This window comes from Erinaceus europaeus, chromosome 21 (genome assembly GCF_950295315.1).
Source record: "Erinaceus europaeus chromosome 21, mEriEur2.1, whole genome shotgun sequence".
NCBI classification, from domain to species: Eukaryota; Metazoa; Chordata; class Mammalia; order Eulipotyphla; family Erinaceidae; genus Erinaceus; species Erinaceus europaeus.
This window is the reverse complement of record NC_080182.1, coordinates 42,912,865-43,055,057: the sequence shown is the minus strand read 5'-3', so window position 1 is coordinate 43,055,057 and position 142,193 is coordinate 42,912,865. Positions and strand designations below refer to the sequence as shown.

The following is a 142,193-nucleotide window of genomic DNA, read 5'->3' as shown; positions in this document are numbered from 1 at the left end:
ATGGGTCTCTGGGGAAGCTGAGCTCCAGGACACATTGGTGGTGTCTTCAATCCAGGGAAGTCTGGCCGGCATCCTGATGATACCTGGAACCTGGTGACTGAAAAGAGAGTTAACATACAAAGCCAAACAAATTGTTGAGCAATCATGGACCCAAAGCTTGGAAAAGTGGAGAGGAAGTATTAGGGAGGTACTCACTGCAAACTCTAGTGTACCTCTGCTTTCTTACTTTGGTGCCATACTCCAAACTCAGTCAATTTCTGCTTTGCGTTTCTACTTCTTCTTTTTTTTTTTTTTACATGCATAACATTCCCCAGATTCCCATTTAACAATACAACCCCCACTATTTCATTCATCATTTTTCATGGACCTGTATTCACCCCACCCACCCACCCACCCCAGAGTCTTTTGCTTTGGTGTAATACTCCAATTCCATTTCAGGTTCGACTTGTGTTTTCTTTTCTAATCTTGTTTTTCAACTTCGGCCTGAGAGTGAGATCATCCCATATTCATCCTTCTGTTTCTGACGTATTTCACTCAACATGATTTTTTCAAGGTCCATCCAAGATCGGCTGAAAACGGTGTAGTCACCATTTTTTACAGCTGAGTAGTATTCCATTGTGTATATATACCACAACTTGCTCTGAATGACTCTGAAAATGTCCAATAGTTCTAGGTTATCTATCTCTTCATTTAGCTCCCTTATGTCTTTACTGATTTTCTTCCTGGATGATCTGTCAAGTTGAGATAGTGGGGTGTTGAAGTCCCCTACTATGATTGTGTTACTGTTAATATATTGCTGTAGCTCTTTCAGTAGAAGTTTGATGTATTTAGATGGCTTCTCATTGGGTGCATAGATATTAATAATTGTTAAGTCCTCTTGATTGACTGATCCTCTGAGCATTAAGTAGTGTCCATTCCTATCTTTTTTAATCTTATGTATTTTAAAGTCTATCATGTCAGATATGAGAATAGCTGTTCCTGCCCTTTTTTGTGGGCCATTGGCTTGAATGATAGTTTTCCATCCTTTCACTTTAAGTCTGTATTTGTCTTGTTACGTTAGGTGAGTTTCCTGTAGACAACATATTGTTGGGTTGTGTTTTCTGATCCATCTTCCTACTCTGTGTCTTTTAATAGGTGAATTCAGGCCATTCACATTTATTGATATCAAAGATTGAAGATATTTTAACGCCATTCTTGTAGAGTTTTAGAGTGTTTTGATATATGTTCTATTTGTGGTGGTCTGGTTGTTTATAGGAAACCTTTCAGAACTTCTTTCAAGGCAGGCTTGATGATGGTTGCTTCCTTCAACTGTTGCTTGTCTGAGAAGGTTTTGATGCTTCCATCTAGTCTGAATGACAATCTAGCAGGATATAGTATTCTTGGCTGAAAGCCTTTCTCATCGAGCACTCGATAGATATCTTGCCATTCTCTTCTGGCCTGTAGTGTTTGTATGGAGAAGTCTGCTGCTAATCTTATGGGTTTTCCTTTGTAGGTGACTCTTTGTTTTTCTCTTGCAGCCTTGAGGATCCTTTCTTTATCCTTATTCCTTTCCAATCTAAGTATGACATGTCTTGGTGTCTTTAGGTCTGGGTTAATTCTGTTTGGGACCCTCTGGGCTTCTTGAATCTTTATGTCTTTGGTGTTGTCTAGACTAGAGAAATTTTCAGCTATTATGGCCTGGAGAATGTTTTCTTCCTCCCCTTCTCTTTCTTCCTCTGGTAAGCCAATAATGCGTATATTGTTTCTTTTGAAGTCATCCCATAGGACTCTGTTGTTGTTTTCAGCATCTCTTAATCTCTTTTTGAGATCTCTTACTTCTTTTTTAGTTGTCTCTAATTCATCCTCAATCTTGCTAATTCTGTCTTCAGCCTCATTGATTCTATTCTCTCTGCCCTCTACTGCTTTCTGGAGTTCATCTATTTTGTTGCCCTGCTCTGATACTGTTTTAGCTTGTTCAGCTAGTTGCCTTCTTAGCTCAGCGATTTCAGCTTTCAGCTCTCTAATAACCATGAGATTATTAGAATTTTCTTCCATATTCTCATTTGTTGTTCCTGCATTTCTGATTACAATTTTTTCAAATTCTTTACTCACTCCTGTTATTATTTCCTTGGCTAATGTTTGGATGTTGAACTCGTTGTTTTGTGCTTCACCCTCTGGAGGACTTTTAGCTGGACTCTTGTCCTGGTTCGAGTCTCCAATATTTTTTCTTGTTGTTTTAACCATTTTATATAAGTTAACAGTTTTTTCAATCCCTGAGTTGGAGTTCAGTGGTGTAAAAGCCTTTTCTTTTTCCCCCTGTAGGCTATGGGAGCCTGAGGGCTTTTAAACTATCAATAGGCTTCTTTGTTTAATCACTGACTCCTGACCAAGAAATAAAGCAGGGTGTGGCAGAGATAATCCAGTGGTTATGCAAAGAGACTTTCACAGCCTCTCAGCTATGCCACAGAGGTATAGGTCTTCTCCTGAGTTTCCCGGTTAGATCTCTGTGCCCTGGTGTCCCTCCCTGTTGCTGCTCCAGATTCTGAGGGTAGTAGCAATGGAGACTCAGAGTTGCACTTGGTGAGTCTCTGGGGAGTCCTTTCCTCCCTTCAGCTGTCCCCTTGTTGGTGGAGCAGACTGGAGGTGGTGTCTCCGCTGACAAACTGTTGAACTGTGAGCAGTCACTTAATCTCTCCTTAGGCCCCTCTCTCCTCTCTGTCACCAGCCACGCGTGTTTGTACTCACGGGTGATTTACTGGGTTCCTGTGGTCATTCTAGTCCTGTCTTGTTTCAGTCCGGGTGGTCTCCTTTGGTATTCCTAGTTGATCCGGGAGAGGATAGGAGAGGAGAGAAAGCGATCTGCTACATCCTGCTTTTTATCTGTCAACATTCTGATGGTGCCTAGATTTCCTCTCCACTTTTCCAAGCTTTGGGTCCATGATTGCTCAACAATTTGTTTGGCTTTGTATGTTAACTCTCTTTTCAGTCACCAGGTTCCAGGTGTCATCAGGATGCCGGCCAGACTTCCCTGGACTAAAGACACCACCAATGTGTCCTGGAGCTCAGCTTCCCCAGAGACCCATCCTACTAGGGAAAGAGAGAGGCAGACTGGGAGTATGGACCGACCAGTCAACGCCCATGTTCAGCGAGGAAGCAATTACAGAAGCTAGACCTTCTACCTTCTGCAACCCTCAATGACCCTGGGTCCATGCTCCCAGAGGGATAGAGAATGGGAAAGCTATCGGGGGAGGGGGTGGGATATGGAGATTGGGCGGTGGGAATTGTGTGGAGTTGTACCCCTCCTACCCTATGGTTTTGTTAATTAATCCTTTCTTTAATAAAAAAATAAATTTAAAAAAATTGATCACACTTGGACTTAAATGTTATTCATCAAGAGTTGATTCGACTAACACAGGTGCAGAAATGGGTTAGGTGATGCGGGAAGTAGAAGTTTCACTGTTTTCAAGGAGTTTGTCATGCAACCTACTCTTTACCACATGGGTCACTGACTAGCACTGACTAGCAAATGACTAGCATTTGCTGACCACTGAAACTTGAGAAATCAATTCAGTGATCTACCATCAGACTGAAAGTAACAACTCTTTAGGGCAAGGTAAAATTAGACTTTTGGCAGTGAACTTAATGTAGTTTAGAGGCATTGATTTTTATTGATACATACCTGAAATATAGATAATGGTATAATGTAACATCATTTATATTAAAAATTTAGATTACAGATTGGTAAATGGTTTTATGCATGTGAATACGTGCGTGTATAACTGAGACTACAAATAATATTGTTCTCTGAAGTTTCTGTTAAAAGCTTGAAAAACATTGACTTTTAGGTGGAAAAAAATAAAAATACATCCGAAATAATTAGTCACTGAGAATCATGCCTTAGTTTGCTAGGGTGGCCATAGCAAAGCACTACAAATTGAATGACTGCAGGAATATAAATTTATACTCAAGATAGTGGCCATGTTGGTTCCTTCTGAGGACTATAAAGGAGACCCATTCCTCGTCTCTTGCCTAGATTGGCTGGCTGGGTAGAGTCTGGTGCCCCTTGACATTTATAAATACCACAGCAATTTTTGGTTTTACTTTCATACAACATTCTCCCTGTCTGCATGGGTGTCTCTATGTTTCAATTCCCCCTTTCTTTCTGAAGAAATGTCCAGTCTAAAGATGTCATTTTAAATTGATTGCCTTTATAAAAGCCCTGTTTCTAAATAAGATAATTTTTTGACATCGGTGATTAGTGTGTCCTTTTTGTGGGGATATGAATCCATTCCTAACAATCATAGTGGCTCCCATTACAAACATTTATGGGCTGTTCCTGTAAGAAGTGGCCTTTTATTGTCTGGGGAGATGATGTCATGACTGGAAAAGGAACTGAAAGCTGGATCAGGGATAAAGAATAGGAAAGCTATCAGGGGAGGGGATGGGATACGGAGCTCTGGTGGTGGGAATTGTGTGGAGTTGCATCTATCTTAGCCTATGCAATTTAAATTCATTATGTTAACTTTACAGGATAATTAGAGGGTTAGGGAGACTCAGTGTTAGAATTTGTGTTTGTTTCACTTCAAAGCCTGTGTTCATTCCACTGTGCTTTGTGAGTCCTGGGAGGCTGAAGCTGGTGGGGTCTCATAGGCCAGCTGGTGCTATCCTCTCTTTTCATCTGTAGTGGGCCAAAAATTAAAAATGGTACTATTTGTAAAAATCTGGTGTTTCTTACATTGCAAAGAAGCAACACAATGTATTTAGGAATAACAGCCATCTCTTTTGTTTGGGGAATTCTAGATTTTACCACAAGTATTATTTCTTCCACACTCTGTAAGGTTGCCATATATATGGAAGGAACTGAAGACCAGAGGTGAGCAAGAGTCTTTTGCCCATAGTGTCTCAATTTATATAGCATAGCGTTTAGGAGGGAGAATATAAACTTTAAGGAGGAAAAAACTTTTAATAATGGAGAAAAAAGTCATTCATTCGAGTCTTACAAATACAAATATTTAAAAAAAAGTCATGGGGTTGGGTGGGTGGTGGTCTACCTGGTTGAACGCCCATATTACAATGCTCAAGGACCTGGGTTTGAGCCTCCAGCCCCCACCTGCAGGAGGAATGCTTTGCAAGTGGTGAAGTAGTGTTGCAGGTATTTCTTTTGTCTCTCCCACTTTGTCACCTCCTTCCTTCTCGATTCTGGCTGTCTATCCAATAACTAAAATAAAAATAATAATTTTTTAAAAGAAGTCAAGAGACATATACTTAATGAAGAACTATGAGAACCACTCAAAAAAAAATTACATTGTGTCTTTCTGGAGCAAAATGGATAGAACTGATGATGGTAATGCTTAGTGAAGTAAGTAAGGACATGAAGCATGACTACAGATGATCTCACTCGTGGTATAGAGAGAGCTGAAACTCATCAACTTGAAAATATATATATAACATCAACCCATATCTATATAAAATATATATTTATATATATAAATATATAATATATATCAAAATATATATAACATCAACCCATATCTAAGAACACTGGAGAACCCGGTCAGCCTTCGGGGAAGTGTGGTCAAAGAACTAAGGTGGGAGGAGTGGTATAAACTATACCCCTGATATCTTATGATCTTGTCAATCACTCTTAAATCACTTCTTCTAGCATTTGCCCTTCTTCTGTAGCCAGTCAACAGCGTCAGGTTGAGCCTGATGTAAAGTTTCGAGACCTCCTTTGAATCTGGAGAGGTGGCAGTCGTTGACTATGTGGGTCTGTCTGGAGCTGCAGGGGCAGTTCGGGTCGTCTCTGGCTCCCCAGCGGTGGAACATAGCGGCGCACGGGCCATGGCCTGTTCGATAGCGATTGAGGAGGGCCCAGTCATAACGTGCTAGGTCAAAGCCGGGTTGACGCTTGCAGGGGTCTGTTATGAGGTGTGATAACAAGGCAAAGAATATGTAAACTCTAAGCGCAGCATTAATTACAGAAGTGAGGGATATGAGGGGGAAAAAGTGAATTGTTCCAGACTGCCTATTTGCAAGCTTCCACCAAAAGAACTGTCAGCATGATGAACAATGTCTCTTTTTCAAAGACTTTTTTCAAAGACATCGTCTATTTTGTAAAGACAAATATAGTTTGTTGTTAATATTTTATTACTGTAGAACTCTCTTTTCTTCTTGTTTTGTGTGTAGAACAGAGAATGGGTAGTTCTTTTCCCTTTTCTTTCTTGGGTTGACGGGATTGTTGGAATCCCTGTGGAATTTCTTTCTCAGTTTTCTAAAAACACTCTTAGCTCCTGCATAGATTCTTTACCACTGTCATGCACCAGTGCCTGGAAACACCATGCTACCCTCCCCCACCCCCAGAGTTCTTTACTTTAGACCTCAAAGACAGTTTCAACAAATTCAAGAGCATTGAAATCATCCCACAATCCTCTCAGACCACAGTGGAATTAACAATTAACAACAAATCTCCCAAGTGGACTCGACTAAAATGAATATTTTAGTTTTGTGGGTGATAGACCCTGAAAATGTCACATAGTTCTGATTTATTTATCTCCTTTAATTTTATTGTTTATTTATTAATTCTCTGCCTAGATGATCTGTCAACTTGAGGGACTGGGGTGTTGAAGTCCCCAACTGCTACTATGTTGCTGTTCATATATCGCTGTAGTTCTTCCTATAGATGTTTGATGTGTTTAGATGGACCCTCAATGGGTGTATAAGTGTTTATCATTGTAAGTCCTCTTGATTGACTGATCCTCTGATCATTAAGTAATGTCCATCCCTATCTTTTAATCATTTTATTTATTTATTTATTTAAATTTTTATATTTATTTATTTACTTATTCTCTTTTGTTGCCCTTGTTTCATTGTTGTAGTTATTGTTGTTGAGGTCATCGTTGATGGATAGGACAGAGAGAAATGGAGAGAGGAGGGGAAGACAGAGAGGGGGAGAGAAAGACAGACACCTACAGACCTGCTTCACCGCCTGTGAAGCGACTCCCCTGCAGGTGGGGAGCAGGGGGCTCTAACCAGGATCTTTATGCCAGTTCTTGCGCTTTGCGCCACATGCACTTTAACCCACTGTGCTAACGGCTGACTCCCTATCATTTTATTTTAAAGTGTATTGTGTAAGATAAGAGAATACTTGTTCCTGGCCCTTTTGGTGATCCATTAACTTGTATGATAGTTTTCCATCCTCTCACTTTGAGTCTGTTGAGTTAGGCGGGGTTCCTGCAGACAACATATGGTTGGGTTGTGTTTTATGATCCATCTTCTTACTCTATGCCTTTTAATGGGTGAATTCAGGCCATTGATATATATTGGTATCATAGATTGATATTGGTATTATATTATATTATATTATATTATATTATATTATATTATATTATATTATATCTGAGGAGATTTTTATGCCTATCAAATATTTAAAGGAAAATATTGGAAGAATTCTTTTCCATTTAAATTTTATAGGCATCTTCAATGATACAAATCCAATTGTAAGAAAGACTATATCAAAAGAACTATATCAAATTGTAAAGAGTCTGCACAGCAAAAGAAGTCACTACTCAAACAAAGAGACCTTTACATGCCATCCATCAGAGAAAGGCTAATAACAAAAATATATAAAAAGCTCCCCAAACTCAGCATAAAAATATCTCTATCCAAAATGAGGAGTGAATATGAAAAAAATTTTCACCAAAGAATATATTCAAAAGGCCAATAAACATGGGAAAATGCTCCAAGTCATTGATTGCCAGAGAAATGCAAATAAAGACAATTAGATACCATCTCACCCTTGTGAGAATGTCAGATATCAGAAACCATAGCAACAACAAATGCTGGAGAGGCTGAGGGGACAAAGGAGCCCTTCTGCACTGCTGTGGGGATATAAAACCCTTGTGGAAAATAGTCTGGAGAACTCTAAGGAGCCTAGAAATGAACCTACCCTATAAACCTGCAATTCCTCTCCTGGGAATATATCCTATGGAGCAAGACACACCCATCTAAAAAGATCTGTATACATCTATGTTCATAGCAGCACACTTTGTAGTAGTCAAAACTTGGAAGCAACCCAGGTGTCCAACAACAGATGCGTGTCTGAGAAAGTTGTGGTCTATATACACAATGGAATATGCTCAGTTATTAAAAATGGTGAATTCACTTTCGTCACCATCTTGGATGGAGTTTGAAGGAATGGAAAGTGAGATCAGTCAGAAAGGGAAAGAATATGGGATAATTCCGCTTACAAACAGAAGTTGAAAAATAAGAACAGACGGGAAAACACAAAGCAGAAATTGGACTGGAGTTGGTATATTGCACCAAAGTAAAGGCCTCTGGGGTGTTGGTGGGGGGGATCCAGGTTCTGAGCATGATGGTGTAGGAAGACCTAGACCAAGGGTCAGAGTGTTCTGCAGAAAACCGAGACTTGTTACACATGTTCCAACTACAGTATTTACTTTTGGCTGTAAACTACTAATTCCCCCTAACTTCCCAGTAAGACATTTTTCAAATGAAGTTCCATGATTCCCAGAGCATGGCAGAATCTTACTTGACTCCTACATATTTCATCAGTTTGATCTGACTTTAAGATTGCCTTTCACTGCTTGTTCATTCATTCATTTGTTCATTCATTCAACAAATAATTAAGAATAGTATTTTTAGTCAGGATGCTATTTTTGGCGTGGGAATATGCAGTGGGAATTAAGTCAGGAAAATAACTTCTTTAGTTCATGTGATCAGGAAAGGCATCTTTGAATAGCAGACAGTCAAACTGAGGACTGAGCGACTAAGGTCACCACAGAGAAAGGTGAAATGTCGGGGCTGTACAGTAAAAGATAAAAACTTCTAGGCTTTTGCTTGGGGTTTTATCAAAGGCAGAAGATTTACTAGGTCCATAAACACCACAATGAGAAAGAAGTCAGGAGAACAAGGCTTAACATGTGGTAGGAGCCCTTTGTCTTTAAACTTTACTCACCAGTGTTCAGTCCTTGAAAAAATGGCATCAGGAAGCTCAGACAGGATGACAACAGTGAAAGGGAAGCGAGGAGCGTCACAAAGACCTTGTGTAAGTTGCCTCCTACAGTCATGCTCTCTTGTGAGCCCACATGTGTCTGTCATTTGCTCTTTTTTTAAAGGCGGGTGAATTATTATTATTATTTAAAAAATTGATTACAGCTGATTTTGTAACATGGGCGCTCAATCAGGTGCGCCACCGCCTGGCCCCTAAAATTTTATTATCTTTTTTTTTAATTGGATAGACAGCCAGAAGTTGAGAGAGAAGGAGTTGATAGAGAGGGAGAGAGACAGACAGACATCTGCAGCCCTGCTTCATCACTTGCAAAGCTTTCCCCTTGCAGGTGGGGCACAGGGGCTCAAACCTGGGTCCTTGCACATTGAAACGTGCACTACAGCTGATTTTGTTGGCATTAAAATAAGAAGTATTTTAAATTTGAATGGACAGAAGCCAAAAAACGGAAATTAGGTTTGGGACAAATGTGAATAGGCTTTTTCCAGTAATCACAGAGGGCAGAAATCAATTTAGAGAACTACAGAAAGGCTCCATGTTTACAGTAAGTGTGCCCCTGACTTAAACTTCAGCAGTGCATAGTGAACTGTTCATATTCAGAGCTCCAGCTTGAGATTTGACATCTATTTCATGGGGAAAAAAATCTCAGCACCTTGTGTGCAAATGAGCTGGTCCATGTGCCTTAGCACACACTGAAAGGTCTCCACTGCTTATGTGCCAAACACCTACCAGTGCGGCAGGGAAATTACATACTTTCACGACACAACTTGCCCCTCTCAGGTATGAGCAATATGCACCCAGTCCATGGCATACAGTCCTTAAAAAATAAAAAGGATAATATAAGCTGTCATTTCAAAGGCTCTTTTGCTCCAGTATGCAAAACATCCATTTGCGTGCCAATTTTCTTTTTAAGAATTCAGGAATTTTGGGAACACTGTGTTTTATATACATATTTGAAATCTAAGTGTGAACTTTTAGGAGAGTTTTTAAGTGTACTGCTATTAACTCCTTATTTTGTATGGAAGAAGACTAGGAGAAGGTAGACAACTCCACTTTGCCCAACACAATTTTCCTTTTGGCTCACTTCAGTGAGCAATGCTGATTTCTTCAAAATGCACAGCCTTGATTTCTTAGTGTATGTCATATGCTCTGGACATCAGCTTGACACTAGTACAATGATAATCACATTCATGTCACAGAGTTCTTTTTACTCACTCAGTAAAAAGTGTTCCCAACAAGTGTGTGTGTGTGTCACTACAGTGGGGAGGCACATTTAATTTTTAATCTATATGGTTATAATGTAACAATGCTTTACTACTAAGGCAAAACCTCACCAAAGCAAACACAACCTCAAAATGAAAGAACTGTTGATATGAAGACTAGGTATTGAGGGATTATGAACAAGTTAAGAAGAAAACTTAACACAAAGCACAGGAGTGAGAATGATCTGAGCTGGCAGGTATAACTGAGAACTAGTCGAGAAGCAGAAGGAAATGTACTTGGGCTGGGAAAACGCAAGGAAGGAGAGTGAAGTGTGACCTGCACAATTGTGATGGACAAGAAAAAAAAAAAGAGGACTCAGAATATATCGGGAGACTAAGTAGATCTAGGAAAAAGGGAATTATGATGACTGTTAGATTCTTAATTTGAGCAGTCCAAAGGAAATTGGTATCATTTATTGACTGGCAGAAGGATCCCGATTCGAACCCCAGCTCCCCACCTGCAGGGGAGTCGCTTCACAGGTGGTGAAGCAGGTCTGCAGGTATCTATCTTTCTCTCCTCCTCTCTGTCTTCCCCTCCTCTCTCCATTTCTTTCTGTCCTGTGCAACAATGACAACATCAATAATGTTATGATGTTGGCTGTAGGTTTGCTATATATAGACTCCACTATCTTGAGGAATTTCCCATCTATTACCATTTTTTGTAGAGTTTTGAGCATGAACGGGTGTTGGATTTTGTCAAAGGCTTTCTTTGCATCTATTGAGATAATCTTGTGGTTTTTGGCTTTGCTTTTATTGATGTGGTGAATGCCATTGACTGACTTACGGATGTTGAACCAGCCTTGCATTCCTGGGATGAATCCCACTTGGTCATGATGAACAATCTTTTTGATGTGTTGCTGTATCCGGTTGGCCAAGATCTTGTTTAATATTTTGGCATCTATGTTCATCAGAGATATTGGTCTGTAGTTTTCCTTTTTTGTTCTATCCCTATCAGCTTTTGGTATCAGGGTGATGTTGGCTTCATAGAAGGTGGAAGGGAGTATTCCTGTTTCTTCAATCTTATGGAAAAGCTTAAGAAGTATGGATACTAACTGTTTCCTGAAAGTTTTGTAGAATTCATTTGTGAAGCCATCTGGTCCAGGACTTTTGTTGTTGGGGAGGTTCTTAATAACGGTTTCAATTTCTTTGTCTGTGATTGGTGCATTTAGATTTTGTTGTTCTTCTTGGTTCAGTTTTGGAAGTGCATAGGTTTCTAGGAATTGTTCCATTTCTTCCAGATTCTCTAGCTTGGTGGCATATAGTTCTTTATAGAAGTTTCGCAGGATTCTCTGGATTTCTGTGGTGTCAGTTGTGATATCTCCTGCATTGTTTACAATTCTATTAATTTGAGTTTTCTCTTTTTTTTGTTTGGTGAGTCTGGCTAGGGGTTTGTCAATTTTGTTTAATCTTTCAAAGAACCAACATTTGGCTTCATTGATCTTTTGTATGGTTCTTTTATTTTTGATGTTGTTTATTTCTGCTCGAACTTTAGTGATTTCTGTCCTTCTTGTTGCTTTAGGGTTCCTTTGTTCATCTTCCTCTAAGTCTTTGAGGTGTGCAGTAGGTCGTTCATTTGAGCTTCTTCTTGGTGTTTAATATGTGATTGTATGGTTATGTTTCCCTCTCAGTACTGATTTAGCTGTGTCCCAAATATTTTGATAGGTTGTGTCTTCATTTTCATTAGTTTCCAGGAACATTTGAATTTCCTGTTTGAGTGAGTCTCTGACCCAGTGGTTCTTAAGGAGCATGTTGTTTAGTTTCCAAATTCTGTGTCTTTTAATAATTTTCCGTTTGTTGTTAAATGTTAGTTTTACTCCACTGTGGTCTGAGAAGATACTTGGGATGATTTCAATGCTCTTGAAAAGAAGGTGTATTTCAGTTTTTTGGGGTGGAGGAGTCTGAAAATGTCCAAGAGGTCTAGTGTGTCGATCTCTTCATTCAATTCTCTTGTATCTTTTTTGGTTCTCTGCTTTTTTTTTTTTTTTTTTTTTTAATTTTTAATTTAAGAAAGGATTAGTGAACAAAAGCATAAGGTAGGAGGGGTACAACTCCACACAATTCCCACCACCCAATCCCCATAACCCACCCTCTCCCATGATAGCCTTCCCATTCTCTAGCCCTCTGGGAGCATGGACCCAGGGTCGTTGAGGGTTGCAGAAGGTAGAGGGTCTGGCTTCTGTAATTGCTTCCCCGCTGAACATGGGCGTTGACTGGTCGGTCCATACTCCCAGTCTGCCTCTCTCTTTCCCTAGTAAGGTGTGTCTCTGGGGAAGCTGAGCTCCAGGACACATTGGTGGGGGGAGTTGGGCTGTAGCGCAGCGGGTTAAGCGCAGGTGGCGCAAAGCACAAGGACCGGCATAAGGTTCTCTGCTTTTTGATCTAAGTGTGAGAGTGGGGTATTGAAGTCTCCCACTATTATTGTATTACTATTGATGTATTTTTGGAATTCTTTCAGTAGATGCTTAATGTATTTAGATGGTCCCTCCTTGGGTGCATAGATGTTAATAATTGTTAAGTCTTCTTGGCTGATTGATCCTCTAATCATTATGTAATGTCCTTGCCTATCTTTTATTACTTTATTTAATTTAAAATCTATCGCGTCTGAGATGAGAATGGTTGTTCCTGCCCTTTTTTGTGGTCCGTTAGCCTGTATGATAGTTTTCCATCCTTTCACTTTAAGTCTGTGTTTATCTTGTTGTGACAGATGGGATTCTTGCAAGCAGCATACGGTTGGGTTATGTTTTCTGATCCATCCCCCCACCCTGTGCCTTTTGATGGGTAAGTTTAAGCCATTGACATTTATTGATATTATGGATTTAATGTATTGTAGTGCCATTGTTCTAAAAAAAATTTGTTTGCTCTGATATATTGCAAGTATTATAGTGATGTTCTTGTTTATAAGAGGTCTTTAAGTACCTCTTTCAGGGCCGGTTTGGTGATGGTTGCCTTCTTTATCTGTTGTTTATCTAAGAAGGTTTTGATCCCTCCATCTAGTTTGAATGAAAGTCTAGCAGGATATATTATCCTTGGTTGAAACCCTTTTTCATTCAGGGCTCAATAGATATCTGCCACTCCCTTCTGGCTTTTAGAGTTTGAGTGGAGAAGTCTGCAGATAATCTTATGGGTTTTCCCTTGTATGTGACCTGTTTTTCTCTTGCAGCCTTTAGGATCCTTTCTTTATCCTTACTTCTCATTGTGACTATGATGTGTCTTGGTGTCTTCAGGTCTCGGTTGATTCTGTTTGGTACTCTCTGGGCCTCTTGAACCTTGATATCCTTTCTGTTATTCAGGTCTGGGAAGTTTTCTTGTATTATTTCCTCTAGAATGTTTGCTTCCCCTTCCTCTCTTTCTTCCTCTGGAAGGCCAATTATATGAATGTTACTTCTTTTGAGATCATCCCATATGTCTCTGTTGTTGTTTTCAGTGTCTCTCAATCTCTTTTTAAGCTCTTTCACCTCTTTCTTTGTTTTCTCTAACTCATCCTCTGTCTGACTAATTCTGTTTTCTGCTTCTGTTAGTCTGCTTTCCCTTGCCTCAGCTTCTTTCTTCATTACAGCTATTTCAGCTTTCAGTTCTCTAATTATGCCTCAAGATAATCAGTATTTTTCTTGGGGGTCTCAACTGTTGTTTCCCTAACACTGCCATTCCTTTCCTCCAATGTTGTTTTCATTTCTGTGATTAATAAATTTATTATTGCTTGCATACTTTTCTTATCTATGGTTACTTCTGGCTGATTTGTAGTTTCTTCTGGGCTCTTGTCTTCATTCATTGGAGTAGCAGCTTTATTTGTTTTTAATCTACCCATTTTTTTATTTATGTCTTTCTCTTTTTTTATGCTCTGTTGTTCCTCAGTTGTTGTGTCTTGAGTACAAGTAACACTACTAAATACCTTTATGACAATTGCACTCACCAACCTCCGGAATTACAGTAACAACTGAAGTAAGTATTGAAGTAGTTTAATCATTACCAGATAGCCAAACAATTTCTCCAGTCCGTGAAAAAATAGTAACCAAATTCCAGTGAAGAAAGAGAAAAGAAAGAGAGGATAGCAAGAATAGACAGTTATGCAAATCTACTATCCACTGTATATTCTAGGGGTAACAAGAGGGGAAAGGGAACTAGAGCAGAGATACACACATAGAGAGTCCACTCTGAGTCAGATTTCTTCCCCAAAATAATTCACAAATTCAGAAAGTCAAAGAAGAAGGAAGAAGTGTATGTCAAGATTAAAAAAAAAGAGAGAGAGAGAGACAAGAGAGAGAAAAAGGAGAAGATAAGAAAAAGAGTTGTAATTAAAGAACAGTGTAAGGAAATTCCCAAATGTGTATCAGTGAATTCAAAAAAGCACCCTCTTTGGTGGTGTGGGGTATCCTGTTAGGAGCTGGTCCCCAGGGATTGCTTATGGGGGGGGATGGAGGTATGCTTGAAAATTAAAAGGAAAAAAAGAATTTTTTCCCCTACTGTAATTCTTAACCCAAATTTAGTTATAGTCACCTCCTTGGTGAGTGGCCTCCCCCAGGGCTCTGTTCTGGCTCCTATGCTATTTAATATTTACATCAATGACCTCCCAGAAACTTCTTCAAGGAAGTTCATCTACACCAATGACATCTGCTGTGCAACTCAGGCATCAAAGTTCGACATCCTCGATGAAACACTCACGAAAGACATGTCTCTGATATCTGATTACTGTAAAAAATGGCGACTAATCTCTAGCACTGCAATAACAGTATCATCTGTTTTCCATCTACACCATGCCTCAGCCTTGCGTGAGCTTAATGTGCAGCTTGGCAATACGAGAATCCAGCATGAAGCCCAGTCAGTCTATCTTGGCGTTACTCTTGATCGTACTCTGTCATTTCACAAACATCTCATAAAATCTGCAGCAAAGGTGGGCACGAGGAATAACATCATTGCAAGACTGGCCAGCTCCTCATGGGGCACGAGCGCTTCCACACTACGATCATAATCTCTGGCATTATGCTATTCCACTGCAGAATACTGTGCCCCGGTATGGTTCCGTAGCCCCCATGTCCACTTGGTCGATTCCAAATTATATTCCTCCATGAGGATCATTTCTGGAATGGATCATCCGTTCCACCCCGGTTCCATGGCTGCCAGTTCTTAGCAACATCGCCCCGCCAGATATTCGTCGGGATGCGGCATCATCTAAGTTCATTTTCCACGTCTACGCTCGACCGGACCTGCCAATATACGCGGATATCTTCGCCCACCCTGTTCAACTCTTGACGTCTCGTCACTCAATCTGGTCCCCTACGCCTACACTGAAATTCTCTGTTCCAGTCTCTTGGAAACAGAGTTGGCAGTCAGCTGAGGTAAAGAACAAACACCTCATCACAGAGCCCTGCAAGCGTCAACCCGGCTTTGACCTAGCACGTTATGATTGGGCCCTCCTCAATCGCTACCGAACAGGCTATGTTCCATCACTGGGGAGCCAGAGACGACCCGAACTGCCCTTGCGGCTACAGACAGACTATGACCCACATAGTCAACGACTGCCACCTCTCCAGATTCAAAGGAGGTCTCGAAACTTTACATCAGGCTCAACCTGACACTGTTGACTGGCTACGGAAGGGCAAATGCTAGAAGAAGAACCGCTATGGCCCCTTATTGGCTGGCCTGCTAAAGGCAAAAAATACTACTGTTTCCAGTAGATGTGTTCGGAGCTCAGTGGCTAGCAGCTTCTCAGTCCGCCATCTTCCGGGAACCCCCCCTCCAGACTTTTTTTAAAGGATTTCTCGAAAATGAAAACTAGCTCCAAGTCCTTTGATCCAATTTGATTCAATACTTAAGAAGTCTTTGGATCCACCCTCAGGGTCGCGGTGGTCCCTGGAGACTCCCAAGAGAAAGCCCCCGAGCTATAGTGCTCCCTCCGGGTCCTCTGCCGGCCGTCCAGCAGCGCTCTGCAACAGGCAGAGGAGCCGCCTTCCTGGGCGGAGGACAGTGCCTGGCGCACCCACCTTGCCCGCTGCCGCCTGGGAAGTCTGGAGCAGCCCGCCCGCTAGTCTGTGCCACCTTTACTCTAATTCTTAACCCAAATTAAATTATAGTCACCTCTTTGGTGTCACCACTAGGATCCCTTATTGACTGGCCTACTAAAGGCAGAAAATCCTACCGTTTCCAGAAGATATGATCAGAACACACGCTGCTAGCAGCTTCTCAGTCCGCCATCTTCCTGGAACCTATCTTTATTTATTTAATGGACAAAGACAGCCAGAAATTGAGAGGAAGGGGGAGATAGAGAGGGAGAGAGACAGAGAGACACCTGCAGCTCTGCTTCACCATTTGTGAAGCTTCCCCCTGTAGGTGGGGACCAGGGGCTTGAACCCTGGTCCTTGTGCATTGTTAGCATGTACACTCAACCAGTTGGGGCACCATTGGTCCCTCACTTTTTTTCTTGAACATTGTCTATCCATTTCTTCATTACTTTTCATGCTTTAGATTTGTCATATCTTTCTATGGCTTTTGTTCCTGAGTCTGTTTTCCTGGGTATCACTTTACTGAGTGAGAAGTGTCCTTGTCTGTTCCTCTGCGGCAGGTCTGACAGTGGCAAGCTTCTTTAGTATTTATATAGCTGGTACAATTGCACCTTCGTATTTGAATGGTGATCTTGCAGTGTAAAGTACGAAGAGCTGGTAGTTGTTGTCTTTTTAAACCTTGAATACACTACTCCAGTCTCTCCTGGTCTCCATGGTTTCTGCAGAAAAGTCTGGTCTTGTCTGACTATGTAGCCTCTGTAAGTCACATTCTTCTTTTCCCGGGCAATTTGTAAATTTTTTACTTTGTCCTTGACTTTTGCAGTTTTGCAATGATATGTCTTGGAGTAGGTCTATTTTGTTAGAAATTTCAGAGTTCTTTCTGCTTCATGAACATCTACATCCTGATCAAACCCCAAATTTGGAAAAATTTCTGCTGTTATTTCTTAGAATATGATTTCAGCACCCTTCTTTCTCTCCTCTCCTTCTGAGAATCCTGAAATTCTGATATCTGCATTTCTAATGGGATCTTTAATCTATTGAAGAGTTGCCTCTTTTTAAAACTTTTTGTAATGGTTTATTTTTGAATGGATAGAGACAGCAAGAAAGTGAGAATGGAGGCGAGACAGAGAGGGAGAGAAACAGAGACACCTGCAGATCTGCTTCACCACTCATGAAGCTTTCCTGTTCCAAGTGGAGTCCTGTGCAGTGTAATGGGGCATCTCACCAGGCGTGCCACCACCTGGCCCTGACTCTTTTTTTCTTCTTTTTCTTCTAAACCCTTTTTCTTCTAATTTGAAATCAAGAAGTGTCCTTTTGCCTTCTCTCTCTGACGTTTTCTTTTCTCCATGGTAAACTACTTTCTTGGCTTTCTATTTGCAACCGGAATGCATTCAATATGCCCTTCACACCCATCACTCTACTTTCCAGCTCTTCATTTTCCTGTCAAGTGACTCTTTGAAGTCACAGATCTCTTTTTAATCTAATTATCCATATTTAGTTAAGACTTTGCATTCAAATCTCCCAACACTGTAGCTCTGAAAGTCTCCCTCTTCTTGATCTGCATCAAGTCCCTAGACACCTGGATTTCCCATGGCTGGGCTTTTTCTATGCACACGTCTTTTTGGTTTCTCTTGTTGATCAGCAGGTGGTGCCACTTTGTGTGTGAATTGAGGGGGACAAGGGGGAGTTTTGAAGGAGTAAGGGAAGGAGGGGAAGAGAGAGGAGAGAGAAAGTGTTCTGGGAGGGGCTGTTCAGGAATCCCAGACTTTATTCTCTTTGAAAACTGATTCCTGAAAGTGGGAATACTGCTGTGAGCTCCAAGCCATTCTTTTCTCTCTCATTTCATTTCTTAGGGCAGGCTGATCCTGTTCACCAGGCCGGCCTTCCTCCCTTCCTTTCTCTTTCTTTCTTTCTTTCTTTCTTTCTTTCTTTCTTTCTTTCTTTTTGACTACTGCACCATGAATTCACATCTCCTGGTGGCCATCTTTTTTTTGTTGTTGTTATTATTGTTGTTGTTGTTGCTGCTGCTGTTGAATAGGACAGAGAGAAACCGAGGAAGGGAAAACAGAAGGATAGACACCTGCAGATCTGCTTCACCCCTTTTGAATTGACCCCCCCTGCTGGTGGCAAACCTGGGGCTCAAACAAGGATCCTTGCGCTTCATACTATGTGTGCTTAACCTGGTGTGCCCTGCTTCCTCAAGAAGGCCCTCTGGTTTTTACATTCCAGTTCGTGGTGGCTTCTCCAGCTCTATACAACAGTTCTGCATTCCTTTTCTTTCTTTTTTAAATTTATTTTTAAAAAGGAGACAGTGAAAAAACCATAGCTTAAGCCACTTGGTTCCTGCATGGGCCCTTTAAATCAGCTGTGGGTATTTAAAACAGCTGCGAACAAGGTGCCTGTGTTTCTGTTTGAGTCTCTCTCTCCATCCGCCCTGCTTCCCACCAACAATCCACCGACTTTCAGACAGTGATGCTCCTTTCTTTACCAGAAATCCCAGATGTTCTCTGGTAAAATTTGTTAAGTTATTTTGTTGTAATATTTGTTTTTTTTTGGGGGGGAGAGACAGTTTTACCTGATTAGGTCTCCATAGCTCTTGCTGCCCTGGAAGTTTCACATATATACTTTGATAGGCTAAAGAGAAATTGAGATGGGAGAGAGATACAGAGGGAGAGAGAGACACCTGCAACACTGCACCATCACTCCGGAAGCTTTTCCCCAGCAGGTGGCTACTGGGGGCTTGAACCTAGGTGCCTGTGTATGGTAATGTGAGCACTCAGATGGGCGTCCCACTGCCTGTCTGGAACAAACTTAATAGCCCAGGACAATTCTTTCTCTTTTCCAAAGAAGCCAGATAGCCTCTTTTGCTATTACTGCGCCCCACACCATTTTCCCAGCAAGACCCACAAAAAGAGCTATTAGCTTCACAGAGGAGGGTTTCTGGGTAGTTCAGATTCTGCCTCTTTGCAGGCCAATCTCCATTTTTCACCTTGGATTCATATGGAACATTATTTGAAATAGTAAATTAATCAGTTTGCTAGGTGAGCACAAATATATGTTACCTGTAATTCACAATGGAATGATAAAAAGCAAACTTCACCCTTCAAGAATTATGTTAGTGCTCAGTTATCAATATTGACTACACTATAGCACTAAATTCAATTATCTGGGCACATAGTTACCTTTGATTTGCATACGGCACTTCAAGTCATGCCATGAGCAATGAATGCTGTCTGTCAATTGACAAATTAGAGCCATAAAGTCTAACCTGCTGTTACAGTGTTTATGATTCAAGCTCCACTTCACATCTTTTATGTCTAATTTTATAGCATTGCACTCATCACCAGCACCTCTGGGCACAAGTACCAAGTACCGCTTACAAAAACAACAGATTGGCAAAAATCAGGCTCCAAGGCTCACCCCACTGCCCTATTTGCAGGCACCACAAGCCCCAGTCAGCATGTGGATCTTCTTCTGCAAACCCTGAAGGCTTACATCCCTGGACTCTTAATGAACTCAACCAGAAGGCAGACACTTTATGCAGGTCAGGGTGTTCTGGGTCTCTCAGGAACTTATCTAAACTTAATGACCAATTACAGTTGTGTAAGAGGCAAGATGAGAGTCATTTCAGTATCATGTAGTAACTATATGAGTAAGTGAATTAAACAACACTTACCATATGCCACTGTGTTCTGAGAGATCTATTTGTTTAATCCCCTTGATATCACTGTGAAGTATGCCATGCTATTTCTATTTTACAAACGAGGAAACTGAGGCATAAAGTTGTGTGCCTTGCAGGGTCTCCCAAGTGCGTTGCTGCTGGTCCGTGCTTCTGGAGACTGGAGCACGGAGAGTGTGTGGCCTCAGCGTGTGAGGAAGTGTTCCTGGACCAGCCTGTAGCAAGTGGAGGAGGAGACAGGGTCAGGCAAGAGGAGGAGGTGTGGTGCTTCAATTTAGTCTGTGCGGTGTACTGGAGAAGAGACGGTTCTGGAGTTTCCCAAGTTGCGTGAAGCTTACAGGACTTTGTGTTATGCAGATTGCCCCTGGAATTGGAACTGTGACCTGGGGTGAGGCAGCTCTCTTTAGTATAGAACAGTTTCTATAGAGACTCTTCTTGCAGTAGTCCCAATAGTCAAACAGTTAAAAATCATTTAGTTCTAAAGGGGGATCTGGCAGATGTACCAAAAAATCCCGTATGTAAGGGAGCTAGGATTCAGAGCTAGGATGTCTGGTGTCAGAATTCACTCTCTTAACTACTAGAATGCATTTTACTATGTGAGTAGGGATAGGTAATGCTGAGATATTTAATGGGGGCATTGAAAATACTTCTAAAAGAAGATGAAAAATGAGGTCAGTTTTTTTTTCTTTTCCTTTTGTTTTGTAGATAGGCAAAGAAACACACAACACAGAACACAGCTCCCTTCACCATGGTGGGTGCTGGGCTTGAACCTGGGTCATATAAATGGCAAAACAACACACTGGACAAGTGAAGTAGTTCACCAGTCATAAAGTCAAATATTTTATGTGGCATATTTTTCACTTCACTGTCAAGTAGTTCAGTACTTGATAGTAAAGTGAAGCTTAGTTCTTAAATTATAGTTACTGGACTGGGAGACAGCATAACCGCTATGCAAAAAGCCTTTCATGCCTGAGGCACCAAAGATCCCAGGTTCAATCCCCAGCATCACTATAGGCTAGAGCTGAACAGTGCTCTGGTTGAAAATAAATAAATAAATAAAATTTATTTAAATAATAGTTACTGCCCTTTAGTATTTATATAGTATAAATTGACACTGACTAGATTAGCCAACAATATCAAACACAAAAACTGTGAAGTGTCTCCAAACTCCTATGCATATAACTATGCAAATATTAATTAAAGGTAACATATGCACCCCTGTGTTTATAACTGTATTATTCACAAGAGCCCAGGAGTAGAAGCATCTTAAATGCCATTGACAGGTGATAAAATAAAAACTTATAGGACATGTAGTCAATAAAAATTTAAAAAAATAACATTGTGTCTTTTGGAACGACATGAATGGAAGTTGAGAGGTGATTATGCTTATTGGAGCAAGCAGATTAAAGACAACAAGTGGGTGATTTCATTCCCATGTGGGATACAGAGAATTGGAACACATGAACTTGTTTAAAAAAATCATGGCCAAACTGTTCTAAGACTTTGAGAGTCATGACAGTTACAGTTGGGGAGGGGAGCATGGAATTTTAATGAGGGAATTACAGAAGCCAGACCTTCCACCTTCTGCACCCCCATAATGATCCAGGATCCATACCCCTAGAAGTTCAAAGAATAGGAAAGCTTCCAATGGAGGAGGTTGGATACGGAACTCTGGTGGTGGGAATTGTGTGGAATTGTACCCCTCTTATCCTACAGTCTTGTTAATCATTATTAAATCAATAAAGAGAAAGATAGTGAACCCATACAAAAAGAATTTTAATGATAGGTGCAGTGTGGAACTAAATACTCATAATCATGCAAACCATTATTAAATCATTTGAAATAAATAAACTTTAAATAAAATTAAAGATCACTGTTTCAGTGACCATGTGGTACAACTGGTTAAGCCACATATTGCCATGAGCAAGGACCTGGGTTCAAGCCCTGCTTCCACACCTGCAGGGGAAAAGCTACAAAAACAGTGAAGCTGTGCTACAGGTCTCTCTCCCTCTCTCCTTCCTTTTTCCCTCCCTCTCTACCACCCCTTTCCTTCTCTATCAAATAAGTATGTAAACAAAAATTTAAATGTTTCTATTATCTTTATTTATTTATAGGCTAGAGACAGGCAGACATCAAAAGGTAAGGAGGCGATAAAGAGGGAGAGAGAGAGAAACCTGCAGCCCTTCTTCACCACTCGCAAAGCTTTTTCCTTGCAGGTGGGGAGCGGGGGCTTAAACCTGAGCCCCCGCATTGTAACGTGTGTCATAAAGCTCAGCCAGGTGCATCACCACTCGGCCCCAACAAAATATTTTTTTAATCACTATCTCAAAAGAAGGACAGAGAGAAATAGAATTTCTAAGTAGCCAAGTCTTAGGAAGGGCAATGCTACATCTCAGACACCTGGGCTGAAGTGATACCAGATTTTGTTTAAGTCTCTCACTATTGTTTCCTACTCTGTACAGGTTTTTCTCACATTAAGACAAAAAAAATGATATATCAAAACAACCAGAGAGAAACTATCTCAAATATTCTATTGTCCCAAATCTAGGAGAAAGGTCTCTCCCGTTAGCTTTGCCTCCTAGACACCTGTATATATAGCCAGTTCTTATGGGATCTGCCGGGCTAGCTTCTAGGGTGGGAGAGAGATGTTCCCATGGCTGAGTGTGAAAGCAGTTCAATGTGTTTATTCATCAGAAAAGAATCTGCCTTTATATTTTCTGAGGCAGAAGTGGCTGGCCGGAAAAGGGAGTGGGTTGGAGAGTGGGTGGAGAGAAGGAAAAGAGCGCAAATCCCATCTAACCAGTGGGGATTAAACCAGTGCCCTGCAGGCAGGGTGGGTCTCAGGCAAAATAGTGATTATATAAATAGACCACAGCATCAAGCAATGCAGCAGACCTGGCGTAATGACCAACAGGGAATCATGGCTGGATTTCATTATTCTGTTGGGGGAAGATAGGCAGTTACTGAAAAGATGAATGCTTTCCATATGCCACTAATACCATGAGACTGTTCACAGTGTATATGGAAGGCGACTTCTTAATAACTCACGTCAGTGTAGAGACCTACCTGGAATGCACCAATTCTCCAAGTTTTTTTTTGGAGAATCTCTCTCTCTCTTTTTCTTAGTATGTGGTTTCCTTTGTGTGTTTTAATTGGTGTGTACCCCAGATGACTAGGTCTATTTGCTAGAGGTCTGTTTTACAGAATATTTTGATCCTTATTCTGCATCATAAAAGAATAAAACATGTTTTTAAGGTACTAGGAGAGACTGACAAATATCTGGACTCTCCATAGCACAGGCCATATGAATGGGCAGGCGATTTACTAGCAGAGCATATGCAGGTTCAATCCCTGGTCCCATACTGCTCAGTAAAAGAAATAAGTGAAATGAGCCTAAGAAATAATTAGTAGAAGGGTGGTGTTTGTCTTCTAGAAAAGTTTGCCACCTGCTAAAGTCGTGACAACATTACTACAGTTTTTGATTCTTATTATGGGCTAAAAGTTTATATATACATGATATAATTTCCGTTACATGTGACCCGTTTGATATAACTCAGGATAAAATTGATTCAGTCCTTGACTCCTGCCTCAGTACCAACTCTGACCTCCTGCCATGGTTTCTGATTTCTTAATCTCAGTCTCATGATTTTATTATAGACATGTTTGGGCGCTCTATCTAATGTTTCAGATGGAGAACTTCAAGGAGGTTCTATTTAAAATCTTGCTTAGTCTAATGTTGTTAATCTCTTCCAGTGTAATTTTCAGCATATGATGTTTTTTGTTTGGTTTTTGACTCCACTGTTATCACCGGCAATAGGTGCTTGCGTGGTGACTCCAGACTTCTCCTTCTCTTCCTCTTTTTCTTCAACTTTTTCTGTTTTTCTGATAGAGTCAGAGAGAAATAGAGAGGAAGAGAGAGAGAGAGATGTAGAGACAGAAAGACAACTGAAGTTCTGCTCCGCCAGCCATGAAGCATCCCTCAGCAGGTGGGGGACAAAGATTTGAACCCCAGACCATGTGCATGGTGATTAATGTGTACTCTGCTAGGAGCACTGCCACATGGCAACAGTTTCTCTTTCTTCCTTTTCTTTCCTCTTCTTTCCTTTCCTTTTCTTTCCTCTTCTTTTATTTTCTCTTCTTTCTTTTTTTTTTTTTGAGATTGTATTTATTTGTTAATGAAGAAGATAGGAGGAGAGAGAGAGGGAAAGAACCAGACATCACTCTGGTACATGTATTGCTGGGGACTGAACTCTGTGTTTTCAAAACATTTCCCAGAGCCAGAAATTTCCCAGGATTGTAATATAGGGACAGGCAGGGAGGACACAAAGTGAAATGTAGACTGGTCATGGTTTATTGCATCAAAGAGGACTCTGGGAAAGGAGGGCAGGGAGGGACTGACGAGAACCTTGAACCCTGGTTCGTGATGTGTAAGAGTATTCTGCAGACAACTTTCACAGGGAGATGAGAAATTGTACCTATATGTCAGTGACTACATTGTAAACCATTAACCCCCACCTATCAGTAAAAATGATCAAAAATCCAAATCAATTTAAAAAAGGGGGCCAGGCGGTGGCAAGCCTGATCAAACACACACATTACAGCCCTCAAGGACCTCGATTCAAGCCCCCGGTCCCCACCTGCAGGGGGAAAGCTTCCTGAGTGGTGAAGCAGGGCTGCAGGTGTCTCTCTGTCTCTTCACCTCTCTATCTCCTCCCCCCTCTCAGTTTCCCTGTTTCTATCTAATAAATAAATGATTAGAAAACCCAAACATCTCCTGTTCTCTCTGTTGTGTCATTGCATATTGTTGTAGAAAACTGTGGCAGACTGAAGCTTGTCTGGCAGAAAGATTCATCTTTACCATAAACCACAGAGTCAATGTCTTGAGCGATTTTATCTGCTCCACAATGTCCTCCCTTGTGTCTGTCAATTCAAAGTCTAATGGCTTGATTATTTGTCTCTTGAACCATAAAGTACAACTTAAACTAGGATGAAGAAAAAAAGTGAAATCATAATGTGATAACAAAGAAAACATTTATAAGAAAAATTAAGTAAAAAAGATCCCACTACTTTCATATATATTTAATTTCTTTATTGGGGATTAATGGTTTACAGTCTACAATAATACACAGTAGTTTGTACATGTGTAACATTTCTCAGTTTTCCACATAACAATACAACCCCCACCAGGCACCAGGTCCTCCTCTGCCATCATGTTCCAGGATCCGAACCCACCCCCCACCCCACAGTCCTTACTTTGGGGCAATACACCAACTCCAGTCCAAGTTGGGCTTAGTGTTTTATCTTTCTGACTTATCTCACTTAACATGATTTCTTCAAGCCCCATCCAAGATGAGGTGAAGAAGGTGAATTCGTCATTTTTAATACCTGAGTAGCATTCCATTTGTATGTAGACCACAACTTGCTCAGCCACTCACCTGTTGGACACCTAGGCTGCTTCTAACTCTTGGCTATTACAAATTGTGCTGCTACGTATATAGCTGTACACAGATCTTTGTAGATGGGTGTGTTGGGTTCCTTAGGCTATATGGTCAGAAGAGGAATTGCAGGATCATAAAGTAGGTCCATTTCTAACCTTCTGAGAGTCTCCAGACTGCTCTCCACAGAGATTGGACCCATTGACATTCCCACCAGCAGTGCAGGAGGGTTCCTTTGACCCCACAACCTCTCCAGCATTTGTTGCTGCTACTTTTTCTGATGTATGACATTCTCACAGGAGTGAAGTGGGTATCATTGTCTTTATTTGCATTCCTCTGACAATCAAAGACTTGGAACATTTTTTCATGTGTTTCTCAGGATTTTGGATCTCTTCTGTGATGAATATTCTGTCCATGTCCTCCCATTTTTGGATGGGTTTGTTTTTACTATTGCTGAGTCTAGTGGAATTATTATATCCCGCTGTTTTCTTATGTAATAGGTTCTGAATCTAGTGTGCTTATTATTTTTCCTTCTAAAGCGGTAATAACCAGCTTTGAACTACCTCAATTTTTATACACCTAGGAAAGTCGTCTGACTTTATGATGAAGAATCTTTCTATGACCTAAGATTTATAAGTCTATTTTATTTGTGGAAATAACTCTTTATGAGTTGTCACATAAACCTAGACAGCTATTTGAGATGTATCACCTATTACTAGTATATGAATTTTGTCTAATACACACCAAGTATTATATATATGATACTGTTGTGCCCAGAAGTTCGAGTCCCGATCTCACACAAGGAAGACCAGCATCACATGCAATAGCAAGAGGTTTTATTAGCAAGTTTAAGCTTGGGCCATCAACACCCTTCCACACAAGGGGAGAGTCTGCTGCCCACGACCCCACAACATTGTTGTTCTCGGCTTTTTATAGTACACAACAAGAGCCGTTGGTTTCAGTCTAACGGCTTTAACGGCTGAAATGGCTGTAACAGGGAACTGTTGGTTTCAATGTTAAAGTCTCTAACAAGTAACAGTTGGTTTCAGTGTAACAGTCTATAAGAAGTAACAGTTTCTAATCTCTACATTCTAATCTCCACAACACCACACTATGAGTATATGAATAAATCTTCCATACTGATTAACTATTCCCTCTACTGTTATCCAGCTAGGAAGTGACAGCGCAAAGATCTGATCCCAGATATGTGAGTCCTGAAACTTGTTTTTTCACTACAAATGAAGCATATTCTTAAAACATAAGAGGAGCATCTTCAAGTCCCTCAATTATCTAAATCTAGACACCCATCAGTTTTTCCTTGCGGATAGATACCTGCAAAAAGAAAGATCTGAAAAGAAATAAAAAATGACTTATTTGCCTATTTGCCCAGTAGGCAGAATTAAGTATAGTTGCCACTTATTTTCTTTCTCTTTTGTCTTGGCTTTTTTTTTTATTTGTGTTAAAATTTTATTTCTGTTTTTGTTTTCTTTCTTTCTCCAGTAAGGGAGGGATACACTTTGAACTTGTCATCTTGTAGAATCTGGTCATACTGACATTCTGATCCTTTTTGAAATCTCTTCATCCCTGAATTTGAATTCTCTACTTAATATGAAGAACTTCATTTACATTTTATTGGCTTTATTTTATTATTTTTGAAGTCATTTTGGTTTGCAAGACTTAAAATGGTTTAGAAGTATAATTTTTCACCTCTTCAAAATGTGTTATCACAAGTCACCCCCTACCAAAGCAACAATCCTGTAACAAAAGTTCACTGGGTCCCTTCTATCTGGACAACTTCTTTCTCCCCTCTAATCACTATTGACCTCAGTTTAGTAGGCCAAGACCAAAGGCTTATTTTTATTTGACTTTGCTTGCTTTTTTGCTTTGTTTCTTTATTCCATATGAGAGAGAACATTGAGTGTTTTCCTTTTATCTATCCCTTTAACATTTTTGTATGGGTGGTTTTATGGTAGTGAATTTTTTTTTACTTCTTTATCTGAAAGACTCCTAACAGTCCTTCATATCTGATTAATAACCCAGTTAGATAGAGTCATCTTGGGTGGATAGCTTTTCCATTTAAAATTAAATATACCTGGCCATTCCTTTATAATGCTAGTGTTTCTGTTGATAATTCAGTTCATAGTTTTTTTTTTTTTACTTCTTTATTGGGAAAATTAATGTTTTACAGTAGTTTGTACATGCATAACATTTCTCAGTTTTCCACAACCCCCACTAGGTCCTCTGTCATCCTTTCCAGGACCTGAACTCCCCCACTCACCCCAGAGTCTTCTTTTTTTTTTTTGATGCAATGCACCAACCAACTCCAGTCCAGGTTCTGCTTAGTGTTTTCTCTTCTGATCTTGTTTTTAAACTTCTGCCTATGTTTGAGATAACTCAGATGATAGTTTTAATGGGAACTCCCTTACAGGCTATCTTTAAACATTTTTCTAGTTGTTTTAATATCTATTTTTGACCTTTGTCATTTTTAATAATTACGCTCCCTTGATAAGCTTCTGCTTGGATTTATTTATTTTTTGGAGCTTTTAGAGTTTTATGAATTAGAGATTACATCTCATTCTTCTGTTTGAGTAGATTATTATCTAATTTTTTCTAATTTTTGATTTAGAGTCTCTGGTCCTTACCCAGATTAGCCCAAACATATATTCCTTGATGTGGTCCACACAGAGTAACAAACAGTGGGAAAACAGCAGGAATAACCCACAGTGAGAGGCTTCTTTGGTGACTGCAGAAGCCCCAAAGGCTGGGTGAGTCTTTGAGCACATTCAGCAGCAGTGCAAACGTGTATCTATATTATCTTCAGTGTGTATTGTGCTCTATGATTTCTTGTGAGCTTTTGAGAACACATATGTCCTAGTATTGTTCAGAACCTGCTCACTCGGAGGTCTTAAGGAACATACTAGAATATATCTTGCAGGGTTTTTTTCTGGTTGCTCTTGAAAGCTTATCTTTTAGAAAAATCAGAATCTTTTCTTTAACAATTCTTTTCCTCCAAGAGGAACTTGGCATATCATTGGCAGCTAAAGGTTTGTTATGCCTTTGGAGCTGCTTTTAGAAGAGCCTAGTAGAGAAACTGTCATAGGTGTGGATATTGGCTCTCTCATATCCCTGCTCTCTGTGTCACTTTCACATTCTAAATATCAGATTTTTTTTGTCTTAGCAAAGTCCCTTTTATGGAAGGGCTTGTTCTGTAAAACTTGAAGATCAAAAGAAAATATAGACGTATCCGATGCATTTACCAGTAGTTATTTCCTGGTTCGTTGGTATGTGTACAAAAGTCAACAATTCAATCCTGCTGTTATAGAGGAATTAGGAGAAAGCAAAGAACAAAAAAAGAAAGAAAATAGGTCAGAGTTTAGAACACAGCTGAATTTTTGAGAGAGGGAGAGGGGAAAGGAGAGGGAGAGGGAGAGGGGAAAGGAGAGGGAGAGGGGAAAGGAGAGGGAGAGGGAACAGCAGAGGGAGAGGGAGAGGGGAAAGGAGAGGGAGAGGGAAAAGGGGAGGGAGAGGGAGAGGGAGAGGGAAAAGGGGAGGGAGAGGGGAAAGGAGAGGGAGAGGGAACAGCAGAGGGAGAGGGAGAGGGAAAAGGGGAGGGAGAGGGAGAGGGAGAGGGGAAAGGAGAGGGAGAGGGAGAGGGAGAGAGGAAGAGGGAGAGGGAAAGAAGAGGGAGAGAGAGAGGGAGAGGGAGAGGGAAAGAAGAGGGAGAGAGAGGGAGAGGGAGAGGGAGTGAGCGTGTAGTATGAGAGCTTTTATTGTCTTCTAGGGAAGTAGGTGCGTGAAAAGCTGTGTGTGAGGAACAGTGGTGTGAACATCTGTGGTTATGGGGGCTGGGTGGTGGGTGGTGGTGCACCAGACTGGACGTACCTGTTACCGGGGGACCAGAGCTCCATCCCCTGGGCCCACCTGCAGGGGGAGAGAAAGCTTTGAGAGATGTGAAGCAGGGCTGAAGGTGTCTCTGTCTCTCCCTCTCTATCAACCCCACCCTCAGGATTTCTGGTTGTCTTTATCCAATAAATACATAAAGATAATAACAAAAGAGCAAAGAGACCTTTAAAAAGCCATGATCACTGTAGAGATGTAGGGTAAGAGGAAGCAAGAGGGCACAGGCCTTCCAGCTCTTGTTGGATGCGGGGACATTTAGAGAGCACTGAAGAGACAGTGGTGGGATTTATCCAATGACATAAGAAAGATCCTTTTGTTTGCTTGGAACAATATATGTTGGAGACAAAGAAGAGATGAGTTAGAATAATGAAATGGTTTGGATGAAGACTGCTGGTGTGAGCATGAGTGGATGGGATAGGGAAACATTTTTCAATTCAGATCAATAGGACAGACCAACTCACGGACGAGCAGAGGATGAGGAGAGAACAGCAGCGGCCAGGAAACAGGTGTGCAGGCAGAGTGCAGGCCTTGCATGTGTGAGGCCCCAGGCTCTATTCTTAGCACACACATGCCAGAATGGAGTCTTTAGGCCACATAATCTCTTCTTATTTTACTGCAAGTCAGAAGTTGTCTCATAAAAATGATTTTTGTAGCATTGCATTTTAGTACTTTTGTTTTATACATGGAATGCTGGATCGGACATCTCTAGGCCCCTGTGTAGCCTGCATGACCTAATTTTCTAGTTTAATCAGAAAATCTATGGCATAATCCTAGGTGTATGTCACATAATTTGAGGGGAGTAAAAATGTTGCATCATTATTTTCTTTATTACTGACTTTGACTAGTGAGAAAGGAGAGAAGCATTGCACATATACGTTGGACTAGGTACCATGGTAGTCAGATAAACTTTAATTAAATGTTAGAATGTTATCCTAGAGAGCAGGGAGGGAACTTCTGGCCCCCACAATGCATACCACTTTTGAAATCATTTCACGTCACACTAACAGGGAAACTGCAGGCAGGACTCAAGATTCATTAAGTCCTGATTTTAACTTGCTCATTCTGAATGACTGATAAGTCATGCTATACCTATTCAAATGATCCCTGGTAGAAAAAAAAGGTTCTCAAACCTCTGACCTTGGCTTTTGGCTTTGATTTCCTCAACATTGGAATCTAGCAGTTAAAGATTTATTTATTGGTTTATTGACTTCTTTGCAGAAGAGCGAGAATTAGAATTTCACTCTGGCACTGTGATTGAGTTAGGGCCTCACTTTTTTAAGTCCAAAGCTCTAGTTGTTGTGTCACCTCCCAGGAAACTAGCAGTTATTTTAGTTGAGGACATTTCCAGGGATTTTTAATATTAAACTATGATATGCTCATTTTTCTCATTCTCTCTCTCTTTTTTATTTTTTAAATTTATTTATTTATAAAATGGAAGCACTGATAAGACCATAGGAGGGGTACAATTCCCACCACCAGAACTCTGTATCCCATCCCTTCCCATCCCCTGATAGCTTTCCTATTCTTTATCCCTCTGGGAGTATGGACCCTGTGCGATGCAGACAGTGGAAGGTCTGGCTTCTGTAATTGCTTCCCCACTGAACATGGGCATTAACAGGTGGATCCACACTCCCAGCCTGTCTCTCTCTTTCCCTAGTGGGGTGGGGATCTAAGGAAACAGAGCTCCAGGACACATTGGTGGGGTTGTCTGTCCAGGGAAGTCTGGTTGGCATCATGGTAGCATCTAGAACCTGGTGGCTGAAAAAGAGTTAACATATAAAGCCAAACAAATTGTTGACTAATCATGAACCTAAAGGCTGGAATATTGCAGATGAAGAGTTGGGGTCTCCATTTTGGAACTAGCTAGAGGTCTATTTTACGTATATTCCAAAGGGCCCATGACTTTATAAGTTTTTGCCTGAGCCTGACATCTGATATGCAGGTGGACCCAGGTTTTGTCTGGGAAGATGATGTCATGGCTGGAAAAAGGAGTAGAAAGCTGGATCAGGGAAGAGAGTAGCTCCCAAATATGGGAAAAATGTGTAAATATTATTGACTGTAAGCCCATATTCAGCATATGACCCAGTAATTCCTCTCCTAGGGATATACCCCAAGGACTCCATAACACCCAACCAAAAAGATGTGTGTACACCTATGTTCATAGCAGCACAATTCATAACAGCTAAAACCTGGAAGCAACCCAGGTGCCCAACAACAGATGAGTGGCTGAGAAAGCTGTGGTATATATACACAATGGAATACTATGCAGCTATTAAGAACAATGAACCCACCTTCTCTGACCCATCTTGGACAGAGCTAGAAGGAATTATGTTAAGTGAGCTAAGTCAGAAAGATAAAAATGAGTATGGGATGATCCCATTCATCAACAGAAGTTGAGGAAGAAGAACAGAAAGGGAAACTCAAAGCAGGATCTGACTGAATTTGGAGTAGGGCACCTCTGGGTGGAGGGTGAGGGTGGATGTTCAGCTTCACGGGGTGGGGGTTCATGGTTGGAATGCTCATTTTTACAAAGGCCCAAACTTCTATAGCTTTTCAGCATTCCTCTCCTCCCTCTCTCCCTTCCTTCCTCCCTTCCTTCCTTTCTTCTCCTCTTTCTCCTCCTCCTTCTCCTCCTTTCCCTCTTCATTCTTTCCTTCTTCCTCTTCTTTTTTTTCCAGAGTACTTTTCATCTCTTGTTTATAGTGATGCTGAAGATTGAACCAGGGACTTTAGGTGCCTCAGGCACGAAAGTCCTGCATGCTGCTGGGACCACTCTGAGCTTACTGACTGCAAACAAGAGGGAGTCTGTGCATGACTGGCACATGGCTGGAGTCATCAGCTACGGCAGATATGATCCAAAGGAACTGTGGGAACTGAAATCAGTTCAGGAAGGGCCTGGCAAAAATCGACCCCCACCTCCCCCCTTTTTACCCTTTTGCCTTTTGTTCTTTCCCTCTTGCCTCCTCCAGGCCTGTGCATCCTTTTTCATTTTTCCTCTATCACTTCTTCCTGTGCCACTGTAGAGTGTATAAACTTAGATTTTGTTTTTATTCCCCTTTGGAAAGTTTCCTGAAATCTCTTACCTTTGTTCCTTCTCTCTGGCTCACGCCTATAATCTGGGTTAGGTGACTAAAATTTAAATAGTTTTTATGTTACAGGGTTCATGTGACACCCTTTCCCCAACTGTAATTTGGCTCCATGAAGAGAGTAGTGTTTCTCTGGCCCCTCCTGCACTGCCTGGGCCTTGGGTGAAGGGGCAGTTTGGGCAAGAACTGAATGAATAAGTGGGATTTGAGAAAGTTGCCTTTCATCCACATTCGATGTACCTGTGACTTGTCCCCTTTCTGCTTTGAAAGAGGCAGTGGGAGCTGCTTTCGTTGCCACTCTAAAAATAGCGGGTATTGATTTACTCAGCTCCTGTTCTCATGTCAGCGCTGACTTGAAAAGCATTACGATCCTTGAGTCCAAAGCACTTTTGTGATTCCTAGGAGTCAGTTCAGTTTTCTTTCTTCATATATTATATATATATATATATATATATATATATATATATATATATTTCCATTTTCAATGAACTTTATGTAAACATCTCAATACCATCAATATAGCCACCTCAACTTTTACTAAGAAGCACCCATGGCATTTGTACACTCAGGGTGGGGCTGGGATGTGAAGGAAGAGTGAGGGAGAAGCATAAACCTGAAAGCCAGGTAGCTTACCCAGAGGTGGGGATGAAATGAGATGCAGACATTGCAGTCGGAAATGAAGCTATTTGCTCTTACAACTTTCTGGCCCCTGATCCTGATGAATTCATCCAAGAGGTAAAAAACAAAGGGTCTTAGGAGGGCCATTTAAAGACTGCTGGATAAGCAGTGTGCTAAGTGGTTTTGTCAGAGTGACTGCTGCTTCTCTGCTATTTTCACTGGATTAGTAATCACCAGGAGGGTTTATGATGGATGATCTGGTTAGGGAGATTCAGTAAGATCAGTTGGAAGAAAAGGGTTTCATTTTGGAGAGGAATTTATGTTCTCCCAGCTTGGCAGTGCATGCATGCCTCACTAGTCACCCAGTAAATATTTGATGGCCAAGAGGGGACTCACAATTGACTGACTGATTGTTTGGTGTGGCTGAATTGACAATATCTTCTATTGCTATATATTTCTTTTATATATATATATTTTTTCATTTGCCTCCAGAGTTATTGCTGGGCTTGGTGCCTGCACCAGGAATCCACTGCTCCTGGACGCTATTTTTTGCTTTTTGTTGCCCTTGTTGTTTTATGGTTGTGGTTATTACTGTTGTTGTTATTGATGTTGTTGTTTTTGGATATGACAGAGAGACATGGAGAGAGGAGGGGAAGACAGAGAGGGGGAGAGACAGACAGACACCTGCAAACCTGCTTCACCGCCTGTGAAGCGACTCCCCTGCAGGTGGGGAGCCGGGGGCTTGAACAGGGATCCTTACGCCGGTCCTTGTGCCTTGCACCACCTGTGCTTAACTGGCTGTGCTACTGCCTGACACCCTACCTGGTCTTTTATTATGTGTTGCTGTCGTAGTGCTAGAATGACAAAGTTGTCATCAAATTAAGTACTTTTTTATTTTTTATTTTTTATTTAAGAAAGGATTAATTAACAAAACCATAGGGTAGGAGGGGTACAACTCCACACAATTCCCACCACCCAATCTCCATATCCCACCCCCTCCCCTGATAGCTTTCCCATTCTCTATCCCTCTGGGAGTATGGACCCAGGGTCATTGTGGGTTGTAGAAGGTAGAAGGTCTGGCTTCTGTAATTGCTTCCCCGCTGAACATGGACGTTGACTGGTCCGTCCATACTCCCAATCTGCCTCTCTCTTTCCCTAGTAGGGTGGGTATCTGGGGAAGCAGAGCTCCAGGACACATTGGTGGGGTCTTCAGTCTAGGGAAGCCTGGCCGGCATCCTGATAGCATCTGGAACCTAGTGACTGAAAAGAGTTAACATACGAAGCCAAACAATTGGTTGAGCAATCATGGACCCAAAGCTTGGAATAGTGGAGAGGAAGTGCTAGGGGGGTACTCACTGCAAACTCTAGTGTACTTCTGCTTTCAGGTATATATTTTGCAGTAGTTTATGGATACGTGTGAACATATGCTCTCTCTCACAGAAACTGGTGTATATCTAGGTTTTGGGACTTTGTTAGAAACCGAACCACCTGAGATGAAATTAGAGTATACTATGAAAGGAAAGGTCTCACCCAAGTAATGAAGTTGAAGGGTTGTCATTCCACATGTGAAGTCTCTGGACACAGTCTGAAGTGAAGCATGTTGAGGTGGCAATCATTGTGTTGGTTAGGTTATGATCGGCAGATGAAATATTATTTGATATGGATTGGGAGAGGCATATGGGAAAGTGGGCCCTATCCAAGGGTTCCAGGACTGGGGGAAGTAGAGGCTCTATAGTGATGTGAGGTTCCTGCTGTCTTAGGGTTCAAAAAGACAATCGATAGTTAATGGTATCACATTATTTGTTAATTGGGTTAACTTTGAAAAGTCCTTTTATGGTTTGCTGTACAGTATCCAGTATCTTGTATATAGCTGTGCTATTGGTTGATTCTTATCTACTTGGTCTAGGCTTTTGAGAGAGTCTGCATGTCAATTACACAGCCTATATATTGAAAAGATTCAGTTTTCGTTTTGAAAAACTTCGAGACATACAATTAATTTTTCCCCCTCTTGTATTAATTAGTGATTTATATGACTACATTTTAGTAGGAGTGTACATAAACACCATTCCCACCACCAAAAGACTGTGACCCATCCTTCCCACCCACTTCCACCCCCCCCCCACTGTCCCAGGAAGCTGCATGTCTACCCCTCACCACAGGGTTTTTACTTTGGTGCCCTACTTACAATTTGGTCAGGTCCTGCTTTTAGTTTCCCTTTCATATCTTCTTACTCAACACAAGGAAGACTAAAGCAGAAACAAACCAATGGGACTACATCAAATTGAAAAGCTTCTGCACATCCAAAGAAAATATTAAACAAACAAAGAGACCCCTCACAGAATGGGAGAAGATCTTCACATGCCAGACATCAGACAGGAAACTAATCACCAAAATATATAAAGAGCTCAGCAAACTTAGCACCAAAAAAGCAAATGACCCCATCCAAAAATGGGCAGAGGATATGAACAAAACATTCACTACAGAGGAGATCCAAAAGGCTAACAAACATATGAAAAACTGCTCTAGGTCACTGATTGTTAGAGAAATGCAAATTAAGGCAACACTAAGATACCACCTCACTCCTGTAAGAATGGCATACATCAAAAAGGACAGCAGCAACAAATGCTGGAGAGGCTGTGGGGACAGAGGAACCCCTTTTACATTGCTGGTGGGAATGTAAATTGGTACAGCCTCTGTGGAGAGCAGTCTGGAAAACTCTCAGAAGGCTAGACATGGACCTTCAATATGATCCAGTAATTCCTCTCCTGGGGTTATACCCCAAGGACTCCATAACACCCAACCAAAAAGAGGTGTGTACTCCTACGTTCATAGCAGCACAATTCATAATAGCTAAAACCTGGAAGCAACCTAGGTGCCCAACAACAGATGAGTGGCTGAGAAAGCTATGGTATATATACACAATGGAATACTACGCAGCTATCAATAACAATGAACCCACCTTCTCTAACCCATCTTGGACAGAGCTAGAAGGAATTATGTTAAGTGAGCTAAGTCAGAAAGATAAAGATGAGTACTTTTTTTTTTTTTTTTTAAATAAAGCTACTACAAAAAATATGCTGTATGGTTATGTCTCTCTTTGGTATCACTTTGCTTCTAACATCCTCAATCCATTAGTAAATTTCCAGGAAGCAACAATAATAAGATAACAAAAATGTAAAGCTTCTGTGATTTGCCTACTATGCTTGGTACTAACTAGCTCAGCAGGACTGCACTGTGCATGTCGACCATGACTTTCTTCACCTTCCCCTGTTGCCGGGCATCCCCATGGCTCACGTATCTGGCCTCCTACAAGCACACCTTTGTCACCTTTGCAGAGATCTGAGGTGCCGTTCTCACTGAGAGTTGCATTAATATTTCTTTTCCCAGAATCTTTACAAGCATTTGCTGTTTCTCTCCTTTCTGATGTATAATTTTTTCACAGGTGTGAAATGGTTTCTCATTGCTTTTATTTGCATCTCTCTTGTAATCAGTAACTTCTTTGAGTACTTTCCCACATATTAGTTGGACCTCAAGGATCTCTTCGTTGGTGAATATTCTGTCCATGTCTTTTTCTCATTTTTTGAAAGGGTGTTTTTTTTTTTTTTTTTCTGAGTTCTGCAAGCTCTGTATATTTTGGTTGTAAACCCTTTGATGCATGGTCTGTGAAGATCTTCTCTCATTCAGTAGGGCGTCTTTCTGCTTTGGTGAAGATCTTCTCTCATTCAGTAGGGTGTCTTTCTGCTTTGGTGAAGGTTCCATTCAGAACCTTGAATGATAAAACTCCTTTGCTTCACTGTGAATGAAACTTGAAGGAGTAAAGTGTGATCAGCCAGTAAGAGAAGAATGGACACCAGAGGGTCTCACCTATAGGTGGGACTTGAGCTATGAGGAGAGAAAGACAAAGCACCAGGTGAAACCTGGAGTAGAGGTGGTCTGCTACACCAAGGAAGGATGTGGGAGGCATACGTGGGGGGCACTGAGGACCCAAAACATGGTGCTGCTGGCAGGCACAAGTTGGTGGTGGGACCGGTGTGCAGACACACATGGGAGGGTGAGAAATTGTACTCATCTAATAACTATCTTGTAAATTTTATGTCCCCAAGAAAATGCAATTTAGAAATGTTAAATTGCTCACTGTAGTCTTTCAGGGACTAAAACTGATATTATAAACTAAGTAGAACAAAACATATTATAGCCTAGTTCAGGGATTGGCAAATTGTGGCTCATGAACTATTTTTAAGCCTGAAAGCAAAAGATGCTTTTCATTTTTAAAGGGTTGTAAACAAAGCACAACAAAATAAAGAATTCTATGACACATGGATTGCAAAGCCTAAAATACTTATCTACTGGCCTTTTACTGAAAGAGCTTGCTGACCCATGGTGTCAGAAAACCAGGAAAACTAACAAAACCAACTTACCTGGTGTTCTGCTTATGTTAATAAATGAATTGCTTAAACAGTGACACCTTTTAGGCCACAGATCAAATTACTAAATGCATTTTCTCATTTACTTATGAAAGGCGGTGACAGCTCCCAATAAAATGTTAGGTGTCCTAATGTGTGCTGCACAGTAAATATTAGGCGAAAAGGTGCTCTTTATTTTCTCTTTGACTTTATCTCTCTGAAACTTTGCAGAATATGACACCAAATAGGTGTTAAAGAAGATAGTCACAGCATGTTTTTTACTGAGGTGGACTAGAATGGCAGAAATAAGGAAGTACAGTAGTTTGCCCTCATTTTCAGTTTGACCTATGGTTTCAGTTTTGTGTGGACAAGTTTATTTTGAAATTGTTAGTAAGATATTTTGAAAGAAAGATGGAGCGATCATATTCATATAAATCTTGTTATTGCATGTTGCTATATCTTTCTGTTATCATTGCTTCATTACACAGAATCTGTAAATCTATCATGAGCATATGCAGGGCTGGCTACTAGCTGTACTTTCAGGCATCCACTGGGAGTCCTGGAACATAGTTCTTTTTAAAAAAACATTTTATTAGTGATTTAACATTGATTTTAAAATTATAAGATAACAGGTGTATAATTCCATCCCTTTCCCACAGAGTTCTGTGTCCATTTTCCTTCCATTGGAAGCTGCATTAGAGTTTCAAAGATCACAGATATGGGTTGACTATTATTTCTTTTTTTAAATTTTTATTTGTAAAATGGAAATATTGACAAGACCATAGGATAAGAGGGGTACATTTCCACACAATTCCCACCACCAGAACTCTGTATCCCATCCCCTCCTCTGATAGCTTTCCTATTCTTTATCCCTCTGGGACTATGGACCCAGGGTCATTATGGGGTGCAGAAGGTGGAAGGTCTGGCTTCTGTAATCGCTTCCCTGCTGAACATGGGCGTTGACAGGTTATCCATACTCCCAGTCTGTCTCTCTCTTTCCTTAGTGGGGCAGGGCTCTGGGGAAGCAGGGCTCCAGGACATATTAGTGGAGTTGTCTGTCCAGGGAAATCTGGTTGGCATCATGATAGCATCTGGAACCTGGTGACTGAAAAAGAGTTAACATACAAAGCCAAACAAATTGCTGAGTAATCATGAACCTAAAGGCAAGAATATTGCGGATGAAGATTTGGGGGTCTCCATTTTGGAAAAAGCTAGTAGGTCTATTTTAGGTCTATTCCTAAAAGTCAAGGGACCCATGACTTTAATAGTTTTGCCTGAGCCTGACATCCGATATGCAGGTGGACCCAGGTTATTTTCTGGGGAGATGGTGTCATAGTTGGTAAAAGGACCAGGAAGCTGGATCAGGGAAGACACTAGCTCCCAAATATGAGAAAAGTGTATAAATATTGTTGACTGTAAACTTCACTGGTTTGATCTGGGGCCCATATTCAGCACAGGAGCCTGTGTGGCCTCTGCATCCCTGTAGGTCTGAGCTCACATTCTGTGGACACAGCTAGGAACATTCCAGGCTGCACTAATTTCAAGATCCATCTTCTTATTAGAAAAGAAAACACAAGTCGAACCTGAAATGCAATTGGAGTATTACACCAAAGTAAAAGACATGGGGGTGGGTGGGTGGGTGGGGAGAATACAGGTCCATGAAAAATGATGAATGAAATAGTGGGGGTTGTATTGTTAAATGGGAATCTCGGGAATGTTATGCATGTAAAAAAAAAAAGAAGTAGAAACGCAAAGCAGAAATTGACTGAGTTTGGAGTATGGCACCAAAGTAAGAAAGCAGAAGTATACTAGAGTTTGCAGTGAGTACCCTCCCTAACACTTCCTCTCCACTATTCCAAGCTTTGGGTCCATGATTGCTCAACAATTTGTTTGGCTTTGTATGTTAACTCTCTTTTCAGTCACCAGGTTCCAGATGCCATCAGGATGCTAGCCAGGCTTCCCTGGATTGAAGACCCCACCAATGTGTCCTAGAGCTCAGCTTCCCCAGAGACCCACCCTACTAGGGAAAGAGAGAGGCAGACTGGGAGTATGGACCTACCAGTCAACGCCCATGTTCAGCGGGGAAGCAATTACAGAAGCCAGACCTTCTACCTTCTGCAACCCTCAATGATCCTGGGTCCATGCTCCCAGAGGGATAGAGAATGGGAAAGCTACTGGGGATGGGGTGGGATATGGATATTGGGCAGTGGGAATTGTGTGGAGTTGTACCCCTCCTACCCTATGGTTTTGTTAATTAATCCTTTCTTAAATAAAAAAAATTTAAAAAAATCCATCTTCTTGGGTGGTAGGTAAAGTGTGTTGCCCAACCGTTCTTTGGAGAATGGGACATTCTCTACCACTGTTGATCTACATTGAGGGCAAGGTCCTCTAGGGGCCCACAAAGGTCTCCATTATGTTGTTCCTGATAGAGGTGCCCAGTAACAGTGGCAAGAAGAATCTGTTAGAGGTCTAGGCCCATCATGTCTGTGTGGGAATCCCAGGACTCCTTGACTAGGGCCCCAGGGGATGAGGTGGCCTGGTAGTGACTAAAGAGTCATCATTAAAGGATGCCAGTCTCTTGCCCTTATTCAGTTTTGCAGTCCTTACTTTGATAAGGTTAGCTTTGGAGTGAGTGAGGGAAGTATGATAAGAAATAGGTGAAGAGGGTATCTAAGTCTAAGTAGAAACTATTTCAGATGAGACTAGGCGTGTTCAGGGTGGTGTGGCTATAGACAGAAACTATTTCATTAGATATTTTCAGTTCTTTCTACTTGCTTGCTTCATTTATTGACTCACTGCAAACCATTGTGCATTCTTGCTTTAAGGTATATATTGCTCCCTAACGTTTGGATACATGTGAACATCTGCCCTATCACGTGGGTCCTGGTCTATATCTAGGTTTTGAGGTTTTATTAAGAAGTGCACCACCTGAAATGAAGTTGAGGAGCCCTACGAGCTGGGAAAGGTCTCACCAGAGTAATGAAGCTGGAGGGTTGGCATTCCATGCCTGACGTCTCTGGACACAGTCTGAAGTGAAACATGTTGAGGTGGTACTGGTTGCGTTGATTAGGCTGGCATCAGCAGATGCAGTATCAGTTGTTATGAATTGAGGGAAACATGCAGGGAAGTGAGTCCCACCCTGGAGGTTACAGGACTGGGGGAAATATGGGCTTTATAGACAAGGAGGGAGGTTCCTGCATTCTAAGGGTTTAAGAAGGCAATAGATAGTTACTGCTATAACCAAATTATTTGGCAATTGGGTTAACTTTGAAAATTCCTTTGTTAGCATTTGCATTGTTTTCTATTTCTTTGAATCTCACAGTTTTCAGTATGTAAGTCTTTCACTTCTTTGGTCAGGTTTATTCCTACATATTTTATTGATTTTGCTGCGACTGTGAATGGGAGTGATTTCTGGATATCCTTTTCTTCGGACTTAGTGTTTGTGTAAAGAAATGCCACTGATTTTTGTACATTGATTTTTTTTTTTAGCCTGATACCTTGCTATATCGCCTAATAATTCCCAAAATATATGGACTGCTTCAGGAATTTGCATGTCATCTGTGCACAGGGCCCATGCTAATCTTCTCTGCACCCTTCCAGTCTTAGTATACGTGCTGCCGAGGTGAACATGGAACTTAGTTCTTATAAACAAAACACAACTACTATAAATCTTAATTTATCACAGTTATTCAAAACAATTTTAAAGTGTGAAGGCTGTTTTTTTTTCAACACTTGTAGTAAATCAGCAAGAAGACAGGCATTGTTCAGATCTTAGATTATAACAGCTTTCTTTCAAAGCTGAGGGACAGATCTGCAGCTCAGCAGGACAGCTTTGTTCTTAATGGACTGAATCTCTTAGGAATATATTGTGAGAGCAGTACATTTAATCACTTACTTTTTAGACCTTATATTCCACTTCATTTTGTGGAAATATTTTATCTTGTACAAAACTAGAGAGAACAGTGAGCCTAGGTTCAGTAACTAAGAGCGTGCGTCTAATCTTGTTTCATCTAAAATCTCATCAGTTCCTAAACACCATCATAATATTTTTATTTCAAAGAAAATTCTAGTCATTATATCATATTATTATGCACATATTATGTATGACTAATTTGTTTTCTAAAGGATCCTTTCTAAAAATATATAATCACAATACCATTATCACCCTGAAAAAGCCAACAATAGGATCTTAATTTTGGGCTGGGGAAGAAGCTCAGAATCTGAAGGCCCTGAGTCCCTACATCCAAGTAAATGGCATTCTGGTCTCACTTTCTCTCTCTGGTTCTGTGTCACTTGAAAAATAAACCTAATAACAATGTATTATAAATAAATAAAAGATTTTAATACAAGCAAATGAAAAGTAAGTACTTAAATTTCTGAATAAAAAAAAATTGTTTATTTATTGATAAGGAAAGAGAGAGAAAGAACCAGACATCACTCTGGTACCTGTGCTGCCGGGGATCGAACTCAAGGACCTCATGCTTGAGAGTCCAATCCCTTATCCACTGTGCTATCTCCCAGACCACTTTCTGAAATGTTTTAGACAAGGATTCACATATGGCTTACAAAGTTTCAGGTCACTAAAAGAGAACTTAAGTTTTTTCAACCTAAATTTAATCTTACTTTATTAAAAAAAAAACTTTAAAAAAAAAATCTGGGCCAGTGGTGCACGGCATTAAGCCCACAAAGTAGGAAGCACGAGGACCCACACAAGGATCCAGGTTCAAACCCCCGGCTTTCCACCTGCAAGGGGGTCACTTCACAGGCGGTGAAGCAGGTCTACAGGTATGTCTCTCTCTCTTTCTCTCTCTCTCTCTGTCTTCCCCTCCTCTCTTGATTTTTTCTCTGTCCTGTCCAATAAAACTGAAAATGGAAAAAAAAAGAAAGTGACCTCCAGGAGCACTGAATTCAAGTGCAGGCATCAAGCCCCAGCAATAACCCTGGAGGCAAAATAAATAAGTAAAGAAAAATAAATAAAAAATTAAAATAATCTTTTTCATGACTATGTATTCACCTCCTTTTGAATAAAGAGAAATCGAGAGGAAAAGGGAGCTAGAAAGGGGAAGTGAGAAACAGCTGTGGCACTGTCCTTGGCTCCTGAAGCTTCCCGGCAAGTGGGGCTGTGGGCATGGAGCCAGGTCTGTGCTCTGCTATCTGCAACCACCAGAGGGACCACTGCCCAATGTCTCACTTAGTTATCTCTATATTTATTAGGTTAAAGAGCTTGCTGTTGATCAAGGCTGCCATTTCTCATCTCCCTGGGAAAGGTCTCACCCTGACTCAGTCCTTTTCTGTGATGGTGCCAGAGGACCCTCAAGCACTTCCACCCACCAGCCCGCCCTCCTTCTTTGGAGTCCTTTGCTTTGGTACAGCATATCACACCGAGTTCAGGTATTACTTTGTGTTGTCTCTTTCTTCCTTGTTTTTAAATAACTTGTTTAGTATACATGCACACATATATATGTATATATTATTGGGGGATTAATAACTCAAGGCAATAGCTGTCTATACATTTGTAAAATTTCTCATTTTTAAGCAAAACACTCTCACCCCAGCCTCATCCTTCCCCACCATCCTGCACAGGAAAGCCACTGAGTGAGACCCCTAGTGTCCACACTGTTCCTTTTGGCTTTTCTCAACTAACAGGATTCCCTCACGTCCCAGCGGTGAGTGGCTTAGAAAGTTGTGATCCCCACCTGCAGGGGAGTCACTTCACAGGCGGTGAAGCAGGTCTGCAGGTGTCTGTCTTTTTCTCCCCCTCTGTCTTCCCCTCCTCTCTCCATTTCTCTCTGTCCTATCCATCAACGACGACATCAAGAACCACAAGGATAATAACTTCAACAATAAAACAAAAATTTTCCATCCCGTTTATCCAGAGTAATGTATACCTGATAGATCATGGGAGGTGAACTTTGGATTGGACACTTATTTTTACCCCTTGCTGTTTTTTTTTTTTTTTTTTGGCTTTGTTGAGGCCTTGTCAGTATGTAATTACACTGCACCTGGGTAGAATCCTTTGTCCAGATAGACAGGAAGAGCCATTGCAGCACCAAGAGTATCCCCTGGTGCCTTAGTGTCCCCCAATTGGTGACAGGGCATAATCTACATTGCATACATGACAGGTATGCACCCTATCTTGTCCCCTGAACTTCATTGTTGAGTCAATCTGCTGATATTTTGGTGTGACTATTTTGAGTATGGACACAGGATCACTATGGGTGTACGTCCCCCGGTGTATGTCCCCCCGGAGTATGTCCCCCTTGGTGTATGTGCCCCTGGTGTATGTCCCCCCGGTGTATTTACCCCCGGTGTATGTCCACCCGGTGTATGTCCCCCTCGGTGTATGTGCCCCAAGTGTATGTCCCCCCGGTGTATTTACCCCCGGTGTATGTCCCCCGGTGTATGTCCCCCAGGTGTGTCCCCCAGTGTATGTCCCCCCGATGTTTGTCCCCCGGTGTATGTCCCCCCCGGTGTATGTCCCCCGCTGTATGCACCCTGGTGTTTGACCCCCGGTGTGTGTCCCCCCGGTGTATGTCCCGCCGGTGTATGTCCCCCGGTGTATGCACCCTGGTGTTTGTCCCCCGGTGTATGTCCCCCCCAGTGTATGTCCCCCAGTGTATGCACCCTGGTGTTTGACCCCCGGTGTATGTCCCCCCGGTATATGTCCCGCCGGTGTATCTCCCCCCGGTGTATCTACCACCAGTGTATGTCACACCAGTGTATTTACCCCCAGTGTATGTGCCCCCGGTGTTGCCCCCCCCCGGTGTATGTCCCCCCATTGTATTTCCCCCTGGTGTATGTCCCCCCGGTATATGTCCCCCCCAGTGTATGTCCCCCGGTATAAGTCCCAGGGTGTATGTCCCCACCCGTTGTATGTCCCCGGGTGTATGTCCCCCTGGTGTATGTCCCCCCGGTGTATGTCCCCAGTGTATGTCCCCCCGGTGTATGTCCCCTGGTGTATGTCCCCCCGGTGTACGTCCCCCTGGTGTATGTCCCCCCGGTGTACATCCCCCCTCAGTATGTCCCCCCGGTGTATGTCCCCCTGGTGTTTGTCCCCCCAGTTATGTCCCCCCGGTGTATATCCCCCCGGTGTATGTCCCCCCAGTTTATGTCCCCCTGGTGTATTTACCCCTGGTGTATGTCCCCGATGTGTATGTCCTCCCGGTGTATGTCCCCCCAGTGTATGTCCCCACGGTGTATGTTCCCCGATATATGTTCCCCCGGTGGATGTCCCCTGGTGTATGACCCCTGGTGTATGTCTGACCAGGTGTATGTCCACCGGTGTATGTCCCCCCGGAGTATGTCCCCCCAGGTGTATGCCCCTCCCAGTGTATGTCCCCCGGTTTATATACCCCTGGTGTATGTCCCCCTGGTGTATGTCCCCCCAGTTTATGTCCCACCGGTGTATGTCCTCCAGTGTATGTCCCCCCAGTTTATGTCCACCGGTGTATGTCCCCCCGGTGTATGTCCACCCGGTGTATGTGCTCCCGGTATATCTCTTCGGTGTATGTCCGCCCCAGTGTATGTTCCCCGGGTGTATGTCATCCCGGTGTATATTCCCCCCATATATGTTCCCCCAGTGTATATCCCCCCAGTGTATGTCGCCCGTTTATGTCCCCCCGGTGTATTTACCCCCGGTGTATGTCCCCCCGATGGATGTCCCCCCGGTGTATGTCCACCCCGGTGTATGCCCCTCCGGTGTATTCCCCCCGGTGTATGAACCCCCATGTATGTCCCCACGGTGTATGTCCCCCCAGTTTATGTCCACCGGTGTATGTCACCCCGGTGTATGTCCCCCGGTGTATGTCCATCGGGTGTATGTCCCACAATGTATGTCCCCCAATGTATTTACCCCCGGTGTATGTCCCCCCTGGGTATGTCCCTCCTGTGTATGTCCCCCCCGGTGTATGTCCCACTGGTGTATGTGCCCCCATTGTATGTCCCACCGGTGTATTTACCCCCGGTGAATGTCCCCCAGTGTATGTCCCCCTGGTGTATGTCCCCCTGGTATATGTCCCCCCCGGTGTATGTCCTCCCCGTTTATGTCCCCCCGGTATATGTCCCCCCAGTGTATGTCCCCCGCTGTATATCCCCCCGGTGTAAATCATCCCGGTGTATGTCCCCCCGGTTTATGTTTCCCCGGTGTATGTCCCCCCGGTGTATGTCCTCCCGGTGTATGTCCCCCCAGTGTATGTCCCCTGCGGTGTATGTTCCCCAATATATGTGCCCGCGGTGTTGTCCCACTAGTGTATGTCCCCCTGGTGTATGTCAGACCAGGTGTATGTCCCACCAGTGTATGTCCCTTCGGTGTATATCCCCTGGTGTATGTCCCCACGGTTTATGTCCTCCCGGTGTATGTCCCCCTTGGTGTATGTTCCCCAATATATGTGCCACGGTGTTGTCCCACTGGTGTATGTCCCCCTGGTGTATGTCCGACCAGGTGTATGTCCCACCGGTGTATGTTCCTTTGGTGTATGTCCCCCGGTGTATTTCCCCCCGGTTTATGTCCTCCCGGTGTATGTGCCCCTGGAGTATATCCCTTTGGTGTATGTCCCCCCCAGTGTATGTTCCCTGGGTGTATGTCACCCCAGTGTATATCCCCCCTAGTGTATGTCCCCCCAGTGTATATCCCCCCGGTGTATGTCGCCCCGGTTTATGTCCCCCTCGGTGTATGTCCCCCACTGTATGTCCCCCCAGTGTAAATCCCGCCGGTGTATGTTCCCCCGGTTTATGTCCCCCCGGTGTATTTATCCCCGGTGTATGTCCCCCTGTTGTATGTCCCCCCGGTGTATGTCCCCCAGTATATGTCCCCCCGGTGTATGTCCCCGCCGGTCTATGTCCCTCCAGTGTATGTCCCCCCCAGTGTATGTCCCCCTGGTGTATTTGCCCCCGGTGTATGTCCCACCTGGTGTATGTCCTTCCGGTGTATGTCTCCTGGTGTACGTCCAACCCAGTGTATTTACCCCTGTGTACGTCCCCATGGTGTATGTCCCCCCTGGTGTATGTCCCCCAGTGTACGTCCCCCCAGTGTATGTCCCACCAGTGTATGTCCCCTGGAATATTTACCCCCGGTGAATGTCCCCCCGGTGTATGTCCCCCTGGTGTATTTACCACCAGTGTATGTCCCCCCGGTGTATTTCCCCCTGGTGCATTTACCCCCGGTGTATTTACCCCCGGTGTATGTCCCCCCCGGTGTATGTAACTCCAGTAGATTTACCGCCGGTGTATGTCCCACCCAGTGTATGTCTTCCCGGTGTATGTCCCCCCGGTGTATGTCCCCCTGGTGTATGTCCCCCGGTGTATTTACACCCGGTGTTTGTAACCCTGGTGTATGTCCCCTGGTCTATGTGCCCCCGGTGTATGTCCTCCAGGAGTATGGCCCCCGGTTTATTTCCCCCCGGTGTACGTCCCCACCGTGTATGTCCCCCGAGGTGTATGTCCCCCAGATATGTACCCCGGTGTATGTCCCACTGATGTATGTCCCCCTGGTGTATATCCCTCCGGTGTATTTAACTCCTGTGTATTTACCTCGGGTGAATGTCCCCTGGTGTATGTCCCCCCGGTGTATGTCCCCCCGTTGTATGTCTCCCCAGTGTTTGTCCCCCCCAGTGTATGTCCCCCCAGTGTATATCCCCCGGTGTATGTTGCCCCGGTTTATGTCCCCCTGGTGTATTTACCCCCTGTGTATGTCCCTCCGGTGTATGTCCACCCTGGTGTATGCCCCCAGGTTTATGACCCCCTGGTGTTTGTACCAGGTGTATGTACCTTTGGTATATGTCCCCCCGGTTTACGTCCTCCCGGTGTATGTCCCCCCCGGTGCATGTTCCCCAATATATGTGCCCACGGTGTTGTCCCACTGGTGTATGTCCCCCTGGTGTATGTCCGACCAGGTGTATGTCCCTCTGGTTTATGTCCCTTCGGTGTATGTCCCCCCGGTTTATGTCCTCCCAGTGTATGTGCCCCTGGTGTATATCCCTTCGGTGTATGTCCCCCCCAGTGTATATCCCCCCGTGTATGTCGCCCCGGTTTATGTCCACCCCGGTGTATGTCCCTCCGGTGTATGTTCCCCAATGTATGTCCCCCTGGTGTAAATCCCCCTGGTGTATGTCCCCCCGGTTTATGTCCTCCCGGTGTATGTCCCCCATGGTGTATGTTCCCCAATATATGTACCCGCGGTGTTGTCCCCCTGGTGTATGTCTGACCAGGTGTATGTCCCACCGGTGTATGTCCCTTTGGTGTATGTCCCCCGGTGTATGTCCCCCTGGTTTATGTCCTACCAGTGTATGTGCCCCCGGTATATATCCCTTCGGTGTATGTCCCCCCAGTGTATGTTCCCTGGGTGTATGTCACCCCAGTGTATATCCCCCCAGTGTATGTCCCCCTAGTGTAAGTGTATATCCCCCCGGTGTATGTCCCCCCGGTTTAAGTCCCCCCCGTGTATGTCCCTCCGGTGTATGTCCCCCTCTGTATGTCCCCCCGGTGTAAATCCCCCCGGTGTATGTCCCCGTGGTGTATGTCCCCCCGGTTTAAGTCCCCCCGGTGTATTTCCCCCAGTGTATGTCCACCTTCTGTATGTCTCCCTGGTGTATATACCCCCCGGTGAATTTATCCCCTGGTATATGTCCCCCCGGTGTATGTCCCCCTGCTGTATTTACCCCGGTGTATGTCCCCCCGGTGTATGTCCCCCTGGTGTATTTACACCTGGTGTATGTCCCCCCATGTATGTCCCCTTGGTGTATGTCCCCTCGGTGTATATCCCCCTTGTGTATGTCCCTCTGGTATATGTACCCCCGGTGTATTAACCCGCGGTGTATTTACCCCCTGTGTATGTCCCCCGGTGTTTGTCCCCCCGGTGTATTTACCCCCGGTGTATGTCCCCCTGTTGTATGTCCCCCCAGTGTATGTCCCCCGGTGTATGTCCCCGCCGGTCTATGCCCCCCGTGTATGTCACCCCCAGTGTATGTCCCCCTGGTGTATTTGCCCCCGGTGTATGTCCCACCCGGTGTATGTCCTTCCGGTGTATGTCTCCTGTTGTACGTCCAACCCAGTGTATTTACCCCTGTGTACGTCCCCATGGTGTATGTCCCCCAGTGTATGTCCCCCCAGTGTATGTCCCACCAGTGTATGTCCCACCAGTGTATGTCCCCTGGAATATTTACCCCCGGTGTATGTCCCCCCAGTGTATGTCCCCCTGGTGTATTTACCGCCAGTGTATGTCCCCCCGTTGTATGTCCCCCCGGTGTATTTCCCCCTGGTGCATTTACCCCTGGTGTATGTCCCCCCGGTATATGTAACTCCAGTAGATTTACTGCCGGTGTATGTCCCCCCCAGTGTATGTCTTCCCGGTGTATATCCCCCCCCAGTGAATGTCCCTCCAGTGTATATCCCCCGGTGTATGTCGCCCCGGTTTATGTCCCCCCGGTGTATTTACCCCCTGTGTATGTCCCTCCGGTGTATGTCCCCCCTGGTGTATGTCCACCCAGGTGTATGCCCCCAGGTTTATGTTGCCCCGGTGTTTGTACCGGGTGTATGTACCTTCGGTGTATGTCCCCCCAGTGTATTTACCCCCGGTGTATGTCCTCCCGGTGCATGTACCCCCGGTGTATGTCCCCCGGTGTATGTCTGCCCGGTGTATGTCCCCCCAGGTGTATGCCCCCCAGTGTATGTCCCCCGGTTTATGTCCCCCCGGTGTATGTCCCTCAGTTTATGTCCCCCTGGTGTATGTCCCCCCAGTGTATGTCCCCACGGTGTATGTTCCCCGATATATGTTCCCCCGGTGGATGTCCCCTGGTGTATGACCCCTTGTGTATGTCTGACCAGGTGTATGTCCCACCGGTGTATGTCCCCCTCAGTGTATGTTCCTCCTTTGTATGCCCCCAGTGTAAGTCCTCCTGGTGTATGTCCCCCACGATGTATTTCCCCCAGTGTATGTCCACCCGGAGTATGTCCCCCCGGTATATGTTCCCACGTTGTATGTCCCCCCATTGTATGTCCCCCTGTGTATTTACCCCCCATTGTATTTCCCACCAGTGTATGTCCCCCTGGTGTATTTACCCCCGGTGTATGTCCCCCTGGAGTATGTCCCCCTGGTGTATGTCCCCTGGTGTATATCCCCCAGTGTATGTCCCCACTGGTCTATGTCCCTCCGGTGTATGTCCCCCACAAGTGTGTGTCCCCCCAGTGTATTTACCCCCAGTGTGTGTCCCACCCGGTGTATGTCCTTCCGGTGTATGTCTCCCAGTGTATGACCCCCCCGGTGTATTTACCCCTGTGTACGTCCCCACGGTGTATGCCCCCCCAGTGTATTTACCCCGGGTGTATGTCTCCACGGTGTTGTCCCCCCGGTGTATGTCCCCCTGTTGTATTTACCCCTGGTGTATGTCCCCCGGTGTATGTCCCCCCGGTATAGGTCCCCCCAGTGTATGTCCCCTGGTGTATGTCCCCGGGTGTATGTCCCCCCGGTGTATGTCCCCGGGTGTATGTCCCCCCGGTGTATGTTCCCCTGATATATGTCCCCCCAGTGTATTTACCCCCGGTGTATGTCCCCGGGTGTATGTCACCCTGTTGTATGTCCCCCACTGTATGTCACCCCAGTGTATGTCACCCAGGTGTATGTCCCCGGTGTATGTCCCCCCGGTGTATGTCACCCAGTGTATGTCCCACCGGTGTGTGTCCCCCAATGTATGTTCCCCGATGTATTTACCCCCGGTGTATGCCCCCCCTGTGTATGTCCCTCCAGTATGTCCCCCCAGTGTATCTGCCCCCGTTGTATGTCCCACCAGTGTATTTACCCCCGGTGAATGTCCCCCAGTGTATGTCCTCCTGGTGTATGTCCCCCAGATGTATGTCCCCCCCGGTGTATGTCCCCCCACTGTATGTCCCCCACTGTATGGCCCCCTGGTGTAAATCCCACTGGTGTATGTCCCCCCGGTTTATGTTCCCCCTGTGTATTTATCCCCAGTGTATGTCACCCTGGTGTATGTCCTCCCGGTGTATGTCACCGCTGTGTATGTCCCCCCCGGTGTATGTTCCCAAATATGTGCCCGCGGTGTTGTCCCACTGGTGTATGTCCCCCTGGTGTATGTCCGACCAGGTGTATGTCCCACCGGTGTATGTCCCTTCGGTGTATGTCCCCCGGTGTATGTCCCCCCGGTTTAAGTACTCCTTGTGTATGTCCCCCGCGGTGTATGTTCCCCAATATATGTGCCCACGGTGTTGTCCCCCTGGTGTATGTCCCCCTGGTGTATGTCCGACCAGGTATATGTCCCACTGGTGTATGTCCCTTCGGTGTATGTCCCCCGGTGTATGTCCCCCTGGTTTATGTCCTCCCAGTGTATGTGCCCCCGGTGTATATCCCTTCGGTGTATGCCCCCCCAGTGTTTGTTCCCTGGGTGTATGTCACCCCGGTGTATATCCCCCCCAGTGTATGTCCCCCCAGTGTATATCCCCCCGATGTATGTCGCCCCGGTTTATGTCCCCCTGGTGTATGTCCCTCTGGTGTATGTCCCCCACTGTATGTCCCCCCGGTGTAAATTCCCCCGGTGTATGTCCCCTGGTGTATGTCCCCCCGGAGTATGTTCCCCTGGTGTATATCCCCGTGGTGTATGTCCCCCCGGTTTAAGTTCACCAGGTGTATTTTCCCCAGTGTATGTCCACCTCGTGTATGTCTCCCTGGTGTATTTACCCCCGGTGAATTTACCCCCGGGTATATGTCCCCATGCTGTATGTCCCCCCGCTGTATTTACCCCGGTGTATTTACCCCCGGTGTATGTCCCTCAGGTGTATGTCCCCCAGTGTATGTCCCCTTGGTGTATGTCCCCCTGGTGTATGTACCCCCGGTGTATGTCCCACTGGTGTATTTACCCCCGGTGCATGTCCCCCCGTGTATGTCCCCCCGGTGTATGTCCCCTTGGTGTATATCCCCCTTGTGTATGTCCCCCCGGTATATGTACCCCCAGTGTATTAACCCGCGGTGTATTTACCCCCTGTGTATGTCCCCCGGTGTTTGTCCCCCCGGTGTATGTCCCCCTGTTGTATTTCCCCCTGTATATGTCCCCCCCAGTGTATGTCCCCCTGGTGTATTTACCCCGGTGTATGTCCCAACCGGTGTATGTCCTTCCGGTGTAGGTCTCCCATTGTACGTCCAACCCAGTGTATTTACCCCTGTGTATGTTCCCACGGTGTATGTCCTCCCTGGTGTATGTCCCCCAGTGTATGTCCCCCGAGTGTATGTCCCACCAGTGTATGTCCCCTGGAATATTTACCCCTGGTGTATGTCCCCCCAGTGTATGTCCCCCTGGTGTATGTCCCCCTGGTTTATTTACCACCAGTGTATGTGCCCCTGGTGTATGTCCCCCCGGTGTATTTCCCCCTGGTGTATTTACCCCCGGTGTATTTACCCCTGGTATATGTCCCCCCGGTGTATGTAACTCCAGTAGGTTTACCGCTGGTGTATGTCCCCCCGGTTTATTTCCCCATGGTGTATTTCCCCCCGGTGTATTTACCCCCAGTGTATGTCCCCCTGGTGTATGTCCCCCGGTGTATTTACACCTGGTGTATGTCCCCCTGGTGTATGTCCCCTGGTGTATGTTCCCCCAGTGTATGTCCTCCAGGTGTATGGCCCCTGGTTTATGTCCCCCTGGTGTACGTCCCCACCGTGTATGTCCCCCGCGGTGTATGTCCCCCCGATGTATGTACCCCGGTGTATGTCCCACTGGTGTATGTCCCCTTGGTGTATATCCCTCCGGTGTATTTAACCCCTGTGTATTTACCGCGGGTGAATGTCCCCCGGTGTATGTCCCCCCGGTGTATGTCCCCCGGTATAAGTCCCTTGGTGTATGTCCCCGGGTGTATGTCCCCACCTGTTGTATGTCCTTCCGGTGTATGTCTCCCAGTATGTCCCCCCCGGTGTATTTACCCCTGTGTACGTCTCCACGGTGTATGTCCCCCCTGGTGTATGTCCCCCGGTGTATGTCCCCCCGGTGTATGTCCCCCTGGTGTATTTACCGCCGGTGTATGTCCCCCCGTGTAAGTCCCCCCGGTGTATTTACACCCGGAAAATGTCCCCCTGGTGTATGTCCCATTAGTGTTTGTCCTCCAGTGTATGTCCCACCCGGTTTATGTCCCCACGGTGTATGTCCCCCCGTTGTATTTACCCCCAGTGTATGTCCCGTCGGTGTATGTCCCCCGATGTATATCCTCCTGGTGTATGTCCCCCTATGTATTTCCCCGCCAGTGTATGTCCCCCTGGTGTATGTCCCCCCGGTGTATGTCCCCCCCGGTGTATGTACCCGAGGTTTATGACCCCCGGTCTATGTCCCCCCAGTAAATGTCCCCCCGGTGTATTTAACACCCAGTGTTTTTGCCCCCAAGTGTATGTCCCCTGGTGTATGTCCCCCAGGTGTATTATCTCCCGGTTTATTTCCCCCAGTGTATGTCCCTCCGTTGTACTCCCCAGCTGGTGTATGTCCCCCTGGTGTATGTCCCCCAGGTGTATTTACCCCCGGTTTATGCCCCCTGTGTATGTGCCCTTGGTGTATGTCCCCCTGGTGTATGTCACCCCGGTTTTCATCCCCCCTGGTATGTCCCCCTGGTGTATGTCCCCCTGGTGTGTGTCCCCCCGGTGTATGTCTCCCCGATGTTTTTCCCCCGTGTGTATGTCCCCCCCGGTGTATGTCCCCCCGGTGTATGTCCCCGGTGTTTGTCCCCGCCGGTGTTTGTCCCCCTAGTGTATGTCCCCCCGGTGTATGTCCCCCTGGTGTATGTCCCACAGGTGTATTTACCCCCGGTTTATGTCCCCTGGTGTATCTCCCCCCAGTGTATGTCCCTCCAGGTGTATGTCCCCCGTTGTATTTACCCCCAGTGTATGTCCCCCTGGTGTATGTCCCCCCGGTGTATGTCCCCTCGGTATTTGTCCCCCGGTGTATGTCCTCCTCGTGTATGTCCCACCAGTGTATGTCCCCCCCCGTGTATGTCCCTCGGTGTATGTCCCCTCGGTGTTTGTCCCCCGGTGTATGTCCCCCCGGTGTATATCACCCCCGGTGTATGTCCCCTTGGTGTATTTGCCCCCAGTGTATGTTCCCTCGGTGTATGTCCCCCGGTGTATATCCTCCTGGTGTATGTCCCCCGATGTATGTCCCCGCCAGTGTATGTCCCCCTGGTTTATGTCCCTCCGTTGTATGTCCCCCCCGGTTTTCATCCCTCCTGTGTATGTCTTCCCGGTTTATCTCCCCCCGGTGTATTTACCCCCGGTGTATGTCCCCCAGGTGTATTATCTCCCGGTTTTTGTCCCCCGGTGTATGTGCCCCCGCTGTATGTCCCCCGTTTCCCCCCTGTTTATGTCACCCCGGTGTATTTCCCCCCAGTGTATGTCCCCTCCGTGTATGTCCTCCCCGGTGTATGTCCTCCCGGTGTATGTCCCCCCGGTGTTTGTCCCCTGGTGTATGTCCCCCAGGTGTATTTCTTTCGTTGTATCTACCGCCAGTGTATGTCCCCCCCGTGTATGTCCACCCGGTGTATTTACCCCCATTGTATGTCCCCACCGGTGTATGTCCCCCCAGTGTATGTTTCCCGGTGTATTTCACCCCAGTGTATGTCCTCCCGGTGTATGTCCCCCAGTGTATGTCCCCCCAGTTGTATGTCCCCCCGGTTTATGTCTCCCCGGTGTATGTCCCTCGGTGTGTGTCCCTCGGTGTATGTCCCCTCTTTGTATTCCTCCCAAGTGTATGTCCCCCAGTGTATGTCCCCCTGGAGTATGTCCCCCCGGTGTATATCCCCCCCGGTGTATGTCCCCCAGTGTATGTGCTGCCGGTGTATGTCCCTCGGGTGTATGTGCCCCTGGTGTATATCTCCCCGTGTATGTCCCATTGTATTTCCCCCCGGTGTCTGTCCTCCCCAGTGTATGTCCTCCCTGGTGTATGTCCCCCTGTGTATGTCCCCTCAGTGTATGTCCCCATGGTGTATGTCCCTTGGTGTAAGTACCCCAGGTTTATGTTCCCCCAGTGTATGTCACCCCCACCGGTGTATGTCCCCCCAGTGTATGTCCCCCTGGTGTATTTACCCCTGGTGTATGTCCCCCCAGATGTATGTCCCCCCCGGTGATGTCCCCCGGTTTATGTCCCCACCGGTGTATGTACCCACGGTGTATGTCCCTTTGTGTAAGTACCACAGGTGTATGCCCTCGGGGTATGTCCCCCGGTAATGTCCCCTCAGTGTATGTCCATTGGTGTATGTCCCATGGTGTGTGTCCCCCTGGTGTAGGTATCCCAGGTGTATGCCCCCCTGGGGTATGTCCCCCGGTGTATGCCCCCGGTGTATGTTCCCCCGGTGTATGTCCCGCCGGTGTATGTCCCCCTATTGTATGGTCCCCTGGTGTATGTCCCCCCGGTGTATTGACCCCAGTGTATTTACTCCCAGTGTATGTCCCCCTGGTTTATGTCCCCCCGGTGTATGTCCCCCAGTGTATGTCACCCGATGTATGTCCTCCAGGTGTATTTGCCCCCGGTGTATGTCCCCCCCAGTGTATGTCCCCCTGGTGTATGTCACCCAGTGTATTTACACCCTGGTGTATGTCCCCCACTGTATGTCCCCCCCGTGTATGTCCCCCAGTTGTATGTACCTCCGTTGTATGTCCCCCTGTGTTTGTCCCCCCGGTGTATTTACCCCTGGTGTATGTCCCTTGGTGTACGTTCCCCCGGTGTATGTCCACCCGGAGTTTGTCCCCCCTCGTGTATGTCCCCCCGGTGTATGTCCCCCCGGTGTAACTCTCCCTGGTGTATGTCCTCCCTGTGTATTTCCCCCAGGTGTATCTCCCCCCGGTGTATTTACCCCTGGTGTATGTCCCCCCAGTGTTTGTCCCCCTGGTGTATGTCCTCCCCGGTGTATGTCCCCCCAAGTGTATGTCCCCTGGTTTATATCCCCCCATTGTATGTCCCTCCGGTGTATGTCCCGCAGTGTATGTCCCCCCAGTGTATTTACCCCCAGTGTATGTCCCCCGTTGTATGTCCCCCGATGTATGACTCCCCCCGGTGTAAGTCCCCCGGGTGTATGTCCCCCCCGGTGTATGTCCCCCCCAATGTATGTCCCTCCGGTGTATGTCCCCTGGTGTATGTCCCCCCAGTGGATTTTCCTCCCCGGTGTATGTCCCCCCTGTGTATGTCCCCCGGTGTATTATTTACCCCCGTTGCATTTAACCCCGGAGTATGTCCCCCAGTATATCTCCCCCCGGTGTTTGTTCCCCAGTGTATGTCCCCCCGGTGTATGTCCCTCCAGTGTATGTCCCCCCTGGTGTACGTCCCCCCGGTATATTTACCCCTGGTGTACTTACCCTGGTGTATGTCCCCCTGGTGTATGTCCAACGGTTTATGTCCCCCGGTGTATGTCCCCACGGTGTATGTCCCTTTGTGTAAGTACCACAGGTGTATGCCCCCGGGGTATGTCCCCCGATAGTGTCCCCCTGGTGTATGTCCCCTCAGTGTATGTCCCCCCAGTGTATGTACCCCCGTGTGAATGTCCCCCCGGTGTTTGTCCCCCTGGTGTATGTCCCCACGGTGTATGTCCCCCCGGTGTATTCCCCCATGGGGTATGTCCCCCCAGTGTATGTCCTTCGGTGTATGTCCCCATGGTGTATTTACCCCCAGTGTATTTACCCCCGGTGTATGTCCTCCTTTGTATGTCCCCCCGGTGTATTTACCCCCGGTGTATGTCATCCGTTGTATGTCCCCTGGTGTATGTCCCAACCGGTGTATGTCCCCTCGGTGTATGTCCCACTGCTGTATGTCCCCCCGTTGTATGTCCCCCCGGTGTATGTCCCCCCGGTGTATGTCCCCCGGTGTATGTCCCCCCGGTGTATGTCCCCTCGGTGTATGTCCCCCGGTGTATGTCCCCCCGGTGTATGACCCCCGGTGTATATCCCCCCGGTGTATGTCCCTCCCAGTGTATGTCCCCCCGGTTTATGTCCCCCCCGGTGTATTTACCCCTTGTGTATTTACCCCGGTGTATGCCCCCCCGGTGTATGTCCCTCCGTATATTTCCCCCCGGGGTATGTCCCCCCCAATGTATGTCCCTCCCGGTGTGTGTCCCCCGGTGTATTTACCCCTTGTGTATTTACCCCGGCGTATGTCCCCCCGGTGTATGTCCCCCCGTATATTTATCCCCGGTGTATGTCCCCCCGGTGTATGTCCCCTTGTGTATGTCCCCTCAGTGTATGTCCCCATGGTGTATGTCCCTTGGTGTAAGAACCCCAGGTATATGTCCCCCCAGTGTATGTCCCCCCCGGTGTATGTCCCCCCTGGTGTACGTCCCCCCCGGTGTATTTACCCCTGGTGTATTTACTCCAGTGTATGTCCCCCTGGTGTATGTCCCCCGGTTTATTTCCCCCCGGTGTATGTCCCCCCCAGTGTATGTCCCCCCGGTTTATGTCCCCCCCGGTGTATTTAGCCCTTGTGTATTTACCCTGGTGTATGTCCCCCCGGTGTATGTCCCTCCGTATATTTCCCCACGGGGTATGTCCCCCCCAGTGTATGTCCCTCCCGGTGTGTGTCCCCCCTGCTGTATTTACCCCTTGTGTATTTACCCCGGCGTATGTCCCCCCGTATATTTATCCCCGGTGTATGTCCTCCCCGATGTATGTCCCCTTGTGTATGTCCCCTCAGTGTATGTCCCCATGATGTATGTCACTTGGTGTAAGAACCCCAGGTTTATGTCCCCCCAGTGTATGTCCCCCCCGGTGTATGTCCCCCCTGGTGTACGTCCCCCCCAGTGTATTTACCCCTGGTGTATTTACTCCAGTGTATGTCCCCCCGGTGTATGTCCCCCCCGGTGTATGTCCCCCGGTGTATGTCCCCATGGTGTATATCCCTTTGTGTAAGTACCACAGGTGTATGCCCCCGGGGTATGTCCCCCAGAATGTTCCCCCGGTGTATGTCCTCCTGGTGTATGTCCCCGCTGTGTATGTCCACCGGTGTATGTCCCCCCGGTGCATGTCCCCCTGTTGTAGGTATCCCAGGTGTATGCCCCCCTGGGTATGTCCCCCGGTGTTTGTCCCCCGGTGTTTGTCCCCCCGGTGTATGTCCCCCGGTATATGTCCCCCAGGTGTATATCCCGCCAGTATATGTCCCCCCGGTGTATTGACCCCCCGGTGTATTTACTCCCAGTGTATGTCCCCTCCTTGTATTCCTCCTTGGTGTATGTACCCCGGTGTATGTCCCCTCCGAATTATGTCTCCCCGGTGTATGTCCCCTCCGGTATAAGTCCCCCAGTGTATGTCCCGCCGGTGTATGTCCTCTCAATGAATGTTACCCCGGTGTATGTCTCCCCGGTGTATGTCCCCCAGTTTATTTCCCCCCGGTGTATGTCCCCCCCAGTGTATGTCCCCCCGGTATGTCCCTCTGGTGTATTTACCCCCGGTGTATTTACCCCCCTTGTATGTCCCCCCAATAGTATTTACCCCCATTGTATGTCCCCTAATGTATGTCCCCTCAGTGTATATCCCACCCTGTGTATGTCCCCCCGGTGTATTTACCATGTTGTATGTCCCCCGGTGTATGTCCCCCTGTGTATGGCCCCTTGGTGTATCTCACCCGGTGTATTTACCCCCAGTGTATGTCTCCCCAGTGTATGTCCACCCGGTGTATGTCTCCCCCGGTGCATGTCCCACCGGTGTATGTCCCCCTGTGGTATGTCCCCCGGTGTATGATCCCCGGTGTATGTCCCCAAGGTGTATGTCCCCCCGGTTTAATTCCCCCCGGTGTATTTCCCCCGGTGTATGTACACCTCGTGTATGTCTCCCCGGTGTATTTACCCACCGGTGAATTTACCCCCTGGTATATGTCCCCCGGTGTATGTCCCCCCAGTGTATGTACCCCCGTGTGAATGTCCCCCCGGTGTTTGTCCCCCTGGTGTATGTCCCCGCGGTGGTATGTTCCCTGGTGTATTTACCCCGGTATATGTCCACCTGGTGTATGTCCCCCTGTGGTATGTTCCCTGGTGTATGACCCCCGGTGTATGTCCCCCCGGTGTATGTCCCTCCGGTTTAAGTCCCACCACTGTATTTCCCCCGTTGTATGTCCACCTTGTGTATGTCTCTCCGGTGTATTTACCCCCCGGTGAATTTACCCCCTGGTATATGTCCCCCCAGTGTATATCCCCCTAGTGTATTTACCCCGGTGTATGTCCCCCCGGTGTATGTCCCCCTGATGTATGTCCCCCAGATGTATGTTCCCCGGTGTATGTCCCCTCGGTGTATGTCCCCCTGGTGTATGTCCTCCCGGAGTATTTACCCCCTGGTGTATGTCCCCCTCGGTTATATCCCCCCGGTGTATGTCCCCCCGGTATATGTACCCCCGGTAAAGTCCCACCGCTGTATTTCCCCCGGTGTATGTCCACGTCGTGTATGTCTCTCCGGTGTATTTACCCCCCGGTGAATTTACCCCCTGGTATATGTCCCCCCAGTGTATGTCCCCCCGGTGTATTTACCCCGGTGTATGTCCCCCTGATGTATGTCCCCCAGATGTATGTTCCCCGGTGTATGTCCCCTCAGTGTATGTCCCCCTGGTGTATGTCCCCCGGAGTATTTACCCCCTGGTGTATGTCCCCCTCGTGTATGTCACCCCGGAGTATGTCCCCTCAGTTATATCCCCCTGGTGTATGTCCCCCCGGTGTATGTACCCCTGGTGTATTAACCCCCGTTGTATTTACCCCCTGTGTATGTACCCCGGTGAATGTCCACCCGGTGTATGTCCATCCGGTGTATGTCCCCCTGTGTATTTCCCCCCAGTGTATGTCCCCCGAGTGTATGTCTCCCGGTTTATATCACCCGGTGTATGTCCACCTTGTGTATGTCCCCCCGGTGTATGACCCCCGTTGTATGTTCCCCCGTTGTATTTACCCCCTGTGTATGTCCCCCTGGTGTATGTCCCCCTGTTGTATGTAACCCTGGGTGTATGTCCCTCGGGTGTATGTCCCCCCGGTTTATGTCTCTTATGTATACCCCCGGTGTATGTCCCCCTGGTGTATGTCCCCCCTGGTGTATGTCCCCTTGTGTATGTCCCCTCAGTGTATGTCCCCATGGTGTATGTCCCTTGGTGTAAGAACCCCAGGTTTATGTCCCCCCAGTGTATGTCCTCCCTGGTGTATGTCCCCCCTTGTGTACGTCCCCCCCGGTGTATTTACCCCTGGTGTATTTACTCCAGTGTATGTCCCCCCGGTGTATGTCCCCCCCGGTGTATGTCCCCCGGTGTATGTCCCCCTGGTGTATTTCCCCACGGTGTATATCCCTTTGTGTAAGTACCACAGGTGTATGCCCCCGGGGTATGTCCCCCAGTAATGTCCCCCCGTGTATGTCCTCCTGGTGTATGTCCCCGCTGTGTATGTCCACCGGTGTATGTCCCCCCGGTGTATGTTCCCACAGTGTATGTCCCCACGGTGCATGTCCCCCTGTTGTAGGTATCCCAGGTGTATGCCCCCCTGGGTATGTCCCCTGGTGTTTGTCCCCCGGTGTTTGTCCCCCAGGTGTATATCCCGCCAGTATATGTCCCCCTGTTGTGTGTCCCCCCGGTGTATGTCCCCCCGGTGTATTGACCCCCTGGTGTATTTACTCCCAGTGTATGTCCCCCCCGATGTATGTCCCCCAGTATATGTCCCCCGATGTATGTCCCGTGGGTGTATTTCCCCACGGTGTATGTCCCCCCAGTGTATGTCCCCCAGTGTATGTCACCCCGTTGTATTTACCCCCGGTGTATGTCCCCCCAAGGTATGTCCCATCAGTGTATGTCCCCTGGGGTGTATGTCACCCCGCTGTATGTCCCTCCGGTGTATGTACCCCCGGTGTATGTCCCTGTCCCCCGGTGTATCTCCTCCCGGTGTATGTCCCCCCGGTGTATGTGTCTCCGGTGTATGTCCACCGGTGTATGTCCCTGTCCCCCGGTGTATCTCCCCCCGGTGTTTTACTCCCGGTGTATGTCCCCCTGGTGTATATCCCGCTGGTGTATGTACCCCCGGTGTATGTACCCCGGTCTATGTCCCCCCAGTATATGTCCCCCCTGTGTTAGTCTTCCCGTTGTATTTACCCCCATTGTATTTACCCCCGGTGTATGTCCCCTGGTGTATTTAAACCCGGTGTATGTCCCCCGGTGTATGTCCCTCCGATGTATATTCCCCCGGAGTATGTCCCCCCGGTGTATGTCCCCCTGGTGTATTTACCTCCGGTGTAATTACCCCCCGTGTATGTCCCCCCAATAGTATTTACCCCCAAGTGTATGTCCCCCAATGTATGTCCCCTCAGTGTATATCCCACCCTGTGTATGTCCTCCCAGTGTATTTACCACGGTGTATGTCCCCCTGTGTATGGCCCCTCGGTGTATCTCACCCGGTGTATTTACCCCCGGTGTATGTCTCCCCAGTGTATGTACACCTGGTGTATGTCTCCACCGGTGTATGTCCCACCAGTGTATGTCCCCCTGTGGTATGTCCCCCAGTGTATGATCCCCGGTGTATGTCCCCGAGGTGTATGTCCCCCAGGTTTAAGTCCCCCCGGTGTATTTCCCCCGGTGTATGTACACCTCATGTATGTCTCCCCGGTGTATTTACCCACCGGTGAATTTACCCCCTGGTATATGTCCCACGGTGTATGTCCCCCCGGTGTATTTACCCCGGTATATGTCCACCTGGTGTATGTCCCCCTGTGGTATGTCCCCCGGTGTATGACCCCCGGTGTATGTCCCCCCCAGTGTATGTCCCCCCGGTTTAAGTCCCACCACTGTATTTCCCCCGGTGTATGTCCACCTCGTGTATGTCTCTCCGGTGTATTTACCCCCCGGTGAATTTACCCCCTGGTATATGTCCCACCAGTGTATGTCCCCCCAGTGTATTTACCCCGGTGTATGTCCCCCCGGTGTATGTTCCCCTGATGTATGTCCCCCAGATGTATGTTCCCCGGTGTATGTCCCCTCGGTGTATGTCCCCCCGGAGTATGTACCCCCTGGTGTATTCCCCCTCGTTTATGTCACCCTGGAGTTTGGAGTTTGTCCCCTCGGTTATATCCCCCTGGTGTATGTCTCCCTGGTGTATGTACCCCTGGTGTATTAACCCCCGTTGTATTTACCCCCTGTGTATGTACCCCGGTGAATGTCCACCCGGTGTATGTCCACCCTGTGTATTTCCCCCCGGTGTATGTCCCCCCAGTGTATGATTCCTGGTTTATATCACCCCGGTGTATGTCCACCTTGTGTATGTCCCCCCGGTGTATGACCCCCGTTGTATGTCCCCCCGTTGTATTTACCCCCTGTGTATGTCCCCCTGGTGTATGTCCCCCTGTTGTATGTAACCCTGGGTGTATGTCCCTCGGGTGTATGTCCCCCCAGTTTATGTCTCTTATGTATACCCCCAGTGTATGTCCCCCTGGTGTATGTCCCCCCCGGTGTATGTCCCCCCGTTGTATGTCCCCCCGGTGTATGTCCCCCCGGTGTATGTCCCCCCGGTGTATGTCCCCCCAGTTTATGTCCCCCCGGTTTATGTCCCCTGGTGTATGTCCCTCCGGTGTATGTCCCCCCAGTTTATGTCCCCCCAGTGTATGTCCCCTGGTGTATGTCCCCCTAGTGTATGTCCACAGGTGTATGTCCCCCCGATGTATGACCCACCCAGTGTATTTACCTCTGGTGTATGTCCCCTGGTGTATTTACCCACGGTGTATTTACCCCCGGTGTATGTCCCCCAGGTGTATGTCCCCCTGGTGTATGTCCACCCCGGTGTATGTCCCCCCTGTGTATGTCCCACGGTGTATGTCCCCCCCACGGCATGTCCCCCTGGTGTATATCCCTCCCAGTGTATGACCCCCTGTGTATGTCCCCCAGGTGTATTTACCCCCTGTGTATGTCCCCCCGGTGTTTGTATCCCTGGTGTATGTCCTCCCGTTGTATGTCGCCCCTGGTGTATGTCCCCCGTTTTATGTCCCCCGGTGTATGTCCCCCCGGTGTATGTCTCTGGTGTATATCCCCATGGTTTATGTCCTCCTGGTGTATGTCCCCCCGGTGTATTTACCCCTGGTGTATGTCCCTCCGGTGTATTTACCCCCAGTGTATTTTCCCCCTGGAGTATGTCCCTCGGTGTGTTTACCCACGGTGTATTTACCCCCAATGTATGTCCCCCAGGTATATGTCCCCTGGCGTATGTCTCCACCAGTGTATGTCCCCTCGGTATATGTGCCCCCGGTGTATGGTCCCCCGGTGTATGTCCCCCGGTGTATGTCCCCCTGGTGTATGTCCCTCGGTGTACATTCCTTGGTGTAAGTACCCCAGGTGTATGCCCCCCTGGGCTATGTCCCTCGTTGTATGTCCCCCCGGTGTATGTCCCCCTGGTGTATGTATATGTACCCCTGGAGTATGTCCCCCCGGGGAATGTTCCCAGGTGTATATCCCCCCGGTGTATGTCCCCCCGGTGTATGTGCCCCCATTGTATGTCCCCCTGGTGTATTTACAACCGGTGTATGTCCCCCCGGTGTATTTACCCCAGGTATATGTCCCTCCGGTGTATGTCCCCCAGTTTATATCACCCGGTGTATGTCCGCCTTGTGTATGTCCCCCTGGTGTATTATCCCCCTGGAGTATGTCCCTCGGTGTGTTTACCCATGATGTATTTACCCCCGATGTATGTCCCCCAGGTGAATGTCCCCCCAGTGTACGTACCCTTGGAATATGTCCCCCCGGGGTATGTCCCCTGGTGTATATCTCCCCGGTGTATGTCACCCTGGTGTATGTCCCCCCGGGGTATTTACCCCGGTGTATGTCCACCCTGGTGTATGTCCCCGCGGTGTATGTGCCCCCATTGTATGTCCCCCTGGTGTAATTACAACCATTGTATGTCCCCCCGGTGTATGTCCTCCCGGTGTATGTACCCCCTGATTTATGTCCCCCCGGTGTATGTCCCCCGGTTTATATCACCTGGTGTATGTCCGCCTTGTGTATGTCCCCCCGGTGTATATCCACCGGTGTATGTCCCCTGGGTGTATGTCCCCAGGTGTATATCTCCCCGGTGTATGTCCCCCAGGTGTATGTCCCCCTGGTTATGTCCCCCAGATGTATGTTCCCAGGAGTATGTCCCCCCCGGTGTATGTCCCCCAGTGTATGTCCCCCCGGTGTATGTCCCCCCGGTGTATTTACCCCCGTGTATGTCCCCCTCGTGTATGTCCCCCCGGTGTATGTCCACTCAGTGTATATCCCCCTGGTGTATGTCCCCCGGTGTATGTATCCCTGGTGTATTAACCCCCGGTGCATGTCCCCGCTGTGTATGTCCCGCGGTGTATGTCCCCCCCAGGGTATGTCACCCTGGTGTATGTTCCTCCCAGTGTATGACCCCCTGTGTATGTCCCCCCGGTGTATTTCCCCCGGTTTATATCACCCCGGTGTATGTCCACCTCGTGTATGTCACCCCGGTGTATTTACCCCCTGTGTATGTCCCCCTGGTTATGTACCCCTGGTGTTTGTCGCCCCCGGTGTGTGTCCCCCCGTTGTATGTCCCCCTGGTGTATGTCCTCCTAGTGTATGTTCCCCCGGTGTATGTCTCTGGTGTATATCCCCATGGTTTATGTCCTCTTGGTGTATGTCCCCCCGGTTTATTTACCGCTGGTGTATGTCCCCCCGGTGTATTTATCCCCGGTGTATGTCCCCCGGGTGTATGTCCCCCCGGGGTATGTCCGCTCGGCACATATCCCCCCTGGTGTAGGTGCCCCGGTGTATGTCCCCCCGGTGTATGTCCCCCTGTTGTATCCGCCGGTGTATGTCCCCCCAGTGTATGTCCCCCCGGTGTATGTCCTCCGGTGTATGTCCCCTGATGTATGTCCCCCCATTGTATGTCCCCCTGGTGAATGTCTCCCCTGTGTATGTCCCTTGGTGTATGTCCCTCGGTGTATGTCCCCTTCTTGTATTCCTCCCCGGTGTATCTCCCCTGGTGTATGGCCCTCGGAGTATGTCCCCCTGGTGTATATCCCCCCTGGTGTATGTCCCCCAGTGTATGTGCCGTCGGTGTATGTCCCCCCAGTGTATGTCCCCCTGGTGTATTTACCCCCGGTGTTTGTCTCTCCAGTGTATGTCACCCCGGTGTATGTCCCCTCTGGTGTAAGTCCCCCAGTGTATGTCCCCCTGGTGTATGTGCCCCCGGTATATGTCCCACCGTTGTATGTCCCGCCTGGTGTATGTCCCCCAGGTGTATGTCCCCTGGTGTATGTTACCCCAAAGTATGTCTCCCAGGTGTATATCCCCCCAGGTTTATGTCCCCCCGGTTTATGTCCCCCCGAAGTATGTCCCCCCAGTGTATGTCCTAACGTTGTATTTACCCCCGGTGTATGTCCCCCTGGTGTATGTACCCTTGATATTTGTCCCCACGTTGAAGTCCCCAGGTGTATGTGACCCCGGTGTATGTCTCCACGGTTTATTTACCCCCGGTGTATTTACCCCCAGTGTATGTCCCTCCGGTGTATGTCCCTCTGGTGTATTTACCCCCAGTGTATGTCCCTCCACGGTTTATTTACCCCCGGTGTATTTATCCCCAGTGTATGTCCCTCCGGTGTATTTACCCCCCCAGTGTATGTCCACCGGTGTATGTTCCCCCTGGTGTATGTCTCCCGGTGTATCTCCCACCAGTATATTTAACCCTGGTGTATGTCCCCCCGTTTATGTCCTTCCGGTGTATGTTCCCCCAGGTTTATGTCCCCCAGGTGTATGTCCCCCAGGTGTATGTCCCCCCAGTATATGTCCTCGGTGTATTCCCCCCCCGTGCATGTCCCCAAGGTGTATGTCCCCACGGTGCATGTACCCCTGGTGTAGGTATCCCAGGTGTATGCCCCCTGGGGTATGACCCTCGGTGTATGTCCCCCGGTGTATGTCCCCCCGGTGTATGTCCCCCCAGTGTATGTCCCCCACAGTGTATGTCCCTGCGGTGTATTTACCCACGGATTATGTCCCCTAGGTGTATGTCCCCCTGGTGTATGTCACCCCCGGGGTATGTCCCCCCAGTGTATGTGACTCCGGTGTATGTCCCCCCATTGTATTTACCCCCGGTGTATGTCCCCCCGAGTATGTCCCCCCAAGGTATGTCCCCTCAGTGTATGTCCCCCTGGTGTATGTCCCCCCCGGTGTATGTCCCTCCGGTGTATGTCTCCCTGGTGTATCACCCCCTGGTGTATGTCTCCCCGGCGTATGTGCCGCCGGTGTATGTCCCCCAGTGTATGTCCCCCCGGTGTATGTCCCTGTCCCCCGGTGTATCTCCCCCCAGTGTATGTCCCCCCGGTGTATGTCCCCCCGGTGTATGTGCCTCCGTTGTATGTCCCCCGGTGTATGTTCCCCCGGTGTATGTCCTCCGGTGTATTTACCCCCGGTGTATTTACTCCTGGTGTATGTCTCCACAATGTATATCTCACCAGTGTATGTCCCCCTGGTGTATGTACCCCGGTGTATGTCCCCCCGGTATATGTCCCCCCGGTGTATGTCCTCCCGTTGTATTTGCCCCATTGTATTTACCCCCGGTGTATGTCCCCCTGTGTATTTAAGCCCGGTTTATGCCCCCCAGTGTATGTCCCTCCGATGTATATCCCCCCGGAGTATGTCCCCCCCCGGTGTATGTCCCCATGGTGTATTAACCCCCGGTGTATTTACCCCCTGTATGTCCCCCGGTGAATATCCCCCCGGTGTATGTCCACCCGGTATATGTCCCCCCTGTGTATTTCCCCCTGGTGTATGTCCCCCGGTTTATATCACCTCAGTGTATGTCCACCTTGTGTATGTCCCCCCGGGTTATGACCCCCCGGTGTATGTCCCCCCATTGTATTAACCCCCGGTGTATGTCCCCCTGGTGTATGTCCACCTGTTGTATGTAACCCCGGGTGTATGTTCCCCGGGTGTATGTCCCCCCGGTGTATGTCTCTTATGTATCCCCCCCGGTGTATGTCTCCCCGGTGTATATCCCCCTGGTGTATGTCCCCCCGGTGTATGTCCTCCCGTTGTATGTCCCCCCTGTGTATGTCCCCAGGTTTATATCCCCCTGGTGTATGTCCCCACGGTGTATGTCCCCCCGGTGTATGTCCCCCTGGTGTATGTCACCCCCGGTGTATGTCCCCCGTTCTATGTCTCTCCGGTGTATGTCCCCCCGTTGTATGTCCCCCTGGTGTATTTACCCCCAGTGTATTTACCCCCGTGTATGTCCCCCCGGTGTATATACCCCCGTGTATGTCGCCCCCGGTATGTGCACCCGTTTTATATCCCTGTGTATGTCCCCCTGGTGTATTTATCCCTGGTGTATGTCCCCCCGGTGTATGTCCCCCTGGTTTATGTCCCCCCCGGTTTATGTCCACCCGATGTTTGTCCCCCCGGTGTATGTACCCCAGTTTATATCACCCCGGTGCATGTCCACTTTGTGTATGTCCCCCCGGTGTATGTCCCCCCAGCTTATGTCCCCGGTGTATGTCCCCTAGTGTATGTCCCCGGGTGTATGTCCTCCCGTTGTATGTCCCCCTGGTGTATGCCCCCCCCGGTGTATGTCTCCCGGTGTATGTCCCCCGGGTGTATATCCACTCGTTGTATTTACCCCCGGTGTATTTAACCCCGGTGTATGCCCCCATGGTGTATGTCCCCCCAGTGTATGTCCACCCGGTGTTTGTCCCCCCATTGTAAGTCCACCCAGTTTATTTACCCCAGGTGTATGTCCCCCCAATGTATGTCCCCCCGGTGTATATCCCCCTAGATTATTTCCACCCGGTGTATGTCCCTCCGGTATATGTCCACCAGTGTATGTCCCCCTATTGTATCCCCCCGGTGTATGTCCCCCCGGTGTATTAACACCTAGTGTATTTACCCCTGGTGTATGTCCCCCGTTGTATATCCCCCTGTGTATGACCTCCGGTGTATGTTCCTCTGTGTATGTCCCCCCGGTGTATGTCTCCCCCTGTGTATGTCTCCGACGGTGTATGTCCCCCCGGTTTATGTCACTCCGGTGTACGTCTCCATGGTGGATGTCCCCCCGGTGTATGTCCCCCTGGTATATTAAACCCTGGTGCATTTACCCCTGGTGTATGTCCCCCGGTGTATTTTCTCCCAGTGTATGTCCCCCCTGTGTATGTCCTGCGGTGTTTGTCGCCCCCAGGTATGTCCCCCTGCTGTATGTCCCCCCGGTGTAATTCTCTGGTGTATATACCCACAGTGTATGTCCTCTTGGTGTATGTCCCCCCAGTGTATGTCCCCCCCGGTTTATGTCCCCCAGGTGTATGTGCCCCCGATCTATGTCCCCCGGTGTATGTTCCCCCAGTGTATGTCCCCCTGGTGTATGTCATCCCCGGTGTATGTCCCCCTGTGTATGTCACCTCAGTGTATGTCCCCATGGTGTATGTCCCTTGGTGTAAGTACCCCAGGTTTATGTCCCCCCAGTGTATGTCCCCCCCGGTGTATGTCCCCCCTGGTGTACGTCCCCCCCGGTGTATTTACCCCTGGTGTATTTACTCCGGTGTATGTCCCCCTGGTGTATGTCCCCCCCGGTGTATTTCCCCCGGTGTATGTCCCCCCGGTGTATGTCCCCCTGGTGTATTTACCCCCGTGTATGTTCCCCTCGTGTATGTCCCCCCGGTGTATGTCCACTCAGTGTATATCCCCCTGCTGTATGTCCCCCAGTGTATGTATCCCTGGTGTATTAACCCCAGGTGCATGTCCCCGCTGTGTATGTCCCGCGGTGTATGTCCCCCCCAGGGTATGTCACCCTGGTGTATGTTCCTCCCAGTGTATGACCCCTTGTGTATGTCCCCCCGGTGTATTTCCCCCGGTTTATATCACCCCGGTGTATGTCCACCTCGTGTATGTCGCCCCGGTGTATTTACCCCCTGTGTATGTCCCCCCGTTGTATGTCCCCCCGGTGTATGTCCCCCTGGTGTATGTCCCCCCTGTTATGTCTCTGGTGTATATCCCCATGGTTTATGTCCTCTTGGTGTATGTCCCCCCGGTTTATTTACCCCTGGTGTATGTCCCCCCGGTGTATTTATCCCCGGTGTATGTCGCCGTGATGTATGTCCCCCTGTTGTATGTAACCCCGGTGTATGTCCCCTGGGTGTATGTCCCCCCCCCGGTGTATGTCTCTTATGTATCCCCCCGGTGTATGTCCCCCTGGTGTATGTCCCCCAGTTTATATCACCCCGGGGTATGTCCCCTTGGTATATGTCCCCCCGGTGTATGTCCCATTGGTGTTTGTCCCCCCGGGGTATGTCCGCTCGGCGCATATCCCCCCTGGTGTAGGTGCCCCGGTGTATGTCCCCCCGGTGTATGTCCCCCTGTTGTATGTCCCCCGGTGTATGTCCCCCCAGTGTATGTCCCCCCGGTGTATGTCCTCTGGTGTATGTCTCCCTGATGTATGTCCTCCCCGGTGTATGTCCCCCTGGTGTATGTCTCCCCTGTGTATGTCCCTCGGTGTATGTCCCTCGGTGTATGTCCCCTCCTTGTATTCCCCCCCGGTGTATCTCCCCTGGTGTATGTCCCCCCGGAGTATGTCTCCGTGGTGTATATCCCCCCCATGTATGTCCCCCAGTGTATGTGCCGCCGGTGTATGTCCCCCCAGTGTATGTCCCCCTGGTGTATTTACCCCCGGTGTTTGTCCCTCCGGTGTATGTCCCCTCTGGTGTAAGTCCTCCAGTGTATGTCCCCCCGTGTATGTGCCCCCGGTATATGTCCCACCGTTGTATGTCCCTCCTGGTGTATGTCCCCCCGGTGTATGTCCCCCGCGGTGTATGTCCTCCTGGTGTATGTTACCCCAAAGTATGTCTCCCAGGTGTATATCCGCCAGGTTTATGTCCCCCCGGTTTATGTCCCCCCAAAGTATGTCCCCCCAGTGTATGTCCTAACGTTGTATTTACCCCTGGTGAATGTCCCCCTGGTGTATGTACCCTTGATATTTGTCCCCCCGTTGAAGTACCCAGGTGTATGTGACCCCGGTGTATGTCTCCGTGATTTATTTACCCCCAGTGTATTTACCCCCGGTGTATGTCCCCCAGTGTATTTCCCCCCATGTATGTGCCCCCGGTATATGTCCCACCGTTGTATGTCCCGCCTGGTGTATGTACCCCGGGGTATGTCCCCCGCGGTGTATGTTACCCCAAAGTATGTCTCCCAGGTGTATATCCCCCCAGGTTTATGTCCCCCCGGTTTATGTCTCCCCGAAGTATGTCCCCCCAGTGTATGTCGTAACGTTGTATTTACCCCCGGTGTATGTCCCCCTGGTGTATGTACCCTTGATATTTGTCCCCCCGTTGAAGTCCCCAGGTGTATGTGACCCCGGTGTATGTCTCCGCGATTTATTTACCCCCAGTGTATTTACCCCCGGTGTATGTCCCCCTGTGTAAGTCCCCCCAGTGTATGTACCCTTGATATTTGTCCCCCCGTTGTAAGTCCCCAGGTGTATGTGCCCCTGGTGTATGTCTCCGCGGTTTATTTATCCCCGGTGTATTTACCCCGGTGTATGTCCCCCCGGTGTATGTCCACCGGTGTATGTTCCCCCTGGTGTATGTCTCCCGGTGTATCTTCCACCGGTATATTTAACCCTGGAGTATGTCCCCCTGTTTATGTCCTTCCGGTGTATGTCCCCCCAGGTGTATGTCCCCCAGGTATATGTCCCCCGGTGTATGTCCTCCGGTGTATTTCCCACTGGTGCATGTCCCCACGGTGTATGTCTCCACGGTGCATGTACCCTGGTGTAGGTATCCCAGGTGTATGCCACCTGGTATGACCCTCGGTGTATGTCCCCTGGTGTATATCCCCCGGTGTATGTCCCCCCGGTGTATGTCCCCCTGGTGTATGTCCCCACGGTGTATGTCCCTGCGGTGTATTTACCCACGGTTTATGTCCCCCAGGTGTATGTCCTCCTGGTGTATGTCCCCCCCGGGGTATGTCCCCCCAGTGTATGTGACTCTGGTGTATGTCCCCCCGTTGTATTTACCCCCGGTGTATGTCCCCCCGAGTATGTCCCCCCAAGGTATGTCCCCTCAGTGTATGTCCCCCAGAGTGTATGTCCCCCCGGTGTATGTCTCCCCGGTGTATGTCCCCCCGGTGTATGTGCCTCCGGTGTATGTCCCCCGGTGTATGTCCCCACGGTGTATGTCCTCTGGTGTATTTACCCCCGGTGTATTTACTCCTGGTGTATGTCTCCCCAATGTATATCTCGCCGGTGTATGTCCCCCTGGTGTATGTACCCCGGTGTATGTCCCCCCGGTATATGTCCCCCGGTGTATGTCCTCTTGTTGTATTTGCCCCATTGTATTTACCCCCAGTGTATGTCCCCCGGTGTATTTAAGCCCGGTTTATGTCCCCCAGTGTATGTCCCTCCGATGTATATCCCCCCGGAGTATGTCCCCCCGGTGTATGTCCCCACGGTGTATTAACCCCCGGTGTATTTACCCCCTGTGTATGTCCCCTAGTGAATATCCCCCCGGTGTATGTCCACCTGGTATATGTCCCCCCTGTGTATTTCCCCCCGGTGTATGTCTCTTATGTATCCCCCGGTGTATGTCCCCCCGGTGTATGTCCCCCTGGTGTATGTCCCCCTGGTGTATGTCCTCCCGTTGTATGTCCCCCCTGTGTATGTCGCCAGGTTTATATCCCCCTGGTGTATGTCCCCATGGTGTCCCCCTGGTGTATGTCATCCCCGGTGTATGTCCCCCGTTCTATGTCTCTCCGGTGTATGTCCCCCGGTGTATGTCCCCCCGTTGTATGTCCCCCTGGTGTATTTACCCCCAGTGTATTTACCCCCCGTGTATGTCCCCCCGGTGTATATACCCCCGTGTATGTCGCCCCTGGTGTATGTGCACCCGTTGTATATCCCTGTGTATGTCCCCCTGGTGTATTTACCCCTGGTGTATGTCCCCTAGTGTATGTCCCCTGTTTATGTCCCCCTGGTGTTTTTACCCCTGGTGTATGTCCCCCTGGTTTATGTCCCCCCCGGTGTATGTCCTCCCGTTATATGCCCCCCCCAGTGTATGTCCCCCTGGTGTATGTCCCCCTGGTGTATGTCTCCCGGTGTATGTCCCCCGGGTGTATATTCACTCGTTGTATTTACCCCCGGTGTATTTACCCCCGGTGTATGCCCCCACGGTGTATGTCCCCCCAGTGTATGTCCACCCGGTGTTTGTCCCCCCCATAGTAAGTCCCCCCAGTTTATTTACCCCAGGTGTACGTCCCCCCAATGTATGCCCCCCGGTGTATATCCCCCTAGATTATTTCCACCCGGTGTATGTCCCCCCGGTGTATGTCCACCAGTGTATGTCCCCTTATTGTATATCCCCCCGGTGTATGTCCCCCGGTGTATTAACCCCCAGTGTATTTACCCCTGGTGTATGTCCCCCGTTGTATATCCCCTGTTGTATGACCTCCGGTGTATGTCCCTCCGTGTATGTCCCCCCAGTGTATGTCTCCCCCTGTGTATATCTCCGACGGTGTATGTCCCCCGGTGTATGTCCCCCGGTGGATGTCCCCCTGGTTTATGTCCCCCTGGTGTATGTCTCCATGGTGGATGTCCCCCTGGTAGATGTCCCCCCGGTGTATGTCTCCCTGGTATATTAAACCCTGGTGCATTTACCCCTGGTGTATGTCCCCCGGTGTATTTTCCCCCGGTGTATGTCCCCCCTGTGTATGTCCTGCGGTGTTTGTCGCCCCCAGGTATGTCCCCCTGGTGTATGTCCCACCGGTGTATGTCCCCCGGTTTATATCACCCCGGTGTATGTCCCCTTGGTATATGTCCCCCTGGTGTATTTACCCTCGGTGTATGTCCCATTGGTGTATGTCCCCCCGGGGAATGTCCGCTCGGTGCATATCCCCCCTGGTGTATGTCCCCCCGGTGTATGTCCCCCTGTTGTATGTCCCCCCGGTGTATGTCCCCACGGTGTATGTCCCCCTGTTGTATGTGCCCCCGATGTATATCCCCATGGTGTATGTCCCCCTGGTGTATGTCTCCCTGGTGTATGTCCCTCGGTGTATGTCCCTCAGTGTATGTCCCCTCCTTGCATTCCCCCCGGTGTATCTCCCACGGTGTATGTCCCCCCGGTGTATATCCCCCTGGTGTATGTCCCCCAGTGTATGTGCCGCTGGTGTGTCCCCCAGTGTATGTCCCCCTGGTGTATTTACCCCCGGTGTTTGTCCCTCCGGTGTATGTCACTCCGGTGTATGTCCCTTCTGGTGTAAGTCCCCCAGTGTATGTCCCCCCGGTGTATGTGCCCCCGGTATATGTCCTACCATTGTATGTCCCGCCTGGTGTATGTCCCCCCGGTGTATGTCCCCCGCGGTGTATGTCCTCCTGGTGTATGTTACCCCAAAGTATGTCTCCCAGGTGTATATCCCCCCAGGTTTATGTCCCCCCGGTTTATGTCCCCCCGAAGTATGTCCCCCCAGTGTATGTCCTAACGTTGTATTTACCCCCGGTGTATGTCCCCCTGGTGTATGTACCCTTGATATTTGTCCTCCCGTTGAAGTCCCCAGGTGTATGTGCCCCTGGTGTATGTCTCCGCGGTTTATTTACCCCCGGTGTATTTACCCCGGGTGTATGTACCCCTGTGTATGTCCCCCCAGTGTATGTACCCTTGATATTTGTCCCCCCATTGTAAGTCCCCAGGTGTATGTGCCCCTGGTGTATGTCTCCGCGGTTTATTTACCCCCGGTGTATTTACCCCCAGTGTATGTTCCCCTGGTGTATGTCCCCCCCCCGGTGTATGTCCCCCGGTGTATGTTCCCCCTGGTGTATGTCTCCCGGTGTATCTTCCACCGGTATATTTAACCCCAGTGTATGTCCCCCCGTTTATGTCCTTCTGGTGTATGTCCCCCAGGTGTATGTCCCCCAGGTCAAGTCCCCCTGGTGTATGTCCCCCGGTGTATGTCCTCCGGTGTATTTCCCCCGGTGCATCTCAACACGGTTTATGTCACCACGGTGCATGTCCCCCTGGTGTAGGTATCCCAGGTGTATGTCCCCCCGGAGTATTTACCACCTGGTGTATGTCTCCCTCGTGTATGTACCCCTGGAGTATGTCCCCTTGGTTATATCCCCCTGGTGTATGTCCCCCCAGTGTATGTACCCCTGGTGTATTAACCCCCGTTGTATTTACCCCCTGTGTATGTACCCCGGTGAATGTCCACCCGGTGTATGTCCATCCGGTGTATGTCCCCCCTGTGTATTTCCCCCCGGTGTATGTCCCCCTGGTGTATGTCTCCCGGTTTATATCACCCCGGTGTATGTCCACCTTGTGTATGTCCCCCGGTGTATGACCCCCTTGTATGTCCCCCCGTTGTATTTACCCCCTGTCTATGTCCCCCTGGTGTATGTCCCCCTGTTGTATGTAACCCCGGGTGTATGTCCCTCGGGTGTATGTCCCCCTGGTGTATGTCTCTTATGTATACCCCCGGTGTATGTCCCCCCCGGTGTATGCTCTCCTTGTGTATTTCCCCCCGGTGTATGTCCCCCCATTTGTCCCCCCGTGTATGTCCCCAGGTTTATATCCCCCTGGTGTATGTCCCCATGGTGTATGTCCCCCCGGTGTATGTTCCCCCGGTATATGTCTCCCCCAGTGTATGTCCCCCAGTGTATGTCCCCCTGGTGTTTATCCCCCAGTGTATTTATCCCTGGTGTATTTACCCCCTGTGTATGACCCCCCATTGTATGTCTCCCCTGTGTATGTGCACCCATTGTATATCCCCCGGTGTATGTCCCCCCGGTGTATTTACCCCCGGTGTATTTACCCCCGGGGTATGTCCCCCGGAGTATGTCCCCCCCAGTGTATGTCCCCCCGGTGTATGTCCCCCCGGTGTATGTCCCCATAGTGTTTTCATCCCCCGGTGTATGTCCCCCGGTGTATGTCCCCCTGGTGTATGTACCCCCAGTGTATTTACCCCTGGAGTATGTTCCCCTGGTATATGTTCCCCAGTGTATTTACCCCTGGTGTATGTCCCCCCGGTGTATGTAACCCTGGTGTATTTCCCCCCGGTGTATGTCCCCCGGTGAATGACCCCCGATGTATGTGCCCCAGTTGTATGTCCCCCTGGTTTATTTACCCGCAGTGTATATCCCCGCTGTGTATGTCCCCCCATTGTTTGTCCCCCCAGTGTATTTACCCACGGTGTATGTCCCCCCAGTGTATATCCCCCTAGATTATTTCCCCCCGTTGTATATCCGACAGTGTATTTCCCCCCAGTGTATGTCCACCCAGTGTATGTCCCCCCAATGTATGTCCCCCGGTGTATGTCCCCGAGTTTATATCACCCCGGTGTATGTACACCTTGTGTATGTCCCCCCGGTGTTTGTCAACCCGGAGTATGTCCCCCCTCGTGTATGTCCCCCCGGTGTAACTTCCTCCGGTGTATATCCGCACTGTGTATTTCACCCCGGTGTATCTACCCCCGGTGTATTTACCCCAGGTGTATGTCCGCCGGTGTATGTCCCCCCCTGTGTATGTCCGCCCGGTGTATTTATCCACGGTGTATGTCCCCTGGTGTATGTCCCCCTGTGTATGTCCCCTCGGTGTATCTCACCCGGTGTATTTACCCCCGGTGTATGTCCCCCAGTGTATGTCCTCCTGGTGTATGTCTCCCCCAGTGTATGTCCCATCGGTGTATGTCTCCCAGTGGTATTTCAACTGGAGTATGACCCCCGGTGTATGTCCCCGCGGTGTATGTCCCCCAGGTTTAAGTCCCCCAGTGTATCTCCCCCCGGTGTATGTCCCCCCGGTGTATATCCCGCTGGTGTATGTCCCCCTGGTGTATGTCCCCCCAGTGTATGTACCCCGGTGTATGTCTCCCTATTGTATGTCCCCCCGGTGTATGTCACCCTGGTGTATTTACCCCCATGTATTTACTCCCAGTGTATGTCCCCTGGTGTATATCCCCCCATTGTATGACCTCCGGTGTATTTACCCCCGGTGTATGGCCCCCCGGTGTATGTACTCTTGATTTATGTGCCCCCGGTGTATGTCCCCCAGTTTATATCACCAGGTGTATGTCCGCCTTGTGTATGTCCCCCCGGTGTATGTCCACCGGTGTATGTCCCCTGGGTGTATGTCCCCCCGGTGTATTTACCCCGGTGTACGTCCCCTCAGTGTATGTCCCCCTGGTGTATGTCCCCCCAGTGTATTTACCCCAGGTGTATGTCCCCCTCGTGTATTTACCCCCTGTGTATGTCCCCCGTGAATATCCCCAAAGTGTATGTCCACCCGGTGTATGGCCCCCCTGTGTATTTCCCCCCGGTGTATATCACCCCGGTGTATGTTCCCCGGATTATATAAGGCCGGCGTATGTCCACCTTGTGTATGTCCCCTCGGTGTATGACCCCCCGGTGTATGTCCCCCCGTTATATTTACCCCCGGTGTATGTCCCCCTGGTGTATGTCCCCCTGTTGTATGTAACCCCGGTGTATGTCCCCCGGGTGTATGTCCCACCCGGTGTATGTCTCTTATGTATCCCCCCGGTGTATGTCCCCCTGGTGTATGTCCCCTTGGTGTATGTCCCCCCCCGGTGTATGTCCTCCTGGTGTATGTCCCCACTGTGTATGACCACCCGGTGTATGTCCCTCCCTGTGTATGTCCACCTGGTGTATGTCCTCCTGGTATATTTACCCCTGGTGTATGTCCCCCGGTGTATATCCCCCTGAATTATTTCCCCCCGATGTATATCCCACGGTGTATGTCCCCCCCGGTGTATTTCCCCCTATTGTATGTCCCCCCCAGTGTATGTCCCCCTGGTGTATTTTACCCTTTGTATTTATCCCGGTGTATGTCCCCCAGTGTATATCCCCCGTTGTATGACGTCCGGTGTATTTACCCCCGGTGTATGTCCCCCCTGGTGTATTTACCCCCAGTGTATGTCATCCAGGTGTATGTCCCCCTGGTGTATGTCCCCCCCAGTTTATGTCCCCCCGGTGTATGTCCACCCGTCGTATTTACTCCCTGTGTATTTGCCCCCGGTGTATGCCCCCCGGTGTATGTTCCCCCGGTGTATGTCCCACCCGGTGTTTGTCCCCCCGTTGTATGTCCCCCGGTGTATTTATCCCCAGGTGTATATACCCCCAATGTATGTCCCCCCGGTGTATTTACCCATGGTGTATGTCCCCCCGGTGTATATCCCCCTATTCTATGTCCCCCCGGTGTATGTCCCCCTGGTGTATTTACCCCCATGTATTTACTGCCAGTGTATGTCCCCCCATTGTATAACCTCCGGTGTATGTCCCCAGTGTATGTCGCCCCGGTGTATGTTTCCCCGGTGTATGATTCCCCTGGTGTAAGTCCCCCGGTGTATGTCTCTGGTGTATATCCCCATGGTGTATGTCCTCCTGGTGTATGTCCCCCCAGTGTATTTCCCCCCGTTGTATATCTCCCCGGTGTATGTCCCCCTGGTGTATGTCCCCCGGTGTATGTCTCTGGTGTATATCCCCATGGTGTATGTCCTTTGGTGTATGTCCCCCCGGTGTATGTCCCCCTGGTGTATTTACCCCCAGTGTATTTACCCCCCATGTATGTCCCCCCGGTGTACTTACCCCCTATGCATGTCCCCCATGTTATATCCTCCCTGTGTATGTCCCCCCGGTATATGTCCCCCCCGGTGAATGTCCCCTGGTGTATGTGCACCTGTTGTATATCCCCCGGTGTATGTCCCCCCAGTGTACTTACCCCCGTGTATTTACCCCCGGGGTATGTCCCCCGGTGTATGTCCCCCTGGTGTATGTGCCCCCCGGTGTATGTCCCCCGTGGTTTTTCCCCCCCAGTGTATGTCCCCCATTTATATCACCCCGGTGTATGTCCACCTTGTGTATGTCCCCCAGGTTTATGTCCCCCGGTGTATGTCCCCTGGTGTATGTCCCCCGGGTGTATGTCCTACTGGTGTATGTCCCCTCGGTGTATGTCCCCCCGGTGTATGTCCCACGGTGTATGTCCCCCCAGTGTATGTCCACCCAGTGTATGTCCCCCTATTGTATGTCCCCCGGTGTATGTCCCCCTGGTGTATTTACCCCCGTGTATTTACTCCCGGTGTATGTCCCCCGGTGTATATCCCCCGGTTGTATGACCTCCGGTGTATTTACCCCCGGTGTATGTCCCCCATGTGTATGTCCCGCGGTGTATGTCCCCCCCAGGGTATGTCCCCCTATTGTATTTCCCCCAGGTGTATGTCCCCCCGGTGCATTTACCCCCAGTGTATGTCCCCCCTGTGTATGTCCCGTGGTGTATGTCCCCCCCAGTTTATGTCCCTCTGGTGTATGTCCCTCCCAGTGTATGACCCCAGGTATTGTACCCCCGGTGTATTTCCCCCATTTATATCACCCCGGTGTATGTCCACCTCGTGTATGTCCCCTCAATGTATTTACCCCCTGTTTATGTCCCCCCGGTGTACATACCCCTGGTGTATGTCCTCCCGTTGTATGTTGCCCCCGGTGTATGTGCCCCAGTTTTTTGTCCCCCAGGTGTATGTCCCCCAGGTGTATGTCCCCCCTGTTGTACGTCTCCCCCGTGTATTTACCCCTGGTGTACTTACCCTGGTGTATGTCCCCCCGGTGTATGTCCCCCATTGTATGTCCCCCGGGTGTATGTCCAACAGTGTAGGTCCCCTCGGTGTAAGTCCCCACCGTGTATTTCCCTTTGTGTAAGTACCACAGGTTTCTGCCCCCGGGGTATGTCCCCCGGTAATGTGCCCACGGTGTATGTCCCCCCTCGTGTATGTGCCCCCGGTGTATGTCCCCCCTGTGTATGTCCCCCCGGTATATGTCCCCTGGTGTATGTCCCCGCCGGGTCCCCCGGTGTATATCCCCCCTGTGTTTGTCCCCTTGGTGTATTTCCCCACGGTGTATTTACCCCCTTGGTGTATGTCCCATCGGTGTAAGTCCCCCCGGTGTATGTCCCCCGTTGTATGTCCCCTGTGTATGTCCCCCTGGTGTATGTCCCCCCGCTGTATGTCCCCCCAGTGTATGCACCTCCGTTGTATTTACCCCCTTTATATGTCCCCCCAGTGTATTTACCCTAAGTGTATGTCCCCCGGTGTATATCCTCCTGGTGTATGTTCCCCCAGGGGATGTCCCCTCGGTGTATGTCCCACCGGTGTATTTCCCCCGGTTTACATACCCCATTGTATGTACCCCGGTGTATTTACCCCCAGTGTATGTCCCTCCGGTGTATATCCCCCCCTTGTATGTCCCCCCCAGTGTATTTACCCCCGGTGTATTTACCCCCGGTGAATGTCCTCCATTGTATGTCCCCCGATGTATGTCTCCCTCCGGTGTAAGTCCCCCCGGTGTATGTACCCCCAGTGTATGTCCCCCCCAATGTATGTCCCTCTGGTGTATGTCCCTTGCTGTATGTCCCCCCAGTGGATGTCCCCCCGGTGTATGTTCCCCCTGTGTATGTCCCCCGGTGTATTTACCCCCGGTGTATTTACCCCGGGTGCATTTACCCCCTGGGTATGTACCCCAGTATATGTCCCCCAGTGTATGTCTCCCGGTGTATGTCCCCCCGGTATATGTCTCCCCTGGTGTACGTCCCCCCCGTGTATTTACCCCTGGTGTACTTACCCCGGTGTATGTCCCCCCGGTGTATGTCCCCCATTGTATGTCCCCCTGGTGTATGTCCAACAGTGTAGGTCCCCTCGGTGTAAGTCCCCACCATGTATTTCCCTTTGTGTAAGTACCACAGGTTTCTGCCCCCGGGGTATGTCCCCCGGTAATGTGCCCACGGTGTATGTCCCCCCTCGTGTATGTCCCCCCGGTATGTGTCCCCCTGGTGTATGTCCCCGCTGTGTATGTCCCCCAGTGTATATCCCCCCGGTGTTTGTCCCCTTGGTGTATGTCCCCACGGTGTATTTACCCCCTTGGTGTATGTCCCATCGGTGTAAGTCCCCCCATGTATGTCCCCCGTTGTATGTCCCCTGTGTATGTCCCCCCGCTGTATGTCCCCCCAGTGTATTCACCTCCGTTGTATTTACCCCCTTTGTATGTCCCCCCAGTGTATTTACCCACAGTGTATGTCCCCCGGTGTATATCCTCCTGGTGTATGTTCTCCCAGGGGATGTCCCCCCGGTGTATGTCCCCCCGGTGTATGTCCCCCCGTTGTATGTCCACCCTGGTGTATGTCCCCCCAGTGTATGTCCCCCAGGTATATTTACCCTCAGTGTATTTACTCCCGGTTTATGTTCCCTGGAGTATTCACCCCTGGTGGATGTCCCCCAGTGTTTGTCCAACGTTGTATGTCCCCCCAGTGTATGTCCCCCCGGTGTATTTCCCAGTTTATATCACCCCGTTGTATTTCTACCTTGTGTATGTCACCCCTTGTATTTACCCCCCGGTGTATTTCCACCAGGTGTATATGCCCCCGGTTTATATCCCCCTGTGTATGTCCTCCCGGTGTATTTACCCCCGGTGTATGTCCCCCGTTGTGTGTCCCCCGGTGTATGCCTCCCCCAGTGTATGTCCCCCGGTGTATGTCCCAACCGGTGTATGTCCCGCCGGTGTATGTCCTCCAGGTGTATGGTCCCCAGTTGTATGTCCCCCCCGGTGTTTGTCCCCCTGGTGTATGACCCCAGGTGTATGTACCCCCCAGTGTATGTCCCCCCGGTGTATGTCCCCCGGTGTATGTCCCCCGGTGTATGTCCCCCGGTCTATGTCCCCGGTTTATGTCCCCTGGTGTATGTCCCCCCGGTGTTGTGCCCCCGGTGTTGTGCCCCCAGTGTAGGTGCCTGCGGTGTATGTTCCCCCGGTGTATTTACCCCCGGTGTCTTTACCCCCGGGGTATGTCCCCCGGTGTATGTCCCCTCGGTGTATGTCCCCCAGGTGTATGTATCCCCCGGTGTATGTCCCCCTGGTGTATGTCTCCCTGCAGTAAGTCCGCCCGGTGTATGTCCCCCAGTGTATATCCCCCTGGTGTATGTCCCCCTGGTTTATGTTCCCCAGGTGTATTTACACCCGGTGTATTTCCCCAGTGTATGTCACCCCGATATATTTATCCCCGGTGTATGTAACCTCATTGTATGTCCCCCCAGTGTATATCTCCCCGTTGTATGTCCCACCAGTGTATGTCCCCCCGGTTTATGTCCCCCCGGTTTATGTCCCCCTGGTGTATGTCTCCCCGGTGTATATCCCTCGGTGTATGTCCCACCAGTCTATGTCCCCTCCTTGTATTCCCCCCCAGGGTATGTCCCCTGGTGTATTTACCCCCGGTGTATTTACCCCTGGTGTATGTCCCCCGGTGTATATCCCACCGGAGTATGTCCTCTCGGTGTATATCCCCCCAGGTATATTTTCCCCAGTGTATGCGCTGCCAGTGTATGTCCCCCCAGTTTATGTGCCCCTGGTGTATTAACCCCCGTTTTAGTCCCTCTGGTGTATGTCCCCCCAGTGTATGTCCCCTCCGGTGTATGTCCCCCAGTGTATGTCCCCCGGTGTATGTCCCACTGGTGTATGTCCTCTGGGTGAATGTCCCCCCCGTGTATGTATCCTTGGTGTATGTCCCCCCCGTGTATTTACCCCTGGTGTATTTACCACGGTATATGTCCCCCCCGGTGTATTTAACCTCAGTGTATATCCCCCCGGTGTATGTCCCCCCAGTGTATGTCCCCTGGTGTATATCCCCCGTTGTTTGTCCCCCTGGTGTATGTCCCCCCGGTGTATGTCCCCCCGGGGTATGTCCACCGGTGTATTTACCCCCGGTGTATGTCCCACGGTGTATATCCCACTGGAGTATGTCCTCCTGGTGTATATCCCCCCCTGTGTATTTCCCCCAGTGTATGTGCCACCAGTGTGTATCCCCCCAGTGTATGTCCCCCTGGTGTATTTACCCCCGGTGTTTGTCCCTCCGGTGTATGTCCCCCCAGTGTATGTCCCCCGGTTTATGTCCCCCCGGTGTATTTACTCACGGTGGATGTCCCTTGTGCATGTCCCCCTGGTGTATTTACCCCCGGTGTATTTACCCCCAGTGTATTTACCTTGGTGTATGTCCCCCGGTGTATATCCCACCGTAGTATGTCCTCCTGGTGTATATCCCCCCAGTGTATTTCCCCCAGTGTATATGCCGCCAGTGTATGTCCCCCCAGTGTATGTTCCCCTGGTGTATTTACCCCCGGTGTTTGTCCCTCCGGTGTATGTCCCCATGGTGTATGTCCCCCGGTTTATGTCCCCCCGGTGTATTTACTCACGGTGTATGTCCCCTTGTGCATGTCCCCCCGGTGTATTTACCCCCAGTGTATTTACCTTGGTGTATGTCCCAACCGGTGTATGTCCCTCCCTGGTGTATGTCCCCCGGTGTATGTCCCACCTGTGTATGTCCCCCCGGTGTATGTCTCCCTGTATGTCCCCCGGTGTATGTCCCCCGGTATATGTCCCATAGTTTAGTGCCCTGGTGTATGTTCCCCCGGTGTATGTCCCACGGTCTATGTCTCCTGTTGTATGTCTCCTCGGTGTATGTCCCCTCCGGTGTATGTCCCCTGGTGTATGTCCCCCAGTGTATGTCCCCCCGGTGTATGTCCCCCCGATGTATTTACCCCCGGTGTATGTCCCCCGGTTTATATCACCCCGTTGTATGACCTCCGGTGTATGTCCCCCGTGTATGTACCCCGGGTGTGTTTTCCCTGGTATGATTCCCCTGGTGTGTGTCCACCGGTGGGTGTCCCCACGGTTTATGTCCCCCCGGTGTATGTCTCCAAGGTGGATGTCCTCCCGGTGGATGTCCTCCCGGTGTATGTCCCCCCTGTATATTAAACCCCAGTGCATTTACCCCCGGTGTATGTCCCCCGGTGTATTTACCCCCGGTGTATGTCCCCCCTGTGTATGTCCCGCGGTGTATGTCCCCACAGGGTATGTCCCCTTGGTGTATGTCCCTCCTGGTGTATGACCCCCTGTGTATGTCCCCCGGTGTATTTCCCACGGTTTATATCACCCCGGTGTATGTCCACCCCATGTATGTCACCCTGTTGTATTTACCCCCTGTGTATGTCTCCCTGGTGTATTTACCCCTGGTGTATGTCCCCCCGTTTTATGTCCCCCCGGTGTATGTCCCCCTGATGTATTTCCCCCCGGTGTATGTCCCCCCGGTGTATGTCTCTGGTGTATATCCTCATGGTGTATGTCCTCCAGGTGTATGTCACCCCTGGTGTATTTACCCCCAGTGTATGTCCCCTGGTGTATGTCACCCTGGTGTATGTCCCCCCCAGTGTATGTCCTCCCGGTGTATTTACCCCCAGTGTATGTCCCCCGGTGTATGTCCCCTCGGTGTATGTCCTCCCGGTGTATGTCCCCTGGTTTACATGCCCCCATTGTATGTCCCCCCGGTGTATTTACCCCCAGTGTATGTCCCTCCGGTGTATTTCCCCCCTTTGTATGTCCCCCCCAGTGTATTTACCCCCGGTGTATTTACCCCCAGTGAATGTCCCCCGTTGTATGTCCCCCGATGTATGTCTCCCTCCGGTGTAAGTCCCCCCGGTGTATGTCCCCACGGTGTATGTCCCCCCCAATGTATGTCCCTCTGGTGTATGTCCCTTGCTGTATGTCCCCCCAGTGGATGTCCCCCCGGTGTATGTCCCCCCTGTGTATGTCCTCCGGTGTATTTACCCCCAGTGCATTTACCCCCTGGGTATGTACCCCAGTAGATGTCCCCTGGTGTATGTCCCCCCGGTGTATGTCCCCCCCAGTGTATGTCCCCCCTGGTGTACGTCCCCCCCCGTGTATTTACCCCTGATGTACTTACCCCGGTGTATGTCCCCCCGGTGTATATCCCCCCTTGTATGTCCCCCTGGTGTATGTCCAACAGTGTAGGTCCCCTCGGTGTAAGTCCCCAAAATGTATTTCCCTTTGTGTAAGTACCACAGGTTTATGCCCCTGGGGTATGTCCCCCGGTAATGTGCCCACGGTGTATGTCCCCCCTCGTGTATGTCCCCCTGGTGTATGTGCCCCCCTGTGTATGTCCCCCGGTATATGTCCGCCTGGTGTATGTCCCTGCCGTGTATGTCCCCCGGTATATATCCCCCCGGTGTTTGTCCCCTTGGTGTATGTCCCCACGGTGTATTTACCCCCTTGGTGTATGTCCCATCGGTGTAAGTCCCCCCGGTGTATATCCCCCAGTGGATGTCCCCCCGGTGTATGTACCCCCGGTGTATGTCCTACGGTGTATATCCCCCGGTGTTTGTCACCCTGGTGTATGTCCCCCCGGTGTATTTTCCCCCGGTGTATGTCGCACCGGTGTAAGTCCCCCCGGTGTATGTCTCCCCGGTGTATGACCCCCCAGGGTATGTCACCCGGTATGTCCCCCGGTGTATATCACACCAGAGTATGTCCTCCCAGTGTATACCCCTGCCCCCGATGTATTTCCCCCAGTGTATGTGCCGCCTCCCCCTGTGTATGTCCCCCAGTGTATGTCCCCCGGTGTATTTCCCCCCGGTGTATGTCCCAACCGGTTATGTCCCCCATGGTGTATTTCCCTCGGTGTATGTCCCAACCGGTGTATGTCCCCCCCGGTGTATGTCCACCGGTGATGTCCTGCCGGTGTATGTCCCCCTTTATGTCCCCCTTGGTGTTTGTCCCCCTGGTGTATGTCCCCCTGTGTATGTCCCCCTGGTGTATGTCCCCCGGAGTATGTCCCCCAGTGTATGTCCCCCGGTGTATTCTCCATGGTCTATGTCCCCCGGTGTATGTTCCCCAGGTGTATGGTCCCTGGTGTATGTCCCATGGTCTATGTCCCCCGTTGTATGTCTCCTCGGTGTATGTCCCCTCTGGTGTATGTCCTCCGGTGTATGACCCCCCGGTGTATGTCTCCCCGGTCTATGTCCCACGGTCTATGTCCCCCGGTGTATGTCCCTCGGTGTATGTCCCCCCAGTGTAGGTCACCCTGGTGTATTTACCCCCAGTGTTTGTCCCTCCGGTGTATGTCCCCTCCGGTGTATGTCCCCCAGTGTATGTCCCCTCCTTCTATTCCCCCCCAGAGTATGTCCCCTGGTGTATTTACCTTTGGTGTATTTACCCACTTTGTATGTTCTCCGGTCTATGTCCCCCCGGTGTATGTCCCCTCCGGTGTATATCCCCCAATGTATGTCCCCCCGGTGTATGTACTCTCGGTGAATGTCCCCCCACTGTATTTACCCCCGGTGTATGTCTCCATCGGTGTATGTCCTCCCTGGTGTATGTCTCCCAGGTGTATGTCCACCCTGATGTATGTCCCCCCAGTGTATGTCCCCCAGTATATTTATCCCCCGTGTATTTACTCACTGTGAATGTCCCCCGGTGTATGTACCCTGGTGTATTTACCCCCGGTGTAAGTCCACCCAGTGTATTTACCCCCGGTGTATGTCCCCCAGTTGTATGTTCCCCTGGTGTATGTTCCCCCTAAGGGTATGTCCACCCGGTGTATTTGCCTCCGGTGTATTTCCGCCCGGTAAATGTCCCCCAGTGTATTTACCCCTGGTGTATTAACCCCCGGTGTATTTACCTCCGGTGTATGTCCCCCGTGTATGTCCCCCCAGAGTATATCCCCCCAGTGTATGTCCCCCGCGGTGTATATCTCCCCGGTGTATGTTCACCTGGTTTATGTCCCCCCAGTGTTTTTACCCCCAGTGTATTTACCCCCGGTGTATGTCCCCCAGGTGTTTGTCCCTCCAGTGTATTTCCCCCCAGGCTTATTTCCCCCGGTGTATTTACCCCCAGTGTATGTCCCCTGGTGTATGTCCCCCGGTGCATGTCCCACCGGTGTATGTCCCCCCAGTGTATGTCCGCCAGGTGTATTTACCCCGGTGTTTGTACCTTCGGTGTATGTCCCTCCGGTGTATGTCCCCCGGTGTATGTCCCAATGTGAATGTCCCCCCGGTGTATGTCCCCCCCCGTTGTATGTTCCCCGGTGTATATCCCCCTTGTGTATGTCCCCCTTGGTGCATGTCCCACCGGTGTATGTCCCCCCAGTGTTTGTCCCCCCGGTGTATGTCCCCCCGGTGTATGTCCCCCAGGTGTATGTCCCCCGGTGTATGTCCCCCCGGTGTACGTCCCCCAGGTGTATGTCCCCCGGTGTATGTCCCCCCGGTGTATGTCCCAATGTGAATGTCTCCCCAGTGTATGTCCCCCCGGTGTATCTCCCCCGGTTTATGTCCCTCCGGTGTATGTCCCCACGGTGTATGTCCCCCTGGTGTATGCACCCCAGTTGTATGCCTCCCTAGGGTATGTCCCTGGTGTATGTCTCCCCAGTGTATGTCCCACGGTCTATGTCCCCCGGGGTATGTCCCCACAGTGTATGTTCCCCCCAGTGTATGTCCCCCCGGTGTATGTCCTCCAGTGTATGGCCCCCCGGTGTATGTCCCCTCGGTGTATTTCCTCCCCAGTGTATGTCTCCCGGTGTATGTGCCCCCGGTGTATATCCTCCTGGTATATGTCCCCCAGTGTATGTCCGCCTGGTTATGTCACCCTGGTGTATATCCCCCGGTGTATGTACCTCCGGTGTATGTACCCCAGGTGTATGTCCCCTCAGTGTATGTCTCCCCCGGTGTATATTCCCCCTTGTATGTCCTCCCGGTGTATGTCCCCCGGGCGTATGTCCACCCGGTGTATGTCCCCACGGTGTATTTACCCCTGGTGTATGTCCCCCTGTGTATGTCCCCTGGTGTAGGTATCCCAGGTGTATGCCCCCCCAGGGTTTCTCCCCCGGTGTATGTCCCCCTGGTGTATGTCCCCCAGGTGTATATCACCCTGGTGTATGTCCTCCCGGTGTATGTCCCCCCAGTGTACATCCCTCCAGTGTATTTACCCCCGGTTTATGTCCCCTTGGTGTATGTTCCCCTGGTGTATGTCCCCACCTGGGGTATGTCCCGCTGGTGTATGTGCCTCCGGTGTATGTCCCCCCCGTGTATGATCCCCGGTGTATTTACCCCCGCTGTATTTATACCCTTTGTATGTCCCCCCGCGTATGTCCCCCCGGTATGTCCCCCTGGTGTATGTTCCCTTGGTGTATGTCCCCCGATGTATGTCCCCCGATGTATGTCCCCCCAGTGTATGTCCCAACGGTGTATGTCCCTACGGTGTATGTCCCCCTGGTTTAGGTATCCCAGGTGTATGCACCCCTGGGGTATGTCCCCCGGTGTATGTCCCCTGGTGTATTTACCCCTGTTGCTTGTCCCCCTGGTGTATGTCCCCCCAGTGTATGTCCCCCGGTGTATGTCCCCCGGTGTATGTCCCCGCAGTGTATGTTCCCACAGTGTATGCCCCCCTGGTGTTGTCCCCCCAGTGTTGTCCCCCCTGTGTATGTCCCACAGGAGTATTTACCCCTGGTGTATGTCACCCGGTGTATGTCCCCCCGGTGTATGTCCTCCCGGTGTATGTCCCCTGGTATATGTCTCCCAGGTGTATGTCCCGCCAGTGAATGTCCCCGTGTTGTATGTCCCCCCGGTGTATGTCCCCCCAGTGTATTTCCCCTGATGTATTTACACCCGGTGTCTTTACTCCCGATGTATCCCCCCTGTGTATTTACCCCTGGTGTATTTACCCCCGGTGTATGTCCCCTAGGTGTATGTCCCCCTGGTGTACATCCCCCCGGGGTATGTCCCCCCAGTGTATGTGCCTCCGGTGTGTGTCCCCCCGGTGTTAGGTCCCTGGTGTATTTACCCCCGGTGTATTTACCCCGGGTGTATTTATCCCCTTTGTATGTCCCCTCGTATATGTCCCCCCAGTGTATGTCCCACCGGTGTATGTCTCCTCGGTGTATGTCCCACCGGTGTATGTCCCTTCGGTGTATGTCCCCTCAGTGTATGTCCCCCGGTGTATGTCCCAACGGTGTATGTCCCCACGGTGTATGTCCCCCTGGTGTAGGTATCCCAGGTGTATGCCCCCCGGGGTATGTCCCCTGGTGTATGTCCCCTAGTGTATTTACCCCCGTTGTTTGTCCCCATGGTGTATGTCCCCCCAGTGTATGTCCCCCGGTGTATGTCCCCCCGGTATATGTTCCCCGGTGTATTTCCCCCCAGTGTATGTCCCCAAGGTGTATGTCCCCCTGGTGTATGTACCCCAGGTGTATGCCCCCACGATATATTCCCCCTGGTGTTTGTCCCTCGGTGTATGTCACCCTGGTGTATGTCCCCCCAGGTTTATGTTCCCCTGGTGTATGTTCCCCAGGTGTATGTCCTCCCGGTGTATGTCCCCCGGTATAGGTCCCCCAGGAGTATGTCCCCCCTGGTGTATGTCCCCCGGTGTATCTCCCCCCGGTATATTTACCCCCAGTGTATATCTGCCCGTTGTATGTCCCCCTGGTGTATATCCCCACAATGTATGTCCCCCCGGTGTAATTACTCCCGGTTTATGTGCCCCCGGTGTACGTCCCCCTGGTGTATGTCCCCCCCGGTGTATTTACTTCTGGTGTATTTACTCCGGTGTATGTCCCCCCGGTGTATGTCTCCCTGGTGTACTTACCCCGGTGTGTACACCCCGGTGTATGTCCCCCCGGTGTATGTTCTCCGGTGTTGTCCCCCCGTTGTATGTCCCCCGGTGTATTTATCCCCAGGTGTATGTCCCCCTGTTGGGTAGTATGCCACCTCCCCCTGGCTTCTGCCTAACCATATGCCTATATAGCGATTTACTGAACCCATTCAAAGCTTTGGTCTATTTACATAAATCACTTTTACATTTACATAAAGCACTCCCTCCAGGGCATTGGTGGTTCAGTGATAGGATTCTCGCCTGTTCCACCCCCTCCTTGTCACACTCTGATTTTCACCAGTCACTTTTCTCTCCACCCTCTCTATATCACATCCTGTTTCCACCCTACTTGGAGAGTATAAAAACAGCTGCTCTTCTGATTAAAGACACTTGGAAATTGCTTTCCGGCTCTGAGAGTTCCAGAGTGTATCTCCTGCAAAGTTGGTGCGGCACGAGTTCCTGATCCCTCTCCCACGCAGCAGCCTAGATCGGCTCCAGTTGAGTTCTCTCCAAGCCAGAGAGCAATAGCTCGGGAAGAAGTACCCTCAGGCTATCCCAGCATCCCCCCAATGTATGTCCCCCCCTGTGTACTTACCCACAGTGTATGTCCACCCGGTGTATATCCCCGTATTATGTCCCCCCGGTGTATTTACCCCCGTGTATTTACCCCCGGTGTATGTCCCCCGGTGTATATCCCCCCATTGTATGACCTCCGGTGTATGTCCCCCATGTATGTCCCCCCGGTGTATGTCCCCCCGGTGTATGATTCCCCTGGTGTATGTCCCCTGGTGGGTGGCCCCCCGGTGTATGTCCCCTGGTGTATGTCTCCCCGGTGGATGTCCCCCCGGTGTATGTCCCCCCGGTATATTAAACCCCGGTGCATTTATCCCCGGTGTATTTTCCCCCGGAGTATGTCCCTCGGTGTGTTTACCCACGGTGCATTTACCCCCGATGTATGTCCCCTGGTGTATATCCCTACCGGTGTATGTCCCCCCGGTATATGTGCCCCTGGTGTATGGCCTCCCGGTGTATGTCCCCCCGGTGTATGTCCCATGGTGTACGTCCCTTGGTGTAAGTACCCCAGGTGTATGCCCCCATGGGCTATGTCCCCCGGTGTATGTCCCCCCAGTGTATGTACCCCTGGAGTATGTCCCCCCGGTGTATGTCCCCCGGTGTATTTATCCCCAGGTGTATGTCCCCCCAATGTATGTTCCCCCGGTTTATTTACCCACGTTGTATGTCCCCCTGGCGTATATCCCCCAATGTATGTTCCCCTGGTGTATTTACCCATGGTGTATGTCCTCCCGGTGTATATCCCCCTGGATTATTTCCCCCTGGTGTATATCCCATGGTGTATGTTCCCCCAGTGTATGTCCACTCGCTGTATGTCCCCCTATTGTATGTCCCCCTGGTGTAAGTCCCTCTGTTGTATTTACCCCCATGTATTTACTGCCAGTGTATGTCCCCCGGTGTATATCCCCCCAGTTGTATGACCTCTAGTGTATTTACCCCCGGTGTATGTCCCCCCTGTGTATGTCCCGCGGTGTATGTCCCCCCAGGGTATGTCCACCTATTGTATGTGCCCCAGTGCATTTACCCCCGGTTTATGTCCCCCCTGTGTATGTCCCGCGGTGTATGTCCCCCCCAGGGTATGTCGCCCTGGTGTATGTCCCTCCCAGTGTATGACCCCCTGTGTATGTCCCCCCGGTGTATTTCCCCCAGTTTATATCACCCCGGTGTATGTCCACCTCGTGTATGTCCCCCCGGTGTATTTACCCCCTGTGTATGTACCCCCGTTGTATGTCCCCCCCGATGTATGTCCCCCTGATGTATGTCCCCCGGTGTATGTCTCTGGTGTATATCCCATGGTTTAAGTCCTCCTGGTGTATGTCCCCCCGGTGTATTTACCCCTGGTGTATATCCCTCCGGTGTATTTACCCCCGGTGTATTTTCCCCCCGGAGTATGTCCCTCGGTGTGTTTACCCACGGTGTATTTACCCCCGATGTATGTCCCCCAGGTGTATGTCCCCTGGTGTATGTCCCTCCCGTTGTATGTCCCCCCGGTATATGTGCCCCTGGTGTATGGTCCCCCGGTGTTTGTCCCCCAGCGTATTTTCCCACCGGAGTATGTCCCTCAGTGTGTTTACCCACGGTGTATTTACCCCCGATGTATGTCCCCCAAGTGTATGTCCCTCCCGTAGTATGTCCCCCCGGTATATGTGCCCCTGGTGTATGGTCCCCCGGTGTTTGTCCCCCGGTGTATGTCCCCCTGGTGTATGTCCCTTGGTGTACGTCCCTTGGTGTAAGTACCCCAGGTGTATGCCCCATTGGGCTATGTCCACCGTTGTATGTACCCCTGGTGTATGTCCCCCTGGTGTATGTCCCCCCCTGGTGTATGTCCCCCTGGTGTATGTACCCCTGGAGTATGTCCCCCCCCGGGGTATGTTCCCTGGTGTATATCCCCCCGGTGTATGTTCCCCAGGTGTATGTCCCCCCGGGGTATTTCCCCCAGTGTATGTCCCCCCGTGTATGTCCCCCGGTGTATGTGCCCCCATTGTATGTCCCCCTGGTGTATTTACAATCGGTGTATGTCCCCATGGTGTATGTCCCCCCAGTGTATGTACCCCCTGATTTATGTCCCCACGGTGTATGTTCCCCGGTTTATATCACCCCGGTGTATGTCCGCCTTGTGTATGTCCCCCCAGTGTATGTCCACCGGTGTATGTCCCCCGGGTGTATGTCCCACTGTTGTATGTCCCCCCGGTACATGTCCCCTGGTTTATGTCCCCCCGGTATATGTCCCCCGCTGTATGTTGCCCCATTGTATTTCCCCCCGGTGTATGTCCCCGGCATATGTCCCCCTGGTGTATGTCCCCCCCAGTGTATGCCCCCCGGGTGCATTTACCCCTTGTGTATTTACCCACAGTATGTCCCCCGGTGTATTTACCCCTGGGGTATTTACCCCCGGTGTATGTCCCCCCGGTGTGTGTCCCCCCATTGTATGTACCCCCCGGTGCATGTCCCCCCGGTGTATGTGTCCCCGGTTTTTCCCGTTGTATTTACCCCCTGTGTATGCCACCCGAGTATAAACCCCGGTGTATGTCCCCCCGGTGTTTTCATTCCCAGGTGTATGTCCCCACGGTGTATGTCCCTCTGGTGTATGTACCCCCAGTGTATTTCCCCCCAGAGTATGTCCCCCTGGTGTATGTCCCCTGGGTGTATGTCCCCCCGGTGTATTTACCCCCGGTGTATGTCCCCCCGGTGTATGTCCCCCTGGTGTATTTACCCCCGGTGTTTGTCCCCTGGTGTATGTGCCCCCGTTGTATGTCCCCCTGGTGTATTTACCCCCGGTGTATATCCCCGCTGTGTATGTCCCCCTACTGTATGTCCCCCCAGTGTATTTACCCACAGTGTATGTCCCCCCAGTGTATATCCCCCTAGATTATTTCCCCCCGTTGTATATCCCACAGTGTATTTCCCCTAGTGTATGTCCACCCGGTGTATGTCCCCCCGATGTATGGCCCCCGGTGTATGTCCCCTGGTGTATATCACCCCGGTGTATGTCCACCTTGTGTATGTCCCCCCGGTGTTTGTCAACCCGGAGTATGTCCCCCCTCGTGTATGTCCCCCCTCGTGTATGTCCCCCCGGTGTATGTCTCCCCGGTGTAACTCCCTCCAGTGTATATCCACACTGTGTATTTCCCCCTGGTATATCTACCCCCGGTGTATTTACCACAGTTGTATGTCCACCGGTGTATATCCTCCCCTGTGTAGGTCCCCCCGGTGTATGTCTCCCCTGGTGTATGTCCGCCTGGTGTATGTCCTCCCGGTGTATGTTCCCCGGTGTATGTCTCCCCTGGTGTATGTCCCCCGGTCTATGTCTCTCCGGTGTATTTCCACCGGTGTATGTCTCCCCGGTGTATGTCCCCCTGGTGTATTTACCCCCGGAATATTTACCCCCCGTGTATGTCCCCCCGGTGTATGTGCATCCATTGTATATCCCCCTATGTATGTCCCCCCGGTGTATTTACCCCCAGTGTATTTACCCCCGGGGTATTTCCCCCAGTGTATATTCCCCTGGTGTATGTCCCCCCCGGTTATGTTCCCCCCGGTTTATGTCCCCCCAATGTATGTCCCCCCAGTTTATGTCCCCCCGGTGTATGTCCCAAGGTGTATGTCCCCCTGGTGTATGTCCCCTCGGTGTATGTCCCCCTGGTGTTTGTCCCCCCTGTTTATGTCCCACTGTTGTATGTCCCCCCAGAGTATGTCCCCCCCGGTGTATGTCCCCCCCAGTTTATGTCCTCCCGGTTTATGTCCCCTGGTGTATGTCCCCCTGGTGTATGTCCCCCAGTTTATGTCCCACCGTTGTATGTCCCCTGGTGTATGTCCCCCTGGTGTATGTCCACCGATATATGTCCCCCAGGTGTATGTCCCCCCGGTGTATTTACCCCCGGTGTATGTCCCCTGGTGTATTTACCCACGGTGTATTTACCCCCGGTGTATGTCCCCCTGGTGTATGTCCCCACGGTGTATTTATCCCAAGGTGTATGTCCCCCCAATGTATGTCCCCCCGGTGTATTTACCCACGATGTATGTCCCCCCGGTGTATATCTCCCTGGTTTATTTCCCCCTGGTGTATATCCCATGGTGTATGTCCCCCCAGTGTATGTCCACCCGGTGTATGTCCCCCTATTGTATGTCCCCCTGGTGTATGTCCCCCCGGTTTATTAACCCCTGGTGTATTTATCCCCGGTGTATGTCTCCCGGTGTATATCCCCCCATTGTATGACCTCAGGTGTATGTCCCAAGGTGTATTTACCCCCGGTGTATGTTCCCCAGGTGTATGTCCCCCTGCTGTATGTCCCCAATGGTGTATGTCCCCCCGGTGAATGTGCCACTGGTGTTTGTCCCCCCGGTGTATGTAGACCCGTTGTATTTACCCCCGGTGTATTTATCCCCGGTTTATGCCTGCCAGTGTATGTCCCCCCAGTGTATGTCCCCCCGGTGTTTGTCCCCCCGGTGTATGTCCCCCCGATGTATTTATCCCAAGGTGTATGTCCCCCCAATGTATGTCCCCCCGGTGTATATCCCCGTGGATTATTTCCCCCCGGTATATCCTATGGTGTATGTCCCCCCGGTGTATGTCCTGCCGGTGTATGTCCCCCTATTGTATGTCCCCCTATTGTATGTCCCCCCGGTGTATGTCCCCCCGTTGTATGACCTCCGGTGCATGTCCCCCGTGTATGTCCCCCCGGTGTATGTCTCCCCCGGTGTATGATTCCCCTGGTGTTCTCCCGGTTTATGTCCCCCCAGTGTATGTCTCCTGGTGGATGTCCCCCCGGTTTTTGTCCCCCCGGTGTATGTCCCCCTGGTATATTAAACCCCGGTGCATTTACCCCCGGTGTATGTCCCCCGGTGTATTTACCCCCAGTGTATTTCCCCGCTGTGTATGACCCGCGGTGTATGTCCCCCCCATGGTATGTCCCCCTGTTGTATGTCCCTCCTGGTGTATGACCCCCTGTGTATGTCTCCCGGTGTATGTTCCCCAGGTGTATGTCCCCATGGTGTATGTCCTCCCCGGTGTATGTCCCCCCGGTGAATGTGCCACTGGTGTTTGTCTCCTCGAAGTATGTCCACCCATTGTATTTAAGTATGTCCACCCAGTGTATTTATCCCAGTGTATGCCCCCCGGTGTATGTCCCCCCGGTGTATGTCCCCCAGGTGTTTGTCCCCCTGGTGTATGTCCCCCCAGTGTATGTCTCCCCCGGTGTATGATTCCCCTGTTGTATGTCCCCCTGTGGGTGTCCCCCCGGTTTATGTCCCCCTGGTGTATGTCTCCCCAGTGGATGTCAGCCAGGTGGATGTCCCCCCGGTGTATGTACCCCTAGTATATTAAACCCCGGTGTATTTACCCCCGGTGTATGTCCCCCGGTGTATTTACCCCCGGTGTATGTCCCCCCCAGTGTATGTCCGCCTGGTGTATGTCCCTCCTGGTGTATGACCCCCTGTGTATGTCCCCTGGTGTATTTCCCCCGGTTTATATCACCCCGGTGTATGTCCACCTCGTGTATGTTCCCCCTGTGTATTTACCCCCTGTGTATGTCCCCCCCTGTGTATTTACCCAAGGTGTATGCCCCCCTGTGTATTTACCCATGGTGTATTTACCCCTGGTGTATGTCCCCTAGGTGTATGTTCCAGTGGTGTATGTCCCCCCTGGTTTATGTCCCCCCGGTGACTGTGCCACCGGTGTTCATCCCCCCGTTGTATGTCCACCCTTTGTATTTACCCCTGGTGTATTTACCCCTGGTGTATGCCCCCCGGTGTATGTCCCCCCAGTGTATGTCCCCCCGGTGTATGTCCCCCCGGTATATTAAACCCTGGTGCATTTATCCCCGGTGTATTTTCCCCCGGAGTATGTCCCTCGGTGTGTTTACCCACGGTGCATTTACCCCCGATGTATGTCCCCTGGTGTATATCCCTACCGGTGTATGTCCCCCCGGTATATGTGCCCCTGGTGTATGGCCTCCCGGTGTATGTGCCCGGTGTATGTCCCCCCGGTGTATGTCCCACGGTGTACGTCCCTTGGTGTAAGTACCCCAGGTGTATGCCCCCATGGGCTATGTCCCCCAGTGTATGTCCCCCCAGTGTATGTACCCCTGGAGTATGTCCCCCCGGTGTATGTCCCCCGGTGTATTTATCCCCAGGTGTATGTCCCCCCAATGTATGTTCCCCCGGTTTATTTACCCACGTTGTATGTCCCCCCGGTGTATATCCCCCAATGTATGTTCCCCTGGTGTATTTACCCATGGTGTATGTCCTCCCGGTGTATATCCCCCTGGATTATTTCCCCCTGGTGTATATCCCATGGTGTATGTTCCCCCAGTGTATGTCCACTCGCTGTATGTCCCTCTATTGTATGTCCCCCTGGTGTAAGTCCCTCTGTTGTATTTACCCCCATGTATTTACTGCCAGTGTATGTCCCCCGGTGTATATCCCCCCAGTTGTATGACCTCTAGTGTATTTACCCCCGGTGTATGTCCCCCCTGTGTATGTCCCGCGGTGTATGTCCCCCCAGGGTATGTCCACCTATTGTATGTGCCCCAGTGCATTTACCCCCGGTTTATGTCCCCCCTGTGTATGTCCCGCGGTGTATGTCCCCCCCAGGGTATGTCGCCCTGGTGTATGTCCCGCCCAGTGTATGACCCCCTGTTTATGTCCCCCCGGTGTATTTCCCCCAGTTTATATCACCCCGGTGTATGTCCACCTCGTGTATGTCCCCCCGGTGTATTTACCCCCTGTGTATGTACCCCCGTTGTATGTCCCCCCCGATGTATGTCCCCCTGATGTATGTCCCCCGGTGTATGTCTCTGGTGTATATCCCATGGTTTAAGTCCTCCTGGTGTATGTCCCCCCGGTGTATTTACCCCTGGTGTATATCCCTCCGGTGTATTTACCCCCGGTGTATTTTCCCCCCGGAGTATGTCCCTCGGTGTGTTTACCCACGGTGTATTTACCCCCGATGTATGTCCCCCAGGTGTATGTCCCCTGGTGTATGTCCCTCCCGTTGTATGTCCCCCCGGTATATGTGCCCCTGGTGTATGGTCCCCCGGTGTTTGTCCCCCAGCGTATTTTCCCACCGGAGTATGTCCCTCGGTGTGTTTACCCACGGTGTATTTACCCCCGATGTATGTCCCCCAAGTGTATGTCCCTCCCGTAGTATGTCCCCCCGGTATATGTGCCCCTGGTGTATGGTCCCCCGGTGTTTGTCCCCCGGTGTATGTCCCCCTGGTGTATGTCCCTTGGTGTACGTCCCTTGGTGTAAGTACCCCAGGTGTATGCCCCATTGGGCTATGTCCACCGTTGTATGTACCCCTGGTGTATGTCCCCGTGGTGTATGTCCCCCCCTGGTGTATGTCCCCTTGGTGTATGTACCCCTGGAGTATGTCCCCCCCGGGGTATGTTCCCTGGTGTATATCCCCCCGGTGTATGTTCCCCAGGTGTATGTCCCCCCGGGGTATTTCCCCCAGTGTATGTCCCCCCGTGTATGTCCCCCGGTGTATGTGCCCCCATTGTATGTCCCCCTGGTGTATTTACAATCGGTGTATGTCCCCATGGTGTATGTCCCCCCAGTGTATGTACCCCCTGATTTATGTCCCCACGGTGTATGTTCCCCGGTTTATATCACCCCGGTGTATGTCCGCCTTGTGTATGTCCCCCCAGTGTATGTCCACCGGTGTATGTCCCCCGGGTGTATGTCCCACTGTTGTATGTCCCCCCGGTACATGTCCCCTGGTTTATGTCCCCCCGGTATATGTCCCCCGCTGTATGTCGCCCCATTGTATTTCCCCCCGGTGTATGTCCCCGGCATATGTCCCCCTGGTGTATGTCCCCCCCAGTGTATGCCCCCCGGGTGCATTTACCCCTTGTGTATTTACCCACAGTATGTCCCCCGGTGTATTTACCCCTGGGGTATTTACCCCCGGTGTATGTCCCCCCGGTGTGTGTCCCCCCATTGTATGTACCCCCCGGTGCATGTCCCCCCGGTGTATGTGTCCCCGGTTTTTCCCGTTGTATTTACCCCCTGTGTATGCCACCCGAGTATAAACCCCGGTGTATGTCCCCCCGGTGTTTTCATTCCCAGGTGTATGTCCCCACGGTGTATGTCCCTCTGGTGTATGTACCCCCAGTGTATTTCCCCCCAGAGTATGTCCCCCTGGTGTATGTCCCCTGGGTGTATGTCCCCCCGGTGTATTTACCCCCGGTGTATGTCCCCCCGGTGTATGTCCCCCTGGTGTATTTACCCCCGGTGTTTGTCCCCTGGTGTATGTGCCCCCGTTGTATGTCCCCCTGGTGTATTTACCCCCGGTGTATATCCCCGCTGTGTATGTCCCCCTACTGTATGTCCCCCCAGTGTATTTACCCACAGTGTATGTCCCCCCAGTGTATATCCCCCTAGATTATTTCCCCCCGTTGTATATCCCACAGTGTATTTCCCCTAGTGTATGTCCACCCGGTGTATGTCCCCCCGATGTATGGCCCCCGGTGTATGTCCCCTGGTGTATATCACCCCGGTGTATGTCCACCTTGTGTATGTCCCCCCGGTGTTTGTCAACCCGGAGTATGTCCCCCCTCGTGTATGTCCCCCCTCATGTATGTCCCCCCGGTGTATGTCTCCCCGGTGTAACTCCCTCCAGTGTATATCCACACTGTGTATTTCCCCCTGGTATATCTACCCCCGGTGTATTTACCACAGTTGTATGTCCACCGGTGTATATCCTCCCCTGTGTAGGTCCCCCCGGTGTATGTCTCCCCTGGTGTATGTCCGCCTGGTGTATGTCCTCCCGGTGTATGTTCCCCGGTGTATGTCTCCCCTGGTGTATGTCCCTGGTCTATGTCTCTCCGGTGTATTTCCACCGGTGTATGTCTCCCCGGTGTATGTCCCCCTGGTGTATTTACCCCCGGAATATTTACCCCCCGTGTATGTCCCCCCGGTGTATGTGCATCCATTGTATATCCCCCTATGTATGTCCCCCCGGTGTATTTACCCCCAGTGTATTTACCCCCGGGGTATTTCCCCCAGTGTATATTCCCCTGGTGTATGTCCCCCCGGTTATGTTCCCCCCGGTTTATGTCCCCCCAATGTATGTCCCCCCAGTTTATGTCCCCCCGGTGTATGTCCCAAGGTGTATGTCCCCCTGGTGTATGTCCCCTCGGTGTATGTCCCCCTGGTGTTTGTCCCCCCTGTTTATGTCCCACTGTTGTATGTCCCCCCCGGTGTATGTCCCCCCCAGTTTATGTCCTCCCAGTTTATGTCCCCTGGTGTATGTCCCCCTGGTGTATGTCCCCCAGTTTATGTCCCACCGTTGTATGTCCCCTGGTGTATGTCCCCCTGGTGTATGTCCACCGATATATGTCCCCCAGGTGTATGTCCCCCCGGTGTATTTACCCCCGGTGTATGTCCCCTGGTGTATTTACCCACGGTGTATTTACCCCCGGTGTATGTCCCCCTGGTGTATGTCCCCACGGTGTATTTATCCCAAGGTGTATGTCCCCCCAATGTATGTCCCCCCGGTGTATTTACCCACGATGTATGTCCCCCCGGTGTATATCTCCCTGGTTTATTTCCCCCTGGTGTATATCCCATGGTGTATGTCCCCCCAGTGTATGTCCACCCGGTGTATGTCCCCCTATTGTATGTCCCCCTGGTGTATGTCCCCCCGGTTTATTAACCCCTGGTGTATTTACCCCCGGTGTATGTCTCCCGGTGTATATCCCCCCATTGTATGACCTCAGGTGTATGTCCCAAGGTGTATTTACCCCCGGTGTATGTTCCCCAGGTGTATGTCCCCCTGCTGTATGTCCCCAATGGTGTATGTCCCCCCGGTGAATGTGCCACTGGTGTTTGTCCCCCCGGTGTATGTAGACCCGTTGTATTTACCCCCGGTGTATTTATCCCCGGTTTATGCCTGCCAGTGTATGTCCCCCAAGTGTATGTCCCCCCGGTGTTTGTCCCCCCGGTGTATGTCCCCCCGATGTATTTATCCCAAGGTGTATGTCCCCCCAATGTATGTCCCCCCGGTGTATATCCCCGTGGATTATTTCCCCCCGGTATATCCTATGGTGTATGTCCCCCCGGTGTATGTCCTGCCGGTGTATGTCCCCCTATTGTATGTCCCCCTATTGTATGTCCCCCCGGTGTATGTCCCCCCGTTGTATGACCTCCGGTGCATGTCCCCCGTGTATGTCCCCCCGGTGTATGTCTCCCCCGGTGTATGTCTCCCCCGGTGTATGATTCCCCTGGTGTTCCCCCGGTTTATTTCCCCCCAGTGTATGTCTCCTGGTGGATGTCCCCCCGGTTTTTGTCCCCCCGGTGTATGTCCCCCTGGTATATTAAACCCCGGTGCATTTACCCCTGGTGTATGTCCCCCGGTGTATTTACCCCCAGTGTATTTCCCCGCTGTGTATGACCCGCGGTGTATGTCCCCCCCATGGTATGTCCCCCTGTTGTATGTCCCTCCTGGTGTATGACCCCCTGTGTATGTCTCCCGGTGTATGTTCCCCAGGTGTATGTCCCCATGGTGTATGTCCTCCCCGGTGTATGTCCCCCCGGTGAATGTGCCACTGGTGTTTGTCTCCTCGAAGTATGTCCACCCATTGTATTTAAGTATGTCCACCCAGTGTATTTATCCCAGTGTATGCCCCCCGGTGTATGTCCCCCCGGTGTATGTCCCCCAGGTGTTTGTCCCCCTGGTGTATGTCCCCCCCAGTGTATGTCTCCCCCGGTGTATGATTCCCCTGTTGTATGTCCCCCTGTGGGTGTCCCCCCGGTTTATGTCCCCCTGGTGTATGTCTCCCCAGTGGATGTCAGCCCGGTGGATGTCCCCCCGGTGTATGTACCCCTAGTATATTAAACCCCGGTGTATTTACCCCCAGTGTATGTCCCCCGGTGTATTTACCCCCGGTGTATGTCCCCCCCAGTGTATGTCCGCCTGGTGTATGTCCCTCCTGGTGTATGACCCCCTGTGTATGTCCCCTGGTGTATTTCCCCCGGTTTATATCACCCCGGTGTATGTCCACCTCGTGTATGTTCCCCCTGTGTATTTACCCCCTGTGTATGTCCCCCCCTGTGTATTTACCCAAGGTGTATGCCCCCCTGTGTATTTACCCATGGTGTATTTACCCTTGGTGTATGTCCCCTAGGTGTATGTTCCAGTGGTGTATGTCCCCCCTGGTTTATGTCCCCCCGGTGACTGTGCCACCGGTGTTCATCCCCCCGTTGTATGTCCACCCTTTGTATTTACCCCCGGTGTATTTACCCCTGGTGTATGCCCCCCGGTGTATGTCCCCCCAGTGTATGTCCCCCCGGTGTATGTCCCCCAGGCGTATTTACCCCAGGTTTATTTACCCCTGGTGTATGTCCCTCGGTGTATATTCCCCCGGTGTATGTCCCTCCGGGGGATGTCCCCCCTGTGTATGTCCTGCGGTGTATGTCTCCCCCGGTGTATGTTCCCCCAGTGTTTGTCCCCCATTGATTGTCCACCCCAGTTTATGTCCCCCAAGTGTATGTCCCCCGGGTATATTTACCCCCGATGTATTTACCCCCGGTGTATGTCATCTGGAGTATTCACCCCTGGTGGATGTCCCTCCGTGTTTGTCCCCCGCTTTATGTCCCCCAAGTGTATGTCCCCCCGGTGTATGTCCCCCCCGGTTTATGTCCTCCCTGTGTGTATCCCCCCGGTGTATTTCCCCCAGTTTATATCACCCCAGTGTATGTCTACATCGTGTATGACACCCTGGTGTATTTACCCCCCTGTGTATGTCCCCCTGGTGTATGTTCCCTTGGTGTATGTCCCCCCGGTGTATGTCCCAACCGGTGTATATCCCCCATGGTGTATTTCCCTCAGTGTATGTCCCCCGGTGTATGTCCCTCCGGTGTATGTCCCCCTTGGTGTTTGTCCCCCTGGTGTATGTCACCCTGTGTATGTCCCCCCCAGTGTATGTCCCCCGGTGTATGTCCCATGGTCTATGTCCCCGGGTGTATGTTCCCCCGGTGTATGTCCCATGGTCTATGTCCCCGGGTGTATGTTCCCCCGGTGTATGTCCCCCCGGTGTGTGTCCCACAGTATATGTCCCCCGTTGTATGTCCCCTCGGTGTATATCCCCTCCGGTGTATGTCCCCCGGTGTATGACCCATGGTCTATGTCCCCCGTTGTATGTCCCTCGGTGTATGTCCCCCCAGTGTAGGTCACCCTGGTGTATTTACCTCCAGTGTTTGTCCCTCCTATGTATGTCCCCTGGTGTATGTCCCCTCCGGTGAATGTCCCCCAGTGTATGTCCCCTTCTTGTATTCCCCCCCGGAGTATGTCCCCCGGTGTATTTACCCCCGTTGTATTTACCCACTTTATATGTTCTCCGGTTTATGTCCCCTCCATTGTATGTCCCCCAGTGTATGTCCCCCCGGTGTATGTCCTCTCGGTGAATGTCCCTCCCAGTGTACTTCCCCCCCCGGTTTATTTACACTTGGTGTATTTACCCCGGTGTATGTCCCCCAGGTGTATGTCCACCCGGTGTATGACCCCCCCCGGTGTATGTCCCCCTGGTGTATGTCCCACGGTTTACATCACCCCGGTGTATGTCCCCCCCGGTTTATGTCCCCCCCAGTGTATGTCCCCCCTGGTGTATTTACCCCCAGTGTATGTCCCCCTCGTGTATGACCCCCTGGTGTATGTCCCCCCCGGTGTATTTACGACCAGTGTATTAACCCCCGGTGTATTTACCCCCGGTGTATGTCCCCCGGTGTATTTACCCCCAGTGTATGTCATCCAGGTGTATGTCCCCCCCGGTTTTTGTCCCTCCGGTGAATGTGCCACCAGTGTTTGTCCCCCCGGTGTATGTCCACCCGTTGTATTTACCCCCAGAGTATGTTCCCCCGGTGTATGTCCCCCCGGTGTTTGTCCCCCCGTTGTATGTCCCCCCGGTGTATTTATCCCCAGGTGTATGTCCTCCCAATGTATGTCCCCCCTGGTGTATTTACCCACGGTGTATGTCCCCCCGGTGTATATCCCACTATTGTATGTCCCCCCATTGTATGTCCCCTCAGTGTATTTACCCCCGGTGTATGTCCCCTGGTGTATATCCCCCCATTGTATGACCTCCGGTGTATGTCCCCCTTGTATGTCGCCCCAGTGTATGTTTCCCCTGGTATATGATTCCCCTGGTGTATGTCCCCTGGTGTATGATTCCCCTGGTGTATGTCCTCCGGTGTATGTCTCTGGTGTATATCCCCATGGTGTATGTCCTCCTGGTGTATGTCCCCCCGGTGTATGTCGCCCTGGTGTATGTCCCCCGGTGTATGTCTCTGGTGTATATACCCAAGGTGTATGTCCTCCTGGTGTATGTCCCCCCGGTGTATGTCCCCCCAGTGTATGTCCCCCTGGTGTATTTACCCCCGGTGTATTTACCCCCCGTGTATGTCCCCCTGGTGTACTTACCCCCTATGCATGTCCCCCATGTTATATCCCCCCGTGTATGTCCCCCCGGTATATGTCCCCCCCGGTGTATGTCGCCCCCAGTGTATGTGCACCTGTTGTATAACCCCGGTGTATGTCCCCCCCGGTGAATTTACCCCCGTGTATTTACCCCTGGTGTAAGTCCCTCGGTGTATGTCCCCCCCGGTGTATGTCCCCCATGGTTTATGTCCCCCCGGTGTATGTCCCCTGGTTTATATCACCCCGGTGTATGTCCACCTTGTGTATGTCCCCCCGTGTATGTCCCCCCGGTTTATGTCCCCCCTGGTGTATTTACCCCGGTGTAAGTCCCCCGGTGTATTTACCCCAGGTATATTTACCCCCGGTGTATGTCCTCCAGGTGTATGTCCCCCTGGTGTATGTCCTCCCCAGTTTATGTCCCCCCGGTGAATATGCCACTGGTGTTTGTTCCCTCGGTGTATGTCCACCCGTTGTATATACTCCCGGTGTATGTACCCCCGGTGTATGCCCCCCGCTGTATGTCCCCCCGGTTTATTTATCCCCAGGTGTATGTCCCCCCAATGTATGTCCCCCCAGTGTATTTATCCACGGTGTATGTCCCCCCGGTGTATATCCCCCTGAATTATTCCCCCCGGTGTATATCCCACGGTGTATGTCCCCCTGGTGTATGTCCACCCGGTGTATGTCCCCCTATTGTATGTCCCCCCGGTGTATGTCCCCCTGGTGTATTTACCACCGTGTATTTACCCCCAATGTATGTCCCCCAGGTGTATATCCCCTGTTGTATGTCCTCCCTGGTGTATGTCCCCCGGTGTATGTGCACCTGTTGTATATCCCCTGGTGTATGTCCCCCTCGGTGTATTTACCCCCATGTATTTACCCCCGGGGTATGTCCCCCGGTGTATGTCCCCCCGGTGTATGTCCCCCGGTTTATATCACCCGGTTTATGTCCGCCTTGTGTATGTCCCCCGGTGTATGTCCACCGGATTATGTCCCCTGGGTGTATGTCCCCCCGGTATATTTACCCCCGTGTATTTACCCCCGGTGTATTTACCCCCCGTGTATGTCCCCCGGTGTATGTCCCCCGGTGTATGTCTCTGGTGTATATCCCCATGGTGTATGTCCTCCTGGTGTATGTGGCCCTGGTGTATGTCCCCTTGGTGTATGTCCCCCTGGTGTATTTACCCCAGGTGTATTTACCTCCCATGTATGTCCCCCCGGTGTACTTACCCCCTATGCATGTCCCCCATGTTATATTCCCCTTGTGTTTGTCCCCAAGGTATATGTCCCCCCTGTGTATGTCCCCTGGTGTATGTGCACCTGTTGTATATCCCCTGGTGTATGTCCCTACGGTGTATTTACCCCCGTGTATTTTCCCCTGGGGAATGTCCCCCAGTGTATGTCCCCCGGTGTATGTCCCCGCCGATGTATGTCCCCAACGGTTTATGTCCCCCCGGTGAATATGCCACCGGTGTTTGTCCCTCCGGTGTATGTCCACCCGTTGTATATACCCCCGGTGTATTTATCCCCGGTGTATGCCCCCTGCTGTATGTCCCCCCGGTTTATTTATCCCCAAGTGTATGTCCCCCCAATGTATGTCCCCCGGTGTATTTACCCACGGTGTATGTCCCCCCCAGTGTATATCCCCCGGAATTATTTCCCCCAGTGTATATCCTATGGTGTATGTCCCCCCAGTGTATGTCCACCAGGTGTATGTCCCCCTATTGTATGTCCCCCCCAGTGTATGTCCCCCTGGTGTATTTACCCCCGTGTATTTACTCCTGGTGTATGTCCCCTGGTGTATATCCCCCCGTTGTATGACCTCCGGTGTACTTACCCCCGGTGTATGTCCCCCCTGTGTATGTCCCGTGGTGTATGTCACCCCCAGGGTATGTCCCCCTATTGTATGTCCCCCCAGTGTATGTCCCACCGGTGCATTTACCCCCAGTGTATGTCCTCCCTGTGTATGTCCCGCGGTGTATGTCCCCCCCAGGGTATGTCTCCCTATTGTATGTTCCCCCGGTGTATGTCCACCCGGTGCATTTACCCCCGGTGTATGTCCCCTCTGTGTATGTTGTATGTCCCCCCAGTGTATGTCCCACCGGTGCATTTACCCCCAGTGTATGTCCTCCCTGTGTATGTCCCGCGGTGTATGTCCCCCCCAGGGTATGTCTCCCTATTGTATGTCCCCCCGGTGTATGTCCACCCGGTGCATTTACCCCCGGTGTATGTCCCCTCTGTGTATGTCCCACGGTGTATGTCCCCCCAGGGTATGTCCCCCTGATGTATGTCCCTCCCAGTTTATGACCCCCTGTGTTTGTCCCCCTGGTGTATTTCCCCCAGTTTATATCACCCCGGTGTATGTCCACCTCGTGTATGTCCCCCCGGTGTATTTACCCCCTGTGTATGTCCCCCCAGTGTATGTACCCCTGCTGTATGTCCTCCCGTTGTATGTACCCCTGGAGTATGTCCCCCCGGGTATGTCCCCCAGTGTATATCTCCCTGGTGTATGTCCCCCTGGTGTATGTCCCCCCGGGGTATTTACCCCGGTGCATGTCCCCCCTGGTGTATGTCCCCCCGGTGTATGTCTCCCCCGGTGTATGATCCCTTGGTGTTTGTCCCCCTGTGGGTGTCCCCCCGGTGTATGTCTCCAAGGTGGATGTACCCCCAGAGGATGTCCTCCCGGTGTATGACCCCCCGGTATATTAAACCCCGGTGCATTTACCCCCGGTATATGTTCCCCAGTGTATTTACCCCCGGTGTATGTCCCCCCTGTGTATGTCCCGAGGTGTATGTCTCCCCCAGGGTATGTCCTCCTGGTGTATGACCCCCTGTGTATGTCCCCCCCAGTGTATTTTCCACAGTTTATATCACCCCGGTGTATGTCCACCCCATGTATGTCACCCCGGTGTATTTAACCCCTGTGTATGTCCCCCTGGTGTATGTACCCCTGGTGTATGTCCCCCCGTTTTATGTCCCCCCGGTGTATGTCCCCCTGATGTATTTCCCCCTGGTGTATGTCCCCATGGTGTATGTCCCCCTGGTGTATGTCCCCCTGGTGTATGTCTCTGGTGTATATCCTCATGGTGTATGTCCTCCAGGTGTATGTCCCCCCCGGTGTATTTACCCCCAGTGTATGTCCCCTGGTGTATGTCACCCTGGTGTATGTCCCCCCCGGTGTATGTCCCCCAGGTGTATGTGCCCCCGGTGTATGTCCCCTGGTGTATGTCCTCCCGGTGTATTTACCCCCAATGTATGTCCCCTGGTGTATGTCCCCTCGGTGTATGTCCCCCCGGTGTATGTCCCCCAGTTTACATCCCCCCATTGTATGTACCCCGGTGTATTTACCCCCAGAGTATGTCCCTCTGGTGTATATCCCCCCCTTGTATGTTTCCCCCAGTGTATTTACCCCCGGTGTATTTACCCCCGGTGAATGTCCCCCGTTGTATGTCCCCCGATGTATGTCTCCCTCCGGTGTAAGTCCCCCCGGTGTATGTCCCCCCCAATGTATGTCCCTTGGTGTATGTCCCCCCAGTGTATGTCCCCCGGTGTATGTCGCCCCTGTGTATGTCCCCTGGTGTATTTACCCCCGGTGTATTTACCCTCGGTGCATTTACCCCGTGTATGTACCCCTGTACATGTCTTCCGGTGTTTGTCCCCCGGTGTATGTCCCCCCAGTGTATGTCCCCCATGGTGTACGTCCCCCCGTGTATTTACCCCTGGTGTACTTACCCCGGTGTATGTCCCCCTGGTGTATGTCCCCCATTGTATGTCCTCCGGTGTATGCCTCCTCCTGTGTATGTCCCCCAGTGTATGTACCCCAGTGTATGTCCCCCCGGTGTATGTCCCCAGTGTATGTCCCCGCGGTGTATGTCCCAACTGGTGTATGTCCCCCGTGGTGTATTTTCCTCGGTGTATGTCCAAACCGGTGTATGTCCCCCTCGGTGTATGTCCCCAGGTGCATGTCCCACCGGTGTATGTCCCCCCCAGTGTTTGTCCCCCCTGGTGTATGTCCCCCAGATGTATGTCCCAATGTGAATGTCCCCCTGGTGTATGTCCCCCGGTGTATGTCCCCCTGGTGTATGTCCCCCCAGTGTATGTCCCCCATGGTGTACGTCCCCCCGTGTATTTACCCCTGGTGTACTTACCCCGGTGTATGTCCCCCTGGTGTATGTCCCCCATTGTATGTCCTCCGGTGTATGCCTCCTCCTGTGTATGTCCCCCAGTGTATGTACCCCAGTGTATGTCCCCCTGGTGTATGTCCCCCAGTGTATGTCCCCGCGGTGTATGTCCCAACTGGTGTATTTCCCCCGTGGTGTATTTTCCTTGATGTATGTCCAAACCGGTGTATGTCCCCCTCAGTGTATGTCCCCAGGTGCATGTCCCACCGGTGTATGTCCCCCCAGTGTTTGTCCCCCCTGGTGTATGTCCCCCAGGTGTATGTCCCAATGTGAATGTTCCCCCGGTGTATGTCCCCCGGTGTATGTCCCTCCGGTGTATGTCCCCACGGTATATGTTCCCCTGGTGTATGTACCCCAGTTGTATGCCTCCCCGGGGTATATCCCCGAAGTATGTCTCCCCATGGTATGTCCCCCCAGTGTATGTCCCATGGTCTATGTCCCCCGGGGTATGTCCCCTCAGTGTATGTCCCCCATGGTGTATGTCCCCCCGTGTATTTACCCCTGGTGTACTTACCCCGGTGTATGTCCCCCTGGTGTATGTCCCCCCTTGTATGTCCCCCTGGTGTATGTCCAACAGTGTAGGTCCCCTCTGTGTAAGTCCCCACCGTGTATTTCCCTTTGTGTAAGTACCACAGGTTTATGCCGCCGGGGTATGTCCCCGGTAATGTCCCCACGGTGTATGTCCCCCCTTGTGTATGTCCCCCCAGTGTATGTCCCCCCTTTTATGTCCCCCCCAGTATATGTCCCCCTGGTGTATGTCCCCACCATTTATGTCCCCCGGTGTGTATCTCCCCGGTGTTTGTCCCCTTGGTGTATGTTCCCACGGTGTATTTACCCCCGTGTATGTCCCATCGGTGTATGTCCCCCCAGTGTATTTACCTCTGGTGTATTTACCCCTTTGTATGTCCCCCCGGTGTATTTACCCACAGTGTATGTCCCCCGGTGTATATCCCCCCGGTGTATGTTCCCCCAAGGGATGTCCCCCCGGTGTATGTCCACCCGGTGTATGTCTTCCCCGGTGTATGTCCCCCCGGTGTATGTCCCACCGTTGTATGTCCACCATGGTGTATGTCCCCCCAGTGTATGTCCCCCAGGTATATTTACCCTCTGTGTATTTACTCCTGGTTTATGTCCTCTGGAGTATTTACCCCTGGTGGATGTCTCCCCGTGTTTGTCCCCTGTTGTATGTCCCCCCAGTGTATGTCCTCCCAGTGTATGACTCCCCGGTGTATGTCCCCCCCGGTGTATAACCCCCCGGTGTATTTCCACAGTTTATATCACCCCGTTGTATTTCTACCTCGTGTATGTGTATGTCACCCCTTGTATTTACCCTCTGGTGTTTGTCCACCAGGTGTATGTGCCCCCGGTTTATATCCCCCAGTGTATGTCCTCCCGGTGTATTTACCCATGGTGTATGTCCCCCTGTGTATGTCCCCCCGGAGTATTTACCCCCAGTGTATGTCCCCCGTTGTGTGTCCCCCGGTGTATGCCTACCCCGGTGTATGTCCCCCGGTATATGTCCCCCCGGTGTATGTCCCCCGGTGTATGTCCCAATCGGTGTATGTCCCCCCTGTGTATGTCCCTCGGTGTATGTCCCGCCGGTGTATGTCCTCGTGGTGTATGGTCCCCAGTTGTATGTCCCCCCGGTGTTTGTCCCCCTGGTGTATGACCCCTGGTGTATGTCCCCCCGGTGTATGTCCCGTGGTGTATGTCCCCCCGGTGTATATCTCCTGGTGTATGTCCCACGGTCTATGTCCCCCGGTTTATGTCCTCTGGTGTATGTCCCCCCGGTGTTTGTCCCCTGTGTATGTGCCCCCGGTGTAGGTGCCTGCGGTGTATGTTCCCCCAGTGTATTTACCCCCGGTGTCTTTACCCCTGGGGTATGTCCCCTGGTGTATGTCCCCTCAGTGTATGTCCCCCAGGTGTATGTACCCCCCGGTGTATGTCCCCCTGGTGTATGTCCCACTGCAGTAAGTCCCCCCGGTGTATGTCCCCCGGTGTATATCCCCCCGGTGTATGTCCCCCTGGTTTATGTTCCCCAGCTGTATTTACACCCGGTGTATTTCCCCCTGGTGTATGTCCCCCAATATATTTATCCCCGGTGTATGTAACCCCGTTGTATGTCCCTCCGGTGTATATCCCCCCGTTGTATGTCCCACCGGTGTATGTCCCCCCGGTGTATGTCTTCCCGGTTTATGTCTCCTGGTGTATGTCTCCCCGGTGTATGTCCCTCAGTGTATGTCCCACCGGTCTATGTCCCCTCCTTGTATCCCCCCAGGGTATGTCCCCCGGTGTATTTACCCCTGGTGTATTTACCCCCGGTGTATGTCCCCCGGTGTATATCCCACCGGAGTATGTCCTCCCGGTGTATATCCCCCCCGGTGTATTTCCCCCAGTATATGTGCCGCCAGTGTATGTCCCCCCAGTTTATGTGCCCCTGTTGTATTTACCCCCGGTGTTTGTCCCTCTGGTGTATGTCCCCTCCGGTGTATGTCCCCCAGTGTATGTCCCCCGGTGTATGTCCCGCTGGTGTATGTCCTCTGGGTGAATGTCCCCCCGGTGTATGTCTCCCCCGTGAATTTACCCCTGGTGTATTTACCCTGGTGTATGTCCCCTGTTGTATATCCCCCCAGTGTTGTCCCCCTGGTGTATGTCTCCTCCGTGAATTTACCCCTGGTGTATTTACCCCCGGTGTATGTCGCACCGGTGTAAGTCCCTCAGTGTATGTCCCCCCTGGTGTATGTCCCCTGTGTATGTCCCCACTGTGTATGTCCACGTGGTGTATGTCTCCCCCGGTGTATGTTCCCCTAGTGTATGTCCCCTGGGTATACTTACCCCCGGTGTATTTACCTCCGGTGTATGTCACCTGGAGTATTCACCCCTGGTGGATGTCCCTCCGTGTTTGTCCCCCGTTGTATGTCCTCCAAGTGTATGTCTCCCCGGTGTATGTCCCCTCCCGGTGTATGTCCCCCCGGTGTATCTCCCCCCGGTGTATTTCCCCCAGTTTATATCACCCCAGTGTATGTCTACATTGTGTATGTCACCCTGGTGTATTTACCCCCCTGTGTATGTCCCCCTGGTGTATGTTCCCCTGGTGTATGTCCCCCCAGTGTATGTCCCTCGGTGTATGTCCCCCTGGTGTATTTACTCACGGTGTATGTCCCCTTGTGCATGTCCCCCCCCCGGTGTATTTACCCCCGGTGTATTTACCCCCGGTGTATTTACCCCCAAGTATGTCCCCCATTGTATGTCCTCCGGTGTATGCCTCCTCCTGTGTATGTCCCCCAGTGTATGTCCCCCCGGTGTATGTCCCCCAGTGTATGTCCCCGCGGTGTATGTTCCAACTGGTGTATGTCCCCCGTGGTGTATTTTCCTCGGTGTATGTCCAAACCGGTGTATGTCCCCCTCGGTGTATGTCCCCTGGTGCATGTCCCGCCGGTGTATGTCCCCCCAGTGTATGTCCCCCAGGTGTATTTACCCCCGGTGTTTGTCCCTTCGGTGTATGTCCCCCCGGTGTATGTCCCCCAGGTGTATGTCCCCCAGTGTATGTCCCCCCGGTGTATGTCCCAATGTGAATATCCCCCCGGTGTATGTCCCCCCCGTTGTATGTCCCCCGGTGTATGTCCCCCAGTGTATGTCCCCCTCGGTGTATGTCCCCAGGTGCATTTCCCACCGGTGTATGTCCCACCAGTGTTTGTCCCCCATGGTGTATGTCCCCCAGGTGTATGTCCCAATGTGAATGTCCCCCCGGTGTATGTCCCCCGGTGTATGTCCCTCCGGTGTATGTCCCCACGGTGTATGTTCCCCTGGTGTATGTACCCCAGTTGTATGCCTCCCCGGGGTATATCCCCGAAGTATGTCTCCCCATGGTATGTCCCCCCGGTGTATGTCCCATGGTCTATGTCCCCCGGGGTATGTCCCCTCAGTGTATGTTCCCCCTGGTGTATGTCCCCCCAGTGTATGTCCCCCAGTTTATGGCTCCCCTGTGTATGTCCCCTCGGTGTATTTCCCCCCCAGTGTATGTCCCCTGGTGTATGTGCCCCCGGTGTATGTCCCCCCGGTGTATATCCTCCTGGTTATGTCACCCCGGTGTATATCCCCCTGGTGTATGTCCCCCCGGTGTATGTACTCCTGGTTTATGTCCCCTCAGTGTATGTCTCCCCCAGTGTATGTCCCCCCTGTGTATGTCCCCCCAGGTGTATGTCCCCCGGGCGTATGTCCACCCAGTGTATGTCCCCACGGTGTATTTACCCCTGGTGTATGTCCCCCTGGTGTAGGTATCCCAGGTGTATGCCCCCCGGGGTTTCTCCCCCGGTGTATGTCCCCCGGTGTATGTCCCCCTGGTGTATGTCCCCCGGTGTATGTCCCCCCGGTGTATGTCCCCCTGGTGTATGTCTTCCCAGTGTATGCCCCCCCAGTGTATGTCCCCACCGTGTAAGTCCCCCCCGGGATATTTTCCCCCCGGTGTATGTGCCTCCGGTGTATGTCCCCCCAGTGTATGATCTCCGGTGTATTTACCCCCAGTGTATTTATCCCCTTTGTGTGTCCCCCCGTGGATGACCCCCAGTGTATGTTCCCCTAGTGTATGTTCCCTTGGTGTATGTCCCCCGATGTATGTCCCCCCAGTGTATGTCCCAACGGTGTATGTCCCCACAGTGTATGTCCCACTGGTGTAGGTATCCCAGGTGTATGCCCCCCAGGGTAAGTCCCCCGGTGTATGTCCCCTGGTGTATTTACCCCTGTTGTTTGTCCCCCTGGTGTATGTCCCCACAGTGTTGTCCCCCTGTGTATGTCCCCCCTGTGTATGTCCCCCAGGTGTATTTACCCCCGGTGTATGTCACCCGGTGTATGTCCCCCGGTGTATGTCCCCCTGGTGTATGTCCTCCTGGTGTATGTCCCCTGATATATGTCTCCCAGATGTATGTCATGCCAGTGTATGTCCCCGTGTTGTATGTCCCCCCGGTGTATGTCCCCCTGGTGTATTTCCCCCGATGTATTTACACCCGGTGTCTTTACTCCCAGTGTATGTCCCCCCTGTGTATTTACCCCCGGTGTAAGTCCCCCGGGTGTATTTATCCCCGGTGTATGTCCCCAAGGTGTATGTCTCCCTGGTGTACTTCCCCCCTGGGTATGTCCCCCCGGTGTATGTGCCTCCGGTGTGTGTTCCCCTGGTGTATTATCCCCGGTGTATTTACCCCCGGTGTATTTACCCCCGATGTATTTATCCCCTTTGTATGTCCCCTCGTGTATGTCCCCCCGGTGTATGTCCCAATGTGAATGTCCCCCCAGTGTATGTCCCCCCAGGTATATGTCCCCCTGTGTATTTCCCTCCGGTGTATGTCCCCACGGTGTATGTCCCCCTGGTGTATGTACCCCAGTTGTATGCCTCCCCGGGGTATGTCCCCGGTGCATGTCTCCCCATGGTAAGTCCCCCCGGTGTATGTCCCACGGTCTATGTCCCCTGGGGTATGTCCCCTCAGTGTATGTTCCCCCCGGTGTATGTCCCCCCGGTGTATGTCCCACGGTCTATGTCCCCCGGGGTATGTCCCCTCAGTGTATGTTCCTCCCGGTGTATGTCCCCCCCGGTGTATGTCCCCCAGTGTATGGCTCCCTGGTGTATGTCTGCTCGGTGTATTTTCCCCCCAGTGTATGTCCCCCGGTGTATGTGCCCCCGGTGTATGTCCCCCCATGTAGGTCCCCCCGGTGTATATCCTCCTGGTATATGTCCCCCAGGTGTATGTCCGCCCGGTTATGTCACCCCGGTGTATATCCCCCGTTGTATATCCCTCCCGGTGTATGTCCCCCCGGTGTATGTAACCCAGGTGTATGTCCCCTCAGTGTATGTCTCCCCCGGTGTATGTCCCCGCTGTGTATGTGCCCCCAGGTGTATGTCCCCCGGGCGTATGTCCACCCGGTGTATGTCACCACAGTGTATTTACCACTGGTGTATGTCCCTCTGTGTATGTCCCCCTGGTGTAGGTATCCCAGGTGTATGCCCCCCGGGGTTTCTCCCCGGGTGTATGTCCCCCCGGTGTATGTCCCCCTGGTGTATGTCCTCCTGGTGTATGTCCCCCCAGTCTATGTCCCCCTGGTGTATGTCCGCCGGTGTATTTACCCCCGGTTATATACGCCCGGTGTATTTCCCCCCAGTGTATGTCCCCGCGGTGTATTTACCCCCAGTGTATGTCCCCTAGGTGTATGTCTCCCTGGTGTATGTCCCCCCCGGGGTATTTTCCCCCAGTGTATGTGCCTCTGGTGTATGTCCCCCCGGTGTATATTCTCTGGTGTATTTACCCCCGGTGTATTTACCACCGGTGTATTTGTCCCCTTTGTATGTCCCCCCGTGTATGTCCCCCCGGTGTATGTCCCAACGGTGTATGTCCCCATGGTGTCTGTCCCCCTGGTGTAGGTATCCCAGGTGTATGCCCCTCGGGGTATGTCCCCCGGTGTTTGTCCCCTGGTGTATTTACCCCTGTTGTTTGTCCCCCTGGTGTATGTACCCCCAGTGTATGTCCCCGGTGTATGTCCCCCCGGTGTATGTCCCCCGGTTTATGTCCCCATGGTGTATGTTCCCACAGTGTATGCCCCCCTGGTGTATGTCCCCCCAGTGTTGTCCCCCCTGTCTATGTCCCCCCTGTGTATGACCCCCAGTTGTATTTACCCCCGGTGTATGTCACCCGGTGTATGTCCCCCTGGTGTATGTCCCCCTGGTGTATGTCCTCCCGGTGTATGTGCTCCGGTATATGTCTCCCAGATGTATGTCCCGCCAGTGTATGTCCCCGTGTTGTATGTCCCCCCAGTGTATGTCCCCTCAGTGTATTTACCCTGATGTATTTACACCCGGTGTCTTTACTCCCGGTATATGTCCCCCCTGTGTATTTACCCCTGATGTATTTACCCCCGGTGTAAGTCCACTGGGTGTATTTATCCCCGGTGTATGTCCCCTAGGTGTCTGTCCCCCTGGTGTATGTCCCCCGGGGTATGTCCCCCCCCAGTGTATATGCCTCCGTGTGTGTCCCCCCCGGTGTATGATCCCATTGTATTTACCCCCGGTGTATTTATCCTCTTTGTATGTCCCCTCGTGTATGTCCCCCCGGTGTATGTCCCACCGGTGTATGTCCCCTCGGTGTATGCCCCCGGTTTATGTCCGCCCGGTGTATGTCCTAACGGTGTATGTCCCCACGGTGTAAGTCCCCCTGGTGTAGGCATCCCAGGTGTATGCCGCCCCGGGGTATGTCCCCCGGTGTATGTCCCCTAGTGTATTTACCCCCATTGTTTGTCCCCCTGGTGTATGTCCCCTGGTGTATGTCCCCCTGGTGTATGTCCCCCTGGTGTATGTCCCCCCAGTTATGTCCGCCTGGTGTATGTACCCCATGTGTATGCCCCCCATGATGTATTCCCCCTGGAGTATGTCCCCTGGTGTATTTACCCCCGGTGTATGTCCCACCTGTGTTTGTCCCCCTGTGTATGTCACCCCAGTGTATGTCCCCTCAGGTTTATGTTCCCCCGGTGTATGTTCCCCTGGTGTATGTCCTCCCGGTTTATGTCCCCTGGTATATGTCCCCCAGGAGTATTTCCCCCCTGGTGTATGTCCCCCGGTGTATCTTCCCCCGGTATATTTACCCCCAGTGTATCTCCGCCCGTTGTATGTCCCCCTGGTGTATGTCCCCCAGGTGTATGTCCCCCCGATGTATTTACAGCTGGTGTATTGACTCCTGGTGTATGTCCCCCCTGTGTATTTATCCCTGGTGTATTTACCCCCAGTGTAAGTCCCCCCGGTGTATTTACCTCCTGTGTATTTCCCCTAGGTGTATGTCCCCCACGTGTGTACCCCCGGGGTATGTCCCCCCTGTGTATGTGCCTCCGGTGTATGTCCCCCCGGTTTATGATCCATGGTGTATTTACCCCCGGTGTATTTACCCAAGGTGTATATCCGCCCGTTGTATGTCCCCCTGGTGTATGTCCCCCCCTGTGTATGTCCCCCAGGTGTATGTCCCCCTGGTGTATGTCCCCGCTGTGTATGTACACCGGTGTATGTGCCTGTGGTGTATGTCCCCCCGGTGTAATTACCCCCGGTTTATTTCCTCCCAGTGTATGTCCCCAAGGTGTATGTACCCCAGGTGTATGCCCCCTGGGTTGTGTCTCCCGGTGTATGTCCCCCTGGTGTATGTCCCCACAGTGTATGTCCCACCGGTGTATGTGCCTGTGGTGTAGGTCCCCCCGGTGTAAATACCCCTGGTTTATTTTCTTCTGGTGTATGTCCCCAAGGTGTATGTACCCCAGGTGTATGCCCCCCGGGTATTGTCTCCCGGTGTATGTTCCCCGGTGTATGTCACCCGGTGTATGTCCGCCGGTGTATTTACCCCCGGTGTATTTATGCCAGGAGTATGTCCCCCTGGTGTATGTTCCCCCAGTGTATGTCCCCCGGTGTATATCTCCCAGTGTATGTCCCCCGGGTGTATTTTCCCCGGTGTACATCCCCCCAGTTTATGTCCCCTGGTGTTTGTCCTCACGGTGGATGTCCCCCTGGTGTATGTCCTCTGGTGTATCTCCCCCCGGTGTATGTCCTCCCGGTCTATGTGCCCCCGGTGTATGTCCCCCCTGGTGTATTTACTTCTGGTGTAGTTACTCCGGTGTATGTCCCCCTGGTGTATGTCCCTGTGTAGTATGTCCCCCCGGTGTATGTCCCCCCGATGTATTTACAGCTGGTGTATTTACTCCCAGTGTATGTCCCCCCTGTGTATTTACCCCTGTTGTATTTACCCCCGGTGTAAGTCCCCCCAGTGTATTTACCCCCTGTGTATTTCCCCTAGGTGTGTGTCCCCCTCGTGTGTGTCCCCCCCGGGGTATGTCCCCCCTGTGTATGTGCCTCCGGTGTATGTCCCCCCGGTGTATGATCCACGGTGTATTTACCCCCGGTGTATTTACCCATGGTGTATATCCGCCCGTTGTATGTCCCCCTGGTGTATGTCCCCCTGGTGTAGGTCCCCCCCTGTGTATGTCCCCCAGGTGTATGACCCCCTGGTGTATGTCCCTGCAGTGTATTCCACCGGTGTATGTGCCCGTGGTGTATGTACCCCTGGTGTAATTACCCCCGGTTTATTTCCTCCCGGTGTATGTCCCCAAGGTGTATGTACCCCAGGTGTATGCCCCCTGGGTTGTGTTTCCCGGTGTATGTCCCCCAGGTGTATGTCCCCCAATGTATTTACCCTCAGTGTTTGCCCCCCGGTGTATGTCCACCCGGTGTATGTCCCCCCGGTGTATGTCCCCCAGTGTATGTCCCCCAGGTGTATGTCCCTCCGGTGTATGTGCCACCAGTGTATTTACCCCCATGGTGTATATCCCCCCGGTGTGTGTCCCCCTGGTGTATGTCCCCCGGTGTATGTCCCCGTGGTATATGTCCCCCCGGTGTATGTCACCCCGTTGTAATTACCCCTGGTGTATTTACCCCCGATGTATATTCTCCTGGTGTATTTATCCCTGGTGTATTTATCCCCATTGTATGTCCCCCATGTATGTACCCCAGTTGAATGTCCTCCCGGAGTATGTCCCCCCGTTGTATGTGCCCCCGGTGTATGGCCCCCGGTGTACGTCCCCCTCTGTATGTCCCACGGTTTATGTCACCCAGGTGTATGTCCCCACGATGTATGTCCCCCAGGTGTAGGTATCCCAGTAGTATGCCCCCCTGGGTTATGTCCCCCTGTGTATGTCCCCATCTTTATGTCCCCCCAGTGTATGTCCCCCTGGTGTATGTCCTCCCAGTGTATGTCCCCATGGTGTATGTTCCCCTGGTGTAGGTGTTCCAGGTTTATGCCCCCCGGGGTAGGTCCCCCGGTGTATGTCCCCCCCTTCTTGTCCCTCCGGTGTATGTCCCCCCATTCTTGTCCCTCCGGTGTATGTCCCCCAAGTGTATGTCCTCCCGTTGTATGTCCCCCAGTTATGTCCACCAGGTGTTTGTCCCACCGGTGTATGTCCCCCTGTTGTATGTCGCCCCAGTGTATGTCCCCCCGGTGTATTTACCCCTGGTCTATTTACTCCCGGTGTATGTCCCCCCGGTGTATTTACTCCCAGTGTATGTCCCCCCGGTGTATGTCCCCCCAGTGTATGTCCCCTGGTGTATTTCCCCCCAGTTGTATGTCCCCCACAGTGTATGTCCCATGTGTATGTCCCCCCGGTGTATGTCCCCCCAGTGTATGTCCCCCCGGTGTATGTTCCCCCGGTGTATTTACCCCCGGTGTAAGTCCCCATGGTGTATTAACTCCGGTGTATTTACCCTCAGTGTATGTCCTCAGGGAGTATGTCCCCCTGTTGTATGTTCCCCACGGGGTATGTCCTCCTGGTGTTTTAACCCCCGGTGTATTTACTCCCGGTGTATTTACCCCAGATGTATGTCCCGCGGTGTGTGTCACCCCCATGTATGTCCACCGCGGTGTATGTCCCCCCAGTGTATGTCCCCCAGTGTATGTCCCACTCGGTGTATGTTTCCGTAGTGTATGTCCCCGCGGTGTATTTACCCCTGGTGTATTTACCCCCTGTTTATTTCCTCCCGGTTTATGTCCCCAAGGTGTATGTACCCCAGGTGTATGCCACACGAGGTGTGTCCCCTGGTCTATGTCCCCCCGGTGTATGTCCCCCAATGTATTTACCCCCGGTGTATGCCCCCAGTGTATTCCACACGGTGTATGTCCCCCCCAGTGTATGTCCCCCTGGTGTATGTCCCACCGGTGTATGTCCCCCTGGTGTATGTCCCTCCGGTCTATTTACCCCTGGTATTTACCCCCCACCAGTGTATGTCCCCCCGGTGTGTGTCCGCCCAGTGTATGTCCCCCCGGTGTATGTCACCCCATTGTAATTACCCCTGGTGTATTTACCCTTGGTGTATGTCCCCCCATGTTTGTCCACCCATTGTATGTCCCCCCGGTGTATGTCCCCCTGGTGTATGTCCCCCCTGGTGTATTTACTTCTAGTGTATTTACCCCGGTGTATGTCCCCCTGGTGTATGTCACCCGGTGTATTTATACCCGGTGTATGTCCCCCCGGTGTATGTCAACCGGAGTATGTCCCAATGGTGTATGTCCCCTTGGTGTTTGTCCCCCCGGTGTATGTCCCCCCGGTGTATGTCCCCCCGTGTATGTGCCCACGGTGTATTTACCCCCAGTGTAATTACCCCTGGTGTAATTACCCCTGGTGTATGTCGCCAAGTGTATGTCCCCCTGGTGTATGTCTCCCCCGGTGTTTGTCCCCCAGGTGTATGTATGTCCCCCTCTTCTATGTCGCCCCCGGTGTATATCCCCCCTGGTGTATGTCACCATGGTGTATGTCCCCCTGGTGTAGGTATCCCAGGTGTATGCCCCTGCGGGGTATGTCCCCCGGTGTATGTTCCCCAGTGTATGCCCCCCCGTGTACATCCCCCTGGTGTATGTTCCCCTGGTGTATGTCCCCCGGTGTATATCCCCCGGTGTACATCCCCCCAGTTTATGTCCCTTGGTGTTTGTCCTCGTGGTGGATGTCCCCCTGGTGTATGTCCCCTGGTGTATCTCCCCCCTGGTGTATGTCCTCCCAGTCTATGTGTCCCCGGTGTACGTCCCCCTGGTGTATATCCCCCCCCGGTGTATTTACTTCTGGTGTATTTACCCCGGTGTATGTCCCCCAATGTATGTCCCCCAGGTTTATTTACCCCTGGTGTATGTCACCTGGTGTATGTCCCCCGGTATATGTCTCCCAGGTGTATGTCCCAACAGTGTATGTCCCCGTGTTGTTTGTCCCCCCCGGTGTATGTCCCCACGGTGTATTTCCCCCCGATGTATTTACACCCGGTGTATTTAGTCCCGGTGTATGTCCCCCCTATGTATTTACCCCTTGTGTATTTACCCCCTGTGTAAGTCCCCCCAGTGTTTTTACCCCTTGTGTATTTCCCCTAGGTGTATGTCCCCATGGTGTATGTCCCCCCCTGGGGTATGTCCCCCCCGGTGTATGTGCCTCCGGTGTATGTCCCCTCGGTGTATGATCCACGGTGTATTTACCCCAGGTGTATTTCCCCACGGTGTATATACGCCCGTTGTATGTCCCCCTGGTGTATGTCCCCCTGGTGTATGTCCCTCCCTGTGTATGTCCCTCAGGTGTATGTCTCCCTGGTGTATGTCCCCGCAGTGTATGTCCCACCGGTGTATGTGCCTGTGGTATATGTCCCCCCGGTGTAATTACCCCCAGTTTATTTCCTCCCGGTGTATGTCCCCAAGGTGTATGTCCCCCAATGTATTTACCCTCAGTGTTTGCCCCCCGTTGTATGTCTACCCGGTGTATGTCCCCCAGGTGTATGTCACCCCATTGTAATTACCTCTGGTGTATTTACCCCTGGTGTTTGTCCCCCCATGGTTGTCCACCCGTTGTATGTCCCCCCGGTGTACGTCCCCCTGGTGTATGTCCCCCCTGGTGTATTTACTTCTGGTGTATTTACCCCGGTGTATGTTCCCCTGGTGTATGTCCCCCCGGTGTATTTATCCCCGGTGTATGTCCCCCGGTGTATGTCCCCTCGGTGTATGTCCCAACGGTGTATGTCCCCACAGTGTATGTCCCCCTGGTGTAGGTATACCAGATGTATGCCCCCCCGGTGTATGTCCCCCGGTGTATGTCCCCCCGGTGTATGTCCCCCACGGTGTATGTCCCCACGGTGTATGTCCCCCCGGTGTATGTCACCCAGTTGTAATTACCCCTGGTGTATTTACCCCCTGTGTATATACCCCTGGTGTATTTACCCCCAGTGTATGTCCCCCCATGTATGTCCTCCGGTGTATGTCCCCCTGGTGTATGTACCCCCGGTGTTTGTCCCCTGGGTGTATGTCCCGCTGGTGTATGTCCCCCCTAGTGTATGTCCCCCGATGTATGCTCCCCCTTGTATGTCCCCACGGTGTATGTCCCCCTGGTGTAGGTATCCTACAGTATGCCCCCCGAGTTATGTCCCCCCTTGTATGTTCCCCCCTGTGTATGTCCCCCTGGTGTATGTCCTCCCATTGTATGTACCCAGTTGTATGTCCCCCGGGTGTATTTCCTCCCGGTGTATGTCTCCCCCAGTGTATGTCCCCTGGTGTATGTTCCCTCGGTGTATGTCACCCTGGTGTATTTACCCCAGGTGTATTTACCCCGGTGTAAGTCCCTCCCAATGTATCTACCCCCGGTGTATTTGCCCCAAGTGTATGTCCCCCAGGTGTATGTCCCCCTGGTGTATGTTCCCCCCGAGGAATATTCCCCCCAGTGTATGTGCCTCCGGTGTATGTCCTCCCAATGTATGTCCCCCTGGTGTATTTACCCCCGGTGTATGTCCCCTGCGGTGTATGTCTCCCCCGGTGTATGTCCCCCCGGTGTATGTCCCCCCAGTGTATGTCCACCCCGATGTATGTCCCCCCAGTTTATGTCCCCCCGGTATATTTACCCACAGTGTATTTACTCCCGGTGAATGTCCCCCGGTGTATGTCCCCCCGGTGTATGTCCCTCCGGTGTATTTACCCCCCCAGTGTATGTCCCCCCGGTGTGTGTCCCCCCGTGTATATGTCCTCCCGGTGTATGTCCCCCCGTTGTAATTACCCCCGGTGTATGTACCCCTGGTGTATGTCCCCCCGGGTGTATTTACTTCTGGTGTATTTACCCCGGGGTTTGTCCCCCGGTGTACGTCCCCCAGTGTATGTCCTGCCGGTGTACGTCAGCCTGGTGTATGTCCCCCCCGGGTGTATTTACTTCTGGTGTATTTACCCCGGTGTATGTCCCCCCTGGAGTATGTCACCAAGGTGTATGTCCCCCTGGTGTAGGTATCCCAGGTGTATGCCCCCGCGGGGTATGTCCCCCGGTGTATGTCCCCCGGTGTATGTCCCGCTAGTGTACGTCCACCTGGTGTATGTCCCCCCCGGTGTATTTACTTCTGGTGTATTTACCTGGTGTATGTCCCCATGGTGTATGTCCCCCCGGTGTATTTACTCCCAGTGTATGTCCCCCGATGTATGTCCCCCCAGTATATGTCCCCCCTGGTGTATGTACCCCTGGTGTATGTCCCCCTGGTATATGTCCTCCCGGTGTATGTCTCCCAGTATATGTCCCCCAGGTTTATGTCCCCCCGGTGTTTGTCCCCCCGGTGTATCTCCCCCCGGTGTTTGTCACCCCGGTGTATGTGCCCCCAGTGCATGTCCCCCTCCCGGTGTATGTCCCCATGGTGGATGTCCCTCCCGGTGTATTTTTTTCGGCTGCATTTACCCTGGTGTATGTCTCCCCGGTGTATGTCCCCTCGGTGTATGTCCCCCTGGTGTAGGTATCCCAGGTGTATGTCCCCCCAGGGTATGTCCCCTGCTGTATGTCCCTTGGTGTATTTACCGCCGGTGTTTGTCCCCCAGGTGTATGTCCCCCCGTTGTATGTCCCCCTGTGTATGTCCCTTCGGTGTATGTCCCCCTGTGTATGTCCCCTCGGTATGTCCCCATGGTGTATGTCCCCCTGGTGTATGTCGCCCCCGGTGTATGTCCCACCCGGTGTATGTCACCACGGTTTATGTCCTCCTGGTGTATGTATCCCAGGTGTATGCCCCCTGGGGTATGTCCCCCGGTGTATGTCCCCCGGTGTATGTCCCGCCGGTGTACGTCCGCCTGGTGTATGTCCCCCCCCGTGTATTTACTTCTGGTGTATTTACCCTGGTGTATGTCCCCATGGTGTATGTTCCCATGGTGTATGTCGCCCCCGGTGTATGTACCCCCTGGTGTATGTCAACACGGTGTATGTCCCCCTGGTGTATGTATCCCAGGTGTATGCCCCACTGGGGTATGTCCTCCGGTGTATGTCCCCCCGGTGTATGTTCCCCCGGTGTATGTCCCCCTTTGTATGTCCCCTGGTGTATGTCCCCCCAGTGTATTTATCCCCAGTGTATTTACTTCTGGTGTATTTACCCCGGTTTATGTCCCACCGGTGTATGTCCCCCTGTGTATGTCCCCCCGGTGTATGTCCCCTGGTGTATGTCCCCCCGGTGTATGTCCCCTCCGGTGTTTGTCCCCCTGGGGTATTTCCCCCTGGTGATTGTCCCCCCCCAGTGTATGTCCGCCATTGTATGTCGCCCAGGGGTATGTCCCCACGATGTATGTCCCCCTGGTGTAGGTATCCCAGGTGTATGCCCCCCCGGGGTATGTCCCCTGGTGTATGTCCCCCAGTGTATGTCCCCCTGGTGTATGTCCCCCCAGTGTATCTCCCCCTATTGTATGTCCCCCCGCTGTATTTACCCCCGGTGTATTTACTCCCAGTGTATGTCCGCCTGGTGTATGTCCTCCAGGTGTATGTCCCCCGGTATATGTCCTCCTGGTGTATGTCCCCCCGGTGTATCTCCCCCAGTGTATGTCCCCCAGTGTATTTACCCCCGGTGTATTTACCCCTGGTGTATGTCCCCCAGTGTATGTGCCTCCGGTGTATGTCCCCCCAGGGTATGTACCCCCAGTGTATTTACCCCCGGTGTATTTTCCCTCGGTTTATTTACCCATGGTGTATATCCCCCCGTGTATGTTCCCCGGTGTATGTCTCTCTGGTGTATGTTTCCTCGGTGTATTTCCCCCTCGGTGTATGTACCCCTGGTGTATGTCCCCTGGTGTATTTTCCCCCGGTGTATGTGCCCCCCTGGTGTAGTTACCCAGGTGTATCTCCCCCCGGTGTATTTATCCCTGGTGTATGTCCCCCAGTGTATGTCCCCCTGGTGTTAGTCCCCCCGGTGTATGTCACCCCGGTGTTTGTCTCCTTGGTTTATGTCCCCCTGGTGTATGTACCCCAGTGTATGTCCCCCCTGTGTATGTCCCCCTGGTGTAAGTATCCCAGTTGTATGCCCCACCAGGTTATGTCCCCCCGGTGTATGTCCCAGGGTGTATGTCCCTCCATTGTATGTCCCCCCCAGTGTATGTCCTCCTGGTGTAAGTCCTCCCGGTGTATGTACCCTGGTGTATGTCCCCCTGGTGTATTTCTTCCCATTGTACGAACCCCCCAGTGTATGTCCCCTCGGTGTATTTACCCCCGGTGTATTTACCCCCAGTGTATTTACCCCTGGTGTATTTCCCCCTAGTGTATGTCCCCCTGGGGTATGTCCCCCTGTGTATGTGCCTCCGGTATTAGTCCCCCCAGGGTATGTCCCCCCGGTGTATTTACCCCGTTGTATTTATCCCCGGTTTATTTACCCCTGGTGTATATCCCCCCATGTATGTTTCCCGGTGTATGTCTCTCTGGTGTATGTTTCCTCGGTGTATTTCCCCCTCGGTGTATGTACCCCTGGTGTATGTGCCCCTGGTGTATGTCCCCTGGTGTATCTTCCCCCGGTGTATGTCCCCCCCTGGTGTATTTACCCGGGTGTATCTCCCCCCGGTGTATTTACCCCTGGTGTATGTCTCCCCAGTGTATGTACCCCCGTTGTATGTCCCTCCCGGTGTTTTTACCCCTCGTGTATTCATCCTGGTGGATGTCCCGCTGGTTATGTCACTCCGGTGTATGTCCCTCCGGTGTATGTCTCCCCGTTGTATGTCCCCCCCGGTGTATTTGCCCCGGTGTATGTTCCCTCGGTATATGTCCCCAGTGTATGTCCCCATGGTGTATTTCCCCCCGGTTTATGTCTCCCCCGGTGTATGTCCCCGGTGCATGTCCCCCCAATGTATATCCTCTCGTTGTATATCCCCCTGGTGTATGTCCCTCTGGTGAATGTCCCCCCGGTGTTTTTACCCCAGTGTATGTCCCCCCAGTGTATGTCCTCCTGGTGTATGTCCCCCCAGTGTATGTTCCCACCGGTGTATGTCACCCCGTTGTATGTCTCCTGCGGTGTATTCCTCCTGGTATTTGTCCCCCCGGGGTATGTCCTGCCGGTGTATGTCCCCGCAGTGTATGTTCCCCTGGTTTATTTCCCCCAGTGTATTTACCCCCGGTGTATGTCCACGGTGTATGTACCCCCGGTGTATGTGCCCAATGGTGTATGTCCCCCCCGTGTATGTGCCGCCGATGTATGTCACCCCGTTGTAAGTCCATCCCGTGTATTTACCCCCGGTGTATGTTCCTCAGTGTATGTCCCGCCCATGTATGTCCCCCCGGTGTATGTCCCCCCGGTTTATTAACCTCCATTGTATATCCCTCCGGTGTATGTCCGCCAGGTGTATGACCCGCCGGTGTATGTCCCTCCGGTGTATGTCCGCACCGGTGTATGTCCCCTGGTGTATGTCCCCCCCCGGTGTATGTTCCCCCGGTGTATGTCCCCCGGTGTATTTACCCCCCAGTGTATGTCCCCACGGTGTATGTCCCCCCATTGTATGTCCCCACGGTGTATGTCCTCCGGTGTATGTCCCCCCGGTGTATGTCCTCCGGTGTATGTCCCCCTTGTGTATGTCCCCCTGGTGTATGTCTCTGGTGTATGCCCCCCCTGTGCATGACCCCCGGTGTATGTCCCACCGGTGTATTTACCCCCGGTGGATGTCCCCCGTGTATGTCCCCCTGGTATATGTCCCCCCGGTACATGTCCCCCCCAGTGTATGTCCCCCCTGTGTATGTCCCTGGTGTATGTCCCCGAGTGTATTTACCACCAGTGTATGTCCCCCTGGTGTATGTCCCCCGGTGTATTTCCTCCTGATGTATTTACCCCCAGTGTATTTACCCCCGGTGTATGTCCCCCCAGTGTATGTCCCCCCAGTGGATTTACCACTGATGTATGTCCCCCAGTGTATGTCCCCCGGTGTATGTCCCCCGGTGCATGCTCCCCCGGTGTATGTCCCCTGGATGTATGTTCCCCTGGTGTATGTTCCATGGTCTATGTCCCCCCGGTGTATGTCCACCCGGTGTATGTCCCCCCCAGTGTTTTTCCCCCCTGTGTATGTGCCCCCAGCGTATGTCCCCCATTATATGTTCCCTCGGTGTATGTCCACCCGGTGGGTGTCCCCCCGGTCTATTTACCCCCAGTGTATTTACCCCTGTGTATGTTCCCCGGTGTATGTCCCCTTGCAGTATGTCCCTCCGGTGTATGTCCCGCCCGGTGTATGCCCCTCAGTGTATGTCCTGGCGGTGTATGTCCCTTTGGTGTATGTCTCCCCGCTGTATTTATCCCCGGTATATTTACCCCTGGTTAATGTCCCCCTGGTGTATTTACCCCCGGTGTATGTCCCCCAATATATGTTTCCTTGGTGTATGTCCCCCCGTTGTATGTCCCACCGGTGTGTCCCCGGTGTATTTACCCCCGGTGTATTTTCCATGGTGTATATCCCCCCCCCCCGGTGTATTTACCGCCGGTGTATTTCTCCCCGGTGTATGTCTCCCCGGTGTATGTCCTATCGGTGTATTCCCCCCGGGGTATGTCCCCTGGTGTATGTCCCCCAGTGTATGTCCCCCTGGTGTATGTCCCCCCAGTGTATCTCCCCCTATTGTATGTCCCCCCGCTGTATTTACCCCCGGTGTATTTACTCCCAGTGTATGTCCGCCTGGTGTATGTCCTCCAGGTGTATGTCCCCCGGTATATGTCCTCCTGGTGTATGTCCCCCCGGTGTATCTCCCCCAGTGTATGTCCCCCAGTGTATTTACCCCCGGTGTATTTACCCCTGGTGTATGTCCCCCAGTGTATGTGCCTCCGGTGTATGTCCCCCCAGGGTATGTACCCCCAGTGTATTTACCCCCGGTGTATTTTCCCTCGGTTTATTTACCCATGGTGTATATCCCCCCGTGTATGTTCCCCGGTGTATGTCTCTCTGGTGTATGTTTCCTCGGTGTATTTCCCCCTCGGTGTATGTACCCCTGGTGTATGTCCCCTGGTGTATTTTCCCCCGGTGTATGTGCCCCCCTGGTGTAGTTACCCAGGTGTATCTCCCCCCGGTGTATTTATCCCTGGTGTATGTCCCCCAGTGTATGTCCCCCTGGTGTTAGTCCCCCCGGTGTATGTCACCCCGGTGTTTGTCTCCTTGGTTTATGTCCCCCTGGTGTATGTACCCCAGTGTATGTCCCCCCTGTGTATGTCCCCCTGGTGTAAGTATCCCAGTTGTATGCCCCACCAGGTTATGTCCCCCCGGTGTATGTCCCAGGGTGTATGTCCCTCCATTGTATGTCCCCCCCAGTGTATGTCCTCCTGGTGTAAGTCCTCCCGGTGTATGTACCCTGGTGTATGTCCCCCTGGTGTATTTCTTCCCATTGTACGAACCCCCCAGTGTATGTCCCCTCGGTGTATTTACCCCCGGTGTATTTACCCCCAGTGTATTTACCCCTGGTGTATTTCCCCCTAGTGTATGTCCCCCTGGGGTATGTCCCCCTGTGTATGTGCCTCCGGTATTAGTCCCCCCAGGGTATGTCCCCCCGGTGTATTTACCCCGTTGTATTTATCCCCGGTTTATTTACCCCTGGTGTATATCCCCCCATGTATGTTTCCCGGTGTATGTCTCTCTGGTGTATGTTTCCTCGGTGTATTTCCCCCTCGGTGTATGTACCCCTGGTGTATGTGCCCCTGGTGTATGTCCCCTGGTGTATCTTCCCCCGGTGTATGTCCCCCCCTGGTGTATTTACCCGGGTGTATCTCCCCCCGGTGTATTTACCCCTGGTGTATGTCTCCCCAGTGTATGTACCCCCGTTGTATGTCCCTCCCGGTGTTTTTACCCCTCGTGTATTCATCCTGGTGGATGTCCCGCTGGTTATGTCACTCCGGTGTATGTCCCTCCGGTGTATGTCTCCCCGTTGTATGTCCCCCCCGGTGTATTTGCCCCGGTGTATGTTCCCTCGGTATATGTCCCCAGTGTATGTCCCCATGGTGTATTTCCCCCCGGTTTATGTCTCCCCCGGTGTATGTCCCCGGTGCATGTCCCCCCAATGTATATCCTCTCGTTGTATATCCCCCTGGTGTATGTCCCTCTGGTGAATGTCCCCCCGGTGTTTTTACCCCAGTGTATGTCCCCCCAGTGTATGTCCTCCTGGTGTATGTCCCCCCAGTGTATGTTCCCACCGGTGTATGTCACCCCGTTGTATGTCTCCTGCGGTGTATTCCTCCTGGTATTTGTCCCCCCGGGGTATGTCCTGCCGGTGTATGTCCCCGCAGTGTATGTTCCCCTGGTTTATTTCCCCCAGTGTATTTACCCCCGGTGTATGTCCACGGTGTATGTACCCCCGGTGTATGTGCCCAATGGTGTATGTCCCCCCCGTGTATGTGCCGCCGATGTATGTCACCCCGTTGTAAGTCCATCCCGTGTATTTACCCCCGGTGTATGTTCCTCAGTGTATGTCCCGCCCATGTATGTCCCCCCGGTGTATGTCCCCCCGGTTTATTAACCTCCATTGTATATCCCTCCGGTGTATGTCCGCCAGGTGTATGACCCGCCGGTGTATGTCCCTCCGGTGTATGTCCGCACCGGTGTATGTCCCCTGGTGTATGTCCCCCCCCGGTGTATGTTCCCCCGGTGTATGTCCCCCGGTGTATTTACCCCCCAGTGTATGTCCCCACGGTGTATGTCCCCCCATTGTATGTCCCCACGGTGTATGTCCTCCGGTGTATGTCCCCCCGGTGTATGTCCTCCGGTGTATGTCCCCCTTGTGTATGTCCCCCTGGTGTATGTCTCTGGTGTATGCCCCCCCTGTGCATGACCCCCGGTGTATGTCCCACCGGTGTATTTACCCCCGGTGGATGTCCCCCGTGTATGTCCCCCTGGTATATGTCCCCCCGGTACATGTCCCCCCCAGTGTATGTCCCCCCTGTGTATGTCCCTGGTGTATGTCCCCGAGTGTATTTACCACCAGTGTATGTCCCCCTGGTGTATGTCCCCCGGTGTATTTCCTCCTGATGTATTTACCCCCAGTGTATTTACCCCCGGTGTATGTCCCCCCAGTGTATGTCCCCCCAGTGGATTTACCACTGATGTATGTCCCCCAGTGTATGTCCCCCGGTGTATGTCCCCCGGTGCATGCTCCCCCGGTGTATGTCCCCTGGATGTATGTTCCCCTGGTGTATGTTCCATGGTCTATGTCCCCCCGGTGTATGTCCACCCGGTGTATGTCCCCCCCAGTGTTTTTCCCCCCTGTGTATGTGCCCCCAGCGTATGTCCCCCATTATATGTTCCCTCGGTGTATGTCCACCCGGTGGGTGTCCCCCCGGTCTATTTACCCCCAGTGTATTTACCCCTGTGTATGTTCCCCGGTGTATGTCCCCTTGCAGTATGTCCCTCCGGTGTATGTCCCGCCCGGTGTATGCCCCTCAGTGTATGTCCTGGCGGTGTATGTCCCTTTGGTGTATGTCTCCCCGCTGTATTTATCCCCGGTATATTTACCCCTGGTTAATGTCCCCCTGGTGTATTTACCCCCGGTGTATGTCCCCCAATATATGTTTCCTTGGTGTATGTCCCCCCGTTGTATGTCCCACCGGTGTGTCCCCGGTGTATTTACCCCCGGTGTATTTTCCATGGTGTATATCCCCCCCCCCGGTGTATTTACCGCCGGTGTATTTCTCCCCGGTGTATGTCTCCCCGGTGTATGTCCTATCGGTGTATTCCCCCCGGGGTATGTCCCCTGGTGTATGTCCCCCAGTGTATGTCCCCCTGGTGTATGTCCCCCCAGTGTATCTCCCCCTATTGTATGTCCCCCCGCTGTATTTACCCCCGGTGTATTTACTCCCAGTGTATGTCCGCCTGGTGTATGTCCTCCAGGTGTATGTCCCCCGGTATATGTCCTCCTGGTGTATGTCCCCCCGGTGTATCTCCCCCAGTGTATGTCCCCCAGTGTATTTACCCCCGGTGTATTTACCCCTGGTGTATGTCCCCCAGTGTATGTGCCTCCGGTGTATGTCCCCCCAGGGTATGTACCCCCAGTGTATTTACCCCCGGTGTATTTTCCCTCGGTTTATTTACCCATGGTGTATATCCCCCCGTGTATGTTCCCCGGTGTATGTCTCTCTGGTGTATGTTTCCTCGGTGTATTTCCCCCTCGGTGTATGTACCCCTGGTGTATGTCCCCTGGTGTATTTTCCCCCGGTGTATGTGCCCCCCTGGTGTAGTTACCCAGGTGTATCTCCCCCCGGTGTATTTATCCCTGGTGTATGTCCCCCAGTGTATGTCCCCCTGGTGTTAGTCCCCCCGGTGTATGTCACCCCGGTGTTTGTCTCCTTGGTTTATGTCCCCCTGGTGTATGTACCCCAGTGTATGTCCCCCCTGTGTATGTCCCCCTGGTGTAAGTATCCCAGTTGTATGCCCCACCAGGTTATGTCCCCCCGGTGTATGTCCCAGGGTGTATGTCCCTCCATTGTATGTCCCCCCCAGTGTATGTCCTCCTGGTGTAAGTCCTCCCGGTGTATGTACCCTGGTGTATGTCCCCCTGGTGTATTTCTTCCCATTGTACGAACCCCCCAGTGTATGTCCCCTCGGTGTATTTACCCCCGGTGTATTTACCCCCAGTGTATTTACCCCTGGTGTATTTCCCCCTAGTGTATGTCCCCCTGGGGTATGTCCCCCTGTGTATGTGCCTCCGGTATTAGTCCCCCCAGGGTATGTCCCCCCGGTGTATTTACCCCGTTGTATTTATCCCCGGTTTATTTACCCCTGGTGTATATCCCCCCATGTATGTTTCCCGGTGTATGTCTCTCTGGTGTATGTTTCCTCGGTGTATTTCCCCCTCGGTGTATGTACCCCTGGTGTATGTGCCCCTGGTGTATGTCCCCTGGTGTATCTTCCCCCGGTGTATGTCCCCCCCTGGTGTATTTACCCGGGTGTATCTCCCCCCGGTGTATTTACCCCTGGTGTATGTCTCCCCAGTGTATGTACCCCCGTTGTATGTCCCTCCCGGTGTTTTTACCCCTCGTGTATTCATCCTGGTGGATGTCCCGCTGGTTATGTCACTCCGGTGTATGTCCCTCCGGTGTATGTCTCCCCGTTGTATGTCCCCCCCGGTGTATTTGCCCCGGTGTATGTTCCCTCGGTATATGTCCCCAGTGTATGTCCCCATGGTGTATTTCCCCCCGGTTTATGTCTCCCCCGGTGTATGTCCCCGGTGCATGTCCCCCCAATGTATATCCTCTCGTTGTATATCCCCCTGGTGTATGTCCCTCTGGTGAATGTCCCCCCGGTGTTTTTACCCCAGTGTATGTCCCCCCAGTGTATGTCCTCCTGGTGTATGTCCCCCCAGTGTATGTTCCCACCGGTGTATGTCACCCCGTTGTATGTCTCCTGCGGTGTATTCCTCCTGGTATTTGTCCCCCCGGGGTATGTCCTGCCGGTGTATGTCCCCGCAGTGTATGTTCCCCTGGTTTATTTCCCCCAGTGTATTTACCCCCGGTGTATGTCCACGGTGTATGTACCCCCGGTGTATGTGCCCAATGGTGTATGTCCCCCCCGTGTATGTGCCGCCGATGTATGTCACCCCGTTGTAAGTCCATCCCGTGTATTTACCCCCGGTGTATGTTCCTCAGTGTATGTCCCGCCCATGTATGTCCCCCCGGTGTATGTCCCCCCGGTTTATTAACCTCCATTGTATATCCCTCCGGTGTATGTCCGCCAGGTGTATGACCCGCCGGTGTATGTCCCTCCGGTGTATGTCCGCACCGGTGTATGTCCCCTGGTGTATGTCCCCCCCCGGTGTATGTTCCCCCGGTGTATGTCCCCCGGTGTATTTACCCCCCAGTGTATGTCCCCACGGTGTATGTCCCCCCATTGTATGTCCCCACGGTGTATGTCCTCCGGTGTATGTCCCCCCGGTGTATGTCCTCCGGTGTATGTCCCCCTTGTGTATGTCCCCCTGGTGTATGTCTCTGGTGTATGCCCCCCCTGTGCATGACCCCCGGTGTATGTCCCACCGGTGTATTTACCCCCGGTGGATGTCCCCCGTGTATGTCCCCCTGGTATATGTCCCCCCGGTACATGTCCCCCCCAGTGTATGTCCCCCCTGTGTATGTCCCTGGTGTATGTCCCCGAGTGTATTTACCACCAGTGTATGTCCCCCTGGTGTATGTCCCCCGGTGTATTTCCTCCTGATGTATTTACCCCCAGTGTATTTACCCCCGGTGTATGTCCCCCCAGTGTATGTCCCCCCAGTGGATTTACCACTGATGTATGTCCCCCAGTGTATGTCCCCCGGTGTATGTCCCCCGGTGCATGCTCCCCCGGTGTATGTCCCCTGGATGTATGTCCCCCTGGTGTATGTTCCATGGTCTATGTCCCCCCGGTGTATGTCCACCCGGTGTATGTCCCCCCCAGTGTTTTTCCCCCCTGTGTATGTGCCCCCAGCGTATGTCCCCCATTATATGTTCCCTCGGTGTATGTCCACCCGGTGGGTGTCCCCCCGGTCTATTTACCCCCAGTGTATTTACCCCTGTGTATGTTCCCCGGTGTATGTCCCCTTGCAGTATGTCCCTCCGGTGTATGTCCCGCCCGGTGTATGCCCCTCAGTGTATGTCCTGGCGGTGTATGTCCCTTTGGTGTATGTCTCCCCGCTGTATTTATCCCCGGTATATTTACCCCTGGTTAATGTCCCCCTGGTGTATTTACCCCCGGTGTATGTCCCCCAATATATGTTTCCTTGGTGTATGTCCCCCCGTTGTATGTCCCACCGGTGTGTCCCCGGTGTATTTACCCCCGGTGTATTTTCCATGGTGTATATCCCCCCCCCCGGTGTATTTACCGCCGGTGTATTTCTCCCCGGTGTATGTCTCCCCGGTGTATGTCCTATCGGTGTATTCCCCCCGGGGTATGTCCGCCGGTGTATGTCCCCCCGGTGTATTTACTCCCTGTGTAGTTACCCCCAGAGTATGTACCCCGGTGTATTTCCCCCGGTGTATGTCCACCCGGTGTTATGTCTCCCCCGGTGTATTTCCCTCCCTGTATGTCCCCCTGCTGTAAGTCCCCCCGGTGTATGTCACCCCGGTGTATATCCCGCTGGTGTATGTCCCCCTGGTTTATGTCCCCCTGGTGTATTTACCCCCGGTGTGTGTCCCCCCGGTGTATTTACCACCGATGTATGTCCCCCGGTGTATTTATCCCCGGTGTATGTCCCCCCGTTGTATGTCCCACGGTCTATGTCCCCCATGTATATCCCCGCCGGTTTATGCCCCCCCGGTGTATTTACCCCCAGTGTATGTCCCCCTGGTGTATGTCAACCCGGTGTATGTCCCTCCGGTGTATGTCCCCCTGGTGTATGTCCCCTGGTGTATGTCCCTCTGGTGTATGTCCCCCTGGTGTATGTCCTCTGGGTTTATGTCCCCTCTGGTGTATGTCTCCCGATGTATGTCCCCACAGTTTATGCCCCCCTGGTGTATGTACACCCGGTGTATGTACCCCGTTGTATGTGCCCCGGTGTATGTCCCCCTGGTGTAGCTGTCCCCGATGTATGACCCCTGGTGTATGTCCCCACGGTGTATGTCTCCCGGTGAATATCCCCCCGGTTTATGCCCCCCTGCTTTATTTCCCTCCGGTGTATTTACCCATGGTGTATGTCCCACCGGTGTATGTACCCCCGGTATGTTTACCCCCAGTGTATGTCCCCCTGGTGTATGTCCACCCGGTGTATGTCCCCAGAGTGTATGTCCCCTGTTGTATGTCCCCAAGGTGTGTGTCCCCCCAGTGTATGTCCCCCGAGTGTATGTCCCCCCAGTGTATGTCTCCCCCGGTGTATGTCCCCCCGGAGTATGTCCCCCGGTGTATGTCCTCCCATTCCATTTACCCGTGGTGTATTTACCCCTGGTGCATGTCCCCCAGTGTATGTCCCCCCGGTGTATGTCCCCTCGGTGTATTGCCCCCTGGAGTATTTCCCCCGGTCTATGTTCTCCCGGTTTTTTTTTACCCCCGGTGTATTTACCCCCGGTGTATGTCCCCCAGTATGTCCCCCCAGTGTATATCCCCCTAGTGTAAGTCCCCCCCAGTGTATACCGCCCGGGGTATGTGCCCCCAGTGTATGTCCCCCAGGTGTTTATGACCCTGGATATGTCCCCCCGGTGTATGTCACCCCGGTGTATGTCCCTTGGTGTATGTCCCATGCTTTATGTCCCCCCCCCCCGTTGTATGTCCTCCGGTGTATGTCCCTCTGGTGTATATCCACCCAGGGTATGTCCCCCCGTTGTATGTCCCCCTGGAGTATTTCCCCCCCTGTGTATGTCCCCTCGTTGTATATCCTCACGGTGTATGTCCCCCCAGTGTATGTCCCCCGAGTGTATGTCCCCCCGGTGTATTTACCCCCGGTGTATTTAACCCCGTTGTATGTGCCCCTGGTGTATGTCCCCCCGGTGTATATCCCCCTGTTGTATATCCCACTTGTGTATTTATCCCCGGTGTATGTTCCCCCAGTGTAAGTCCTCCCAGTGTATGACCCCTGGTGTATGTCACACGGTCTATGTCCCCCAGTGTATGTCCCCTCAGTTTAGTCCCCCGGTGTATGTATCCCTGGTGTATGTCCCACGGTGTATCTACCCCAGTGTATGTCCCCTCGGTGTATGTCCCCCCGATTATGTCCCCCTGGTGTATGAGCCCCTGATGTATGTCCCCATGGTGTATGTCACCCCGGTGTATGCCCCTTGTTGTATGTCCCCCCGATGTATGTCCCACCGGTGTATTTACCCCCAGTGTATTTACTCCCGGTGTATGTGCCCCCGGTGTATGTACCCCGGGGTATGTCCCCCCGGTGTATGTCCCCCCGTTGTATGTCCCCCCAGTGTATGTCCCACCGGTATATGTCCCCCCGGTGTATGTCCCCCCCGGTGTATGTCCCCCTGGTGGTTCTACCCCGGTGTATGCCCCCCGGTTTATGTCCCCTCGGTGTATGTCCCCCCGGTGTATGTCCCCCGGTGTATGTTCCACCGGTATATTTGCCCCCAGTGACTTTACCCCCGGTGTATGTCTCCCTGGTGTTTGAGCCCCCAGTGTATGTCCCCCTGGTGTATGTCCCACTGTTTTATGTCCCCCTGGTGTATGTCCCACTGGTATATGTCCCCCTGGTGTATGAGCCCCCGGTGTATGTCCGCCTGGTGTATGTCCCACTCTTTTATGTCCCCCAGGTGTATGTCCCACTGGTGTATTTACCCCCGGTTATTTACTCCCAGTGTATGTCCCCCTGGTATATGTTCCCCTCAGTGTGTGTGCCCCCAGTGTATGAGCACCCGGTGTATGTCCCCCAGGTGTATTTACCCCTGGTTTATTTACCACCTGGTGTATGTCCTACCGGTGTATGTCCCCCCAGTGTATGTCCCCCTGGTGTATGTCCCCCCGGTGTATGTCCCCCCGGTGTATGAGCCCCTAATGTATGTCCCCCTGGTGTATGTCCCCCCAGTATATTTACCCCCGGTGTATTTACCCCCTATGTATGTCCCACCGGTGTTTTTACCCCTGGTGTATGTATCCCCAGTGTAAGTCCCCCGGTGTATCTCCGCCCAGTGTATGTTCTACCGGTGTATGTACCCCTGTTGTATGTCCCCCAATGTATGTCCCACCGGTGTATTTACCCCTGGTGTATTTACTCCCGGTGTATATCCCCCCGGTGTATGTGCCCACGGCATATGTACCCCCGGAGTAGGTCCCCCCGGTGTATTTACCCCGGTGTATTTAACCCCGGTGTATGCCCCCCGGGGAATGTCCCCCTGGTGTATGTCCCCACAGTGTATGTCCCCCTGGTGTATGTTCCTCTCCATGTATGTTCCCCCCGGTGTATGTCCCCAGGTGTATGTCCCCCCTGGTGTATTTCCCCCCGGTGTATGAGCCTCTGGTATATGTCCCCTTGGTGTATTTACCATGGTGTATGTATCCCTGGAGTATGTCCACCGGTGTATCTCCCCCCAGTGTATGTCCCCCCAGTGTATGTCCCCCTGATTATGTCACCCCGGTATATGAGTCCCCGATGTATGTCCCCCCGGTGTATTTCCCCCCAGTGTATGTCCCCCTGTTGTATGTCCCCCCGATGTATGTCCCACCGGTGTATTTACCCCCGGTGTATTTACTCCTGGTGTATGTCCCCCCGTTGTATGGCCCCCCATTGTATGTCCCACTGGTATATGTCCCCCAGGTGTATGTGCCCCCCGGTGTATGTCCCCCCAGTGTATGTCCTACTGGTTTCTGTCCCCCCCGGTGTATTTACCCACGGTGTATGTCCCCCAGGTGTATGTACTCCTGTTGTATGTCTCCCTGGTGTATGTGCCCGCGGTGTATGTCCCCCCATGTATGTTTCCCCGGTGTATTTACCCCCGGTGTATTTAACCCAGTTTATGTCCACCGGGGTATGTTCCCCTGGTGTATGTCCGCCCAGTGTATGTCCCCCTGGTGTATTTACCCCCGGTGTTTGTCCCTTCGGTGTATGTCCCCCGGTGTATGTTCCCCTGGTGTATTTGCCACCAGTGACTTTACTCCTGGTGTATGTCCCCCGGTGTAAGTCCTCCCGGTGTATTTACCCCTGATGTATGTCCCCCCCCGGTGTATGTCCCCCCAGTGTATGTCCCCGCTTTGTATTTCCCCCCGGTGTATGTCACCCCAGTGTTTTTATCCCCGGTGTATTTACCCCTGGTGTATGTACCCGGGGCTATGTCCCCATGGTGTATGTCCCCCCAGTGTATGTCCCCCCCATTGTATGTCCCCCTGGAATATAAGCCCCCGGTGTATGTCCCCCAGGTGTATTTACCCCTAGTTTATTTACCTCCTGGTGTATGTGCCACGGTGTATGTCCCCCCAGTGTATGTCCCCCCCAGTGTATGTCCCACTAGTGTATGTCCCCCCGGTGTATGTTCTCCTGGTGTATGTCCCCCCGTTGTATGTCCCACTGGAGTATTTACCCCAGGTGTATTTACACCCGGTGTATGTCACCCCAGTGTATTTATCCCCGTTGTTTTACCCCCGGTGTATGTCTCCCTGGTGTATGTCCCCCCAATGTATGTACCCCTGTTGTATGTCCCCCCGGTTTATGTCCCCTCGGTGTATGTCTGCCCATGTGTATGTCCCCCGGTGTATGTCCCCCCTAGTATTTACCCCCGGTGACTTTACCCCCGGTGTATGTCCCCCGGTGTATGTCCCCAGAGTGTATGTCCCCCTGGTGTATGTACCCCTCCGGTGGATGTCCCCCGGTGTATGTCCCCCCTAGTATTTACCCCCGGTGACTTTACCCCCGGTGTATGTCCCCCGGTGTATGTCCCCAGAGTGTATGTCCCCCTGGTGTATGTACCCCTCCGGTGGATGTCCCCCGGTGGATGTCCACCTGCTGTAAGTCCCCCCGGTGTATGTCCCCCGGTGAATGTCCCCCCGGTGGATGTCCTCCCGGTGTATTTACACCTAGTGTATGTCCAACCGGTTTATGTCCCCCCAGTGTATTTCCCCCCTTTGTATGTTCCCCTAGTGTATGTCCCCTGGTGTATGTCCCCCTGGTGTATGTACCCCAGGTGTATGGCCCCCCGGGGTATGTCCCCCGGTGTATGTCCCCCCAGTGTATGTCCCCTGGTTATGTCCCCCTGGTGTATTTACCCCCAGTGCATGTCCCACAGTGTATGTCCCCCGGTGTATGTCCCCCCGGTGTAGGTCTCCCTGCTGTATGTCCCATGGAGTATGGCCCCCCGGTGTATGTCTCCTGTTGAATATCCCCCCGGTTTATGCCCCCCTGGTGTATGTGCCCCTGGTGTATTTACCCCTGGTTAATGTCCCACCAGTGTATGTCCCCCTGCTGTATGTCCCCCTGGTGTATGTCCCCCGGTGTATGTCCCCTGGTGTATGTCCCCCCAGTGTATGCCCCCCGGTGTATTTAACCCCGGTGTATTTACCCCCAGTTAATGTCACCCCGTGTATTTACCCCCGGTGTATTTACCCCCGGTGTATGTCCCCAGGTGTATGTACCCCCGGTCTATATCCCCCCGGTGTATGTTCCCCCGGTGTATGTTTCCCCAGTGTATGTCCCGTGGTGTATGTCTTCCCGGTGTATGTCCCCCTTCTGTATTTTCTCATGTGTATTTACCCCCTGTGTATGTCCCCCCAATTTATTTACCCCCGGTGTATTTACCCTCGGTGTATGTCCCCCAGTGTATGTCCCCCCAGTGTATTTCCCCCCAGTGTATGTCCCAAGGTCTATGTCCCCCAGTGTTATCCCCGCCGGTTTATGTCTCCCCTGTGTATGTCCCCCGGTGTATTTACCCCCATTGTATGTCCACCCGGTGTATGGCCCCCTGGTGTATGTCCCCCCGGTGTATGTCCCCTGGTGAATGACCCCCCGGTGTGTATCCACCCGGTGTATTTACCACCCGGTGTATGTCTCCTGTTGTATATACCCCCGGTTTATGCCCCCCTGGTGTATGTGCCCCCAGTGTATTTACCCCCGGAAAATGCCCCACCAGTGTATGTCCCCCTGGTGTATGTCCTCCGGTGTATGTCCCCCCAGTGTATGTCCCCCGGTGTATGTCCCCCCGGTGTATGCCCCCTGGTGTATTTAACCCCGGTGTATTTACCCCCAGTTAATGTCACCCCGTGTATTTAACCCGGTGTATTTACCCCAGTGTATGTCCCCAGGTGTATGTACCCCCGGTCTATATCCCCCCGGTGTATGTTTCCCCGGTGTATGTCCTGTGGTGTATGTCCTCCCGGTATATGTCCCCCTTCTGTATTTTCTCATGTGTATTTACCCCTTGTGTATGTCCCCCCAATTTATTTACCCCCGGTGTATTTACCCTCGGTGTATGTCCCCCAGTGTATGTCCCCCCGGTGTATGTCCCCCCAAGACATGTGCCCCCGGTGTATTTACCCCCGGTGTATGACCCCTGTTGTATGTCCCCCCGGTGTGTGTCCCACTGGTGTATTTACCCCTGGTGTATTTACTCCCAGTGTATGTCCCCCTGGTGTATGTCCCCCCGGTGTATGTCCCCCGGTGTAAGTCCACCAGGTGTATTCACCCACTGTGTATGTCCCCCCGGTGTATTCCCCCTGTGGTGTATGTCCCCCAAGCGAATGTCTCCCTGGTGTATGTTCCTCCGTTGTATGTGCTGGTGGTGTATATACCCCTGGTTTATTTACCCCCGGTGTATTTAACCCCGGTGTATGTCCCCCTGGTGTATGTCCCCCATTTTATATCCCCCCGTTGCATATCCCCCAGTGTATGTTCCCCCCAGTGTATGTCCGCCCAGTGTATGTCCCCCGGTTTATATCCCCCCGGTATATGAGCCCCTGTGTATGTCCCCTGGTGTATGTTCCCTGGGTATAGGTCCCCCCGGTGTATGTTCCCCGGTGAATGACCCCCGGTGTGTTTCCCACCGGTCTATTTACCCCCGGCGTATTTATTACCGGTATATGTCCCCCCAGTGTATTTACCCCCGGTGTATTTAACCCCCGTGTATGTCCCCCCGGTGTATGTCCCCCTGTTGTATGTTCCACCTGTGTATTTATCCCCGGTGTATGTCCCCCCGGTGTATGTCCCCCCGGTGTAAGTCCCCCCAGTGTATGTCACACGGTCTATGTCCCCTCGGCGTATTGTCCCTCAGTTATGTCCCCCAGTGTATGTCCCGCTGGTGTATGTCCCCCTGGTGTTTTTACCCCCAGTGTATTTATCCCCGGTGTATGACCCCCCGGTTTATGTTCCCCCCCGGTGTATGTGCACCCGGTGTATGTCCCCCTGGTGAATGAGCCCGTGTAAATGTCCTCCCTGTGTATGTCCCCCCGTGTATTTACCCCCAGTGTATGTCCCCCAGTGTATGTCCACGGTGAATGTCACCCTGGTGTATGTCCCCCTGGTGTATGTCCCCCCCAGTGTATGCCCCCTTGGTGTATGTTCCCCCGGTGTATGTCCCCCCATTGTAATTCCCCCTGGTGTATGTCCCCCGGTGTATGTCCCCATGTGTATGTTCCCCCTGGTGTATGTCCCCATGTGTATGTCCCCCCGGTGTATGTCCCACGGTGTATGTCCCCCCGGTGTATTTCCCCCCGGTGTATTTAACCCTGGTGTATTTACCCCCAGTTTATGTCCTCCCCGGTGTATTTACCCCCGATGTATGTCCCAGGTGTATGTACCCCTGGTCTATATCCCCCGGTGTATGTCCACCCGGTTTATGTCCCCCCCAGTCTATGTCCCCCAGTGTATATCCCCACAGTGTATGTCCCCCCGGTGTATGTCTCCCCCGCTGTATTTACTCCTGGTGTATGTCACCCCGGTGTATGTCCCCCTGGTGTATGTCCCCCGGGTGTATATCCCCCCGGTGTACGTCGCCCACAGTGTATGTCCCCCGGTGTATGTCCCCCCGGTGTATGTCCCCCCAGTGTATGTCCCCCCGGTGTATGTTCCCCTGGTGTATTTACCGCGGTGTAAGTCCCTATGGAGTATTACCTCCGGTGTATTTACCCTCAGTGTATGTATCCAGGAGTATGTCCCCCTGTTGTATGTCCACCACGGTGTACGTCCCCCCGGTGTATTTACCCCCGGTTTATTTACTCCTAGTGCATTTACCTCAGTTGTATGTCCCCCGGTGTGTGTCACACTGGTGTATGTCCCCCGCGGTGTATGTACCCCCAGTGTATGTCCCCCTGGTGTATTACCCCCCCGGTGTATCTCCCCCCGGTGTATTTACCCCCGGTGTATGTTTCCGGGTTATGTCCCCCCAGTGTAGGTCACCACCGGTGTATGTCTCCAGTATCTCCCTCGGTGTATTTACCCCCGGTGTATGTTCCCGGTGTATGTCCCCCGGTATATGTCTGCCATGTGTATGTCCCCCCGGTGTATGTCCAGCTGTTTTATGTCCCCCAGGTGTATGTCCCTCAGGTTTATTTACCCCCGGTGTATTTACTCCCGGTGTTGTCCCCCCTGATGTATGTTCCCCATTGTATGTCCCTCTGGTGTATGTCCCCACGGTGTATGTCCCTCTGGTGTATGTCCCCCCCGGTGTATATCCCCCAGTGTATGTCCCCCCGGTGTATGTCCCCCCTGAGATGTCCCCCAGTGTATATCCTCCCAGGGTGTGTCCTCAGGTGTATTCCCCCCGGTGTATGTCCCCTGGGTGTATGTCCCCCGGTGTATGTCCCCCTGGTGTATTTACTCCCGGTGTATGTCCCCAAAGTGTATGCCCTCCCCGGTGTATGTCCATCCTGTGTATGTCCCCCCCGGTGTTTGTCCCCCACAGTATATGTTCGCCCGGTGAATAATCCCCTAGTGTATTTAGCCTCGGTGTATGTCCCCAAGGTGTATGTTCCCCCGGTGTATGTCCCCCCGGTGTATGTCCCCCCGGTGTATTTACCCCCAGTGAATGTCCCCTGGTGTATGTCCCCCTGGTGTATTTCCCCCGGTGTATGTCTCCCGGTGTATGTCCTCCCTGGTGTATGTCCCCCCAGTGTATGTCCCCCGGTGTATTTCCCCCTGGTGTTTGTCCCCCTCAGTGTATTTACCCCCGTTTTATGTCCACCCGGTGTATATCCCCTCGGTGTATGTCCGCCTGTTGTATTTAACCCCAGTGTATGTCACCCTGGTGTATGTCCCCCCCAGTGTATATCCCCCCATATATGTCCCCCAGTGTATGACCCCCCGGTGTATGTCCCTCTGGTGTATGTCCCCCCCGTGTATGTCCCCCCCGGTGTATGTCCCCTGGTGTTTGTCCCCCCGGTGTATGTTCCCCCGGTGTATGTCCTCACCCGTGTATTTCCCCCAGCTGTATAACCCCTCGGTGTATGTCCCCAGGTGTATGTCACCCCGGTGTACTTACCCCGGTGTATGTCTCCCTGTGTATGTCCCCCCGGTGTATATGTCCCCCGTTTATGTCCCCCGGTGTATGTTCCCCTCGGTGTAGATCCCCCTGGTGTATGTCCCCCCCGGTGTTTGTCCCCCTGGTGTAAGTCACCCCGGTGTATGTCCCCCAGGTGTATATCACCCTGGTGTATGTCCCCCTGGTGTATTGACCCCCGGTGAATTCCCAGTGTATTAACTCCCAGTGTATGTCCCCCCGGAGTATGTCCCCCCCGGTGTATGTCCCTCCGGCGTATATACCCTTGGTGTATGTCCCCCCCGTTTATGTCCCCTCCGGCGTATGTCCCCCCGGTGTATGTTCCACTGGTGTATTTCTCCCCGGTGTACGTCCCTCCCAGTGTATGTCTCCCGGTGTATGTCCCCCCGGTGTATGTTTCCCCGGTGTATGTCCTCCCTGTGTATTTACCCCTGGTGTAAGTCCCTCGGTGTACGTCCCCCCGGTGTATGTCCTCCCAGTGTATGTCCCCCCCCCGGTGTATTTACACACGGTATATGATCCCCTGGTGTATGTCCCCCCTGATGAATGTCCCCCATTGTATGTCCCTCCGGTGTATGTCCCCCCGGTGTATGTTCCTCCGGTGTATGTCCCCCCGGTGTATATCCCCTGGTGTATGTCCCCCCCGGTGTATGTCCCCCGGATATGTCCCCCCGGTGTATGTCCTCCCAGGGTGTGTCCTCAGGTGTATGTCCCCCGGTATATGTCCCCCTGGTGTATTTACCCCCGGTGAATGTCCCCTGGTGTATGTCCCTCTGGTGTATTTCCCCCGGTCTATATCCCCAGGTGTATGTCCTCCCTGGTGTATGTCCCCCAGTGTATGTCCCCCGGTGTATTTCCCCCCGGTGTTTGTCTACCCCAGCATATTTACCCCCGTTTTATGTCCACCCGGTGTATGTCCCCTCGGGTTATTTCCCCCGGTGTATGTTCCCCTGTTGTATTTCCCCCCGGTGTATATCCTCCCGGTGTATATACCCCCCGTGTATGTCCACCCCGGTTTATGTCCCCCCAGTGTATGTTCCCCACTTTGTATGTCCCCCAGGTCTATGTCCCCACGATGTATGTCTCCACAGTGTATGTCCCCCCAGTGTATTTCCCTGGTGTATGTCCCCCCGGTGTATGACCCCCCAGGTATGTCCCACTGGTGTATGTCCCCCCTGTGTATTTTCCCCCGGTGTATGTCCCCTGGTGTTTGTCCTCCCGGTGTATGTCCCCCGGTGTATTTCCCTCCGGCGTATGCCCCCCGGTGTATGTCCCAAGGGTGTATTTACCCCTGGTGTATTTACCCCCGGTATATGTACAAATGGTGTATGTCCCACGTTGTATGTCCCCATTGTGTATGTCCCGTGGTGTATGTCCCCCTGGTGTATGTCCCCCAGGTGTATGTCCCCTGTTGTATGTCCCCCCGTTGTATGTACCCCCGGTGTACTTCCCCCGGTGTATGTACCCCCGGTGTACTTCCCCCGGTGTATGTTCCCCCGTCTATATACCTTCAGTGTATGTCTCCCCGGTGTATGTTCCCTTGGTGTATATCCCCCCCCAGTGTATGTTTCCCCAGTGTGTGTCCCCCCGCCCATGTATATATCCCCGGTTTATGCCCCCTGGTGTATGTCCACCAGTGTATGTCCCCCTGTTGAATGTCTCCTTGGTGTATGTCCCACCGTTTTATTTACCCCCGGTGTATGTGCCCCCAGTGTATGTCCCCCCCAGTGTATGTCCCCCGGTGTATGTCTCCCAGTGTATGTCCCCCCTGGGTATGTCCCCCAGTGTATGACCCCCAGTGTATTTCCCCACCGGTGTATGTCCCCTCGTTGTTTTTACCCCCGGTGTATGTCCCCCCATTGTATTTACCCCTGGTGTATGTCCCCCAGGTTTATTTACCCCCGGAATATGTCCCCCTGGTGAATGTCCCCACGGTGTATGTCCCGCCGGTGTATATCCTCCTGTTGTATGTCCCCCCGGTGTATCTTCTCCTGATGTATCTCACCCCAGTGGTCCTCCCCCCAGTGTATGTTCCCCCAGTCTATGTCCCCCCGGTGTATGTCCCTCCCAGTGTATGTCCCTCGGTGTATGTCCCCCCGTTGTATGTCCCCCGTTCCATGTCACCCCGGTGTATGTCCCCCCGGTGTATGTCTCCCTGGTGTATGTCACCCCGGTGTATGTTCACCCCGGTGTATGTCCCCCCGGTGTGTGTCCCAGCCCATGTATTTACCCCCAGTGTATGTCCCCAGTGTATGTCCCCACCAGTGTATTTACCCCCTGTTTATGTCCCCCTGGTGTATGTCCCCCCGTTGTATGTCCCCCGGTGTATGTCCCCCCAGTGTATGTACCCCCAGTGCAATTACCCCCAGTTTATGTTTCCCTGGATAATATCCCCCACGGTGTATGTCCCCCGGTGTATGTCCCCCAGTGTATGTCCCTCCGGTGTATGTCCCCGCCGGTGTATTTTACCCCGGTGTGTGTCCCCGCCTTGTATGTCCCCCCGGTGTATATCCCCCTGGTGTATGTCCCCCATGGTGTATGTCCCCCTGGTGTAAGTCACCCCGGTGTATGTCCCCCCAGTGTATTGACCCCTGGTGGAT

General features: G+C 51.5%; 2 protein-coding genes and 1 non-coding gene across 3 annotated transcripts; 2 read left to right on the top strand and 1 right to left on the bottom strand.

Annotated features, from left to right (window-relative positions):
- Positions 1 to 40,906: 40,906 nt before the first annotated feature.
- On the bottom strand, positions 40,907 to 41,011 carry LOC132535372 (U6 spliceosomal RNA). The gene has a single exon (XR_009547154.1). It is a non-coding gene; the product is annotated as a U6 spliceosomal RNA (small nuclear RNA).
- A 4,024-nt stretch (positions 41,012 to 45,035) lies between these two features.
- On the top strand, positions 45,036 to 71,957 carry LOC103125002 (uncharacterized). The gene is made up of 18 exons (XM_060180225.1): positions 45,036 to 45,213; positions 47,335 to 47,426; positions 49,204 to 49,264; positions 49,625 to 49,729; positions 50,345 to 50,476; positions 50,716 to 50,837; positions 57,380 to 57,506; positions 57,982 to 58,058; positions 58,236 to 58,298; positions 65,341 to 65,373; positions 65,477 to 65,597; positions 67,111 to 67,139; positions 67,213 to 67,404; positions 67,510 to 67,524; positions 67,627 to 67,657; positions 68,535 to 68,645; positions 71,611 to 71,655; positions 71,800 to 71,957. Exons 1-18 carry the CDS (start codon positions 45,036 to 45,038, stop codon positions 71,955 to 71,957), a joined length of 1,692 nt encoding a protein of 563 aa, XP_060036208.1.
- A 349-nt stretch (positions 71,958 to 72,306) lies between these two features.
- LOC132535240 (uncharacterized) lies at positions 72,307 to 139,017 on the top strand. Its single transcript, XM_060180224.1, has 33 exons — positions 72,307 to 72,367; positions 72,468 to 72,571; positions 83,464 to 83,582; positions 85,438 to 85,542; positions 85,629 to 85,746; positions 86,881 to 86,940; positions 87,457 to 87,532; positions 100,039 to 100,100; positions 103,171 to 103,321; positions 103,940 to 104,044; positions 104,193 to 104,252; positions 107,227 to 107,337; positions 108,352 to 108,367; positions 108,457 to 108,560; positions 108,960 to 109,021; positions 110,632 to 110,656; positions 111,260 to 111,378; positions 111,436 to 111,495; positions 118,075 to 118,134; positions 120,048 to 120,230; positions 120,512 to 120,676; positions 121,019 to 121,048; positions 122,726 to 122,920; positions 123,098 to 123,145; positions 123,942 to 124,043; positions 125,901 to 126,095; positions 126,273 to 126,320; positions 127,117 to 127,218; positions 129,075 to 129,269; positions 129,447 to 129,494; positions 130,291 to 130,392; positions 137,977 to 138,099; positions 139,000 to 139,017. The coding sequence occupies exons 1-33, from the start codon at positions 72,307 to 72,309 to the stop codon at positions 139,015 to 139,017; spliced, it is 3,132 nt and encodes a 1,043-aa protein (XP_060036207.1).
- Positions 139,018 to 142,193: the final 3,176 nt, after the last annotated feature.

Excerpts from the sequence above, each read along its gene's own strand:
- LOC132535240 (XM_060180224.1), top strand. The coding sequence starts at position 72,307 with ATGTATATCCCCATGGTGTATGTCCCCCTGGTGTATGTCTCCCTGGTG. Across the intron at positions 87,533-100,038 it reads CCGGTATAGGTCCCCCAGGA|TTTATATCACCCCAGTGTAT; the intron begins GTATGTCCCCCC and ends TATTTCCCCCAG. Across the intron at positions 104,253-107,226 it reads CCTGGAGTATGTCCCCCCGG|TTTATATCACCCCGTTGTAT; the intron begins GTATGTCCCCCA and ends GTATTTCCACAG.
- LOC103125002 (XM_060180225.1), top strand. The coding sequence starts at position 45,036 with ATGGATGTCCCCCCGGTGTATGTCCACCCCGGTGTATGCCCCTCCGGT. Across the intron at positions 47,427-49,203 it reads CGGTTTATGTCCACCCCGGT|GTGTATGTCCCACCGGTGTA; the intron begins GTATGTCCCTCC and ends ATGTCTGACCAG. Across the intron at positions 67,140-67,212 it reads ACCCGGTGTATGTCCCTCCG|TGTATTTACCCCTGGTGTAT; the intron begins GTATATGTCCAC and ends ATTAACACCTAG.